Here is a 122,049-nt window from a genome sequence, read left to right as displayed (position 1 = left end):
AGGTCAATACAACGTCCTTCAGCTGATTTAAAGCATGTAGGATTTTTTATCAAACTGTAAAGATCATGATCAGCCATAAATGAAGAAATCTCTACACTAGTTGTAACATTGTTAAAATCTCCTTGAATAATTATATTTTCGTAATTTTCAGAATAAAAATCTAACAAAGCAGATATATGGTCAAAAAAATAACGTAAATTTTGGGAAGGATTTCGATATACAGTAGACTCCCGGTTATTCGAACCTGCACTTATTCGAATAATTCGGTTATTCGAAGTGAGATGACGTTCCCCTTGGATCTGCTTCCCCAACTCAGGCAAAAACACTCTCGGTTATTCGAACTTCAGTTATTCGAATAATTCGGTTATTCGAAGTGATTTTTATTCCCCTTGGGGCCAATTATAGGCTAAGTCACCCTCAGTTATTCGAATTTTTCTTATTGGGAGATCGTCATGTGAGAACATTGATTTTCTGCGATTAAAACACTTTTTTTCTTCAAAAAATCAGGTTTCAATATTCATGGCTATTTACACTCTTCAAGCAAATTCTTCAAAAGTTCAATATTCTCCTTCGGTCCAGAGAATTGAAGCAAACAGGGGATCCTCAATCCCTTATCGTCTCCAAAGTTAGTGACATCCCCCCGAAGAAGCCAAAGCAGTCAGAGTTGGAAGAGGCCTTAGAATTGTTGGAAAGATGGTCTTTGTTTGACGAGAATGGTCTTGAAATCAGAAAGCAGTTAAACATGATAACACGTACATGTCAAAAACACTACATCGATAGTAAAAAACAATGTAGCATTAAAGATTTTTTTAAGAGTTGAACTCCTTGTATTTACTAGATACATTTTCTTTATAACTTTCATATTTTAAAACCTGTTAACAATTTGTTCAAATTTATTCTTTCTTCAAAAAGTAAAAATTCTTTGTGTTTACACGCTCAACTGAACCACAATGCCTCAATTACTTAAGAAAAGTCCATCCCATTAAGGTTAAGTTGAAAATCTGGCGGGAAAACGAATTTTTCAGTTATTCGAACTCCCGGTTATTCGAAGTAAATTCTTATCCCCCTTGAGGCTTGGAATAACCGGGAGTCTACTGTATAGTCAAAATTAACCATTTTTGCTTACGTAAGTTTAATTCAACTGGAATACACTGTCCGGCGGAGTTAGGAAAGAATTTAATTGCCTGGAAGGGATGTTACAATTAACATATGTCAATAGACCACCAGTTGAGGCTGTTACATCTAGCCTGTGTGGTTTTTTGTAGCCATCTAGCATAAACTGCCCCTCAGGAAAAGATTCGTCAAGCTTAGTTTCAGCTATACAAAGAACATCTACATTTTGTAAAACAACATTGCCCAAGTCATCCAGTTTATTCCTAATCGAATTAACATTTACGTAAGATAAGATAACCTCAAACCTTTCATAAAAGCACTGATATCATCACGATCAACATAAGTGCTGTCAATGATTTCGCTATTATTTGCATCTTGAATTGAATCAGAATATTGTCAATCTTTCAGATAGTTAAGATAGTTCATAAAATTATTTGCCAAGTATGAATTTCCTTTCTTGTTCAGGTGTAATTTCTTTGTACTTAAACACGAATAATCAATATTGTTGTTACTAATGAAATCGATGTCATTTTTTACGCAAAACTTTTTTAATCGACTATTTGATTCTGTAACTTTGTTGTCAAAACCTTGTATATCCTTTCTTGTAGTTAGAGTAGAAATAGCTAACCTTGTAGATGGAGAGTGAACTTTGAGATAATCATGTATCATTTTAAAGTTGTCCACGGTTTTGATGTTTTTCGACAAATCATTTGTTCCACCGTGTATTATTATTACGTCAGGGGATTTGTTAATTTCGGGTTTTTTGTAATGATAGATATCATCTGTTGAAGCTCCAGAGTGTGCTTTAATCGACACTTTATTTTTTTTAAAAAACCTTTTTCAACCAAACCAATTAACATCGAGTCTCCAATGATTACATTTTTTTGATCGTTTGTAATTTTACGATCATATATATTTAATTTATTTTTAACAGGAGATTTCGACTTCTCTGTAGATGTTTTATTTGTAGAATTTTTAAGATCATCATTTAAACTTTTATTACCAATTTCGATATGCGGTAAAATATTTTTTGCACCTAATAAACTGTCAATAGTTTTTTGTTTATCCGCTAAATTGCCTCTCTAGAGATCTTTGTGGTTTTTTAAACATTGCACCACAAAAGAATTATGATTAATTTCAGGTGTTGGAGATGAATATTTACAAGAGGATTTTAAAAAACTCAACTCTTGAAAAACATGTTTCTTAAAATCGATAAAATCAGACTGAAAATCACCATAATCTATGTTATCCTGTTCTTTTTGAGTGGCACAGCTGTTTGTGTTATCGACAATACGGACTACCTTTTTAGTCAAACGATAGGAAGTACGATTATTTACCGTCCATTTCTTTATCACATTTTCTTTCTCTGCCTTCTCCAGTTCTTCTACAGTTTTATCTTCTGTCCAGTTGTATGTCTTTGTTGCCAGTTCTGCGATATTTATTAAGTTCTGGCCTTTTCTTTTCAATCGAAGTTTATTCAACAGATTCAGAATTTGTGTAAAATCCGCCATTTTCTTTTAGATTAAACACGTCCACTCTCCACAGAAGACTGTTGCAGCGAGCCACTTTGAATACATCGTCTTAATACCGCCAATTGTTCCGCTGATGTTGGTTCAGTGATCTTGATCAGTTTTTCCTTCCCGCACGGGAAATCTTGGAGCAAGGTGCTCGGGTAGAGCATGTTCGCGTCATAGTCTAGAATGGTTTTGCATGAGCGGGGTTCGTCGTATACATGAGATCTGATACCTGTTACATCCCTCTCATGGTACCTGCAGAAGACGATTGCGAGACCACCAACCATCCCCGTCTGGAGGAGCTCATACGCCTCGTTCTTCGTACAGAGTGTACAAGCTTTTTGGACCTGCTTGCAAGCTTTGCAACGGGTTTTGAAACATCGATCTTCACACTTACACGGCTGTATATATATGTACACGGCTCGCCCGGAGCATAGAGTTCTAGCTCAGGGTACAATCGTAAAGACGTGTTCAACACGTATAGCATCGACACGCCTGGGATACTGACAGCAATTTCATCATTATAATACTGCAGTCTCGTCTTTTTCACAGCTTCGATGAAAGGTATAACATCGGCCAGGTTGTACTCGTGTAACCAATCCATCATAGAGACGCAGCCGCGCTTAAAAAACTCTCCGCGGAATGTTTGATACTCTTCATGTGTTAGCTTGTTTTTACCGCTAAGATTACTGTAAAAGTCCTCGTGCTTGACAGAGCCAACATGGTTCAGCTTCTCATAGCTGTCAAACCATTCACACGGGAACATGAGCTTTTCAAATCTACATTCCAGGGACTTGCACCAGCTGTCATAACTCATGCCTGGCGCGAGGAAGTTCTTGATATCGAGAAATTTAAACCTTGAGGTTGTGAGGAACATGTAGTCATTATCTTTTTTGGCTTCTTTGATCTTTTCCTCATTCTCCGCAATTTGCTCGACAAAATACCGCTTGATCATGTTGATGTCATACTTACCGCTGTTAAACCCGATCACCGCAACTTGGTTCAACCACTCGTTCCAAGCGTCTTGATATCTATATGGGAGCATGTCAAAATCGTCGGGTCTTGGGTACACTCGCTCCACTTCTTCAACGATTAGGGCCTGCCTTTTTTCCAGCTCCTCCACAAACTGTTTAACCAATACCTTGGGATCGTGATGCTCGATGAATGTTGGATTTTCATTGAAACTGTCATGAACCGCGACACTTACTGGGATGTGCTCGGATAGATATGTTAGGTTCGCTGTTTGCCGCTGATTTAATGGTGCTAGGAGGGCCTCAAAGTCAAACACGATGTAGTGGGGGTGGGTCGAAATTCTTTCGTGAAGCACTTCTTGATTTTTGGTGGTTTCTCACATTCCCATGCTGTGACAAGATTATACACTGATCCAACTATGAAATCTTCCTTCCACTTGGTCGCCTTGTACAGATTCTTGTCCGCATTGGATCTATTAGGTTGGCAGGGGCACCTGTGCAACTTACATCCGTTGTATTCGTAGACAGTCTTCGAGATTGGCTCATACCCGTCAATTCTACATACTTCACGTTTTAGATCATCACGCAGCACTCGCTCTTCTCCATGTCCGCAGAGTGCGTGATGTATATGCCTACCTGTTTCTTCAGCCATCGCCTCTAGCCATTGACATGCCGCATAGCGGAAGCCTTCATCATAAAAGACTTTCTCGGACTTGCTTGGCATGCGCTTGACTTTCCCGCCCCTGCAAATGATCGTGGTCCTAACACTCGTTCTGCTTGTGTCGCGCGAGGTTTTCAGTTCTGGTGAAGATTTGGGTGCAAGCCTCGCATTCCCAGCGCTGGGTCAAAACATCTATCTTCTTGATGAAGAAGCAGTGGCCAGCCAAAATACCAATATTGATGGTGTCTAACCCCTTTTTGTATTGGTTCTGCCCGAATACGAGCCACCATGGTGCCTTTTCGGAGCTTACCTTTGGTTCAAATACTCTGATGTTAATCTTGAATCGTTTGGTAATACCCTCGAAGTCCACCAGCTTCGTACGGCGCACATCTTCACGTTTTAGCTTGGAGTCTTTGTAGTACTCACGTGCTAGGGTGAGAGCTTCCCGCGAGATGTATTTTTCGCGCTGCTTTCGCTCTCCCCGATAGTGACCGCGAGGCATCTCCAGAACCACAGGCTGTCGGTTCTTTCGTCCTCTTTTTCAAAGCTGAAAATACACCTTTTGCCCCGCAGCCAGTCCGGCAAAGGTAAGGGCTCCCTCGTGGAGATGACCTTGACCTGTACATGTTTGAAGACTACTTTGCCTTCATAAGCTCCAAGGGTCTCGTTGGTTCGGTCAGGTGGTAAGTAGGCTTTGGTCCAGAACTCTGCATCTTCCAGATCCAGACGCTTCATCTCGCATTCTTCCATGAAGGCTTCGATTTCCGCCATGCTTGAGAGTGACTTGGAGCTCTTGGTCTTGTGGTAATCGGCTACATCGCCACCACCTCGGTAAAAATCACAGCTAAAACTGTAGACTACCTTGACGCGCATGTTTACGTGGGGAATGATTTTTCGCATGATAGCCTCCGTCAACGGTTGGTTAAGATTCTTTTTGAATCGCCACGTCTTGGTGCGATTTCCATCTTCCAAAAATTGCGCGTCATTCTCGTCAAATATGTGCTGGATGTCCTCGATCCCCTCCGGGTTCGTGGTCTGCTTTGATTCATGTGTTTGAGGTCGGCGATTCCCTGGTATTCATCTTCGATGGTGATCCGTTGGACCTCATCGTGGAGCGTTGTCACTCCTTAGATTTGCTCCTTCGCCTTGTTATAGTAGTAGGTAACGGTATCCCTCACACTCCGTAGTTGATCGGCGAGAGCGTCCCGTGTTGCTGCTAATGGTGCCGACACGGTGTCGTATAGTTTACCTATAGCTTTCCTGAACCAACTCATCTTTATTATAGGTAGATTTCAATTTCAATTAGCGCGGTCGGGCTTTGAATAAGGGAAATCCCCTATTCGATTGTGCATGCTCTAGATTTTTTTGATGTCAGCATTATTACTATCAACGTGTGCGCATGCGCAAGAATTATCGGAATCGGATTTGTTTTCGGATTTGTTTTTTCGGATGCCATCGGATTTTCCGATTTTGGGAGGGTTAGGGGCTGTGGTGGGGACGGAGGTGGCGGAAACAGGGGTTTTAGGGGGTAAAGGTGTTAAAGGAGCGAAATCCTACTTTAATTCACTCTACTATACTACTGCTAGCGCAATGTTTTGAACTTGAAAAACGTCATATTTGAATTAGAACCTAGTCTTTTTTATTTTGACACCCTTTTTTCAAGAAGATATGAAGAGGGAATATAGGTAATTAAAAATAAATTCTCATGTTTCTGAAAAATTTACACATTTTTGAGATTATTTCCCCTTTGAAAGAAACACACGTAATTACTAAAAAATGTTGTTTTGGCAGAATCTAATAACAAATATGCAAAAATTATCAAGTTTCACCTCATAATCTGGTACTTGAAACTGTTTTAATCGTCTCTTAAAAAAAAGAAGTATACTAAAATATGTTGTTTTGGGAGAATGTAATAACTAATATGTAAAAATTATCAAGATGCACCACATAATCTGGTACTTGAAACTGTTTTAATCGTCACTTAAAAAACAAAGAATTATACTAAGATATGTTGTTTTGGGAGAAACTAGTCACAAATATGTCAAAATAACCAAGAATCACCACATCAATCTTTCATTCGCTCTCTTGAAAAAACAAAAACAAGAAAAAACAATTTCTAAAGTATGTTAGTTCAGGGGAATGCAATTGGACATTCTTTGACATTGAGCGGACCATAAATCGAATCTTTTGTGCAAATTGTTCACTAGAATATGTTGTTTTGGAAGAATTAACAAATAATATGACAGAACCTCTTCACTACTTCAAAGGCGTTAGACTTTGATCATTCTCTTCACCAAAAAATTTACAATATGTTGAATTAGGATAATAATTGGGTTTTTTTGCACTGAGTTGTTATTAATCCTTCCCTGGTAGGTTTTCGTTGTTATGTACTAGTGTTGTAAAAAATTTTTTTTTCTGTAGATCACTGCGATCCAAGATTAGAACTGCAATTTAAGAATAAAACTAAATAAATTAACTCGCGTTGGTATCACTATTCCTATCGTTTTACACACAGGCTGTATGCTAATTTGTCAAATTTGAAAGATTTGTCATTGTTAAGTGACAACAACTTATTGTTTCATGCCGCAGCTTGAACGATTAGGAAAGCATTAACAGCTGTTAACTTTTGTTTGTATGTGACGTAACATATCATTTGTATCCATTCGTTTTAAACGTTATGTTCCGTGATATCAATGCTCAAAAGAAACAGGGAATCTAAAAGTACTTGACAAGCTACTCATTCTTATTCTAGTCGTTAGCGCCAGGTGCGTCCGTCGTGCTTGTTGCGATCTTTAAATTTCCGACCGCCGTACATATCAAACGCGTCGATATTTCATGCGTCCCTAGCACAAGGTAGCTACTCGGCTGTCATTTTGAATTCTTGTAATGAAGAAATTAATATTTATTGAAAAAATGTTTATTAATTTTTCTCATTTGAAAAAGCTTATGATGTTCAAAACAATATGCTTCACAACGCTCGTTTTTTAAATATGTGCAATTAGGTAGGAATATGTCTAGGTTAATCAAATTGAGAAAATATTTACCTAAAAGCTGCAAAAATCATTAAAGTTGCTTCTTTGTTAGTATTTTCAATGCTTAACCGATTTTCCAGCTATTGTCGGCCATCTGAAACAGCAAGCACCCTGTTTAAACAGTTAAAGTTCACATGACTCTGTTGTCTAAATAACTACCAACATTTTTTTCAATTGTTTAAGATAAAGCATAAAATCGTCGAAGATAACAAAAGGTTAAACACAAAAATAATGCACCAAGTGAAATTTTTATTATAAAATCTTTCATCGTGAAACGACAAGAGAAAATGACAGATGAGACATAACACAGCCATGCACACAAAGATTAAAAAAAGTTTTTATACATCGATTTAACATTTTTTGCAAATGTTAAATCAATTGCGTAGATTAACGGTAGAGGTAACTGTAAAAATTTCAAAACCCAGTACTTACACTGATTAAAAATAAGCTCGGTGGCTTGTAAGAAAATCCACAGTTCGCTGTTCCTTTTATACAGAATTGCGAGCATCTCGCTACTTCCGGTATCACTTTGCGCGACAGACAGACAGACGTATACCAGTATACTTATATAGCTGATTCAGATATAGTACCTGTTAAAACAGGAAACGATCAGAAACGACCAGGAAACCAGCCGAAACCAGCAAAAAACAGGTGAAACTAACAGAAACCATAATATACCAGCAGAAGCTAGCAAAACACCACCAGTTTATAACTCGAAAGTTTCATAACGCTTTGGTTTTTTTAAAAAATTGGCACTTGTACAATCTGATAAAGAAAACTCCATAAAAACACGACGGAATGATATTGCAGTTTGAAATTTTATTTGGGTACACGCAAATATGGCAAAAAAAGGATCAAATTTTGACTTTTTACCCTTTTAGTACATCAAGAACTCAAATGCTCCGGAATTGAGTCAATAAAAGAGACTTAATTTAGAGCATGTGATTGATATTTTTACAAACTTTTTATGCCGACTTTTTTAAGGATAAGAAGGTACGTACAATTAGACCCCGTTTTTTATGACGCGTTTACAATATGTGAAAGCGTCAATACGTCATGCATACATAATTTGATCCATCCTGGAATATTGCGATGTGCACATAGGTCTTGTAATATATAGGGAATGTAAGCGCTAATAATATTACTTTTGTTGTAGCTTCTGTGAAAGCCTATTTAGTAAGTCGTCGCTATAGTAACTCATATCTTATCGAGAAACGCCGCTGAGTATAATGAAGTAAAAATATAACACATAACTTGTACTAAATTGTATGTAACAATTTTAATGTGATAATTGTTGCTAAATGATTTACGTAGTTTTCATCAGAATATAAACAACTTGGATTAGTGAAACATTCAGAATGTTTTGATTGACATATCGTGAGAAATGAATTTCATCTTTAAACGTGCGTTTACAACCACTATTTGGCATTTATTTAAAGTTCTTGGTATTCACCTGACGTTTTTAAGGATATAAATGTTGTGTTTTTTCATGAATTTTAATTTGTAATGACCATCTGTACCGAACAATTTGCCCTATAAGCCAAACTGCGCAGAAAATTGGTTTGTTCAAGTAGTTGAAAAATAGTTGTATTTTATTTGCATGCACTGTAAAGGTAATCCTGATTCAGTTAAGCATTGGCCCAACTTTGCACAAATTTTAACATGTTGTTATTTTCTGTTAATTTATTTGTGTCTTTAATTTATACTTTGTTTATCATTACTTTTCAAATTATTTTCGTGATTTAAAATGGGCTCCTTTTTTGTCGCCGTTTTTACTACCGAGCCTAGTGAAGCACGGCAGGATACCAGTCTAGTGTAGCGGTACGGGAATTATTAGTTTTTGAGTGTTACAACAGACTACTCTGTTACACAGGGTACAAATACCTATTATGTTTACAAATTAATCATTTTGCATTATTATTTTATGTTCAGTTGGTTTCGCTAGCACCAAGCTACAATGGTCGTTTGTTATCTGACATGGAATTTACCGAAGCTAGATTTGTATTTCGTACAGTTTCAACTGACTAAAATTCTTTTTAAAAAACTAAATAAATTAAAAATAATCGTTTTTATTGATTTTTACGTTTCAACTAGATTTCAAAAAACAGTGTTCACAAACTTGAACTCATTTTTCTACTTTCATATTTTTCATTCTCTTTCGCTGTGCCAGTTGAAATAATTAATTATTAATAACGGGAGCATTTTTTTTTTTTTTTTTGCACAATTAACTAAAGTAGATACTCCTCCCTAGAGGACAACTAAATCAGTAATACGCCGTAAAACTTCCTGCCGAAACGTCTGGTTTATTCATTTTTAATTTTGATTTATAGTTGCTATTGTTGCAGATGCTTATGGTGGTGACGTAACATGCGTATTATATACGTAAAGACCGCTTTTAATTAAGACTTTCTTGACTGCAGTTTCAACAGTTTAGTAATTGGCCATGGGCATTAGATTTAAACATAAGAACTTTTTGCAACTTTAGAATCTAAGACTATATTTCTTTCTAAACGTTTTCAGACGTGCAACTTTTATAACAAACAATAAAATCAGAAGACGCTGCAATCCGTAATGGAAACTGAGCATATTGAACGCCGACGTTATCAACACTTTAGGGGACAGCAGTCTCAACTTAAAATTGAAGAAAGCGGAACAATAGCGCTATTTTTTAAAAAAGGTTAATGTTTTTATTAAAAAATCATAGCAGATAGTGCCAGGAAGACATATGCGCCGCTTAAAGAAGTGTGAAATTGTTAAGGATCAGAATAGAAATATATATCAATCTTTTGAAAGCAATAAAAATTCCTAAGAATCCGTCTCCTGCAAAAATTCAACAACATTTTCAGATTTAAAGTAGGGTCAAATCCTCAGTAAATTTCTCACTTGACCAATGGAGGTATATACAAGTATTTAAGTTAGGAATTTTATGTTAAAATAAGGTTAATCTATTGAATTGAATCCAAAAAAACGCCCTTCCCGGGATACTTTCGTTAATGATATCAGTTTCGTTAGCCTAATAATCCTGAAACTTGCTGCAGCTTATTTTTAATTATTTTTGGAATAAGAAAATCAAAGAGAATTTCGAAAAAATTTTTAAGCAGGGGTTTGTCACGTCCATTTTCCAAAGCTCTATGTGATATTCTTTTGAATTTTTTTAGATATTTTTTTTAGTGTACGTCATAAATAGTTCAAATAGCTTTACTGAAGTTCCGCCCACCTACGCCCTACGAGATTTTCGAGATTTCTTCGTTTTCATCTATCTTTTTCCAAAAGATTTAACAAAGGTCTCTGTCCTATATACACAATATATGCACAATATATGCACAATAAATGACAATATAAACAATCAATTTTTTCGACTTTTCACCAATTGGCGCCTCAACAAAGTTTAAATGTTATTCAGTTTATTAAAATAATTCCTAAATTGCCTATTTTGACTAAATAAACTATTTTTAAGAAAATGTCACCAAAAATATATGCCAAACAATACAATACAATTTTAACAAAAAATTCTGATGGTGGCACACAATATTGCCGACAGTTTTCAATCAAAGCATGATTATCAAGGAACGGGAAGTTGTGAATGTGATTTTGACGTACAAAGACATACTTCCATCAAAAATTTACATTGACATTAAATAATGGTAAAATGACAGATAAGATTTACTTGCTTCATAATATGGGGAGAAACGATGTTTACTTGGCGCTAGTTTCTTGCTTAGTGATGACAGACATATATAGTGCAGCCCTTTGTATTTTCATTTCAAATCTGTTTTCAGAAGATATGTGATACTTGTAGCTAACAAATTCTCTGATATTGCCCTAAGCTATGCAGCTTTTAAGAATAAAATCCGACTGCATAATTGGCTTTTCATGCGACCAAAGTCACGAAAATAGAATAATGAATATTTTTTCTAATGTTATCTCTGGTGTCATCTGCCTAAAAATATTCTCCCAAAAAACAAGGCGAATAGATAAAAAAAATTGCATTTTGGTCTTTCTAGTTCAAGTATAAATTGTTCAAGTATAAATCCCATAAGCAGCTGTAATGCTAGTTCTATCACACGAGTATATAGGGGCCAAAGAGGAAAGAACTTATAAGAGTCCGAATTAAAAAAATAGCAAAAGGGTTATAACAAAGAACAAATTGTTTTGCGTCACACACAAAAAATATTTTGAAACAGAGCGAATATTTTAGTAATAAGCGCTTTAGTAGTATAAAAACTAGATAACTCAGCTAATAGAAACAGGTGAAAAAACTTTTATATGCAGTTCCTCGGAAACAATCTTTTCTTTTTTCAAGCTTTGTGTAAGGATAATCCTCTTGACATGGCTTAGCTGGGTTCCAAGCGCTCTTGGCGTAGCTATTAGCTAATTTTTTTTTTATGTGTTTATTTATTTATTTATTTGTTTATGTATTTTTTGTTTGTTTGTTTGTTTGTTTGTTTGTTTGTATTTGCAATAGGTTTTTGTGACGTGAATATCTTTACTGGCTTACCTTGTTAAATGTGAGTGCACCATGTGACCAACCATGTGACCGTGTGAAAAAAACACATTTGTCATAGGTTAGAAAAAAAATTAAAAAGATGGCGACGGTTTTTTCGCTTAAAAAATTAAACCGATAAGGAAACTTAAAGAATAATAAAATCTGTTCTTTTCATTTCAGATCTCATATTAATAATCCTTTATTAATTTATTAAATATTTTTTCTTTGAGTTCTATATATATTATTTCACTTACTAGCTTTGTTATTCATCTGTAATGCTAAATATAAATAAAATAAATAAATAAATAAATAAAAGTACACATATCTTGCAGTCTATACAAACGAATATTTTTTTATTAGTTGTTGAAGAAAAACTTTGTTAAATCATTGTACATCATTCCAGGCAAAGGCAAAGAAGGATTTAAACGGTACGGAATTTTTCCATTTCGTAGAAATGAAAAAAAAGTTAAACACGAATTCTAATAGTTATTTATTTAAAATGCACCTTCTTTCAGCCTTCTTCAAATGACAAATCAATTTTTAAAAAGGTTTATTTTTGAATTTATGTAGCCTGAAGGTAATCCTTATGGTTTGACGCATTTTAATCAAAACCTCAAAGTTAAAACAGAATAGCTGTTACGCAGGAAAAGCATTGTTCTTGTTGTATGTTTAAAACAAGACGTATGATATACGCAAACAACCTCGCGAATAAAGTTTACAAAAAGCTGTCTATCAAATTGGGATTTTTGTTACGAAGTTAGACACGACATATTTTACTATTCAGATACGCAATAATATTTGTTACACACTTATTTTTCAAAATTGATTTGTGAGACCTTCCTGAACGGAAAATTTAATTTTCGATTGGTCCGTCTTGGGTGAACCGACTGGCAGGAAGAAGAAAGACCAAAAACCCACAAACCCCAAAATTTGCGAAATTCATTAATTCAGTTAATTCTGCCTACATTCACTTTTAAAAAGTTTGGTGGAAACACCTTTATTTACTAGTTAGTTAAACAAGTGTTTTGAACACTTGTCTTATCTTTTTAAAAAAGAAAAAAAGAAAAAAAAGTAAAAATAGTTACCAAGATGAGAATCGAACACACGTCGACTCCCGTGTCGGTGCTCAGAGAGGCAAAAATTTCCATTCTTGTAGGACACATTTGCGTTTTAATACAAGCTCACGAGCTTGTAAAAATGAGAAAAATTTTAAACAAAAAGAATGACCACTGTCAGGAGGTTTCGGGTTGAATATTTAATTTTTCTGGGGATGGGGATAAAGGAGGAACCAACACTAGTCCTAATTAAACTTTTGCCAAACCTGTAGAAATGATTACAAGTAGCATTTTTAGGGATAATATTGTTGCAGCAAAAAAGCTTTCTGATAACTTCTACTTTTGTTTGCTTTTTTTTAATTTTGTATTGGAGAAAGACGGAGAGAAACGTGTAAGTCATATTGAAGAAGAACTTCAATATGACTTACACGCATTATACTCGCCCGTCATGACCAGAGGTCTGATCGGGGTGAAGCATTCTCTGATGAGAATGAAATACGGATGTGCTATGATAAATATTCACCTATATGTAAAAAAATAGATTTCAGTTTCGAATCTTGAGTTTATCATTAAAAGATGGCTACAAAGAAGACAAAACTCGAGAAAAAATCAAACAAACCAGCTCGTGTCCATTAATTATGCTAGTGAGACATTATTTATATATTGGTGAAAATTTTCTCCTTTCATTGTAGATTGTAAGTTATTATTAAAAGATATTGAAAAGAAGAACCTAAGAACAAATAATATCAGAGTTGAAGAATTACAAAGTAAAGATATACAAAAAGAAATAATCAAAATAACGGATGGATTACAACACATCATATTCCAACTTCACAAATTCCTCGGTTCCCGTAACAGAGAAACTTACTACAACAGATTCTATCGCCTTATGCCAACTAATTACTGTGTTTTTATTTGGAACTTCTGGGAATAGCGTCGTTATTTATGTGTTTGCATGGAAAAAGAGAAAATCGAGAAGAAGATTTGAAAGTTTATTATTAATTTTGGGCGTAACAGATTTTTGCGCTTCTTTGTTTGTTCCTGCTTTGTTTATGTACGGCACCGCAACACAATATAAACAGTGGCATTTTGGCTATTTCGGGTGCAAATTTATAACCAGTTTATTTCCGGTTAGCATAACTATATCGCAAGGTATTCTTGTATTAATATCATTCGAGAGGTATAAAACGATAACGAATCCATTTGGAGCAAGGCTATCGCGATCGTTCATAGTTAACTGGTTGCTTACGATTGTTGTAATTGCACTACTTCTTGTTACCCCGTTTACATACACCCTACAGCTGGTGACCGACCAAAAATATGGAATTAATACGTGTATACCAACGAAGGACAATTTTGATGTGATATTTCTATTTTCATTGGGTAATGTTGTCAGAGATTTTGCTGCTACTAGCGGTATGTTCATATTGAACATTTTAACAGCAAAAAGTTTGCACAAGGAGCACATTCTTCTAAATGAGCTAGGCATGAAAAAACGACTGGAAAATGCAAACAAGGCAAGAAAAATGCTAATGGTCGTTGTTGTTGTTTTTAGTATTTGTGTATTGCCAGTTGACGTATTCCAAGCTGTTTTTTATACACTAATCGAGGCAAATGTCAACATGAGTAAGAAGGTGTATGAGGTATTTCTTACTAGTAACACCTTTTTAACTATTCTGCAGATATCGAACAGCGCGACAAATATTTTTATATATTCAAAGATGCACAAAGACTTTACGCGAAACCTATTTGCGTGCTATCGAAAAGGGAATGAATTATTACGCGAATCGTTTAACCGCGTAACCTTCCGAAGCACTAGATCGGAAAGTATGGTTTCTTTACCAGGTCAATTGATTAAAACGCCGACACCTGATGACAATGACGTTTTCAGTACCGATTAAAAGACGCATTTTGGTTCGATCAATGTTTAAGAACAATGGAAGTTTAACACAGTGAGTGTATCAAGAATTCAAAATAGTTATTATTGTTAGTCATTCTTGCATAAACAGCTTTATGAGATCTCGCTTATGGCCGTTGTCAATAATTGCTAGTGTTTGGATTAAATAAACGCGTTAATTTATTTTCCGCCGGCAACGTTTGTATTTTGGCAACTTTTGAAGTAAGACGACTTAACTTTCAAACCAACGTATTTAAACAACCAATAAATATTTCGAAAGCTAGCGGATTGATTGTATTAAGCGCCGACCCCAAAACAATGGAAGCTGAAGACACAATTATTGTTATCTTTTTTTGCTGAAATGCATTAATAATAAATGTATGTGCAAACGTAAATGTAAATTCAAGCCAAATAATCATACGAAAGTTTTGAGATGTAAAAACATATTGAACGGCATTAGGATAGATGAACAATTATAATTGATTAAGGCTAAAGGAGGGTGGGTAGTCTAGATAATGCAAGTTAAGGAATAAATTAAAGCGTCACGAAAAAAAATAAATAAATGAATGAATGAATGAATGAATGAATGAATGAATGAATGAATGAATGAATGAATGAATGAATGAATAAATAAATAAATAAATAAATAAATAAATAAATAAATAAATAAATAAATAAATAAATAAATAAATAAATAAATAAATAAATAAATAAATAAATAAATAAATAAATAAATAAATAAAAAAATAAAAAAATAAATAAATAAATAAATAAATAAATAAATAAATAAATAAATAAATAAATAAATAAATAAATAAATAAATAAATAAATAAATAACAATATTCATGCTCCCGAAATTGAATCTCAGTGCTCCCGAAAATGCAAAAATGCTCCCAAAATTGAAAAAATATATTTAATTTCGGGAGCATGCTCCCGAAATTGAAAATATTGCTCCCGATGATAAATTAATGCTCCCGAATTTAAAAAATAAAGTTTCATTTTCGGGAGCATGCTCCCGAAATTGAAAATGTTGCTCCCGATTTAAAAATTAAATTCGTGCTGGTTTCACACGACTCTAAGAAACGCACGTTTGTTTTGGTGGTTTTGGTTGTGCATGTGCAGCAATGGCTTTGTAGACAGAAAGATTTGGTTTCAAAAAGGTTTATCTCTTACTTGATAAAGCATGTTAACTAGGTTGACTAGTTCTTTCTGAGTAAGAATTATTTTACGGTACTGTTGTCGTATTACACACATATTTAGCTAGCCCTCAGCAGGAAAATGTGTTTTAGTGGTGAAGGGAGGAAGATTACTGGCCCTCTTCTCTTTAATTAACCCAGTAATTTAAACACGGCCCCCTCTTGCTGACAAACTTAAAGTATGATTGGCATATCATATATTGATAGCATATCTCACAGATGTTTAGCTGGTTAGTTTAGTTCCTAGATAGGCATTGATAGCTATCATGCCTTTTCGGTGTTTAGTAAAGGAATACTTTATGGCGACCTTCACGAGAAAAGAATATTTAAATACGTACAAGGCTTTAAGCTAAGTACAAAGTGTTACAGGTTGTTGAAATTTTTTTGAAGACTGGGTGTTAAGCTTATAGTTAGGGACACAAATGCATGTAGAGATTTTAATACCACAGGCGATTGTTTTTGTAAGCCTGTCAAGAAAGGGGGTGTTTTACTGTAAATTGTTATATAAAAATATTATATTCTTCTACATTTTTTAATAAGAATAAAATTTAAACAATTCACACTGCAACATTCTTACGTGGCACTTTGTGAATTTGAAATTTTCTTTAATGTTAAAATGATATGTCTAATAGATTTATTTTGTGTGTTTTCTTTAACTTTTTCTCTTGGGAAACAAAACTTGTTCACAATTTTTTTCTGTTTGCATGTTATTCGTCATATTTTATAAATAATTAAAGAGATGAGTCTGCTGCAGGGGTGTTTTAAAATAAAAGACCAATCAGGTATCACCTAATTTTTCAAAATACATCTGCAAAAAAAAAAGTTGTTTTGACCATAAAAAGAATTTTCACAGTTGAAATCTTTTTCAATGCACAAGGAGTGACATTAGTATTTTCGAGGAATTTTCCGTTCAAGAATACCTCACAAATCAATTTTAAAAAACAACTGCGTAGTGCGTAACAAATATCATTGCCTATCTGAATAACAAAATATGTTCTGTCTAACTTCGTAACAAAAATCACGATTTGATATCAGCTTTTTGTAAACTTTTTTTGCGAGGTTGTTCGCGTATATCATACGTCTTGTTTATTATTTATTTTCTCTTTTGAGAATTGTAGCTTGATATATATGTATACATTAACATTCCCATGTTTCCTGACTTAAAAAAAATAACAAACTTTTGCATATTGTAATATTTAATTGAGAAATAACATTGCATTAAATTTACAAGCATTCCTGTAGTAAATTTTTTTTGTACATATTGATGTCCTATTCGTTATCATAACCAAGTTGTAGAAGTAATCAGGTCAAGTAAATATGTATAATTGGAGTTTGCTTCAGAAAGAAATATAAACAACTTGTCAAGGCGTTATTATACATCTAATGAAGTAGTCTGGAATTTAGGATTTGTCTGGAAAAGTATTGTGTGGAACTCCGATTACAAAAAATGTTGTAGCTTTCCCAATCATATTTTTTATAGTATATTATAGTTTTATAGTTTTTGTTGGGTTTATTTCTTTGGTTTAGAAAGGTAAAGAAAAAGGTTTGACCAGTGTTTATAAAGAAGAAATATTACTAAAGAAGAATCTGATAATCGTTCTTGTCATGAGTAATCCAGTGAGTATATATACCTAATTTCAAAATTTTTTTCTTTTTTTTTTGTAAAACCTCTGCACCGGTACAAGATTATAGTTTCCAGGTGCTTGTTGCAACAAAATAACTATTAACAAGGGCTCAAAGGTAAGTGGTCTACAGTGCTCCCAAAACCCTGGAGCAAAGGTGTTTCTTCTCTCTAGTCAGCAAATTTTTGTGAACTGACTTTATGTTTTGCATAACCATGACTATAGAATGTTGTTCTCAGTAACTGATGATTATGATGTTTAAACTTAAAATGAAGAATCGTTTAATCGTTTCCTTGTCTGCCACGTGGTTAATTTTTTCGGATAACTCGAACTTTTCAATCGATAAAATGGAATCAAAGATGTCAGATTTAAATTTGTTAGTTTTTTATTAACTTTCATTTTAAAATTCATTTTAAAAGGAACTTGCATGCCTCTTTTTATCGCCAAGATTACACCTTTTTCCGACAACTGCTGCTCCATCTCTTGAAAAAATATAATTTCATTTTAGACTGAAGTCGACTTAACGGGAGCTTGGTTTAACTTGAACATTTGTTAAGTCGAACTATTTTCATCAGTCCTTTTGGAGGTTCGAGTAAACAGGAGTTAACTGTATATTAATTTGAAAACGAAGTAATTATGGGTTTGGTCGTAACTCGTGCGACTACAAAGATAATTTACCTTAGACAAACCACCAAAGAAAAAAACGGAAAAGAACACTAGCAGGGACAACTCGTTTTTTAAAAAAAAATCGAAGAAGAAAAGACGATCATGGCATTAGAGTTATGTGTGGAGAGATTGCTAAAAACAGGAAACAAAAAATGTATATAGCTTTTTTCATGGAAAAAATTTTCGCATATTTTAAACTTTCACTAATGTTAAAATGTTGGCCATAAGATATTAGCGGAAAAGAAAGTTATATTACGGCCAAAGTCTTTTTTTCTGCGAAAGTTTTTTTTTCCGCAAAAGTTTCTCCACACAAATATAGTTAAAAAATCTCTAATGCGATTTAAAAGTCAATTGAGTAAGGCTCCTACTAAATGTATCTAGAACAGCAGCATTTGGACGCACTGGACCGAAGAGAAGTATACAAATTCAAGTTGTAATCACATATTTCTTTCCTAACGTGAAATGAAAATGTGTAAAAAAATTTTTTGCGTTGTGTATAGTTTGTACTTGCTAAGACATATCATCATCACAACTTCAGAAGACATAACTCTTTTACCGCGTCCGTTCACTGAACTTTAAATACATCTGACACAAAATGACTGATTTAATTACCAAGGTTTACATGGAATCTAAAAACACACCCACGGAAAACCGTCTGGATAAAAAAGAAGACGATTTTTAGTTAGTACGATTTTCTAATAGGAAAGGATTTGTTTTTCACTTTCCAGTTTGATCTTTTCGCGCGTGAACGAATTTTCGCACAGTTATTAAAAGGTACGCAAAAATTGGTAGCCCGTGAACTGCAATACACTTAAGGTATTTACGGGACTTTTAGTGCATGCAACCATAAACATGTTCGACTGTTACCTTCATTTCTAGCAACGTCACCCTTTCCAATTCATGACGCCCTTTGTTAAAAACTGGAGACCGGAAAACGAATAGAACAAGAAAACTCCAACATATTAACGTCGCTGAATTTCTTAACATGATAGTACTCGCTGCGTTTGCAAATGAAACCAGCCTAGTTCTCAGAGCCCTTTAAATTTCAAAGGCGTTGCACTTCCTGAGATGCCTTATGACAAGTAAAATGCCCCGGAAGCGATTACGGTAACGAAAATGGGAAAAACCAGATTGATTATTCGTTATAATTAATGACCTGCACAAAGAAAAACGTGATGTTTGCTGCCGTACCTGTAAACAAAGAGAATATCATATCAATGGCATCATATGCACGTAGCACAGGCAAAAAAGTGGAGTAAATAGCTCCCGAAAATAAAATCCTTGAAATTTTGTTTCTCTTCAAATTCTTTCTTAATGGCTAAATGCATTCGATTGCGACTTCTGACTGTTAACAAAGACGAGATTGTCAAGGGCAAACTAGTGAATTTGCAAAAAATGTCCTAGGGCAGCCGTATTTTTAGTAAGACTACAAATTAACTATGCTCCCGAAATTAAAAATCAGAAGTTTTTGTAGTTTTTGGTCATTACTTAAGGCCCAAAGTATAAAATGAAAAATTTTGGCAATAAATTTTGTTTATCTCGATGTTTTCTAACAGCACAAATCAAATAACTCGGATAAAAGTGCTGTATAGACTCCCATCATCGATAACAAGTGTTGCGACAAAACGCGTTTTAAGGCTCGGTTCGAAAAGTGTACCTGATATGTTACACTTATGAAAGACTTTCGGGCATCTAAAAAGTTGCGTTTTTCTAGATAGATATCGGAATTTGTAGGTGGAATTGGGTGGGATTAGTGTGTTTTAGACACACCGAAGAGACATTGTTCCTGGCCAAAAGACACATTTCAGGGGGTTCGCAGTAGTGAAATAAATATGCTTGCTCCCGAAAATGAAAACTATGTCTATGAGATATAATTCCTTGGTTCCCAGTCAATCGTCTAAAATTTTGCTAGCAGAAGGAAGTACTTATTGGAGTACCTCTAAGTCATAATGAAATTCAAGTCATTTGCCCCAAAATATACCTAAAACTATAGCAGTTAGTTAGAACAATTTTTTCAATTTCGGGATCCTATTACCTTAAACATGAATCTACAAATAAATAAATAAATAAATAAATAAATAAATAAATAAATAAATAAATAAATAAATAAATAAATAAATAAATAAATAAATAAATAAATAAATAAATAAATAAATAAAAAAATAAATAAATAAATAAATAAAAAAATAAATAAAACAAAATGAATAAACAAGAAAAAAAACAAGCTTTAATGGAAAGCGAACCCCTAAGCATGTGGGTAAAGCCAAGCTACAGTAATTTTTAAATCACCAAACCGGTAATAATGTTCTTCCTCACATATCTTTCAATTGTTAAAGTTCTAAAACTTTTTATATTTCGAACTCGAAAGGAGTTGGAAAATTTGTTCAAGGGAAATGAACAATTTATTACATAACGCGGCACAACAGGTATTCCAGGTGGAAAGTGTTCAAAGATAGTCCACTATAAAACTACTATTTGGATTCTTCGAAATATGATGTATTGAAAATGGAAAAAAAAATATTAACGGCTTTAGGAAAATATTGCGTTACTACAGTAGACTCTCTATAACTCGAACAGCCACGTGGAATTGGACACCGTTCGAGTTATAGAGAGGTTTGGGTAATAGAGAGTTGGAAGTTTTTCCAAGTTTTTGTACAAATTTTGTATAAGTGGCCAATTAAGCGTGATTGTTTTCCCTTATATGGAATTGGGACGAATTTTTTCTTTGTGCAGGACTTGTTCTTTTCTTTACATTTTGTCCCAGCAACAGACGCCATGATTGTAAAACTTCAATACCAAAGAATCGTGTTTACGTTTTGTTCGAATGACATTCGAATCATTTAAGACCCTTCACACATGTAGTTCTAGATACATGTTGCAACGTTCGAGTTATAGAGAGGAAATACCCAAAGAGATAAAAAAACGTTCGAGTTGAGGTGAGATTCGAATTATAGGGGTTCGAATAATAAAGAGTGCACTGTATTTAAAAATATACTTTCACTTAAAAATAATTTATTTTATGTTTTATTTATTATACTTCAGTTTTTTAGCATGCTGAACAGTCTGGACTGATTGGTAAAGATAAGTGGATATAAAAATAACAGTTATTTGTTTTTTGTGAATAAATGGAAATATAAAAAAGGATTGTTGAACCTGCAATGAATATGAATTAAAATAAATGTATTAACTTACAGGTGTTATTATGTCATTACGTTTTCCCAATAAGCACTGGTTATTTAGTGAGATGTTTTATAAGAGTTTTTTAGGAGACATTCAGCTCAAGAATAAAAATAGAATATATTGCATTTTCTCCGTTATTACTAGCACGAAAAATTTCTCTAACGTGGTTGGCTAAGAGGAGACACTTTTAATATATAAACAACAAACGTTTAATAGAAAATAATTTCGAATGTTATCAAAACAAAACTTTTGAAAACAAAGATTTTTTTCTTAATTCGTCTGTCTGTAACATGCATATGCAATTTTTATTGTCCACAATTTTCTACAACGACGTTATTGCATTTCTATAAAAAATGCTCCGTATTTTATGAAAATGTGAATTACGAAAAGAAACAAACTACAAGAACTAGATATATTATGTACTAGTCACGGTAAATTTACTTTTATGATTTTTGAAGTTTCTCGTATTTCGTTTCATTTTAGAATCCTGTTAGAAGTTTCGCACTACTGATAAATGAATTATGGCACTAAAAGTCTCGTACAGTATGACGTCTAAAGTCTCCGAAATAACCAGACAGGCATATCCGAACTTAAAAATAAATGCCATATTGTCTGTACCGTGCGATAACTAGTATACTTATCTCCTAAAAAAGATTTAAAATCCATTTTAAATGGCAAAAATACGTTTATCGACAGACTTTTCTCATGGTAATAAGATTCCGAACGCCATTTAATCTAAATTTGTTATTATGAGAGTAAATTAATAACCGATATAATTAATCTAAATTTGTTGCTTGTGTTTCTCAGTGAAAACTTAATACGCTTGGAAATAAACACTTTAAGAAATTTAGAATTAAATAAACATAGTGCTTGATTTTATTGAAGAAAAGTTGTTTACAATTGCATCGTATTTTTAGTATGTTAAAGCAGTATAATTGTCATAAATTCATGACAAATATTTAGATAGGCAGTGTGCAAATATAATTTAGTAAGTGCATAGTTACCTTGTCTAGTCATGTACTTTTTGTGATGCTTTACACAAGAAAGGGTGATAGATATTTTTCCGTAAAAAATGTATGTGCCAATTTGATTTTAAAATGTTCCAATTTATATTAACGAATGATCTCTGACAACATCGCTACACGTTTATTTTTTTATATAAGAATATGCTTTATAATTTATTTATTTATAAAATTTTTTTACAGGATAGGTGGTTTCAGTTTATATACATAATGTTTACATATATATTTACAAGTGTAAAATAACTGCTTTCCAAACGAGTCCTGTCAAACTAACTAGGAAATTAAGTTGGGGTTTCAGGTTAAAAACAATAGGCTGTTTAGTATATTATACGATACAAAGGTTTTAATAGCTAGGAGACCCCAATAGCGCCTATTCTTGATTCTAATATTTCTGTTTCTTGTAAAAAAAAACATTGCGAATTGTACAATCTGCACGCTCGAGAATGTTGATAATTATTTCAAAATACAAGGATTGCAATAATCAGTTAATAAGTTAGTCTCCGCGAGGGCAAATCATGGCGAACTCTTCTCTTCTTCAATTTTTGTTTTAAATATCAGAATAAAAATGAGAGTCTCTATTTCTACTTCTATGGTCTATAAGAAAAAAAAAATTCGGCTTGCTAAAATAAAGATTCATTTGTTTAGCACCTACGTTCGATGAGCATTTTTGTCTAATAAATGTTTGAAAAATAGTTGTGGACATGAAGATAGAAATAAAGAAAGAGATTGAACTCTTTTGTTTCTATTGAAATCATCCGTAATGCGATCAGTTGCAAACCTATTCATGTTGTCTTTTTAAATTCTGGCGCGTGTCAGTTTTAGTAAATTTCATTGGTCGAGAAAACAATCGAATATTAATAACATTACGTAATGATTAGCGGGTCAAATAGTTCATTTCAAAATAGCTGACATGCCTTTTGTGTGTCAGCAAAATCAAAGTAATGGAAATAGGTCAAACTAAAATTTTAGTATCTTTCAAATCACCTTCGTCCCCAGGGATTTTTGTCTTCTTGATATGAGAGATAACTGCAATAAGCGTCTTTAAAGCTTGGAAACAAAGGTGTGCTGTTTTATTAGCAGGTTACATAATACTTAATATAGTCTAGCTATAGCTAGCTAGGTACTTCCTGAATAAAAAATTTTTTTGCTGAACTAGGTACTTCCTGAATAAAAAATTTCTTTGCTGAACTAGGTACTTCCTGAATAAAAAATTTCTTTGCTGAACTAGATAGTTCGTTGTTAGATGTCAAATGCAGTTTATGGAAAAAGTTTTTATTTTTGTGCCATTTTGAATCCTATAAAAAGAACAAGGAAGTGAACAGAAGGGCAGACTAATTTCTGGATATATGTAGACAGCTTCAGGTATAGTTAAAGCTTGCCTTAGACATTCTGAAATTCTGTTATGTAAAACAGCAGAACCATTAAGGGATATTTTGGATAATTATTATTTGCAAGAACTAATTTGCAAAGTACTTTTTAATTTTTATGAGAACTAAGTTGGCAAGCTCTACTTTTGTTTAAAATACCTCCTTAATCTGAATACAAATATGAGTATATGTACTGAAAGGGATATAAGCTAAAGGCTATTTTCCACTTTAAGAAAATTTTGTGGAATGGAATGAGAAGGAATGAAGAAATTTCTAAGCATCTTAAAATGTTTACATACATGAAAAGAAAATGTTCTTGTCTATTCTGTTCTGAGCAAAGTAAAATCGAGTTTAACTAGTAGTGAATTATTTAGACAATCAGGTTTTTTTCATTTTGTGAGAATTGCGCGCTGTATAAAAATGTGGGCAATATTATGAATGGAAATTACAAGTAGAAAATGTTCTATTCTGTTCCTGTCCATTCCGTTCCACGGAAAATTTTCTTAAAGTGGGAAATAGCTGTTAAAGTGTCCAGTGAAGTGGGCTATAAAATACTTCTTGTTCGAAACCATACTTTTTGCCAAAAATAAAATTGAAATAAAGACTTGAAACTGATCATAGTTCCTGAGTTTCTGAAGTTAGTCGTTTGAACGATTTTTGACAGTATATCAGTTTTGATAAAGATACATTTGCAAAAAACATTATAAGCAATTCTCATGATTGAAATTGTCAGATAGGGTCTAAATACAAGTATGTGCCATGCTTGATTGGTGAAAGCTACTCTGTCATTAAAAGACTTTCTGTTCAAATGGGTCAATTTTTTAACGTACAGCGTCTTAGGCTGCGAGTGGGTTGATTTTACCTGCCTCTGTATGAATACGGTTATTATTGAAATTCATATATTTCTTAGATACGCTAGATTTCCCCTTCTCCAAGTTTATTATAACATTTTTAAGATTTCGGATTACATCCGAGATCTATACATATTTATAGGATTTATTCTTGTGCATCTGATTTCAAACAAATATATTGCTATTGCATTTTACTGAGAAATAAGGTCTCTAATCCTATCGTAATTTGCAAACTTTGAAAAAGTTGAGCTAGCTAATAGCTAAACGTAAACAAAGTACTAAGCTAAAATACAAAATGTCATCAGCCCGTCTGCAGTAAGTTTTTTTATCACCTGCTACGTGCTAAGCATATTAACAGCTTTGTTTTAGCTAGCTATCGCTAGCTAGCTAGCTACAAACACTTACTAAAAAACACGGCTGTTGTTTTTATTATTTCAGCAGCCTACTTTCTTAATGTACAACGCAGCACCAAGACTGAGTTAGTTATATTTTAATCAATCTAACAAAGTAACACCAAAATGTTTTTCATAAATTTTGCTAACTAGCAAAACTGATTAATCACGGCTTTATGCACTATTTTATTTTTAACCTAAAAAAAATGCTGACTAAGGAAAAAAATAATCATAATTAAGCTAAATCGTGATAGCCAATTATATTTCAAAATCCGGTCAACGATACCAGGGTATTTTTCGACGTCATTTCTCATATAAAAAGGCAGAAAACCCTGGGGAATCTATTAATGAAATTACACCATTTAGAAAGAAAAATAACTATTAACTCTTCTACTTTTTTCCATTTTTGACTCACTCTTGACTCATAGCTTTCACATGCTAAATTTTAGTAAATCTTTTAACATATTCTGCTTCATAGAGAAGGTTAGGAAACTGATTAAAAAAGCTGATTTTTTAAATAACGAAGATAATTAAAAGTTGTTTTGACAACTCACTTTTCCCCTGAGAGAGAAAAAACCATACAACATCTTACAAAGATGACGTGCTTTGTTTAAAAATCACGTTTTTTTACATATAAACAAACAGCCCGCGGAAGGATTACGTAATGGTTTTTTGTTAAAATTCAGTGAAATGCACATCGCGCATGGATCAAAGGGATGCCGAAACAATAACAATTTGAATAGAATTTAAATGCGTACTGAGATGAGTTCAATCTCCTTCTCTTTATCTACCTCAATGTTGTAGACAAGAAGAAACACATTGGTGATGGAAAGTATATAGAAGCTTGGTGGATAGCAATAGCCTTTTGTGGACAAATGATGACATCACCAAAACGATCCAACTTAGCATTGTTTTTTGATGCCATATCATTTTTCACATTTTAAATAGTTGCTGTGTGAAGACTAATGTTTATAGGGGGGGAGAGGGAGGGGTTAAAATTACCTTCCACTTCCTTTCTCCCCACCTTTAAAAACCAAGAGCCCTGATAACGCTAATCCGTTACATGACTTTAAACAGCACTCTTAACATACTTTTTAACGCAGACTTTCCGTTTAAACAGAATTGGCAGTGCCTGCGTGTAGGACTCGTCTTGCAATGTTTACTCCCACATATCTTGAAGCAGACCAAATGTTTACAATATTATTAGATCTATCTGTTTTCTGATAAATAAAAAGAAACTTTCCCAAACACCAAAAGGAACAGAAAGCGTAAAGCCATGGCATTAACGTGCTAACTTTGGCAACGTCTAAGACATTTGAGAACGAATTATGTTGCCACGACACATCTAAAGTAGACGCGAGTCAAAGTTATGCAAGACAGAGACAATATGAAAAGAGAAAAGCTTACTCATGAAACAACTTATCAAACACAAATCATGTATATCATATCAATCCGATCTTTATGCAAGAGTTTGTTTTCGCCGTATATACAAGAGCAGATCAATACCTTCGCAGCGCATACAATAACCAAAACGTCATGATGTTGTATGGCATGATGTTTTATGGCAAGATCTGGAATCTGTAGCTAGCTGCTTAATTGATTTTATTCATGCTATCAGGTTTCCAAAGAGTATGTTAGAGTATCAAGTACAAAAATGTTATGTTCTTTTTATATAATATACAATTATACACGAATTCGATTTGTTTGTTATACCTTGATGTCTAAGTGCTTCCTCCGAAAGTTAAACTAAATTTCCGGACAGGGTTGGATTTGTGCTCATGCACTTCAAACACACTGGTTTTAAATGCTGCCTTTTCTACGACTAACACTTAAGACAAATTGGCCATCCAGGTTGATCAACAAGTCGAAAATCAGGTCTACGTGACGATTTGTCTTGTAGACGGATAACTCAGTGGTTCAAACGAGAGCCCTAGAAGTGCATAAATTCAGTTAAAATTTGAAAGGAAGCCCGAACACATTAATGGATAACGAAAGTATAATTTCGACCTTCAAGAGATCATTAATTTTATATATAATACATAAAAATTTTATATATATAAAATTTGTTTTCAAACCACACATGTACGGAAATAGCATGCGTACTAAGGAATATAGGTGGGTATAGGCGTGTCTTTAGCAAAATTGCCGTTCTCATAAGTTTCAAATTTTTCCGTAGCTAAAAAGTAAATATTGTGCACACCTTTGGTGTCTTTATGTTTTTAACGTTCTTATTAAAAAATTTTTACATCGCCTGTATTGTCTTTAAAATACTTTTTTTTATTAAATTTAGATTATGACCTTTATGTTGGTATAAGAGGGGCAAAGTGGCAATAAAGACACAACCCTTTAGCCCTTCACAAAATCTGATTGGGTAATACATATGTGATAAAAATTTTCCGGCTTGACATCATCAGCAATCTAAAAAAATGCTGTTAGCTTCTCCCCAATAAATTTATCGCTTTGTTTTCATTTTCTATTATTTATATAAATGCAACATATGAAACAATTCTCTCAATCAAAATTTATATTGCACTATAGTGGTTCTTTAGCAAAGCCTATACCTTATCAGGAAAAAAGAAACTGGATTTTAGGTTAGTCGAAAATTATAAGTCGAGGACAATTTTAGTCATTAATGCACAGATTTAGTCCCTTTGCCTCGACTAAAGTTGGGTCTCCCCTTATTGTTTAAAAACGATGCTGTGAAATTTTTTTTTTTTACCTGTTCCTCTCTTGTCACCATCAAAGTTCATTGGTTAATATGAATACTGGTCTATTGACTTTAAATAGGAAAAAATAAGAACATTTCCATAAAAATAAGTCGTTAATTCCCCTTTTTACCGCGATAAGGTAACTGACGGTATTAATAGGTGATTGCACCTTCGTTACACCCTCCCCAGGAAAGTTTAAAATGTTTTTAAAATTATAAGCTCTTAAAAGAAGTAGATGTCATAATCAAATCTTACCAGGTTGGTTATTTTTGTGCATGTCGCTGGTTATATTGCCATATCATTCTAACAAGAACGAAAAATAAAATCAAGCCAGAACATATGGCGAGCAAGCGTAAGAACCAACTGTTGGAGGGATTAAGGATATTTTTACTTTTCGATTGACTCACTGATTTTTCAGGAAGCTAAACATAAGAAAATATATATGATAATAACGATAGAGACTTTTAATAAAAATTGAAATAATGACTTAGACAAGTTAATGTTTTAAACAGGTTTCACGAAATTGAACATAAAAAAAAATCCAATGTCATCACAATGCCTGAGTTCCAGAATTTAGCTGATTTCAGAGACACCGTTGAGTTGTTTTTTACAGCATACGTATGAACAGCATAAGTACGTGTTCAAAGAATATTAAAATCATGTTTGAAATAAGTCAGGTAAGTCTAAATGTAACGTGTGCTACCTTTGATTATAAATGCTTTAGCCAGTCAAGAAAAGTTGAAAGTGCACTATAACAGCGCTGTGGTGGCATACTAAATGAAAAATTATTTCGTTAGAAATAAGATTAAAGTTTATAAAAAAGGAATGTCTTTGTTACTGATCCAGCTCCATAATTGTGATTTTAAACAATTGAGCTTAAAATTAATATAAGTATTAGAGGTAAGAAGAGAAAGGATCGCCAGCAAAAGCAGTTATTAGTAGTCTAGGTATCTTAAGAGAAGAATTCAATTCCTGGAGTGTTTCTATTTTATTGGAAAAATTGTTTTTATGAAACAAAGTGTAAGCATAACAACGCCAATCACTTTCTCTTGGTTGACACTTAAATATTGCAAGAAACACTGTTTTAAACTTTTCGTCGCCTGGTGCAACAACATGCCGTAAGCCTACACGTGTGTGATCCAAGACGTCTGCTATCCTTATTTTGTTGTCCTTTGAGAAAAAACCCGATGAAAGCCGGCGATTAGCTCCCTAAGATGGTGTACTTTATTTTTTATCGTGATAAGTTTATTTTTTAAATCTGAAACATTTTACGCAACTAAAAAATGAAATTTAAAGGCAATGCTGTCGGAAGAAATAAACACGAATTTAAATTCACACTGGAAACGCAGTTCTCTGCGGCGCGGCACTTCGCCGCATGTCTGTTGCGAAGGATGTATGCTGGAGGAAGACCCGAACCCTGCACAGAAGTGACTGGCGAAGCGCAAGAAGATTACGAACTTGATGACTTATACTTACTTGGTGGTGGTTTTCTTGACAGTTATAATGATTTCAATAAATATTAGACTGCTGTTGTAACGGAGGCATGAAAATAATAAAGCTGTTTAACGTTGTAAATACTGTGAAATAATTTGCAAGTCACAACGAGGTCTCACAAGGCACTGCCAAACATGCATTACATTCAGCATCAAAATCTGGTAGTTTCACTCTTAACGTATTACAGCTAACAAAGCAAGAGAAATGTCTAAAAAAGCTTCACCCGTTGACTTGAAATCAATTACCAACACATGTGCTTAAACATGTTCTAATGATCTATGCTTACCTGAGAATATATGATGCTTGTTCTAAAAAGAAAAAAATAATTTCTCAACTGACGATACCATTGAACTGATGAAAAAGTTGAAACGGTTGAAAAGTATTCTGGTAATGCTGAAAATTCTATATGCATTTTTATGGTCTATTTGTAAGAAATTATGCTACCATCAGGATTTGAAAAAACACAATTCAACAATATTTTACTTAAAGAAGTGGCAAACCATATGTTGTCTCATTCATCACGCATTGGAAGAGATACGCCGAAAGATGGTATGTAAATGAGAAAATATAATTAACATGTGTTTTTTCTGCCCTTTTATTCTATATGACTAGGAGAAGTAGTACCGAATTCTTCTTTGTCTGATTCCTCCGTAAAAAAAGACTGAATAAATAATTTTAATAGCCAATGCTATTGTTTCTTTAAAAAGTTGTGGGTATAAAAATAGCCGGTTTGACAATTTTAATCCATGTGCGGAATGTAGAAACTACCGAGAGTTCTTCTTTCTTTTCGGCAACGGAGTATCATCTATAACGTTAAATTTACTTCTTTTTGATGTGGTGACATTTATTTCTAACAATTGGCCGTATAGAAAACTGACTTTCGATGCTGTTATCACTATAACCAAAATCTCTCCCTGGTGGGGTTTTGTAGTGCGATCCAATAGTACGTTGGGTGCCAAAGTAATTATCTAAATCAATCTGACAAAATTTTTCTGATAAAACTTAACGTACACCATGTTCGAGTAGGAATTTACAGATTTCTTTAAATGATTGTACAGTTATTTCCCTTTCGATGCTGTTATCACTATAACCAAAATCTCTCCCTGGTGGGGTTTTGTAGTGCGATCCAATAGTACGTTGGGTGCCAAAGTAATTATCTAAATCAACCTTTTCTGATAAAACTTAACGTACACCATGTTCGAGTAGGAATTTACAGATTTCTTTAAATGATTGTACAGTTATTTCCCTCGTAAGTTTGCCAGGAGATTAACATGTTGGATTTAGCGTGTGTGGGATAAGGACGGTTATTAATTTTATTGATCGATTTCTTTCACAACTCAAAATATGAGAGGAAATATTCCAGCCAGGCAAACGTACATCATCAACAGATTCAAATGGTCTCAAAAATGTTTTTTTCTTTAGTTCATAGTCAACAGTGTTTTTAAAGTTTAAACGTTTTCTGAATGGTGCTCCAAAGTAGTTTTTAATTCCACGAGTATACTTTCCAATTGTTTGCATGTGTGGATTTTAAAATGCCAACTTTATTCGTTCTCTCGTGATGTAAATTTAATGGCTGGTTGCAACTTACTTTCTTTCCAGTTGTTATTAGCCACGATTTTCACATGATGAGAAGTACATGGTGGAATCATCACTAGCGAATAGCAGCACCTGCAATCATTGAACCGATAGTATTTATTTTGGTAAAGATGGCATTAAAATTATGGCTGCTGGTAAGAAAGATAACTTTTTGGTAATTAAACTGTTTACAAGAATCAAGCATAGTGCTGCCTCTAAGAGTGTGATGTTATAGAATGTTCGATTGTATAGTGAACAAGAAGCCCTGCGGCTTAAAGATTTCCGCCATTAGCAATAATCTAAAAATGATATAAAATCGTGACTTGTCACGATTTTATAGCTATAATACATTATCTTTCACCAAAAATATTCAGCCTCAACAATTCCTGTTTAAATAAAAGTTCATGAATAAGTAATTCGTTCTGCTGAATACAGCTTTAATCTACGCGCTTGCGAAATTTTACAGAAGGAAATGACGTAATTATTAAAGGGAAACGTTAATAACATCAATGATGGCGCATTATAAGACGATCTTCATTATGCTACACTGCACGAGCTTTAACTTTCGATAGCATATAAACTTTAAAATAAAGTATTGTTCATTGGATAATAAAACAATTTGTTGCACTGTTAGGATTCTTATTGCCTTAAAACTCATTTTAGCCTCGTTCTCAGAAAAACATCTTAGCCTGGATAAGTTTCGGGCGTCCAGCCTAGCTGCGCTGTCTCTCTTTATCTCTCTATCTCTCTATCTCTCAATCTCTCCAGGCGATTTTTAAGATTCCGCCTTCGCTGGCGGAAATCAATAAAATTAGTGGTCATCAGGTAACATCTAATCAAAGACTGTCATAGAAAATGACACTGATTGATCAATAAACACTCCGAACTTTGACAGAATATGGCCTGGTGTCAGAATGTTTGTTGCACATCAATATTCCGACATTCGTTCAAAGAAAGTTTAATGATGCGTTGTTTGAAATCTGAAAAAAATTACATACTGGTGGAGGGACTGTGGTGGTACAATTAGGACTAGTGTGTGTCTTTTAAATATTTATTATACACATTCTTAAAAGTTGACTTTTACGTTACATATATTATATAATGTATGGATATACCTGTTATATTTATGTTCAGCGACAAGCCATACTTTTTCTTCGCCGTGTCATCAGTGACTGTAATCAGTGACAAAAAAAATTAAATTCAGCACATATTTGCGTACAAATTTTAGCGCAAAGAAAAATTAGCAAAATTGAAAATATGACTCTCATATCGCTGAATTAAATTCGCGCAAAAATTGTGCGACTGGATGAGATATTGCGTTTGTAAAACGAAGCCAACGCTTCATATACATTTCACAGTCCACTCTTCTAATAAGATGTAAAAAGAGAAAGAGTTCATGCTACTGATCTGCTCTCCTTGTAAAAGCTTGTTAGACATTACTAAACCTGTCAATTGTGCAGTGATGAAGCCATTAAATCCAGCAATAGTGACCAAACCCGTCGTGTCTGTTTTCTCTGAACGTGGAACAGTAGATACATTGTAATGATAAAAATACTTAAAAACTGTGAAGGGCTGATTACATAAACACGGTTAGCTTAACGAAATTTTAACCCGCTATGTCAAGACAATTTTTTAAGTCGGTATTATATGGCAATGACAAATTAATCTCTATTTGCAGGGATGATTGCATGGTAATGATTCGCTCTGTTTAAGCGAAATTCCGGCAAGTTACTGCTCATTTCACCCCGGGCTAAATTGATGAAGATTTCAAAAAAAAAGCGGTATACCGGGAAAGCGGTTTTAGCGGTTTTTAACTTTGTAAGAAACGTCTCTTTAATAATAGCCGTATTCCGTCTGTCTGTCTCTGCGCAGACCCCCCGCTGAGTTAGAAAATGATGTTACGGAAACACGAATATCAAAAGCGTTATATTTTTATCCAATTTGTTGCGGCGGGTTAATATAAAGGACGGGCGATCCCGTGGATTTTTCCACGGGCAACGACTAGTCTCTATAATAATAGCCGTCGTCTGTCTGTTCGTGCGTCAAAAGCGACTTGTGTTAACCACGCACGAAATACAAAATACGCAGGGGCGAGAAACCCGTCGGGCCTCCGCTGTCACAGGGACGATTCCCGCTAAAATAAAGGTCCAATCAGGAGCGGAGTTTTATATAATTTACCAATCAGAAACTAATGCTCTTACGAAATTAAAACAGCGAACAAAATGGCGGACTGATTTCCCGTCTCCCCGTTCATTTTAACATAAAGGGATTAGTCTACAGAAGCGAATGAATTTAAAGTCATTTGCCTCGCCGAAGATAAATAAAACACTGTTTTTATAAATTGAAAGGGCATAAGAAGAAGAAGAAGAAGAAGAAGAAGAAGAAGAAGAAGAAGAAGAAGAAGAAGAAGAAGAAGAAGAAGAAGAAGAAGAAGAAGAAGAAGAAGAAGAAGAAGAAGAAGAAGAAGAAGAAGAAGAAGAAGAAGAAGAAGAAGAAGAAGAAGAAGAAGAAGAAGAAGAAGAAGAAGAAGAAGAAGAAGAAGAAGAAGAAGAAGAAGAAGAAGAAGAAGAAGAAGAAGAAGAAGAAGAAGAAGAAGAAGAAGAAGAAGAAGATCTGACCAACTCAGCGCTGGAGAATGGAAAGTTTTTGAACTGTTTGCTTTATTTTTTGCTATGTGATACTTTTATTTGTATTTCAACAAGATTGCTGTTTCTTTTAAAACTTCTTTTCGTGTATTTTTTTTTTGTTTCTTTACATTTTTATTCATCTTATGTTAAAGTTAGCTAGCTAGCTCAGCCACCTGACACCTGAAGCTTTGTATTAGTTCTATTTGTCTCTTACTGTCACGTTCTCTAGCCATATATCAATCTTAAACAAACCAATTTCAAGATTCCGGCTACCAAGTACTAGCTAAGCTACCTATTCAGCCACCTAAAGATTTGTATTAGCTTTAATTGCTTCTTACTGTCACGCTCTCTAGCCATATATTAATCTTAACAAAACCAATTTTAAGATTCTGGCTACCAACGTAGATGTTAGCTAACATTTCTGATTTTTGTGTTAACTTTGACAATCTGATTTTTACTTGGTTGTGAACTGAGGTTAGTTACCTCTAGCTAAAACGTAAAAGTAACCAAATACAGTTGGTTGCAAAAGAATTTTTAAGTAATCTTTTTCATACTAAATGCAATTAAGTAGTTAGGTACCATTTTACTGTAAAATTTAGCAAAAGTCAAAAGTTTATTAATGAGACACAGAGTACCTATGCTATGTGCCTATCCCGTGTTGTTAAACGACGGTCTGTTTCCTGTGTTTTTATTTAAACTGAAGTATTTTGGAGAAGGCTATTAAGCTTTTAGGCATGTGCGACACATTTTACCTGTACTAAGTGCTAAGCTCAGTATTAACAATGGACTGTTTTTTTGGAAAAGGCTTTTACGCCTAGAGCATGTGCGATGTGGTTTACCTGTACTAAGGGGTCAGCCCACTGTGACAATTACTTTTTAAACTTTCTTGGGAATCACGTCTGTACGGTTGTGCAACACTGTTTACCTGCACTAACCACTCAACCCCGTGTTGGTAATGGACTGTTTCTTGTGTTTTTATTTAAACAGAGTCTGCGAGAAAGTTTTTTCAAAAGGGTATTGTCCCTACACGCCTCTTCAACTCTGTTTAACTGTACTAAACGCTTAGCTTGATGTCACAATTAATTTTTTAACGTTTACTGAAACTTATTCCATAAGATAAAATAAAAATGACTAATTGTTTTTGCTATGACGGAGTAGCAACGGTTTGTAAACTCTGTTTTTATTTCAGCTTTTGTTGCGGGAAAGTTACTTTTTGAAAAATATATGACAGTTGCAACACTATAATGGTGTATGCGCTTTACTTGATTTACGGCATACTAAAGCAGCCACCTGACCATGTGGCACAGTTTACGACACTTATTAAGCACTCCCCAGGGCGTTGAACGCATGGTCACACCTTGACTTGTGGCTTACCCCGGCGTTTCGACGCCGGGTTTCCCGGCTAGTCTATATTATAATACTCATATACGTCTGTCTGTCACGCAAAATGGTACCGCAAGTAGCGAAACGCACACAATGAGGTATAAAAAGACGGACGAACCCGTGTATTTTTCCACGGGCCACCGACTATATACTTAAATTTTGATTTGCTAAGGTTGCTAATGTCTTTTCTTAAAAATCAAACAGACGCTAATTAAATTAAGCTAACTAATCTTTCAAATGCACTGAAAACGATGGAACGTGGACCACGGGAGATTTTTTATTTGTTTTACTTTTACTTCCTAATTTTAATTACATTTTTTAAACAGAATATCTTAAATTGGAGGATGAATATTTGAAGTGTTTCTATGAGCTTAAAACAAATAACTAATTTATTAAATCACAACAAGTGCTTCTTACCCCACAGTGGTCATGGATACACAGGGCCACCTAAAGCTCTCCCAAGATCCCTTGAAAAAATTAACAGGAAATTGCGCAGGATTCCAGTAACAATGCTAATAAGAAATAAATTTAACTTGTTCAGTGAAAATGTTGTCTAAATTTCATTAACAAAATAGCGTTCTCCTTAACGACAGATAAAATACGGGGAAATCGACCAATCGATCAGCTAATACGCACAAGAAAAGAGTTTAATCCAATTTATACCCCGTGAGGGTGGTTTGGTTGTAAATCCACGGCCATTTTTCCTTATATAGCTCCTAAAATGTGGCTGTCACGGGCTCAAAAATAGTAACTTTTATTATATTTTTTTACTATTTGGCAACTTTTTATGTTAAACAATTATTTAAAATCTCATTGTGGGATTCGAAATGGCTACCGTGTTGCTAGATGTCGTTCCAAAAAAAATTCTAAAGTTTCGTTTTTTTACTTTCTCTATTGTTCGAAAAGGTCATAATATAAATAATAATAACAAATCTAATCGACTCATAAAAGGCCAGCCTGGTGAGCACACGTATGACGTCATAACCAAAAATCCGAAGTCAAATTTTTATTCCCACTAATCACTTTCTTTTACGCTATGCTACATTTCTTAAGGTGGTTAAATTCATCTCACACCCAAATATATTTGATACCACAAACGCCCAGTCTAATACAGTACGAAGCATAAAGAGAGAAAAAAAGAGACATCATTACCCAACGCTATTCATAATGCTTGACAACATTTTGACATATGACAAGCTTTTTACAAGCGTTAGTGCAATGTAAGTCGCCAATGTAATTCCTCGTTTCTTTAACCTGTTATAAAATTATTTCACGCGTAATATGTTTATTTATAGCAGATTACTCTCTTATTTTTTTGGTTCCTCCCATTACCGCGATTTTATTTGTCAGCATTAAAAAAACAGAAAGAGAGTTCTAGGTTTAGGACTAGAGTTGTTATTCATGGATGATAAGCACATTGTATTCATAGTCATAAGAAATGAGTCTGGGTACCTGGGCCGTTTATTTACAAACTCAGACTCTTTTTCTCAACCTTTTCCGCAGGGTCTTGTGGCCCCGGAGGCGTTATTACGGAACTTATCAACAAGGCAAAATGCCCTGGGAACGAGGTTGTCTTTTTCTATGTTACGTTACTACCATCTTATATTTGAGCAATGCCGAGTGATAGCAAAACTTTTCAGTTTTTGTATTTTAGTATTTAAAAACAAAAATGCTTCAAAAATTTAAAACAAGATTCATTTTTTACTTTCTTTTATTTATTTTTATTTATAAAAACTTTGTTCATTCCTTTCAAATGTATTCTTCTCTGATTACTGCCTAAAGTATTGGCATGGAGAGCGTCAAACATTAAAAACCTTGGCGCCATAGAGACGTGGTGTCATTGTAGAAAAAATTAAAAAAAAAATCAATCCCAAGGATGGAGAAATTGACATAATACAGAAATCATCAACAATGTAATTAAACATGTTAAGTATATGAAAACAAAAAGTTGAACACAGCTTTCGGTGAGTTTAGTTAGGAACGAAAAGTTTAAACAAGTTTAAAGATATAGTTATGAAGAAGAAGTTATTGTTTATTCTTAACTTTAAAAAAATATCCCATTCTAGTTCTTTTTTATAAATGCATCGTGCACATCTATATAATAATACGCCAGTTCCGTGTGTCTGTCTGTCACTTTTGCAAAGTGGATTACATTCTTCAAAATCTCCTTTAACAAATTCTATAAAACATCGCCTATAAAATTGTTCTGTAATTTACCAAACTTTACCGATAAAATAGTATTGACGTCAAAGGAAAGTTAATTAAGATTAGTGAAGCCATTACAATGCACTTAAAACTTTGAGGCCAAATAACTTGGAAACGAGGTGGTGACGTCAATGTTTTTTCACTGCGTGGGTAACTAGGGACAACCTGGGACCAATTTGGGTAAGTTTTCCAAGCCTGGGTCCCCGAATCCGCTTCGGAATGGACGGTTTGATGACGTCATCAAAAAACCTTTAAACCTTGATATCTCTGCAACCGTTTGTCAAAGATACATGATTCTATACATTTTCTTGATCAGCATTTCAAGATCTATGCGATGAAGGCAACAGGTATACAAATTTCTAAAAAAACATATTTATTTTGTATTTGCACTGCTGACGTCAGCAAAAAAACTAAAACAACCTATTTTTCCATTGTCCTTCTGCCTAAGTGGATTACTCCACGGGATTTATCGACTAGTCTATATAATAATACGCCAGTTCCGTGTCTCTGTGACAGGCAAAGTTGATATCGTCATTTTCCTTTGATCTTACCGAAATTTTCTTTGAAGTAACCGAAAAATGCATGTCTATTATGTTAAATATTCTAACGTTACGGTGCAACGAAAATAACACTACTTTAACGTCAATATCCTATATTAAAAAATGCAGCCATTACAGTGCACCTAAAACTTTGAGTCCAAATAACTTGACAACGAGGTGGTGACGTCAATGATTTTTCACCGCGTGGGTAACTAGGGACCACCTGGGACCAATTTGGGTTATTTTCTCCTTTCGGAATGGACGGGTTAATGACGTCATCAAAAAACCTTTAAACCCTCATATCTTTGCAACCGTTTGTCAAAAGTACATGATCCTATACATTTTCTTGATCAGGGTTTAAAGATCTATACGATGAAGGCAACAGGTATACAAATTTCTAAAAAATAGTTTTGACGGGTCATTGCTGACGTCAGCAAAATTTTTGAACCCTTATATTTTATTAATCGCTCATCAAAACCACTCGAACGAATATATATATTTTTTTGATCAGCAGTTTAAGTTCTACACAATAGAGGCAACGTGAAAACAAAGTTATAACTTTTTCTTGCGGATGGGTTGCTGACGTCATCAAAAATTTTATTCTGCCTCAGTGGATTTTTCCACGGGCCTTATCGACTAGTCTATATAATAATACGCTAAGTGTGTCTGTGTGTCTGTGACAGGCAAAGTGGATGTCTTCATTTTCCTTTGATGTTGCCGAAAAATGCAACTCTAATATGTCAAATTTTCTGACGTTACGGGGCGACGAAAATAACACTACTTTAAGGTCAATATCCTATATTAAATTAATGAAGCCATCACAGTGCACCTAAAACTTTGAGGCCAAATAACTAGGAAACGAGGTGGTGACGTCAATGATTTTTTACTGCGTGGGTAACTAGGGACCACCTGGGACCAATTTGGGTAAGTTTCCCAAACCTGGGTCCCCGAATCCGTTTCGGAATGGACGGGTTGATGACGTCATCACAAAACCTTCAAATCCCAATATTTCTGCAACCGTTTGTCAAAAGTGCACGTTCCTATACATTTTCTTGATCAGCATTTCAAGATCTATATGATGAATGCAACGGGTGTACGGATTTGTGAAGAAATTGTTTTTGGAACTTTTGATAGGGACTTTGCTGACGTCAGCAAAATTTTAAAGCCCTTAAATCTCCTTAGGCGTTTGTCAAACACATAGGATACTATACATTTTCTTGATCAGCGTTTCAAGATCTATACGATGAATGCAACGGGTGTACGAATTTGTGAAGAAATTTTTTTTGGAACTTTTGATAGGGACTTTGGTGACGTCAGCAAAATTTTAAAGCCCTTAAATCTCCTTAGGCGTTTGTCAAAAACATAGGATACTATACATTTTCTTGATCAGCGTTTCAAGATCTATACGATGAAGGCAACAGGTATACAAATTTCTAAAAAAAAGTTTTGGTGGTTTGACTGGCCATTGCTGACGTCAGCAAAATTTTAAAACCCTTATATCTCATTAACCGCTCATCAAAAGCACATGATCATATACATTTTCTTGATCAGCAGTTTAAGCTCTACACAATAGAGGCAACGTGGAAACACAGTTCTAATTTTTTTTTGTGGATGGGTTGCTGACGTCATCAAAATTTTTATTCTGCCTCAGTGGATTTTTCCACGGGCTTTATTGACTAGTCTCTATAATAATACGCTAAGTGTGTCTGTGTGTCTGTGACAGGCAAAGTGGATGTCTTCATTTTCCTTTGATGTTGCCGAAAAATGCATATCTAATATGCTAAAATTTCTGACATTACGGCGCGACGTCAATAACACTACTTTAACGTCAATATCCTATATTAAATTAATGAAACCATTACAGTGCACCTAAAACTTTGAGGGGAAATAACTTAGAAACGAGGTGGTGACGTCAATGATTTTTCACCGCGTGGGTAACTAGGGACCACCTAGGACCAATTTGGGTGATTTTTCCAAACCTATGTCCCAGAATCCGTTTCGGAATGCACGGGTTGATGACATCATCAAACAACCTTCAAACCCTAATATCTCTGCAACCGCTTGTCAAAAGTACATGATCCTATACACTTTCTTGATCAGCGTTTCAAGATCTATACGATGAAGGTGAAGGCAACAGGTATACTAATTTCTAAAAAAAAAATTTGAGGGATCTAGACGGGTCAGTTCTGACGTCAGCAAAATTTTTAATCCCTGATATCTCATTAGGCGTTCGTCGAGAACATATGATTCTGTACCTTATTTTGACCAGTGTTTCAACCTCTACACATTACAGACAAAGAATAAATAAATTTCGCAATGTTTTTTTTATCTGCACTGCACTGCTGACGTCAGCAAAGCATCTAAAACAACTTTCTTTTTATTGACCTTTTGCCTAAGTGGATTTATCCACGGGCTTTATAGACTAGTCTCTTATAATAATACGGAGCTTCTGTCTGTGACTTTTGTGAAGTGGATAAAATTTCTTTGATAAAGTCTATAAAACATCGCTTATAAATTTGTTCTGTAAATTAGCAAACTTTGACGCTAAAGCAATATTGACGTCAAAGGAAAGTATATTAAGATTAGTGAAGCCAATGCATTGCACTTTTAAAATTAAGGCTTAATAACTTGGAAACGGGTGGAAATAACTGACGTCATCTCCTGCGTGGGTAACTAGGGACTACCTGGGACCAAGTTGGGTAAGTTTTCCAAACCTGGGTCACCAAATCCGTTTCGGAATGGACGGGTAAATGACGTCATAAAAAAACCTTTAAACCCTAATATCTCTGCATCCGTTTGTCTCAAGTACACGATCCTATACATTTTCTTGATCAGCGTTTCAAGATCTATACCATGAAGGCAATAGATACACAAATTTCTTGAAAATAAATTTTTGGGTTTGACATGCCATTGCTGACGTCAACAAAATTTTTAACACCTTATATCTCCTTAGGTTTTGTCGAATACATATGATCCTATACAATATTGTGATCAGCGTTTTAACCTTTACACGTTATAGGCAACAAATAAACTAAACTTGGCCAATTTTTTTTGTACCTGCACTGTTGACGTCAGCAAAAAATCTAAAACAACCTATTTTTTCAATTGTCCTTCTGCCTAAGTGTGGATTTCTCCACGGGCTTTATCGACTAGTCTATATAATAATACGCCAGTTCTGTCTGTCTGTCTGTGACTTTTGCAAAGTGGATAAAATTTCTTTGATAAAGTCTATAAAACATCATCGTCTATAAATTTGTTCTGTAAATTACCAAACTTTGACATTAAAGCAATATTGACGTCAAAGGAAAGTATATTAAGATTAGTGAAGCCATTGAATTGTACTTTTAAATTTAAGGCTAAATAACTTGGAAAGGGTGAAAATAACTAACGCCATCTCATGCGTGGGTAACTAGGGACTACCTGAGACCAATTTGGGTAAGTTTTCCAAACCTGGGTCACCGAATCCGTTTCGGAATGGACGGGTTAATAACGTCATATAAAAACTTTTAAACCCTAACATCTCTGCATCCATTTGTCAAAAGTACACGATCCTATACATTTTCTTGATCAGCGTTTCAAGATCTATACGATGAAGGTAACAGGTATACATATTTCTGAAAATTTTTTTATTGTGTTTTGAAAGGTCTCTGTGATGTCAGCAAAATTTAAATGACGGTTGTTTTTCTCTGTTATCCTGCCTAAGTGGATTTTTTCATGGGCCTTATCGACTAGTCTATAATATAGCTACTGTGTTATCTCCACATGGCTGGTTTACAAGAACTGCCACAGTATACTAGCATTCCTCTTGTATTGGTCTGTTTCATTGGTATGATTACCTTATTTAGTGATTTACTCTATTGCTGTCGTTGCTTAGGAGTACCACGTGACCCTTATAAACAAAAGAAAAGAGAAGAATGTTGTGAAGTCGATGGAATTAAAAAAGAAACTGACCTATCCAATCAATGGACTGCTTAAACTGATCTGTCCAATCAATTGACTGCTCATTTTGTTCATAAACACAAGCATGCTTGGATTCATTGGCTACAAAAAGTTAAACATAATCCAGCGACAGTTGTTGTGTAATTACAGTATAATTAGTTTTTAATTATAGTTTTTGCTGTTGTGGCAACAATAAAACTAACTATACGTACTTTAGAGCACCAAATAATCGCACTTTTCCGGACTGTTAATTTTCGACCTCCTCCTCTGTCTCCCCATTTATTAATTTATTAAGATAAGCAAAGCATTTAATTTGTTCAAAACATTGAGGCGATATACCCACACCTGTAATTAAATTGAAAAAATATGTTAGAATGAAAGATGTTTAAACAAGAGAATAATTTTTTTTCGCGCAACAAAACCCGTTTATTATAACTGACAGATTATTCGATACTATAGAATTCTTCGCTTAAATTTGTAATGTACTGCAGCAGAAGAATTAAAAATTGAGGTATAACAAAAAATTAAAAACAATACCAGGCTGGATGCGAAAAATAACGTGATGTAATGTAATTTTTAGTGTCCAGATTTGTTGGCAAGTATTTTAGCAAATTCAAAAAAAAAAGAAATTCTTGTTTTTACAACCCTTAGTTTAAACCGGTGTTTATGCCAATGAGCTTTGGGGATGGGATGTGAAAAATGGTAACAATACGTTAATTAAACTAGCGGGAAATAGGCGTTGTTAATTTTTTGATTTTTTCAACCACTTGATTTTTTTTAATCCTTCCACACATAGAGATATTATTAAAAGAGAAAACATCAGTGAAGATGTAACGCTTTTTCTTCTGTAAAAACAGGACTAAAAGAACGCTTTAGTCTCAAAGTCTTATTTATTTTTATTTAAAATACTTCAGGGAGCTTGCGTACTTCGCCTCCCACCACCCGTAGACGTTGTTTTATTTTTTAGACACACCCTCTTACGCCGTTTTTTACACTAAAACTGATATTTCCGTTGTTTGTTAATATTAATCATATATTTTCATATTTTTTTATTGTAACTGTGTCCTAAACCCTCAACATTTATCTAACTGGGAGCTGTGCATATACAAGGGTGGACATAACTTTATTCTTTCAGGAAACTAAATCAAGCCAAACATTTAAAAAATGCTGACGTCACCAACAACTATTGCTGACACTTATTTGAAGCGTAATTTTTAAATTGCCACGTGACAGACATCATTCGTACCAACCTATACTCTAGCATGAATTGGGTTAACATATTTTCCGGATTTTCCATAGTTAAAATTGATAAAAACTACCCCAAAATCCGATTTTTCTTGGTTTTCGGGTAAAATCTGAAACAAACGGGAAATCGGAATAATCAAGTGTCCAAGATTTATAGAATGGTTCCCCTTAATGAAATAAATATGTCGCGAATTTCAAGCTCTGAGGATAATCCTAACAAAAGTTATTATATTTTCCCAATTATAAGTATTTCATACACTTTGGAAGACTCACTACGCTGAGTCGAGAACTAATTATCTACCTTAATGTTACTTATTTACGCGGGTAATAATTTCGATAAACAATTTACAGGCACTAATCTTCTAGAATGGAAAAAATCTTATGACATAATTAAGCTTATGTTACAAATTTCAGAACTGCGTTTTAAAAAATACTTGATGTCATTAAAATGACAAGTTCATGTTTGTCCTCAATAATATCTCACAGGTGCTGTCGCGAACGTAGAGAATAATACAGAAGAATTTTTTAGACAAATAAACTTTGAACTTTGTACATAAAGAGGCAATATTCTTTTGTTTTATTTACAATAGGAATTTTCTGGAATTGAACATTCTAGTCCATTTTGTTAAGGTGTTGCATGTATAATTTACAAGAAACAGTAGCATTTAGAATTTGTACAACGTTTAAGATTATAAAAATTTACGAGAAGAGCTTTCTATTTGTTCGATCGCAACAGGTGCTTTATTTAGCGAATTTAGCCAAGCCCGTGGAATGCCGGAAAATTCATACCTACGAAATGTAATATGCTTAATGCAATGATGTAATCTTTTATTCTGTTTGCGCTATTTCTAAAGAAACCCTTACTATTTAATTACAGCTTCTTACCAACGCCCATACAATTACGCCTGACACAGCCGCACCCAACAAAAAAGCACATGATTGGCCACGCTCTTATTATTGCCTTATTAAATCCCCTGAAACTGAAGTGATATCGTCTTTAACATTGATTAAATACACAACACCTGGTGACTCTATGATAGGCAGATAAGGATTTCGCAGTTTCTTTACGTCTTGCACGGAGCCATATACCGGAATGCTAATATTATCCTCTATGATAAAATTAAAAGAAATTGGTCCGTGCTCCATGGGCACGACACAGCTCATGGACATGTATCTTGAGTTTGATTCGGCGTTGCTGACGAAAAAAGGCGCATAATTACTTAAAAGCGAGAAGTGTTGCTGGAATCCAGAATTCCACAAATAGATGTTTATTTGGACGCTAGTGATTACGATTATAGGAGCGCACGCAAGAACGGACAGCAAAACATACACCTGTTTTAAGAATTTTAAAGTTCATGAGAAAAAATTTAGTTCCACATGGCAGGAATTATATGTGTTAATTAAATGTTTCTAATGTGAACAATTCTGTTCACATTAGAAACATTTAAGATTTTAAGATTTTAAGATAGAAACATTTAAGATTTTGAAATTTAAAGTAGACCTTGAAAACGGAGAATTATGGGGTAAAAAAATTACAAGTATCACAATTCTGAACTATTTTTGTAACTAACCTGCAATGTTAAAATACAACTCAATAAATAAAAAATAAAAATTCTACATAGCTTTATGAATTATTCTAAAAATAACAGTTAAAACTTTAACTGGATATTTTTAAAAGTGATCAGGAAAATTCTGGAAATTCCAGAATACAAATCTTGCTATGTAGAAACTTAACGATTCGAATAAAATAACTTTTGAACGAGCTCAATTTGAATGATAAAGTAGTTCATCTCTTATAATAATACGCTAAGTGTGTCCGTCTGTCTGTGACAGGCAAAGTGGATGTGTTCATTTTCCTTTGATGTAGCCGAAATTTCCTTTCAAGTCTCCGAAAAAGTTATATCCATTTTGCTAGCAGGTTTACTTTGTTTACATCACGTGATCAAAATGGATCAACTTGATTTGCTGAAATAAATTTAACGGCTTTCTGTACAAAAATGGTGTCCCTCGACAACAAAAAAAGAACGGTCCCTTCGTCTTAAAAAAAGTGCAAAAAGTAATTCAGAGAAAGAAAAGTCCAAGAAGTGAATTAAGAAGTGGTAGCTAGAGCTAGAAGTAAAGTAGTAAAGTTAGAATTAGAAAATAAAGGCTAGAGTTTGAAGTGGATTTAAAATCAATAATAGTAAGAACTTTGATGTTTTTAGACGTTTAGTTTTTATGTCACTGGAGCAAGCAGACTCGCATTTTCCAAGAAAAGCCTCAAATTCTTGAAGTTTTATATTTTAGCGCTTTTTTAAAAACAAACCTAGCCACCATATTTGTTTATGTTTTTGTTGCATAATTAATGTATCCCCTGGTGCGTAACTAATGTGTTTGTCCTAAAATTCAAAATGCTACATAAAGCTGTTAGCTGACTAACAAACGGAAAACTTTGGTTTGTTGAACTTACTGCTCACTGTTATGTTATTATTAAACAATATTAACGTCAAAGGAAAGTATATTAACATAAGTGAAGCCATTGGAAACGAAGTGGTGACGTCGATAATTTTTCATCGCGTGGGTAACTAGGGACCACCTGGGACCAATTTGGGTAAGTTTTCCAAACCTGGGTCCCAAAATCTGTTTCGGAACAGACGGGTTGATGACGTCATCACAAAACCTACAAACCCCAATATCTCTGCAACCGTTTCTCAAAAGTACATGATCCTATATATTTTCTTGATCAGCATTTCAGGATCTATACGATGAAGGCAACAGGTATACAGATTTTTAACAAAAAAAAAATTATTACTTTTAGGAGACTTTGCTGACGTCAGCACAATTTTTTAAGCCTTACAACTTATTAACCGTTCATCAAAAGTACATGATCATATACATTTTCTTGACCAGCGTTTTAAGCTCTACACAATAGAGGCAACGTGGAAAGAAGGTTCTAATTTTTTTTTGTGAATGGGTTGCTGTCGTCATCAAAACATCTAAAACAACCTATTTTCCATTGTCCTTCTGACTAAGTGGATTTCTCCACGGGCCTTATCGACTAGTCTCTTATAATAATACGCTAAGTGTGTCCGTCTGTCTGTGACAGGCAAAGTGGATGTCTTCTTTTTCCTTTGATGTTGCCGAAAAATGCATCTCTAATATGTCAAATTTTCTGACGTTACGGCGCGACGAAAATAACACTACCTTAACGTCAATATCCTATATTAAATTAATGAAACCATTACAGTGCACCTAAAACTTTGAGGCCAAATAACTTGGAAACGAGGTGGTGACGTCAATGTTTTTTCACCGCGTGGGCAACTAGGGACCACCTTTGACCAATTTGGGTAAGTTTCCCAAACCTGGATCCCTGAATCCGTTTCGGGAATGGACGGGTTGATGACGTCATCAAAAAACCATCAAACCCTAATATCTCTGCAACCGTTTGTCAAAAATACACGATCCTATACATTTTCTTGATCAGCGTTTCAAGATCTATACGATGAAGGCAACAGGCATACACATTTCTGAAAAAAAAAGTTTTGTGTTCTGACATGTCTCTGCTGACGTCATCAAAATTTAAATGACGGTTATTTTTCTCTGTTATCCTGCCTAAGTGGATTTTTCCACGGGCCTTATCGACTAGTCTCTATAATAATACGCTAGGTCTGTCTGTCTGTGACTTTTGCAAAGTGGATAAAATATCTTTGATAAAGTCTATAAAGCATCGCCTATAAATTTTTTCTGTAAATTAGCAAACTTTGACGTTAGAGCAATATTGACGTCAAAGGAAAGTATATTAAGATTAGTGAAGCCATTGCATTGCACTTTTAAATTTAAGGCTAAATAACTTAAAAACGGATAGAAATAACTGACGTCATCTCCTGCGTGGGTAACTAGGGACTACCTGGGACCAATTTGGGTAAGTTTCCCAAACCTGGGTCCCTGAATCCGTTTCGGAATGGACGGGTTGATGACGTCATCAAAAAACCTTTAAACCTTGACATCTCTGCAGCCATTTGTCAAAAGTACATGACCCTATACATTTTCTTGATCAGCGTTTTAAGATCTATACGATGAAGGCAACAGGTATACAAATTTCTAAAAAAAAAATTAGGGGTTTTGACAGGCCAATGCTGACATCAGCAAAATTTAAAGCCCTTATATTTCATTAATCGTTCATCAAAACCACACGATTATATACATTTTCTTGATCAGCAGTGTAAGCTCTACACAATGGAGGAAACATGAAAACAAGTTTCTCAATTTATTTATTGTGTATTTGCACTGTTGACGTCAGCGAAAAGTCTAAAACAACCTATTTACCATTGTCCTTCTGCCTAAGTGGATTACTCCACGGGCCTTATCGACTAGTCTATATAATAATACGCCAGTTCCGTGTCTCTGTGACAGGCAAAGTGGATGTCTTCATTTTCCTTTGATGTTGCCGAAAAATGCATGTCTAATTTGGTAAATATTCAGACGTTATGGCGCGACGAAAATAACACTACTTTAACGTCAATATCCTATATTAAATTAATGAAGCCATTACAGTGCACATAAAACTTTGAGGCTAAATAACTTGGAAACCAGTTGGTGACGTCAATGATTTTTTACCGCGTGGGTAACTAGGGACCACCTGGGACCAATTTGGGTAAGTTTCCCAAACCTAGGTCCCCAAATCTGTTTCGGACTGGACGGGTTGATGACGTCATCAAAAAATCTTTAAACTCTAATATCTCTGCAACCGTTTATCAAAAGTTCATGATCCTATACATTTTCTTGATTAACATTTCAAGATCTATAGGATGAAGGTCACAGGTATACAAATTTCAGAAAAATTTTTTCGGGGTTTTGACGACAATTGCTGACGTCAGCAAAATTTCTAAACCCTTATATCTCATTAACCGCTCATCAAAAGCACATGATCATATACATTTTCTTGATCAGCAGTTTAAACTCTACACAATAGACGCAATGAATAAACTGAATTTCGTCAATTTGTTTTTGTATATGCACTGCTGACATCAGCAAAGAGTCTAAAATAACCAATTTTTACATTGTCCTCCTGCAAAAGTGGATTTTTCCACGAGATTTATCGACTAGTCTATATAATATTACCCCACTTCTGTTTGTCTGTGACTTTTGCAAAGTGGATAAAATTTCTTTGATAAAGTCAATAAAACATCGTCTATAAATTTGTTCTGTAAATTACCAAACTTTGATGTTAAAGCAATATTGACGTCAAAGGAAAGTATATTAAGATTAGTGAAGCCATTGCATTGCACTTTTAAATTTAAGGCTAAATAACTTGGAAACAGGTGGAAATAACTGACGTCATCTCCTGCGTAGGTAACTAGGAACCACCTTTGACCAATTTGGGTAAGTTTCCCAAACCTGGGTCCCTGAATCCGTTTCGGGAATGGACGGGTTGATGACGTCATCAAAAAACCTTCAAACCCTAATATCTCTGCAACCGTTTGTCAAAAATACACGATCCTATACATTTTCTTGATCAGCGTTTCAAGATCTATACAATGAAGACATTAGATATATAAAATTCTGGAAAAAAATTTTATGTGTGATTGCAGGTCTTTGCTGACATCAGCCAAATTTTCAAACCCTTATATTTCCTTATACATTCGTCGAAAACCCATGATCCTATACATTTTTCTCATGAGGGTTTTAGCCTCTACACATTACAGGCAACCAATAAACTAAACTTCGCTAATTCTTTTTTGTATCTGCACTGCTGACGTCAGCAAAAAGTCTAAAATAATCAATTTTTACATTGTCCTCCTGCCTAAGTGGATTTTTCCACGGGCTTTATCGAGTTGTTTATTACGGGCTTTATCTAGTTGTTTATTAATTCAGCAAAAATACATATTAGCATTTGAATATTTCAGTATTTAGGCCTTCAAAATTTTCTCTCGTGTTGAAAATGCTGATGGTGCATGGTTTGATAACAGCTGATCTAAAAAAAGTACGTTTTAAAAATGAGAAACAAGAATACAATTTTACCATAAACTGCATTAAAACCAGGTTGTTTAATTATTGTCTCTTTAACGTCTCTTTGCCTCTTTGATTTAAAAAGGGAATTTAATACAAAGATACAAATCCATGCGATGTGATGCACAGGTATATTTTATATATAAATATGTATATAAATTTAATCAGGCCGACTTTTGATATCTTTGTTAAACAAGTAACATATTAAGCAGGCGATGCATGATTTTGAAACCTGTGGACAATACAGGATTTATTTTGTTGAAATCGATTTATCGAATTTAACTGATTGTTTATTATTCTTTTTTGATTTAGATTCTCAAATTTGAATTTCTTTTGGGAGTCGGGTTAGTTGCAAGTTTTCATTTTGAGGAAACTGATTGGTCATTGTTTTGTTTGACAAAGTGACAAATTGAAACATAAAAGGGTACACACACGATAAATTTGCGGATTTGAGAAATCGAGGGTCCTTTTCGTAAGATTTTTAAAAATCAAATCATTTCTAAGAAATCTTAGAAAAATATTTTGTGATACTTTGGGTGAGTTCCAGAAAGATTTTCAAGCAAATTAGGCACAAGGAGAACTGATAATTAGCCAGTAACAAAATAGTTAGCCGTTTTTAATGGCGCCATAGCTTGGTGCTCTAGCACTTTGTGCAGGAGAACGGGGTTCGATTCCCCTTGGCGGCAATTCAATATTGGTAAGTGCTACCGTAGCCCCGGGTTAACCCAAGCCATGTGAGAGAAATTTTGGAGATGGCACACTATGTGGGCTGTTAGATGCTACAGGGGGTTGTCTGGTAGAGCGGGGACCCTAATTTGGGCCTGAATAGCTCAAAATGAGCATTAAATACTCTAGGACTCCCTATCTAAGCTATGGCTTTTCCTGGAAATAGTAGACAGGATTTGTAAGGCTAGCCATATAAATTATACAGACATTCTATTTATCTATGCAGAATAATTATATATACGGTGCGTACAGTATAATTAGCCGCTTATACAGCTACTTATACGATATATATCCTTTTACTTTAATTTTCACTTTTCTTCGTTATTGATCTCCCCATAGTCATCTATAATTATATAGATCAACATAAAGTTGTGCTTCATTTAAAACCAAGAAAAAGAACAAGAAACGATTTTGCAAAAAGAGTCCCTTTGCCTCGGCAGCCCAGGGACTCGAACCCGGGATCGTCGCATCAGATGCACCGCAGGCTCTTATCCACTGAGCCACGTCGTCGGCAAAAAGGATTCGTGAGAATCAAGACAACTTTGGTATTTCGACTAACAAGCCTTCGTCAGCAGATACCAGAGCCAGTATTGAGCACTGCAGGAACTCTGGGGCAGCTCGAGCTATATATATTCCAATGTGGAGAGCAACTGTGAGTTCATATCATATTAACAGGATACCATTACAAAGTTGCAGGATAATCGCGAAATCCATTTGCCTCGGCAGCCCAGGGACTCGAACCCGGGATCGTAGCATCAGATGCACCGCAGGCTCTTATCCACTGAGCCACGTCGTCGGCAAAAAGGATTCGTGAGAATCTAGACAACTTTGGTATTTCGACTAACTAGCCTTCGTCAGCGGATACCAGAGCCAGTATTGAGCACTGCAGGAACTCTGGGGGAGCTCGAGCTATATATTATAACAGGATACCATTACAAAGTTGCAGGATAATCGCGAAATCCCTTAATAAAAGATCTGAACGTTATATATATATATATATATATATATATATATATATATATATATATATATATATATATATATATATATATATATATATATATATATATATATATATATATATATATATATATATATATATATATATATATATATATTTAAGTTTTTTTGGTTTAGCATAATATCACCATATCAAAAGCCATATTTCGCCTTTTCATGCGTTTATTACATGTGTACACATGTATATTGTGTTCGAGATTTTTCCTTGCTCCAAAAGTTTTCTTCCATCATATTTAGTCGTTTACTTTGAAATATATAACAATGCCATTGTGGACCGAATTTCCTTATTGCAATTGACCTCTAATGTGCTAATTTGGAGGAAGGTGCTAACAAATATTTCTGACGTCGCGTAGAACGTTTTCACGGGAAGCGACATTTTGTTTTTCGTTTTTTTCGCGTTTATTTATTCCTTAACCCCGTGACTGCATAAATGCGTTATTTTGATTTGTTACAAAAACAATGAAGTATAATTATGTGTGACGCTCTTGTTATATAATAATTAAGCCCGCATGATCTGTGATAAAGTTTCTAGCGCTTTCTCTTCTTTACAAAAATCTTCACAAAAAAGTTCGCGCTGCGGGAGAATTTTTTCATGCGCAATTTAGTTTCCAGTGCGTTTGTTTGTTTTAATTGTACAAGGGTGGAAGGCTATGCTTTAAGTTTATGTAGTTGGGCATCATTGCGACAATCCTGATTAAGTTACCAGGGGGTGACAAAACCTGATATTTTAAAAAAGCAGCAATGAACCTTCTCCTTCCTTATTATCTTCTGTGAAAACATAACTTTGTTAATGTACAATTCGTAGATAATCGTAGTAGGAAACAAAATAGAAGTAGAAAACAAAATTTTTCGATGCCTATATCTCCCACGAGAATGCAATCTGGTTAATCTCTCGCACGAAACTAAAAATATAAACATTTGAATTTCAAATTAGCTAGTAGAAAGAAGAAAGTTCTTGCGATAGCGACGCGAAAATACAGCGTTTTTATCTTGAAAATTCTCTATTTACGTTGATTATTTAAAAAAGTTGCGAAGTGTATCAACTTTGAAGTGCATTTGCCAGGGGTAAGGTTTTCTATTTTTCTAATTTTTGTTGTTTCCACTTCGCAAAAGATAGTATTATAATATTCAACGACTGTCAAACGCATTTTTGGGAGGTCAATTTGTCAAAAATAGGGTATTTTAGCTGTTTTAACCATGTTTTGATAGCGCATTTGCGAGGGCAATTTCTTTTTAGTTTTTAATAGGTTTAGGTTTTCTACAGAGCTTACGTGCTATATTTATTGAATCATTGACTGTCAGTGAAAAAATATGAAGTGTTTTTAAGAAAATGCACCTTAAAGAAAATAAAAATCGTTTTCTTTGTGTCGTGCACCATATATTTTCACATGTGAAGTCGTTCTGCTGTAAGAAAACCCCCTGTTTTTCTTTTTTTTTCTAAAATGGTAGCAAAACATGTTAACTTTTACGCGACGCAAGTTTTGTAGCAACATGTCATCACGTTTCACGTAAAATCACCGATACTTTTAGTCATTTTTAGACCTGAAATCTTCAAGCAAAAATGAATATTCGTCTACGACTTACGTCAAAAAAAATTAGTTCTTAAAACTTTTTGGACACGGGAAATAGTTATGTGTTTCTGTAGCATTCTAGAAACCCTTATAACTCATTAATTAACCGCTCATCAAAAGCACATAATCACATACATTTTCTGGATCAGTAGTTTAAGCTCTACACAATAGGACGCAACGGATAAACTGAATTCGTCAATTTGTTTTTGCATATGCACTGCTGACATCAGCAAAAAGTCTAAAATAACCAATTTTTACGTTGTCCTCCTGCCTAAGTGGACTTTTCCACGGGCTCTATCGACTAGTCTCTATAATAATACGCCAGTTCCGTGTCTCTGTGACAGGCAAAGTGGATGTGCTCATTTTCCCTTAAAGATAACTACGAAACCAATTGAGTGATATGTTTCTGATACCATAAGATTTGAGTTTTTTTATTAGAATTTCGTGATCTACGGTATCAAAGGCTTTTGATAAATCTGTATATTTATTTTCATTAAATGACTGGAGCATTTGGTCAACAAGTTGAACAATTGCATGTTCGTTAGCATGTGCATGTTGAAATCCAAACTGTTTTTCATATAAAATGTTATGCTCTAAAAGAAATTTATATAATCTATTGTACATGATTCGTTCAAGTAATTTTGAGAAATAGGGCACGGATATTGGTCTAAAGTTTGTTGGTAACGAGTCGCCTCCAGTTTTAAAAATTGGAGATACTCGTGCTATTCTCAGTTGCTCGGGAAAAATATCTTCTTTTAAAGATATCGAAAAAATGTGTTTTAGCGGTTCAAATAGTTGATCTTGACAGTTCTTAACTACATTTGAATTGATATCGTCATATCCTGGACTTTTGTTAGTTTTAAAAGAGAGAAAAGCATCAGTTATTTCTTTATCAGTCAATGTTTCTTGCTTCATGTTTTCTTGATTTCAGTTTATATACGCGTCAAATTTTCGCTGAGTGTTTGGAACTGCTGATGCATAGTTATGTAGTTGGTATACATTCAGTACACTGAGCCTTTTAATAACTCTATGGAGTGAGTGTACCTGTCAACATTTAAAATAATTCTGATTGCATGTTTTTGTGTATTTTGTAATTTTGTCAATTTTGTAGTGTTGGTGCTGCACCACGCAATATTTGCATAATTTAGATAGCAGTGAACGAAAGAAGAATATATGTTTTTTAAACAATTCGGATCTAGAACAAATTTTGCTTTAAATAGGATGCCAATATTCTTTGCGACCTTTTCTTCTAAAATATTTATATGTTCTCTCCAAGTAAGATTTTCATCAAGAATAACTCCTAAAAATTACATGGATTGTGCTCTTTTTATACTTATATTATTAATGGATAAATCAGGAAACTTCAATGGCATATCATCTTTTTTATTTTGCCTGTGAAAAAGTGTGTACTTTGTTTTAGAAATATTTAGGGACAGTCTGTTTGCCTTAAACCATTCTGCCAGCTTAGAGAGTTCATTATTGACTGTGCGAAATAATGTTTTTATATCTTTATGTGCATAAAACAGATTTGTATCATCTGCAAATAAAATTGAATGTAAAATATTCGAAGCTTTGTTTAAATCATTTACATATATAATGAAAAAGAGTGGTCCTAATATGGAACCTTGAGGAACTCCACAGATGACTGTTTTGTAATTTGTACTTCTACCGTCAAAGGAAATGTACTGTTTTCTATTGGATAAATAACTTTTAAAACACCGAATGTTGGAGTTGTTGATACCATAGTTTTTGAATTTTTCTAGTAGAATTTTGTGATCTACGGTGTCAAATGCTTTGCTTAGATCTATTATATATATTCCTAGCATATACTTGTTTTCGTCACACGCATTTGATATTTCATTAACAAGTTTAACTATTGCATGGTCAGTAGAATGACCTGCTTGAAAGCCAAATTGATTGTCGTATAAAATATAATTAGCAGTTAAAAAAGAGTAAAATCTATTGTACATTATGCGTTCTAGTATTTTTGAGAAACATGGAAGAACTGATATTGGTCTATAATTAGATACATTAGTCATTTCGCCTGTTTTATATACTGGTAGAACTCTTGCAATTTTAAGTGTTTCAGGAAAATATCCTTGCAGCAGGGAAAGGTTAAATATATGCATTAGTGGAATTTTTATAGCATTTTTTGATTGCTTAACAACGTTACTATTGACGTCATCAAAACCTGGACTTTTTTTTTGATTGTAGTGAGTCGATCGCTTTGAATAATTCATTTTCACTTAGTTCGCTATTTTCCATTTGTGTGTTATTAACAGTGAGAAAGGATTTAAAACTCAAATTGCTAGGTTCAATCTGAGATGCCAGATTTGAACCCACTTTTACAAAAAAATCATTAAGCTCCTCAGCTATTAGACACTTATTCTCGATTTTATTTCCATCAATATTCAACCCTTTTGGAAGGTTTTTTTTTGCTTAATTTTGTTTTACATATTACTTCATTGATTATACTCCAAGTTTTCTTCGCATCGTTTTTATGTTTAATTATCAGTCCACTATAGCAAAATTTCTTGGAGCGCCTCTTGATATTTTCAAGCAAATGTTTATAATGTTTATATTTTTTTTTATTCTCAAGAGTTCTGCTTTTCAAAAACTTTTCATACAAGCGCTGTTTCTTTTTAGATGATGTTAACAAACCTTTGGTTAACCAAGGGTTTAACAAAGATTTAGTTTTAACAATTTTTGTTTGTTCTGGGAATGCCTGATCATATTGTTGTTGAAATGTTTGAAGAAAGATTTCATAAGCTTTATCAGCGTTATTGTCCTCTAAAACAAGGCTCCAATCCATACAATACAGCAGGATATTAAAATAACTAATAGATTTATCATTGATCAATCTTTTTTTTATTTTTATTTTTTCAGAGCAATTGTGTAAATGAGTTGTTTGTGACATAATGAAAATTGGAAAATAATCAGAAATATCTGTTTTAATTATCCCTGTTTTAATTGTCGTATTTGTGAAATCGTTGGTTATGATATGATCTATGGCTGTAGCATTTGATCTCGTCACTCGTGTTGTTTTATTAAATAAACCCATTTTGAAAAACTGAGATAAAATAATTTTATACAGATTTGTTTGTGTTAAAATCAAGGACGATTGAAATCACCAACGAGGTACACGTTTTTACCCGTGCCTTTGTGATCCGTAGATGCTCACGTTGAGCACAGACGTTTTTTAAGAGCTCTGTATCTCTTAGTGGTATAATAATTATTTTTTCAAAACATTTAAGAATTTATTAGGGTAAATAATGCGTGTACCCAAAGGGCCATTCAATTTTTCGTTGATAAAACTTGGTTTTTGGCACAGAAAATATCAATATCTTCATCTATTCAACACTTAACTCACTTTAGATTTCCAATTTTGGATTTCCAATCGTTTGAAATCGAATTTTGGATTTTTTCAATTTTGGATTTTTCAATTTTTCAATTTCGAATTTTGGATTTTTTCAATTTTGGATTTTCAATTTTTCAATTTCGAATTTTGAATTTTTTCAATTTTCGATTTTCAATTTTTCAATTTCGAATTTTGGATTTTTTCAATTTTGGATTTTCAATTTTTGGATTTCTGACTTATTTTCAATGTTTAATATATTTTTTCAACTTTCTGTATTCTTTAATTCGACATTTTTATTTTTTTTGGATTTTCATTTTGTTATATTTTTATAATCCGTGACCTAAAAGGGACATTCAATTTTCATTTTAAAATAAAAACAAATTTTAATTTTTTTATCAATTTTTCTTTTTTAATTCAATACAAAAAGAAAATTTCAACTCAATTTTCGTTTTTCGTTTGCAAATCAAAAAACAAAAAAGGGACTTCATATTTTGGCAAAAAAGTACCCTCTCCTTCGCAGACGTTTTTCATCTACAAACCCAAGGATTACTTTGGGTCATTTGGTGCTAAAAATCCCAAAATGTAATATCAATTTCCAAATTTTTGATTTTTAATAGATTTTCAAATTTGAAAATTAAATCAAATTTCGTTTAAATCAAGAATTGAAATTCAAGTTCAATTTTTGATTTTGGTTTAAATAGAAATTTAAAAATCAAATTAAATTTTTGATTTTTGAGTTAAATCAAAATCAAAAATTGAAAATCAACTTTGATTTTTAAATTAAATTAAAAAAGAAAATTCGATTTTATTTTTTTTCTGAAGAATGATCACTTTTTTTATTATTATTATTATTATTATTAGCGGACAAGGATTTACGCAACATATTACGTCTACTTACAATGGGGAGAAGGGTCCTAAACCAAGCTTAAACCGTGGGCCAGTTTTTAAACTTTTTCCGAGAAGATTTTGAAATACAGCATAATAATTTATCAACTGTGCGAGAAAATCTTCAAACATTTCAAAAATTTCGGAATCAAGCTACAGATTTATATGTCATCGATTTGGACTTAGGAAGATTCCTTAAAACAATCTTATGAAAATATTGCGCTTGAAACGCCGCATTGTTTAGGTTGGATCGAAACGAAAAGGCAAATTTAGTGAATTGATTAAGTAGTCGATGTTTTGACAATATGTTTAAAAGAGAATCTTACAGCAGATTCCCGGTCAGTGAAAAGAAAAGTTTCGTATAGCGAACTTAAAGCGTCACAGTACTTCTCGCAATGGATACATAACACAAATTTTGTTAAGAACAATTTATATATTTTAGGAATGATGATTTTTATTGTTAAAAGCGTTTTTGAGAATCGATTCAATACGTGCTTCTATTTATTTTATGTGAGGTAGAATGTAAAGTAGAAAAAAAAAACTTTGCACGCTTTGAATATTATGCCGAAAGCTGTTCCGAAATTTAATATATTGAAAATTTTTCAATACGTCAGACTTGTGGTTGAAAGAATAAATTAGGCTACGTTTTCAGTGAAGAAGGTCATAAAAAATTTTGTTGCTCTCTGAATAGCTCTACTTCTAACTCCTATAAAATACTAACATCGCTCAGCGTGGAACCGATACTCCATAAAATTGTAGATAGGTTTTCACAACTCATTTTTACAACTTACAGAGAACTTATGCCGCAAAGTTTTAATTTTTAGCTAAAACAAATATTTGTTTTTCCTAATTGTTACAATAATTTAAGTCATTTTAGGTAAACTTTTTTGTCACGGAAGGTAAACTTTAAGGTTTAAATTTAGAAATCAGGAAATCTAAATATGATCAGAATGCGTGTACCCTTAGGGCCATTTGATTTTCAATTAAATTGAAAATCAAAAATCAAAATTTGTGAATAATTTTGATTTTCAATTCGATTTGAAAATCAAAATTCAAAATTCAGTTTAAAATTTCAAAATTCAAAATTCAAAATTCAAATTACGTGCAAAAGATCAAAAAAAACAGAATTCAAATTATAATTTCGCAATTTCAATTTTTGCTGGGTCAACCAATTTTCTTCATCTTCACAAAAAGAAGCTGGCCACCTGTAACCTTTGTCATATTGTGAAATATCATGGACACAAACACCCGGCTATGATGCAGAACCTTTGGAAAGAGGTCATAGAACAATTTATACTTGACCCCCTGTTAGGTTTGCGCAACTGTCCCGGACTTTCAACATCTTTCCTCGGGTGGCCAATCAAACTGAATCTTAAGGGCGAACAATTGATTTCTGTTCTGATTGATGCAATCGTTTACTCAAGGTTTTTACGCGCGCTTAGCCCTCAGATGTCTTAACGCGCCAAAATAATGGATAACATTGACCGAGATTACATTGTAAATGTGGCTAAACAACATAAAAACTTCAAGGAAATTAGCGAGTTTTTGAAAGCGACAAATCCTGGTGTTCGTGGATTTTCTGAACGTTCGGTTAAACGTTACTGTTCGAAACATGACATCCGCCTACGTATAAACCAACAAAAAATAGAGAACATCGTGGCTTCAGCTGTTAAAGAGGTAAGCAAATTCACCTGTGCTTAGCGTATGAGTGCATGATGTGAAACTGTACAAGTTATTGCTTATTTAGGTTGGTCCTACATACGGTCGCAAAATGATGACTGGATACATTAAGCAAAAACACGGTTTCAATATCAGTCAAAAAAGAATTGGAAAGGCCCTGTCAACTGTTTCGCCAGCATATCACGCAAGACGTCAAACAGATACCGCAAGATCTGTTAATCCTATCCCTTACAGGGCTGACTATTTTGGTCATAAACTTCATATAGACCAAAACGAAAAATTAGTAATGTACGGTACAACGCATGTCGTAGCATTGGACGGTCACAGTCGCTTTGTTGTTGCTGCTGCTACAATGCCAGTCAAAAGCAACCCCGTGATATATTCGCATATATACAGGTTAGAACATGCGCAATCAATTTCGCTTGATTCTAATTTAGATATAGCTACGCACGTAAAAATGCGCAGCAAATTCCAATTATTTGTTTTTATTTAGAAAGGTATTGACCACATATTGCATGTTTGACCAAGTTCGGGTGGACCACGGGAGAGAATTTTTTCTCATGCTGGGGATGCAGGAGTATCTGGCAAATATTCGTGGTGACCAATTAAGTTTACCTTATCAACAAACAGAATCGAAAAGGGTAAATTACTTTATTATTTCCAATATATTTTAAAAACATTTCGTTCTTTCATCACAAAAAAATACGAAAAATACGACTATCATCTTCTGCACAGGTTAACTTTTCATAAGTTTCATATATTTTCTAGAATCTACCAATTGAAAGATTTTGGGTTGAAGTTAATGGTCGAGTTAATTATCCAATCAAATCAATACTAGTCGACATGGACAATTCATTGATTATAGACATGGATAACAATATTCATAAGTTCTGCGTTTCTTTTGTCACCTGCAAAGTTGCAAACTTTGGGCTGCAAACATTGGTAAGAGCCTGGAACTGTCACCCAATACCTGGTAGGTAGATTATACAAGTCCTGGCATCCTGTTAACAACAACTATTCAGCTTCTTTGCACCTTTAAATTTTGTTTCAGGTAGAGGAGTTCCATTGAATATTAAAGAGATGACAACTCGATATCCTCCAGTGCAGCAGAGTAATGTCCCAGACACCGCAACAGCTATGCAAATATACAACCAAACATATCAAGGACGGATTTCTGAGCCTAACCAATTCGGTGACGATCCTTTAAAAGACCATCCACAGTTTTTAGCTAATCGAAACAGAGAGTTTAATGAAATCTGTAATATTGAACAAATTTATAACGATGTTGTGAACGAAAATGATAGATCGTTTCGACATGCCGTACATTGTTTTATTGATATCACTGAAAGATACAACGCTCTTTTGTAAAATTGTCTTGTTGCTTTCGCGCTCACTTCTGCATTGTTATCAGGAAAAAATTTGAGTGGGAGAAAAAGTTTTAGTCTTCCTAGTAGGGATTAACTTTCCAAAAAAATATTCAAACGAAACATAAGAATTTTTTTGTAAAAAGCATTTGAATTAATTTTTATCTCCTTTGACGTTTGTTACCCTGTTGTTGGTTGGGCGCACAGAAAGATCTTGCTTATGTACCCCCGGATTCTGTTGCGCGAACTCGCAAGATCAAGAGTGTTTTTAATCTTCGCTAAAGGTCAAGAGTGTTTTTAATCTTCGCTGAAAAACACTTGCGAAAGACCTGGTTTCTATTAACTTGAAATCAAAATGCTCCTTAACGATGTTTTGGACGTAAATATGAAAACGATTGCAAAAAAACCGTCGTCAGCCTGGAGTGTTTTTTAACATTGGTTAGCCTGAAATTTTCTTTATTTCGTTCTCATGCGTAAAGCATCTTTTTTATGGCAAATATATTCGCTTCCAGACTTTAAAGTTCATGCAAAATGCAAAAGACTGAAAAAAAGGATCTTTTTTCAGAGAATGTGTAATGTACCTAAGTATTGCCGCCACTTTAAAACATAAGTAAAACATATTGTGAAGAATAAAATATATTTTGAAACATAAAAAATACAAGTTTTTACAAAATTAAAAATATTTACACTGTGACAGATAAAAACCGGGTCATAAAAAACAGTGGTAAGAAGATTTTTGCCTTCCTCTCTCCGTTTTAAGTATATAGTACATAAAATAAAATAAAAGCTAAAATAAATAAGAAATAATTTTTTGACATCGAACCGCCTTAAAACTATGTAAAGATAGTTTGAGTGATCGATCATCGTCAAATCAATAATGTAGAAAAAGGTAATTTTTGAGGCTCTATGAAGAAGGGTGCGCAAAGTCAGTAACGCTATCAGGCTGGTGAGGTCAGCAAGTTTTTCCTTTATTTCTTCTAAAATAAATTAAAATTAAATATTTTGGAAGGGATGGATGTATTTTTAACGTGGAGAAAAAGTTACCTCTTTGAAAAATGATTAAAACATTAATTTTATTTAACTGTTTAGTAAGATTTTTATTTTTTTACATTTAGAAAAGTTGGCGACATTAAAATTACTCACCAAAATTAATGGACTGTGTGCTTGTTCTTCGTGGCGTAAAATAATCAAATGTTTCGAGATCATTGGCTTTTACTGCATAAACCTTCCGAGCCGCGGCTTTCCAAAAGCTTATTCCTGTAAGAAGAAAGTGTTCTCTTTAAAACTGTGAAGAGGAAAAACAATTTTCAGTCCATATTCAAATATATATATACACACCTCTTGTGGCTGCGGAGTCCTCGTATCGTAAACCACCTCCTTGCACTAACACCAACGTTCGATCTTCGAATCGTGTTTTTGCCATCTCCGTGATTGCGTCGACGCTTGCTTCTGCTTCCGTTATTGTTATAAACGAAATTCGTTTCTGATTAACTGTAAAAAAGAAGAGTATTTATAATTTATGAATGTGTAAAATTAGAACGTTTAGTATAGAACAATATCAACTTACCGATTTTTTTGTTCTCTATATCCGCCAGAACAACTTTTAAAACATAGTTCTCCGCAGCCGCACCTACACGTTTACGCGACATCGTGGACGAAGATGTATGCAACATTGTTGGCCTTCGAAACGCGCCGATGTCATTGACCGTTGATGTCGGTAGGTTTCTAACCTGAGTCATGCCTTGATGTGGTTCTCCCTCCACTTGGTAATACGTGCCAGAAGGCGACTCCCGAAGGCAATCAAACGTCCCATCCGGATTCGGAAATTCTGAGGAACCGAACTCCTCTGTTATGTACACCGATGTAACGTCAAGCTATAATAAACAAGAATGAAATTATCATAGTTCTTTGAAACTCTGCTAGTCTACAATGGTGTGAATAACGCATACCTTGTAAATCATTGCCAGTCTTTGGACTGATACTTGGCTTCTCCGCAGTGTTCTTTCTGTGCGATCCCCGTCACGGCCATTGTAAAAAATAAATGAAGAATCCATATTTTATATCGCTTTCTATCGTGTGCAAATTAATCCTGCAACTGACTTATCCCCCCTCACTGGAGGGATTATATAGGCATGTACCAGGACACACCAAAAAGGGGGTTAATGCAAGGGCTAGGCCCTTTTGAACCCACACGAAAAACAGTTTATACGACCCCCTAATTATGCCGCAGTTCAGGGGGTCGGCTAAAAAATGCGGGAAACCTAAATCTTATTGCATCATAAATATTGTTACAAAATAGTGGTATGCAAGAATTGAACCACCTGTCAATTGTACCACCTGTCATTTTAAGTTTTGAAATTTTGATTTTTGAAATTTTGAATTTTGATTTTTGAATTTTGAATTTTGAATTTTGAATTTTGAATTTTGATTTTTGATTTTTGATTTTTGAATTTTCAAATTTTAAACTGAATTTTGAATTTTGATTTTCAAATCGAATTGAAAATCAAAATTATTCACAAATTTTGATTTTTGATTTTCAATTTAATTGAAAATCAAATGGCCCTAAGGGTACACGCATTGATCAGAACATCAGAAAATCAGAACAAATGAATGTAGACGGAAATAGTGTTAAATTATTAATGTTTCTTTTTTCTTCAGTTCAAAGAAAAAATAACTAAAAAAGGAAAATCTAGAATATATAACAATGTTTTACTTTTAATAAAAAATATCTTTCTTCTCTCTAAAAACAATTATGTTCGAGCTTCCTTTATAATTCATGAAAAAAAAAATGTGAAGCAGAAAACAATTTATTTCCAAAGTTATAGATGTGACATAGACATTTGACAATAAACGAACACTTGTATAAGAATAGCTTCTATTCACCAGTTTCAAGAACTTAAATAATTTTACTAGTAAGGATAGTAAGGATAAGAAACATTTTTTTTTAGGAAAAAAAGTTAAATGCACATATAAAAAAATTACAAATTGTTTAAAATTGCTAAGATATTTTCAAAAACATTGACCGTAACGGTCTCGTAAAACTCGTTACGGCAATGGGGGCATCGTAATTCCGTCCATTGATCCACACACGTGGAGCATCCAAGTACTTGTTTGCAACACATTGAAATTGCTATTGGTGAAGCACTTATGTCTTGACACACAACACACTTGAATGTTTCTTTTAAAGGTTCAATGAGTAGCGTTGATTTCAGCAATGCTCCGACATCTCTTGGTAGCAATATACTTTCTTGCAACATGGTCTTTATATATATATATATATATATATATATATATATATATATATATATATATATATATATATATATATATATATATATATATATATATATATATATATATATATATATATATATATATATTGCTAAATCGCCCTAATGTGGACAACTAAAGCAAAAAAAACTATCGTAAAGTGGACACGATCGTAATGTGGACATTTTTCGTGTCCACGTAACGTTTGCGCTAATTTCTAACCCTCTTTTGTTAACGCAGTCATAATGACATCTAATTGTCATTCTTAAGGGCCTAACAGAGTACTAATTAAGGTACTGTATGCATATTTTTACGCAGCGCAATTATTAAAAAATAGGCATATTGGATTTGGGGTATATATCTCTCTTTTGTAATTTTCGTACATTAGGTGGACACGATATATATCTTGCAATTCTGAAGCAGCGGGAGGCTATATCTCGGTCGTTTTGATGACGTGGTCTGTAACACAAAGGAGGCTCCTAATTATATTGTTTTTATGCAAAATTATGTCGGTATAAAAGATATATTGCAATTTTATTGGTTTGGCCTGCAAAAATACCGCGAAAATTTTCAGCACATATTCTCACCAGCCGGCATGCCGTACATCCATAATGGCACCTTTGTTTATCATGTGGATTGTCCTGTGGGAACGATAAAGTGTTAATTATTTTGTTTTTATGGAATTTCTCTGCCTTGTTTATGTGAATAAAGTAGATGAGGTAAACCCTATGTTATATTTCACCTCAATGTGCAGAAACAAGTAATATAATTTATCTGATTGCCAAGTTTCGCTCAGCTACTTTGCTAACTAGCCAGAAAAGAGTGGTTAGCTAGCTAATGTACGTTTCTATTTATGTAGTCAAACAAGTAGCCACCAATGTTAGTTATCGAAAAATCAAAAAAATATATAAGTGGCTAAGCTTTAGCTAAGTATCTGGCTACCTTTAGATGGATATATATTGCTATATTTCCTATGTTTTAGGGTTGTGTGAGCACTGAGAGTGGATTTAAGCTATCCATTTTGTTAAAAAAATGGCCAAGGTAGCTCAAGTTCAATACAATACTGTAAGTAGGAATTTAAATTTTGTTGTTGGACTATGTGTTCAGCATTTCTAATTCTTGCCACTTAGTGAAAGCTCTTTAGGAAACTGCTGTGTGTCACCTGAACATTTTAATTCTGTGATTTCATTTTTCTTGGTAACTTTCTCTTTCACCAGGCAACACAGAATAGCTATATATGACATGATATCCGGAGCTTTACATCTAGGATACAAAACTTTTTGGTGGCCACTAATCAACAGGATTGAATTTTCAGTTTTGCATGACTTAATTGAAAACATGTTAGTAGTGTTTTATTCTACGAGGGTGCCGATAAGCCGCATACGCCGTAAAAAGTGCGGGCGTTTTCCGGCTAGTTCGGCGTTTTGTAAGAAATTCGGTATTCGCCCGAAAAAACCCGCATAGGCCCGAACAATGCCCGAAAAACAAAAGGAAACAGACACTGATATGATTCATAAAAACTATAAAAATTAAAATAAACTTACTATGTGGTAGCGAAGTTCTTAAAAGAACTGTTTTTGATGGTTCTTATCGGCACCCTCTTTTTATTCTACAGACCAAGTAATTATATACCCTTCTTTGCCTCTGATTTTTTTAACATGAACTCAGGTATATATATATATATATATATACTTTAAATTTAATCAGAAATTAAATGCTTATATATTATTCATGCTTAGTAAGTGAGTGCGAGTGAGTGCAAACCATCCCGTAAGATTCACATTCAAATGAGGCTATTATATAGCTATTAGATTCAAATGTACGACTTTCTAATCTTGTGCAAAGTGATAAACATGTCACAACTATACATTCAAAACGAAAAGTAAATTTATTTTTTTCTTAATTGGGTGTAAAATTATTTCTGTTAAGTGAAATAAGTACTTTTATATGCCAGTATATTTACAAATGTACATGCTTCGAATATGAAAACTTGCTACCCATGTTGTTGTTTTCCAATTATCTCATGCTTTATGTTGAGCATTGACACCTTTGTGCTGTGGGGTGATGGTAGCAGTTTTAAAAATGGGTGGAATTTTGCTTGTTTCAAGGCACATTTTCCAGATTGTTGTGTGTGAAGTTGTAATTGTTGACTCGCATTTGGGATGAAAATTTCAACATATTAGTTTTAAGTATTTAAGGATATGTAAAGGAAATCTCTATATATGTGTCCACCTTGATTTTTAATATTTATATTTTTGATATGTCCACTTTAGGATGATATTTTCAATACATAAGTTTTAAGTATTCAAGAACATATAAACGAAATATTTATGCATATATATGTTCACTTTGAGTTTTACAATGATAATTTCGACATAACAGTTCTAAAATTTTTAGGGATATGTAAGAGAAATGTCTGCGTGTCCACTGACTCAACTTTTACAATGTGTGCACTTTATGATGTTTATCATTACTTATGTTACTTATGTTAACTTTTGAAGTTGTGGACGACGGACGTCAGTCACTTTTTTCTTTGTTGTTTTGTTTGCTCCATTCGTAGACTAAGTTTAGGTCTGCTTGCACATTTTCAATGTCACTTTCAGAGCTAACCTTCATTGTAAGTCTTGTATCATCTGCAAAGCTTGAGAGAGATGCGTCCTTTACAGAAAGATCAGGAAGATGAGCGGTCCAAGCGCACTTCCTTGTGGTACGCCAGAGATGACTTTTGTGGTGTGTGAGTGGTGACCGTTTACTGAGACGTACCCTTATTTTGACTTTCCCAAATTGAACTAGTTGAATGCTTTTATTTATGTATTTTATTGAAGACATTTTTAATAAAAAAAAGATTTATTTTGTTACTTTTAGGATAAAACTTTATTAGGATGTATATTTGACTAAAAGAAAGAAACTTGATTGTATTTTTTTGAAACTGTGGTGATTTGGTAACTGTAAGTGGTCTAAAAAATTGCATCTTGACACGTGGAGGACGGGGATTTTCTTAAAACTTTCCTAAGATTTTAAGGTTGTTGAGGCTCATTTTCTTATCAAAAAAGACATGTAATATCAAAAGAGATGCCTATGTATATGGTCATTTTAAGTTTTACGAGTTATGACTTTGACATATCTACTTTAATATATAGTTTTGGCATATAAATTTAACTTTCTTTAAGAATATCTAAAAAGAAATATGAATGTCCACTTTGAGTTTTAAAATTTATGTTTTTGATATGTCCATGTTAGGATGATAATTGGGACATATTAGTTCAAGAATATGTATAAAGGAAACGTTTATGTATATGTCCACTTTGAGTTTTAAAACTTATGTTTTTGATATGTCCACTTTAGGATGAAAATGTCGACATATTAGTTTTAACTATTTCAAATATGTAAAAAGAAAATGTATATGTCCACCTTAAGTTTTAAAATTTATGTTTTTGATATGTCCACTTTAGCATGATAATTTCGAGATAAAATTATTTTAAATATTCAAGAATATGTAAAGGAATTTCTATGTATGTGTCCACTTTAAGTTTAAAAATTTATGTATTTGGTATGTCCACTTTAGGATGATAATTTTGAGATAAAATTATTTTAAATATTCAAGAATATGTAAAGGAAATGTCTATGTATATGTCCACTTTAAGTTTTAAAATTTATTTTTTTGACATGTCCACTTTAGGATGATAATTTCGACATATTAGTTTCAACTATTCAAAAATATTTAAAAAGGAAATGTCTATGTATATGTCCACTTTGAGTTTTAAAATTTATGTTTTTGATATGTCCACTTTGGATGATAATTTCGACATATTAGTTTTAACTATTCAAAAATATGTAAAAAGGAAATGTTTATGTATATGTCCACTTTGAGTTTTAAAATTTATTTTTTTGACATGTCCACTTTAGGATGATAATTTCGACTAGTTTTAACTATTCGAAAATATTTAAAAAAGAAATGTGTATGTATATGTCCACTTTGAGTTTTAAAATTTATGTTTTCGATATGTCCACTTTAGCATGATAATTTTGAGATAAAATTATTTTAACTATTCAAAAATATGTAAAAAGGAAATGTCTATGTATATGTCCACTTTGAGTTTTAAAATTTATGTTTTTGATATGTCCACTTTAGGATGATAATTTCGACATATTAGTTTTAACTATTCAAAAATATGTAAAAAGGAAATGTTTATGTATATGTCCACTTTGAGTTTTAAAATTTATGTTTTTGATATGTCCACTTTGGATGATAATTTCGACATATTAGTTTTAACTATTCAAAAATATGTAAAAAGGAAATGTTTATGTATATGTCCACTTTGAGTTTTAAAATTTATTTTTTTGACATGTCCACTTTAGGATGATAATTTCGACTAGTTTTAACTATTCGAAAATATTTAAAAAAGAAATGTCTATGTATATGTCCACTTTGAGTTTTAAAATTTATGTTTTTGATATGTCCACTTTGGATGATAATTTCGACATATTAGTTTCAACTATTCAAAAATATGTAAAAAGGAAATGTCTATGTATATGTCCACTTTGAGTTTTAAAATTTATGTTTTTGATATGTCCACTTTAGGATGATAATTTCGACATATTAGTTTCAACTATTCAAAAATATGTAAAAAGGAAATGTCTATGTATATTTCCACTTTGAGTTTTAAAATTTATGTTTTTGACATGTCCACTTTAGGATGATAATTTCGACATATTAGTTTCAACTATTCAAAAATATGTAAAAAGGAAATGTCTATGTATATGTCCACTTTGTGTTTTAAAATTTATGTTTTTGATATGTCCACTTTAGGATGATAATTTCGACATATTAGTTTTAACTATTCAAAAATATGTAAAAAGGAAATGTTTATGTATATGTCCACTTTGAGTTTTAAAATTTATGTTTTTGATATGTCCACTTTGGATGATAATTTCGACATATTAGTTTTAACTATTCAAAAATATGTAAAAAGGAAATGTCTATGTATATGTCCACTTTGAGTTTTAAAATTTATGTTTTTGATATGTCCACTTTGGATGATAATTTCGACATATTAGTTTTAACTATTCAAAAATATGTAAAAAGGAAATGTTTATGTATATGTCCACTTTGAGTTTTAAAATTTATGTTTTTGATATGTCCACTTTAGGATGACAATTTCGACATATTAGTTTCAACTATTCAAAAATATGTAAAAAGGAAATGTTTATGTATATGTCCACTTTGAGTTTTAAAATTTATGTTTTTGATATGTCCACTTTAGGATGATAATTTCGACATATTAGTTTTAACTATTCAAAAATATGTAAAAAGGAAATGTCTATGTATATGTCCACTTTGAGTTTTAAAATTTATGTTTTCGATATGTCCACTTTAGCATGATAATTTCGAGATAAAATTATTTTAAATATTCAAGAATATGTAAAGAAAAATTTCGACTAGTTTTAACTATTCAAAAATATTTAAAAAAGAAATGTGTATGTATATTTCCACTTTGAGTTTTAAAATTTATGTTTTTGATATGTCCACTTTAGGATGATAATTTCGACATATTAGTTTTAACTATTCAAAAATATGTAAAAAGGAAATGTTTATGTATATGTCCACTTTGAGTTTTAAAATTTATGTTTTTGACATGTCCACTTTAGGATGATAATTTCGACATATTAGTTTTAACTATTTAAAATATGTAAAAAGAAAATGTATATGTCCACTTTAAGTTTTAAAATTTATGTTTTCGATATGTCCACTTTAGCATGATAATTTCGAGATAAAATTATTTTTAATATTCAAGAATATGTAAAGAAAAATTTCGACTAGTTTTAACTATTCAAAAATATTTAAAAAAGAAATGTGTATGTATATTTCCACTTTGAGTTTTAAAATTTATGTTTTTGTTATGTCCACTTTAGGATGATAATTTCGACATATTAGTTTCAACTATTCAAAAATATTTAAAAAGGAAATGTCTATGTATATGTCCACTTTGAGTTTTAAAATTTATGTTTTTGTTATGTCCACTTTAGGATGATAATTTCGACATATTAGTTTTAACTATTCAAAAATATGTAAAAAGGAAATGTTTATGTATATGTCCACTTTGAGTTTTAAAATTTATGTTTTTGATATGTCCACTGTAGGATGATAATTTTGACATATTAGTTTTAACTATTCAAAAATATGTAAAAAGGAAATGTTTATGTATATCTCCACTTTGAGTTTTAAAATTTATGTTTTTGACATGTCCACTTTAGCATGATAATTTTGAGATAAAATTATTTTAACTATTCAAAAATATTTAAAAAAGAAATGTGTATGTATATTTCCACTTTGAGTTTTAAAATTTATGTTTTTGTTATGTCCACTTTAGGATGATAATTTCGACATATTAGTTTCAACTATTCAAAAATATTTAAAAAGGAAATGTTTATGTATATGTCCACTTTGAGTTTTAAAATTTATGTTTTTGATATGTCCACTTTAGGATGACAATTTCGACATATTAGTTTCAACTATTCAAAAATATGTATAAAGGAAATATCCATGTATATGTCCACTTTAAGTTTTAAAATTTATGTTTTTGATATGTCCAATTTCAAATGATAATTTCGGCATTATTTTACTGACTCACTTGTATTACTTAATTCTCTTTAGAGAACGAAAAGAAGTAGAGCTAATGATGTTAAATCGCCAAGACAAACTGCACTATATTATTGTAAAAGGGGAACTGATCCAAAATCATTTGTAAAGAAATGGATTAATGATCACATTGGTAAATTTGTTATTTTTTTGAATAACTGTTATAACTTAACTTCTTAATGATTACAGAATAGATGTGTGGTAAACATATATTTGTAGGATATGGTGTGTTTACAACATTGCCCCTGAAACATCACCAGTTTGTCCTGCAATATCCTGGAAAAGTTCTCACAAGAAAGGAAGGAGAGAGATTAGAGCTAGAGTATCCAACTTCCTGTGGATCATTTATTTTCTTTATGGACAAAAAGTGGTATGTCGAATTGAGAATGCCTTTTGTTTTCAGTTTCATTTGGGGAGGCACTTGAAGTTGGATCACATTCACCTAATAGCTAAGGTGAAAATAGAAGGTCTTATTTAGGAATTGGAGTGTAGATGTGTTTTATGTAAGCTTGACGTACCAAAGTAGCACCAGGAAGTTAAGACTACTTAGCTTTTACATCAAATTACATATAGACATAAACAATTTCTGTTTTGGATTTTTTGCAATTTGATTTAAAACATCTTATGGTAAAGATAAAAACGAAACTACAAACAGTTCCCTTCTATAGTTCTCTATGTCTTAATATATTTTTTAAATTTTTAGTGTTGATGCTACAAATGAGACCAGGCTGGGAAAATATGTGAACCATTCAAGTCATCGGAAATATTTGAATTGTTATCCAAAATTGATCGAGGAGGGTGGAAATGCATTCATATGTTTGTTTGCTTCCTATGACATTCCTTTAGGAACTGAACTGCGATACAATTATGGAATTTCAGGGCTAGAATGGCAAAAGGTAGCACACAATTAACAAAATTTATATTTTCCTCTTTTGAGTATGCCTAAGCTTGTTGTCTGCAAGTATGTTGTATGTCAAACAGCTTTTATTTTGAACACAGCTTTCGGACATGTTTTAAAAAAAACTTCTAGGATAAAAGATATATACATATATGAAAGAACAGTCAAATAAAACTGTTTGTTTCTTGTAGGATCCAACACATAATATACCATTCAATTTAGAAGACCTAGTTTCAGATAGGCTAGTAAGTTTTTATATTACATGTAATAAATAGTAAGTGTGCATATAATAAGGTCGTCCATTAGCAATATGTTTTATCCATTTTCTAGTTTCTTGGGATCTTCCTTTTCTATGATATTTGTTGTTTCAGGTGTTGAGTAAGAACTTGACCTTGGTCCAAGGCAAGAATAACTTGACCTCTGATGTCATTGCAAAAAAGGTAAACGTGATAAAAAATAAGACACAGTTGATATAGCAAAACGAATGTTGTTTTTTGAAATGTGAACACTGATAATATCTTCTTAGAAGGAGGATAATGACGAAAATGTGGGTATCATTACAGATATTCTCAAAAAATTGCTTGATGATGTGGTGGCAACTCAGGTGATAAACTTGTTATATTTTCTAATTTTATAAAAAATTCAATGTAAATTGAAGTATGTAAAGTGGTAAAGCTACTACATTTTGCTGTTTAAGGAAAAGCATCACCTTATTATTTTTTAAAGGCCAGGTACAAAATCCCAGTTGAGCCATGGGCTGCCAAGTAAAAATGATTTTTTTTATTAGAGAATTGAATCTTTACATACCTGGTTCTTTTAAAATTGTTATTTTTGATTCAAAGCTTCTAAGACTCGTTTTCAGAGTGGCTGCTAAGAAATACAAGCTTTATGAAACATAGCACACAATCTGTTCTAGCATAGGAATAAGACAAACTTTTTTAAAAAATGTTGTAAATTGAGAGTGCCAAATCTTAAACTAGTTCTTGTTAAATTTAACATTCTTTATTTTTAAGATGGAAAATATGGTGCCAGATTTTTCAGACAGTGAAGATGAGGGACTAAAATCAAGTGGCAACATGTATAATTTTTGTTTCTTTTTTCTTAATGTCACAGTGCTGGCAATGGAGAGTCTTGGTGTTATAAAGTTTAATATTATTTAAATTCTTTACGTCTTTATTTACTAGGTTAATAAATTTACTTCCCTTTATGGTAAGCCTATTTGAGTTTGGTGCACTATTCATGGACTTTTTAGTTTTGCTTTATTATTGTTGTGGTCATATATATTTCTATGATTACATTGACGGTTTACATAACAGAAATTACGGCACTAATGTTAAATTAATTTAAATCATAATTTGTTTGTGTTAGCATAATTGCTGATAACAATAAAAATGTTTGTTCTCCTTTTAGTCCATGGTTGAAGATTCTGAAGAGGCAGAAGATATTTCAGAGTTGGATACTTTGAATCATATTTCGTCTGTAAGTAATTTATAATTTTGCGTATTCAAGAAATTAAACCTAAACCTTTGTCCATATGAGGAAATCGGACTGGTATAGGCTTTTGTAATACATACTTTGTTGAATGTCATGCTTCCTAGACATAATTGCATTTAAAATTACTATCAATTATATAAATTTAAATGCTCTTAGGTCACAGTTTCAACTCCGATACAGACTAGAAAACTATCAGTTCAGTATAAGGTATGATAGGAACTTCAAAACAACTTCCACAATTTTAATTCATTAAAATTGTGAAAATGAACGCTGTAAAATTTTCATGGTGTAACATTTTTCATTATAAATCATAACGCCATAAATAGATTGAGTGATTTGTTTATTGCCGTCAAAGATACCAAACAACTGCTATTTTATAATTCAGTGGTCAATTCTCTAAGTTTATAATCTCGCGTGTTCGTTTTTAAATTGAAAGTCTCTAGACGCTTGTTTGCCATAATCTAGGAAGTATAAAGATAGCATAAATATTAATTGTATGCCATGAAAAAATTCTGCTAACTAAATTTATTCTCTTCCCTTCTTTAATTTAATTTAACTTAAAAGTAAAAGTCACATTTGTCTTGTTCATAGGCTTCAGGTGTGCAAACAAGTATTGATAAAGGTAAAGCTGCCATCTACATTAAATTAATTTTCTATTAAGCTCCAATGTGACTGATTCTTTTTGCATTTAGTGCAATGATTTTAAGTTGTTATTCGAATTCTGGGCCTTCAAAAAATCCTTCTGAATAAAGCATGTTCTCATATGATATATAACTGGATTTCCAAAAAGGACTCTGTTGTTGTAACTTAGAACTCATAACCTGCTCGCTTTTATTCGTAAATACTAACCCGCTCACCTTTATCAAGTCCCATTTTATAAACTGTTTTTATCTGTTTTAAAAAAGCCATACTGTGTCTGTTTTAAGTATTTATTTTAATTGGTCCATTGGCTAAAAAGTGTCCTTTGTTATTTTGGTTTCAAATAGGTTTAATTTTTTTAGACAATCTTGAGGTTGATTTTACTACGGACAGTCCATCCATATGTGAGGTAACTTGATAGCAGCTTAGTGTATGATATTCCGAAATTCCATACAATACTTTGTTATGCAAACGAGGAAAGTGTAAATGGATACGTAAAAATCAAAAGGTTTTTATCTTAATTGATCATAAGTATTTAAAGAAGATTTATGGTAAATAACACGTTATGCTATAAAATTACCCTACTAAAATAAATTGTTTAATGCCGATTCTTTCAGATTTCTGTGAAAAATGATTCCGGATTAAATGTTGAAGACGATATGGAAATCATTGATACAGACGAGGAAGGAAAAGTGGAGAACAGTATTGCTATAGAGGTAATGTTCCGTGGTCCTATAAGGAGAATGTTCGGTTTGCATAACTACAATCTTTGACGTTATCATTTTTTTACGCATAGTGTCATTTCTCTTTCTTAATCCCTGACTTTTTTTACGCAATCTTTAAAATCCAAAGTTAAAGTTAGGTTCCTTCTAATTATAGGGTTTATTGGTATTTTATGTCGAAAGTATTAATCATATTTTTAAGTATGTACCTCTTTAGCCTTCTAAAATACCCGATGTTGTGTAACTATTAGTTTGTTCTAGTTATAAAAAGCGACTCTATTTTATATATTATAATAAGGCCTAGAATTTACATCAAACGAACTAAAGGCGGCGTTTCATTTGACATTGGAAGGATATGACATGCCGTAGCAATCGAATCAAATAAGAATTGAACATAATGTATGTACATAATGTTGCGATTGACATCTTTCCTATAGCCTGATTTGTATCTTTATTAGAAGAAAGAAACATCTGTAAAGAAAAGCGCCAACGAGGTAGTGTTTATTTTTTGTTTATTTTAAAAGATCTTGACAAGATAATCCATAACTTCACTGGATGCTAAAAATGTATTCTTATGTTTTGCACTTGATATATTAACTTTTATAACCTTTTGCTTTTTTTACTAGAAAGTGGGAAAATCTGAGGAAAAAGAAGCCAAACAGGTAATTTTATTTTTTGTGTGTTTCGTTGACGCCGTTAAGTCACTGCATTTAAAAGTTGAATCCAGACTCTTTGCTGAAACAAGAATAACTGATGCTCAAGAGCTTCTTTTTGTAATATTGGCTTCTTTCCTAAATTGCTTATTTGAACCCCTTTGTCTCCGACAAATCTGATAAATCTGATGCTAAACATTTTGTAAGAATAAACGGTTAAGTAGCTTAGGCGTGATGTTTATTCGTAGATAAACTCAAGACCATTGAGACCCTGTTTTGTTTGCGATAAAAAGATCAAGCATTCGAAATTAAATAGACACATCACTTTATGTCATAAGCATCATCCAGATGTAAAGGATGCTTTGAACATGCCTCGAAAAGAAAGACTGAGAGCCTTCGCTAACTTTCGAAAAATTGGCATATATAATCATAATGTTAAAGAAATTGAGGAGGGCGGTAGAAATTTGTTGCGTGAAAAGCAAAACGATTCAGATGACCCACTTGTTATGTGCACCACCTGCAAAGGATTTTATGCCAAAACCTTTAAAGCTAGGCACAAGGCAGACTGCTCAAAGAACTCCTGTCAATTTCCTGTTACAATTGCTCTGGATTGTACTAGTGATGAGTCATGGAAGCTATCGGATGATCAATTTAAGCAGAGAATTTTGAACATCATCAGAGACGATGCCGTTGGTACTCTTGCCAAATCGGATCCCGTTATTTTGATGGTTGGTCATCGCCTCTATGGCAAAATAAAAAGAAGACTAAACAAAAAGATGGAAGTTGAACGGTCTGTTCGAAGCGACATGCGTCGTCTGGCACATGTTTATTCCAGATTTAAAGATAGGGTGTTGGAAGTACCAAGAGATTGTTGTAATGACAAAAACAATGCTGGTGACATGTTTCTGAGGGAAAATTTTGAGGTGCTGAAATATTCTATTGAATCCTACACTCATTCTGATTTGGAAGTTCAAAAGTCAGGACTTAAGGCAGCCTTGTACTACGTGTTGAAAGACGCCGCCGAAAAACTAATTGGTTATTACCTTGGTAAAAATAATGATGTTGATGCAGAAAAAATTAAAAACTTTTTGGTATTGCTGAAATTACGCAAAGATGAAATATTCGCTGACGCAACGTATGATTTAAACATGAGAAGGAATGTAAAAACTAAAAAACCTGCACAACTTCCAAACGAAGGCGATGTCCAACTAATTCGAGATTATGTGATTGAAAGGATACGCCACTTATCATCAGATCCATTTATCATCATGGACAGACATACGTTTGTTGAACTACGTGATTGTGCTTGCACTCGTCTTGTGCTGTATAATGGCCGAAGAGGTGGAGAACCATCGCGTCTAACCGTTACGCAGTGGATTGAAGCTGAAAAGGATGAATGGTTAGACAAACAGCGGATACAGGATATTGCAAAAGAAACTAACTTAAGCAGTGGGACAAAGATCACATTTCAATCGGGAAAAGGAGTCAACCATTTAGTTCCTGTTTTTATTCCTAAAGATACTGTTGCTGCAATGAAGTTGTTGGCTAACGAGCAAGTAAGGAAAGATGCTGGTGTCCTTGAAGAAAACTCATACATATTTCCCAGTACCCAAGGTTCTGATAATCATTGCTCTGGATGGCATAGCTTAGATAATGTTTGTGCAAAACTTCCAATTGCCAACAGAGAAAGAATTAGTGGTACAAGTAACCGACATCGCCTTAGTACCTTAATTGCTGGTTTAGGTCTATCAGAGTCCGATATGAGTTTGGCCTATGATCATTTTGGGCACAGTGAGAGAATTAACAAAACGATATACCAAGCACCAGCTGCTCATCGACAACTATTGTCAACTGGGAAACATCTATCTGTCCTTGATAATGGTGAGCTGTTTTTCTGTAGTCTATTCTTGTGTATCAATTTTTTAAAAGTGAAACAAACGCATATCTTCTTATAGCGCAAAGTATAAAGAATGACAATAACTTCGAGAAAAAGGGTCCTAACTTAGTTGAAGAAAATGAAAAAAAATTTAGAGGTAAAACTTAGAATTATGGCTGTTCATATTGGCATACTTCTTTTCCTTGTGAGCAGTCAAACAAGAAATTTAATTTTGAAATTCTTCCAAAGTAAGTTCTTTTGACTCTTCATTCTATTCAGGTCTAACTTGTTCGTAATTACCTACATACAGGCTTGAATTACGTTGTAAATGTATTTTGTAGATGAAAATGCTGAAAAAGACACAAGTAAAGCGAACACTGTAAAATTACCGAATAAAAAGAAAATGAAGAAAAGTGTACAAGTGGGAGAAAAAAGACAAACTCATCGAAACGATACATTTAAAAAAGAGAAAACTTGCGGTTAGTTCATTGCGTAACAATAAGATTTTATTCACAAAATATTATGTATTATTGGAAACATTTTCGTTTTTGAATCATTAGAGCCTTACGTTGCAAATAAAATGTTTGTTTTCAGAACAGGGCTTCGAATAAAAGCCCCTATGTAAACAAAATTTACGTGAAAAACCAACCTATTCGACTTAGATGGTCAATAGCGAAAACACGATCTCAGATTTATAGTGACGTCATAAAACATCACACATAATATTTGTTACTAGGGAAGGACAGTATAAATAGTCAATTTTTTTAGTATTTCTGTTGTGTAAGTTAACTTTGTTACAATACCTGATTGCAAAATGACTGAAAGCCGTTTTCCTTTTAGCACCCACGAGAAAGTATGCACTTAGAAAAGAAAAGAACGTTTCTCAAAGTATGTCTTGATTTCCATGATTTTGTGTTTTCAAAATGATATCCTGTGTTGTTTGTTTTTTGTCAGCATTTAACTTCTTTATAAACAAGTTACTGGTTGTTTGCAAAGTGATGCTTTATATTCTGATTTTCCCTAATTTTTTCCTGATTTTTCAATAAAGTTACAATGTTTTTAACGGTTTAGAAACATCTGAAGAATCCAAACATTTTACAAATGTGAACGATGATGAACCTTCTGAATGGTCTGAATCAAGTGAAGATAGCGAACTCGAGAATTCTGTAAAATGCACTGGTGAGGTTTTGTTAATCAACAATACTGTATAACTCCTTACTAAGAAAAATCAAAAAGTACCATATTTTTTAATTTCTTGGTCTGTCTATATATAGTATATGAAATTGCAAAAATTAGTTGATTGTACTTACCGGTGATAAACAACAGCTAAAAAGAATAATATCTTAAAAATTGCTGCGTAATTGCCGAAAATGAAAATATTGCTAAAGTGGAATATTTTGCGTCAAATAAATGAAATTATTGTACTTGAACACGAAAGTTTATTTGATACAACTCGCAGACAGCTTAGATCCGAAATCATCGTATCCGTTTTCACAATATTTATTTCCATATTCTTGAAATTGGAGTCCGAAAATATACAGAAACTAATAAAAAGAAATAGATTATCTTAATCCCTATAATACTTAATAATTATTAATTCGCTATTCGTCGTTAGCCCGTGGAAAATCCACGGGTTCGCCCGTCCTTTTTATACCGCATTGCGTGCTTCTCGCTATTGCGCAGCTAAGCTACCATTTTGCGTGACAGACAGACAGACAGACGTAAACGGGTATTATAATATAGATAATTAACCTTTTTAAAATATGGAAAAAAATTCATTAAAGAAATACTGAAATAAAGAAATGAAAATGATAATAAAGATGGCGGAATTAATGTTTGCGAATTTGTTTTCACAAACCAAAATTCCACAAATTACCAGACAAGGGCGGACATCCGCAAAGTTGAGATTCCAACAATCTGATTAAAGATTTTCAATTGCAACTAAATGAGACTATTCGTAACTTTTTTATTTCGCATATTTCATACAATTTTTGAAAGCATCCATCCGCAAAAATTGCTTCCGCGACAATTTCTTCTCTTCTATTGGAGGACGAAATAAGAATGAAATCATTGAAATTTGTATGCCCTTTTCGTGTATAAATTAATCTTGTAATGTTTTCTTTTACAGGTCAACAAGAAAGAAAATACATTCAATGGTCGTCAGAGCAAGAGGATAAACTATACAAAAAATTTGCAAGACATATAAAAAATAAAAAAAATGGATGGCCTTGTATGTATGACATGTATGTTTTTCACTAATTATGAAAACATGTTTTTGAATATCTAATATTTGTGTATGTGTAGGCTCTGATGATCTGAAAAAATTCGCCAACGAGGAAGGAATTACTGTTGGAACTGTTCGAAATAAAATTAACAATGAAAGAGGAAAAATAGCACGACAAGCGGAAGCGAAAAAAAAGAAAATGAACATTGTTTAATTGTGATAGAGCTTTGGTTTCTTTTATTTTTATTATTTTTACGTTACCATAAAAGTACATGTTTATAATTATTTATTATGTTTACAAAAGTACATTTATAAAAACATGTACACTATACATGTTTTTATAAATAATGTGACAGCTTTTATCATCATCAAATTTTCTTGAGTATACTCTAAAAAATTCAAGTCTAAACAACACATCACTCCGTCACCCCTTAGACGGGGAGAAAGGCAAGAAAAAGTGTTAAAGTCACGAGGATAATTTCTATACAGGTTTCAATCATGTTTTAACAATCAAAATGTATGATCAACGATAATTTAATTCAACTCTCCCCCCTCTCCCATGAAAAATATTTTGAACTGTGTGGTTTTCATAACTGTATGTGATAAGAAAACTGGCTCTCATAAGTGAAGTATATCTTTTAAGGGGATTAATTTTCGCGGGTATTAAGTTTCGCGGTTTTTTCGGAGTTTTTCCAAAAACGCGAAAATACGTCGCCGCGAAAAGTTTAAATATCCCTGATCTGGGAAATTTCCAAATCGGCCTGATACAAAAGACAATGATGTATAACTTTCTCTGGGACATTTTCCTTTCTCTTCTGTATGTTGTTTCGAAATAACTCACCGGAATAGTTGTTTTTCCAAATTTGCATAATTCGCAAAAATAAGTTACCGCGAAATTTTCTTCAACACTAAATTTGTGAAAATAAATTCCCTTTTTTCCCGCCAAATTCTAGTAAAAAAAAATTCTGCGAAAATAAGTCCCCGCGAAAATTAATTCCCTGAAGGTATCTTGTTTACACAGTTATTTCTCGTTTATTCGTGATATAGTTCGTACAAGGTGATACATTTAGGAAGGTTTAAGGCGTTAAACAGATTATCATTTAGCGTACGTTTCTTGATTTCTCAGTCCTTCCTTACGCAGCCCCATTATATAACTAGTGTCAAATGAGAAAAAGGAAAAGGAAGTTAATTTCTGTGGAATTAGTAAGATATAACTGCTTGGTTATCCAGGTTCGTTTATTTAAATTCGAAGAAGCAGCAAATGATTAATCGTTTTTTGTTTTTTTGTTTGCATATAAAAATGTATGAAAATACTGAATTTTATGTGTTTACCCTTTTTTTTCATTTTTACCCTTGTTCTGTTGTTTTTAATAACGCATATTATAGATTTAGGTGTTCTTCTTTCTTTTTTGATTTTTGTTATGTTCAAAGGAGTCTATTACTACGCATGTCATGTGTTTGGAAGTTTCAGGAATACACTTTTATTTTGACACTCTTAGTTTTGTATCTTTTTAAACAAACCCAGCAGCCTTAAAAACCTCAAAATCTTAAAAAAATTTAAGGAAAATTTATAACCCGTAGTTACTACATCATAGCAAAAACAGTATAAGTTGTGTTCGTTTGCAAACTACAAAATGTCTTGAAAGGGTTTTTTTTACTGATTGTATGCTGGGAAATCATGGCCTTTCCACTCAGTGACTCAGGGCAAAGAATATAGAATTCAATGAAAAGTCAGGGAAAAATTTGGTTTAAAAGCTGTATGTGAACCCTGTAAAAAACGTATCGGATCGAATACATGCAAAAGCAACAGTTTTAATGCCCTTAATGTTGCTTAAGATCCTCTTTACAAAGCGCAATTGTTGCATTCGTTGTTTGTTGGTTTTGTACCCACATAAACCACTTCCACGCATTTTGCTGCTTCATTAAGCTAGTTCTTAAATTGTAACCAAACTTTTGGTACAAATTCACATACTCTTAAATACATGTTAAGGATGCTATAATTTGTGTTTTTTCCTTTATATTTTTTCTCCGAACTGGACAGCTGCTAACGTGTGCTTCTTTTTTGTTTTCATACAGATTATAAAAAATATCACTTACAACAATGAGACAAATGTCTTTAAAAAGACAATATTGCAGTTCAATATTAATAATTATCAGATGATCGGGTTTAACGCTCATGTATATAAAATATATATCTGTCTACATTTAGTCGATCTAATGTAAAAATTTTCTTAAAGTAGACACAAATCATATGGAATCGTTATGTAGACACAAAAATTTCAAATTTTTTTTAAGAGGCAAAAAGGCATACAGGGCGCATACGCAGACAAAAAGAATACTCCTTATACAAAAATAAAGGTTATAGGGGGTAAGGGTTTGCGAAAAAACATGGTTTTTATATGTCCACTTTTAGTTCGAATTTTCAGAGTGTCCACCTAAGGTTGATATAGCGTTATATATATATATATATATATATATATATATATATATATATATATATATATATATATATATATATATATATATATATATATATATATATATATATATATATATATATATATATATATATATATATATATATATATATATATATATATATATATATATATATATATATATATATATATATATATATATATATATATATATATATATATATATATATATATATATATATATATATATATATATATATATATATATATATATATATATATATATATATATATATATATATATATATATATATATATATATATATATATAGCTAGCTAGTTGTTGGTGGTGGTTGGCTTTTTATGATGCTAGCTATAAAACATGTCTGGCAACAATAAAAACAAAACTGAAAATAAAACATGAAAATCCTTACAGAACCTTGCTATGATTATTTTATAAAACCATGCTCTTCTTCAAATGTTTTTTTAAAGATTTATTTTGAATGAAAGAGTAGAGAATACTCAAAAAGAACAGCCATCTTTTTCGTAAACACAATTTCCGTTTTATGCTAGAAACTTCATTTAACAGTCCGTATGCTTTGTGAATATCTAATAGCGTTTCATATGTAGCGATACCTATATATATATGCTAACATAGAGTTTTTTGGCATAAGGGTATATATATTTATATCGTTATTAGCAGCGGGTGATATATTTACACCTTATGTGCGATTTCTATGAAGTACATGTCTAATCTTTTTAGTTAAATTTTAGCGTACAGCCACGTCATAAGAAAGTGACCCGTGATTTCCGTGTCGTGGACTCACAGTTTTACTCACGCAAGGGAATTAATATATAAGATACACTTTTATAAGAACAATGCTGATAATTGCTGAAAGAGAACATGAGAACAATGAGAACAATGGCGTGACTGAAATTTTACTGCTATTTTATTTTTTAAGATGTGGAAAAAATGCTTGTCAACAAGAATCTGGTCAATTTAGAAATTTATTTTTTCAAAATCTTCATTATTTCACGAGTTAGCACAGAACATAATTTTTGCTTTGTGTTTTTTATAATGGGGTTAACTAAGATGAACTACGAGTTGTTCAACGAATCAAACACTTGAAAATATTGAAAAGTTTAAAATAGATTAAGGCGAATCGCAACATAAAAAAAAGATAAACATTCTTGTATAAAGAAAACATGTATGTTATTATTATATCCACTCTATACGCACTGGATCTAGTCACTCATGCGAATGAAGTGAAAATTTTGTATACTTCAAACTGCAAAGGAAGATTTTTTTGTGCTAAGGATTTGTAAAATTTTCAAAAAAGGCGGGATTTTTTCCAAAAAAAATTGCGGTAAAATAAACCTAAAGTTTATCGTTTTGATATTATTTTGTGCTAGAATGAGGGATTATATTATAATGAAAATCAGCCAGACTTAAAATGTTTATGCTCAAAGTACTTGCAAACCAAATGGAAGTCTGGAAACCAACATTAAAATTTTCAGACGTCTGTTTGGTTAGGCATATTTTAATGTAACAAATATTTTTTAGCTGTATGAATGTTTTTCTGCGACATAATAAAAAAAACATGCCACACAAGCCCGGCTGAATTATTCCGAATGTGCTATCAAAGTGGCGAATATCTGTTTATATGCACGTCTTCCTTAGATTCTATGAACTTCTAGAATTCCTAAGGACGATCTTATTTCCGCAGTTCAGAACTTAAAATATTTTACTATGTTCTTTACAAAAAGTGACTAAATTTTGGCTAGGTTACTAATATTTTTGCCGACTTTCTATTTTTGCCGACTTTTTTTTTACCGAAAAGGTACATTTTTTTATAAGCATAATGTTTTTAGCCACGTAAAGTCAAGAATGGATTTAACTCCTTTTCACATTTCGACCAATAAAAAAGTAACTATTATGTTCTTATATCGCTTGTTCTTAGATACAATAAGGTATTTTATTACCTATCAAGTTTAAACATCAAGTAAAAAAACAGATTTTTTAGTTATCTAATATAATATTTCTAAGAACTTCTAAAATACAATTTAAACTTTCTACAGTATAAGCGTTCATATCACTGGAACGACAGTGTGGGCACCGCTCCTCGTTTACTGCCCATTGCAAAATGCAGTTCGCACAACCAAGAATTTGCCTGCAGCAAGACGATAAATTGATTGGTGGTGTAGCCAAATCGTTGCAAATGAGACATTGGAAAGCATCATCCAAAGGGGCTTTTATTCGGTGCATTTGTAATGATCTCTTCAACGCTTCTACATCTTCACTGCGACAATCTACAGCCACCATGGACTTCATAGACGCCTTTATTTCTTCCAGTTTGATTAAGATGTCATCTAAAAATTAAAGTTAAAACATTTTAAATCCAATACGTCGCAGTATAAAAAAGCCCCAGGAGTTTTAGTCACAATATGTCACCTGGCTGTGGCGTTGCAGTTGTGTAATTAGTGTTGGAGGTACTGTGTGAGCGTACAAAGATTGTTGACACGCAGAATACTTTCGTGAATTGCATTTCCAAAACGACAAGCCTGTTGAAAGAAGATTTTTCTTTAATAAAAACAATACAATAGTTCAGAAAAATTATCAAAGAAAATTGAGAAAGTAAGACTATACCTCTTGTTGCTGGTGAATCTTCATACTTCAGAAGATTTGATTGTACTAGTACTATATTTGTATCCTTGAACATGTTCATTGCGGCACTAGTTATGCTTCTCACATTTGCGTTCTCTTCGTTGATTTGTGCATACACCATTCTCACATGATCATTCTCAGCTTAAGACAATATAATTTGCTTTACAACTGTTAGCGTTAAAAATATCACAAATAATTAGTCATAAATAATTACTTATTTTTTTGCCCTTGGGTTCCGCCAATATGAGGTTCAACGAAAACGTCTCCGGTAAAGCGTTACTTCGTTTTCTCGTTGCCGAAGTTGTCGTAGTGGAAGAAGCGTAGCTACATGTAAAAACAGAAAGCTATAAAAGGCAAAATCACCATATAAAGAAATAATCTTTTAAAAGAAGAATTACTTATCGCTTGGCAAAAATATTTTCAGAATTATTGCAGATAACTCACAATTAAAGGGTTCTTTAAAAAAAACGCTAAATTTTTTTTAGACGTTCGCCTCTTAGAACAACAAAGTGAATAATTATTTAAAGAGCTCTTGATTATTTCAACAATATTTTTAAGAATTAGAAACCCATTTAAAACTCAAAATGTTCTTAACTTGTTTTAAATTGTTATTCAATGCCTTATGTTTTTATATGGTTTGTTCTTATGTAAAAAAATGTGTACTATGTAAAAAGATGTTTTTTATTATGTCGCAGAAAAACATTCATACAGCTAAAAAATATTTGTTACATTAAAATATGCCTAACCAAACAGACGTCTGGAAATTTTAAGGTTGGTTTCCAGACTTCCATTTGGTTTGCAAGTACTTTGAGCATAAACATTTTAAGTCTGGCTGATTTTCGTTATAATATAATCCCTCATTCTAGCACAAAATAATATCAAAACGATAAACTTTAGGTTTATTTTACGCAATTTTTTTTGGAAAAAATCCCGCCTTTTTTGAAAATTTTACAAATCCTTAGCACAAAAAAATCTTCCTTTGCAGTTTGAAGTATACAAAATTTTCACTTCATTCGCATGAGTGACTAGATCCAGTGCGTATAGAGTGGATATAATAATAACATACATGTTTTCTTTATACAAGAATGTTTATCTTTTTTTAATGTTGCGATTCGCCTTAATCTATTTTAAACTTTTCAATAATTTCAAGTGTTTGATTCGTTGAACAACTCGTAGTTCATCTTAGTTAACCCCATTATAAAAAACACAAAGCAAAAATTATGTTCTGTGCTAACTCGTGAAATAATGAAGATTTTGAAAAAATAAATTTCTAAATTGACCAGATTCTTGTTGACAAGCATTTTTTCCACATCTTAAAAAATAAAATAGCAGTAAAATTTCAGTCTCGCCATTGTTCTCATTTTTTGCTTACTCTTTCAGCAATTATCAGCATTGTTCTTATAAAAATGTATAATATAGTAAATAGCTGTTCTAAAATAATTGTTTCTTACAAATTTTCTTAACACATGGGAGCAGGGCAGAGGAAGATTGAAATACAAAGAATAATTTTTCACAGTTATAATGTAATCCTTAGTTGTAATGTACGTGTTAAGTTAATAAAATACAGAAGAGCTTCTCGGAAATTGTCAATTGTTTCATTCGCTAAAGATCCAAAAAGGTCAGAAATACTATAGTGGCTTTCAAACTCTCGCATTCTTTCTGATAAAAGGCTTGGTGAATTGAAAAGTCGATCGACTCCAAACACACTATCACTGGCAATCCTCGATTCAGGGTACCACTGCATGTAAAGTAATTTAGCTCCTACTCCATTTGGTACAACTTCTGCCATCAATGGTACGATCCCATTACTTCTGGTTTTAATTACTGACGGCACGCCTCTGCCTAAAAAAATAAATTTGGGAATCAAGCAATACGAACCATACGGACAACCTTGTTTGCAGTGCTTATTACATTTTTTTTACAACAGTTTCGCTGTAAAACACTAAGGGGTCATTTGAAACCATAATTTTCTGTTAAATAAATTGATTTGGTATAAAGAGAAACAACAATAATTATTTCATTGTTTATGAAGATATATACCTGGAATAGGGTGATTATTCCACGAAGAAATAACAATCTGAAGACCATAACTCGCTACCAAGCAAGAAACAAATGATACACAAAATTTTACGCAGTCGTTTGACATATCTATGATCTCTTCATTTGCCATAAATACAAGAACTGTTTCTAAAGGATGATTTACACGACAGTTTACCTCCACCCAAAATCTTTTAATAGGGAGTTTCTAAAAGGATATAATTAAGAAACAAATATCCCGCGTATTATAATGTCATGATTAATTTTTTTTCTTTCTAACCTGCTTGGATTCTGTTTGTCGATAACATTCTATTGCTTGATTTCCACGAAGCAATGCTAAATGCTCTTGCATTCCAAGGATTAAATAAAATTCTCTACCGCAATCAACTCGCAGTTGATCAGGTATTCCGTATGTTACCAAGGTTTTTCTGAGGAAAAGAAATAACGTATTGTTGGGATATATGCTTAAAAAACTGCATTTAAATATATTCACGAAACATTTAAATGCGATAAGAAATTCTCACCTGTATATATTTTCATGTATTTTAACGTTGTTTTTAATTGCCATTGTTGTTCCTGCCGTAACATACCGGGTATGTCCATCTATAGCTACAACATGAGTTACTCCATACATTGCAACCTTTTCGTTCTGGTCAATATGTAGCTTATGACCAAAGTAATCCGCCTGATATGGCACTGGATTCAGCAACCGCTCGGTTTCCGTCCTCCTCCATTCTTGATTTGCTGGTGAGACAATTGTCAATGCTTTGACAACACGTTTTTGACTTACATTCAAATTGTGTTTTTGTCTGATGTAGCCCGTCATCATTTTTCGTCCGTACGTGGGTCCAACCTTGAAAACTTGAAAAGTATATTCATCTCTTATTTGTTTATCATATTTCAATAAACTAAGATAAGAACATTTGTATATATACCTCTCTTACTGCTGATGCTGTCAATCTGTTTATCTCTTCTTGTGACTTCCGCGAAGTCATGTTATGTTTACTGCAAAATCTCTTCACCGATCTTTCGCTTAACCCTCTTACTCCAGGGTACATGGACTTAAAAATATCGCTGATCTCTTTGTGTGTTTTTTTATCATTCAAAAGTTGCGATAAATATTCCATCGATACTTTTTCCATTGTGTATCAAAGAGTAGAGGAACGAGTGAAAAACGACACACTTGCGAATAAGGTTACGGACTTACATGCGCAACACCCTCCTTCGTGGTGGGTAGACAAGAAAAATTTGTTAGTCTGAACTTTTCTCTAGACTATTGTCTGAAAGAGTGAAAATAAGTGAATGAACTAACATGCGCGACAACCCCCCTTAGTGGTGACTAGACAAAAAAATGTAGGAAATCTCAACAGGTGACCTGCGTAACGTGTGAAATTAAAAAATAATAAAACTCCCAAAATTAAAAAACATAGTGGTCAGGAATTGAAACTTTAAATTGAAGAAATCCAAAATTCAAATTTGAAAAAATCCAATCTAAAAATTAAAAAAAAAAAAAATCCAAAATCCAAAATTAAAAAAATTAAAAATTAAAAAAAAAATGAAAATCCAAAATTCGAAATTGAAAAATTGAAAATCCAAAATTGAAAAAAATCCAAAATTCCAAAATTCGATTTCACCCGTATGGAAATTCAAAATTGGAAACACTAAGGTGAGCTAATTGTTAAATAGATAAGGATATTGACATTTTCTGTGCCAAAAACCAAGTTTTATCAACGAGAAATTGGATGGCCCTTTGGGTACACGCATTGTAAATCATGGAATTAACTCAAGTTATTGAAGTAATGACAAAATCAGAAGATACAGTTATGAAATTTTAAAATTCTCACGTGGAAAGACTTGAGAAAAAAATTGAATATCTCATAGTTGAAAGCGTAACCTTAAAGGGTGAAGTTTTAAATGTAAACAAGGAGAAGGATCGTATGAAAAAGGAAATGAAAAGTCTAACTGAAGCCATGACCTTTCATAGTCAAACTTTTGACGAAAAAGTTATGGAGATGAAGGAGGCTATGAAGAAAGTGAAAAACAGTGAAAATAACTATGCAGCAGAACGGGCTCAAAAATTTGAAGAAAAAGTGATTAATTTAGAAGACAGGAGTAGAAGGAATAATCTGAGGTTTAACGGTATCGTAGAGAGTGAAAGCGAAACATGGATTAAGTCGGAAGAAAATATTAGAAAAGTCATCAAAGAAAAATTAGGAATCGAAAAAGAGGTTGTCATTGAGAGAGCTCACCGAACTGGCAAGTCTTACAAACCGAAAGGTGAAAGTACTGGCAGAACAATAGTAGCGAAATTCCTGAATTACAAGGCAAAGACATGATTTTAACCACATTTATCGAAAAAGAACTTTGGAAAGAGAAAATTTACGTAAATGAAGACTTCTCTTTTGAAACTCTCAAATTAAGAAAAAAGCATTAGAAGAAATGAAAGAGATAAGAAAAGATGGTGGGTATGCTAAGGTCAACTATAATCGTTTAGTTAGGGAAAAATCGGACAATATGGATTTCAAAAAAATACCTCAACTGAGCATGCCATTTTGCAATTAGCTGATGATATCATAAAATGTTTTTCTAAAGGAGAAGTAACACTAGGAATTTTTATTGGTTTGTCTAAAGCTTTCGATACAGTAAATCATGAGATCTTATTACAAAAACTAGAATATTACGGAATTACAAACAAAACTCACAAACTGTTAAAAAATTACCTTAAAAATAGAAAGCAGCATGTTTCTTATGATAATGACAAACATTCAGAAGCTTTGAATAAATATTTGTGGAGTACCACAGGGTTCAATTCTTGTACCACTTTTGTTTATAATATATATCAACGATCTCTATAAAGCCTCATCAAAACTTTTTAACGTCATGTTTGCAGACGATACAAACTTATTTAAATCAGGTAAAAACGTTCAAGATCTTTTTGTAGAAATGAAACTTGAACTCCAAAAAATTTCATTATGGTTTAAAGCAAATAAGTTATTATTAAATGTTTCTAAAACTAAATACTCAATTTTTCATTCACAATATCAGAAGAAAAAAATCCTTCTACCCTTCCAAAACTTCAAATTGATAATACAGAGATTAAGAGAGTCAAAGTTGCAAAATTTTTAGGGATATATAATGATGAAAATTTAACATGGAAACATCATATTGATACAACATGTAGCAAAATTTCCAGCAGCATAGGTATCCTATATAAATCAAGAAACTTATTGCCAAAGTATCTACTTAAACAATTATACTTTTCCTTCGTCCATAGTCACTTATCACATGGTAATATAACCTGGGCAAGTACCAATAAAACTAAGCTATTAAAACTTTACAGAAAACAAAAACATGCAATCCGAGTTATTACTTTTGAAGATCGTCTAACACCTTCTAAGCCACTGTTTGAAGAATTGAAAATCCCAACCCTAATGGAAATTAATATTTATCAAAACCTTTGTTTTATGTTTAAATGTAAAATAGGCCTATCTCCTCGTATATTTCATAACTTGTATACAGAAAAGTTATCAGGAAAATACAATACAAGATCAAAACAACTCAAAGAACCAATAATAAAAACAAAGTATGAAGAATTTTGCATCAGCTATCGCGCACTACACTTATGGACCAAAATTACACCTCTAATTTTAGAAGGTACAGAAATATATTCTTTAAACGTTTTTAAGAGTAAAGTTAAAGCAAATATCAAAACCTTACACGAAATTGATTCATATTTTTAAAAATATCTTAAAAAACATAATAAGAAAAAATATCTTATTATTCTACTAAATCGAAAGATTTATTTTAGAGAATTAACCAGTTTTCTACATCGGTTCTCGGTGACAAGACTCACATGAAGTCTTCTTCGAGTTGCCCGAACTTTCTCTACACTTACGAAACTATAGAAAACGACACGCGATTTATATAGTTGATTTAGATTAGTCGGCGTTTTATTTAGTATATTGATGTTATTCACGATTATTTTTTATTGAATTTCCGCGCCCGAAGGCATAGGAAATTCTTTAAAACCGTCGTTTTTTTCTTTCGGAGCATTTTTTGAGAAAAAATCGACCCTGGGATTTCACGTTGCTCCGTCACAGATGTAAGCTTCGTACCCAAGCTCCTTAACTACTGGGAAGTCTCGTATTGACGTTTCAGGCTAAAATTGGCATTTGTTTTCGACAAAATTTGGCACATTTAACAAAAAAAGTATACTGAACATAATGGTCACATAATAATTTTGATTTTAGTCACCTAAATGTCATTTTAGACCAAAATTGGTCCAAAAATTAGAACTACTTTATTTTCAACAAAATTTGGCACAGTTAACAAATAAAGTATGCTGAACATGATGGTGACATCAAAATTTTGGTTTTTTGTCACCTTAAATGTCATTTTAGGCCAAAATTGGTCCAAAAATTAAAACTACTTCATTTTCAACAAAAATTAGCAAAGTTAACAAAAAAAGTATGCTGAACATAATAGTGACATCAAAATTTTGATTTTTGTCACCTAAATGCCATTTTAGGCCAAAATTGGTCCAAAAATTAAAACCACTTCATTTTCGGCTAAATCTGGCACAGTTAACAAATAAAGTATGCTGAAAATGATTATGGTACAAAAGTTTGATTTTTTGTCACCTAAATGTCATTTCAGACCAAAATTTATCCAAAAATTAAAGCTGCTTTATTTTCGACAAAAATTGACACAGTTAATAAAAAAAGTATGCTGAAAATGATGGTCACATCAAAATTTTGATTTTTTGTCAACTAATGCCGTTTAAGACCATCAACGTTCAATTGCAAGACTTTCAACCATGAATGATAGGCTGTATTTTTTGTTAGCAATTTCTTTTAAAGTGTGAGTTTAATGACACGTTTCGTTTTGTTTGCGTTTGTTGTAAGATATAATGTCACTGGTGTGCTTTATCTTCAGAGGTTCATGCACCAAACCCCTTCGAATGTTTGGCACAATAACACAACGAATTAGCAGGTTTTCATCAAATATTTTGGTAGCGCGCGGAGAAACTTAGAGCACCCAGGGCTTCTTGTTTTGTTTTAAACTAGATTCTTGTAAATGTAGTTAAAGTAGAAATTAAACTATCTTATCTTATTTTTCACATGATTCTCAAAGTTTTCTATTGATCCTGCAGGTGGCCGGTAGAGTAAATGCATGTGGATGTTTTTAGTTGCTTTGTTTATTATCTCTATACTTAATGACTCACAGTCGTTATTGTTAGCGCACGTGTCTGATTTTAGGTTGAATAGAATAAAATTATGAATAAACATGCACACTCCTCCGCCTTTCTTTTTGCAATTTCTAGTTTGATGAATTACTGTGTAATTGAGTTTTTCTCTATATTTATATCATTACACCACCTTTTCGGTAAAGCAAATGATTTTAAATGTGACTTTCAGGTTATGTAAAAGATGTTTAAAATTTTCAAATTTTTTTTGTATGCTTCTAATATTAAGCATAGTCACAAGAAAAAAAGATAGTCTAGCAACAAACAATAGGCCATTGTTCTATGTTTTTACGGCTGAACTATAGTGGCTCCCAAACCTCCGATCCTGCACAGAAGTTCAAAATGGCGCATTTTTTGGGTGTTGTGTGTACTTAGTTTGGTGTTTTTATTTCGACTTTGGGTGTTTTTCGTACAAGATTTTACTATGCCTGGTGAAAATTGTGCTATATATGGATGCTCTGGAGGGTTTTGTTGTATCATATTCAGACCAGGAGATGCCGTACTAAAAATAGAAAAAAATTCCTTATAAGGCAATTGATTACATAATCGGTTATATCAAGATGGTAACACGGTAACGGCGTGCTGCAAAACTGAAAATCGACATACTGAGATCATAATCAAATCATCCTATGTAGTAAACTGCTAAGACAGACATCATTGACATTGTGATTGTAAGGTAAAGGTCCCCTTCTTCTTCTCTGCCTCCTGTGTCTGTGTTTCCCTCCTACATGCGGCTGAGATCTGTGTTCTGTCGTCAAATGGGATTGTTTACCGTGGTACGATGGTTTTGTTTGGTGGTTCTGCTAAGGTAAGGAGTGTGTAAATATGTCAAAAAGGGAAAAATGATGGGTTTAGTTTACTAGACTAGACCTTTATGTGGCGCTGTAGATTAGTGGTTATAGCTCTCGTACTCTGTGCGGGAGACCGGGGTTCGATTCCTCTTGACGGCGATTCAGCATGGGCGAGTGAATGTTACCATAGCCCCCGGGTTAACCCAAGCCATGTGAGGGAAATTGGGAAGATGGCACACTGTGTGGGCCGTTGGATGTTGCCGGGAGTTGTCTAGTAGAGCGCAGGCTCTAATTGGGTCTGTGTAGCTCAAAATGAGCATTAAATACTCTAGAACTCTCCATCTACGCCATGGCCCCTCCTGGAAATAATAGACAGAGTATATCCCTCGATATTTGTGAGGCTAGCCATGTAAAATATGCACATCTATCTATCTATCTATCTATCTAGTTTCTGCCACAATTATGTAAGTTTCAGCTACAAGTGGCACCATAGTTTAATGGCACTGTCGAAAAAATATGCTTGGTCAGCGTCATTTCTAATTAGCTACAACAGTCAATTGGTCAGATAAAAAAATTTCCAAAAAATTACAAAAATACTATATTTCACAGCCATATTTGGTTATTTGTTTTAAATGTACGCCAGCTGTATTTTTAGCCTCCGTTTCAAGTTCAATTAACTTGGTTCCCATGATTTTCGCTTGTATTGCCGTATAAATGCGAAGCAGGAAAATATAGCACTGAGTAGCATAGCGCAGTCCCCTATCGAAATAACATTTAGATGTAACAACAGTAATTGGGAGGACCACTGAAATAGTAAACGCCGAATTTTGTTGTGTGTCGAAGATTGTTCGTGAATTGTTTGGTTTATTCTTTACAAATTTACCGTCTCCCGGACTCGACTTTCGCCTTTCAAAGTGAGTCGGTTGGTGATGCTAACCAATTATATTTTTAAGGATGGCCTTATAACTCTTGCACTTTATGTTGAAGACAGGGGTTCAATTCCCCTTGGAGACAATTGTGAGCATGATACTTTGTTTTCCGAGTTATACAATTATTTAATGTAACCAATGTTGGCCATGCATTCTGAGCACCAGAATAACAACGCATGACAACAAAGGTTGGTTCAACCCAGTATACCATAGCATGTGCACGTTGGAAGAGAGAATGCCTGGATTCTTTTTTTTAGGTTGAGCCTAGCTGAATAAGTGTCCCCCTGGAACAGGCTTAAAAATTTACCCAATGTTTTTTTGTTTCATACGGTAATTACAATAATTAATTACAGAGTAATTTACAGAGTAACTAATATTTGTATGACTTTATATCCATGGATGAAGCATTGTTTGCATATATACCTTAACAACTGGAGTAACATCAAATACAGCTGCATTGGTTGGAATATTATATTTTGTTTGTGAAAGTGTCAATAGATTGGCTAGGAACTTTAATAGGGAAGGTAAAGCACTTTGTTCATCAAAAGAATAAAAAATTTGGATGAAATTAAATTAAGCTAAAATTAAGAAAGTGATTTGTGAAAGTTTGACCACAAAAATAATATTCTTTGTTTAATTTGCAATGGTAATATATTGTGTATAACTGGTATGTTATGTGATTGTAATTATAATATTGTAGATAATGTATGTTGAAGATTGTATTTACAGTCTGGGAATAAAAAAATGTTGAAAAAAACTTCATAAAAGAGTGCATGCTATTATTGCACGATCCTTCTGTAAAGTGACCCTTTTCATTTAGTGCAGTGATGTGTGTATAGGAATCATGTTATGTAGTGCAAATTTAGCTGCTTATTTTTGATAAGATTATTAGGCTTTGAAAAAGTGTAGTTTAAGTCTTTTTTTTAAAAAAAATTAACATATTTAGATAAACCTTACACAAACGTACTTGATTCTACATACATCACTTGTGTAATATTGTGTAATTATTGCTTATTCTTATTAGCGTTTATTTTGACAGACAAAGCAACAACCTACAGCTTTTAATAATTAAATGTGTGATAGTTTATATTCATTCATTTATATATTTTGTATGTTAAAAAATAATTATTTGAGGAAACTTCTCAAATATTTGTGAAACATTCACAGAAATATTAAAAAAATGTACAGATAGTTCATAATTTCATAATAATTTTTTTAGAGAAATGTTATGATGTCAACAGGAAAATACTGGGTTGATCTACCAATGGTTTTTAATAAATTTGAATTTTAGAAAAAAGAATATAAAAGTATTGCTGTGTAAGTTGCACGTGCTATCACTATCAGGTAAAAAAGAACACAGAACACCATTATTTGGCGATATTAAGTTTTGAGCATATAAGCATATTTCATTGCCTTGTTGTGCTTTTTTTTGTTTATAGAAAATTTGACAGACAATATTGTCGACAAAAGCGATAGTGAGAGAATTAGAGAAAGGAGAATCTTTACTACAAGGGAAGGTTAGTTCTAACATTTGTACTTTTTTTAGAGAAATGCTTAAATGTTCTTCATTATCAATGTCAAGAAACTCTTTTTCCCAATACTCGTCCGCAAACTTTGGAAGATTTGTTCCATATTTGTTTATCTTTTTATTTTTAGTAAAAAGATTTGAAGTTGAGATGACCTAAATCCACATCAAGCATGATGATTCGATGGTGGTTCTGTTAAATTTAAAATTATTGCTTTTGCAATCTTACGTTAAAGTCCAATATTCAAGAATTAACAATTAGGGCCTACAAAATATTTTTCTGTTCGATTTCCTTTTAAATATTTAATATTTTGTGTGGTATTATTTGTGAAGGTAAAACGTTAGTTATATGTAAAAGTTTTGCATATCGAAGAAAGCTTTCAAATGGAAACAAATCCATACATCAGCTTGTTTTTCTTAATCCTATAAAAAGCTTAGGAATGAATTTCCTGTATCCAATTTCCACTCTACACACTAAATTCAGAAAAAAAAACTTTTTGGAGATAATTTACCCGTATTAAGAAGCAATCCATACATATAAAATTCAGTTGTTTTAGTAAATTTGGTCCTTGAAAAATGAATTTTGGTAGATAATTTACCCGTATTAAGAAGCAATCCATACACATCAAATTCAGTTGTTTTAGTAAATGAAATTCAGTTGTTTTAGTAAATTTGGTCCTTAAAAAAAGAAATTTACCCGTATTAAGAAGCAATCCATACACATCTAATTCAGTTGTTTTAGTAAATGAAATTCAGTTGTTTTAGTAAATTTGGTCCTTGAAAAAAGAATTTTGGTAGATAATCTTCCCGTATTAAGAAGCAATCCATACACATCAAATTCAGTTGTTTTAGTAAATTTGGTGTTTGAAAAAAAACATTTAGGGAGATAATTTACCCGAATTAAGAAGCAATCCATACATAAGAAATAAAGTTGTTTCAGTAAAGTCGTCCTTTGAAAATAAACATTTAGGGAGATAATTTACTGCAATCCATACACGTAAAGCCGAATTTCCACTAGGCGTTCCAAAACGCGCTGAGCGTGGCTGCTATTGTTATTTCAGTCACAAACCCGCTCGTCGACTCTACTTCGACTTTCACGCTCGTCTTCAAAGCGCTATCCAAATAAAATGTTCCAAGGCCACGTGATATGAACAACTTTTTGCAAAAACCCATCAAAACAATCATTTTTCTCATCTCTGTTTCATTTTTTGTAATCAAAGGAGCAAACCAATAAAAAACAGTTTCCAGTTTAGTTGGTGACATACGAAACTACTGAAATAAATTGACTGTCATACAATTTCAGATGTTGAAGGAGAACATTGAATTCTCCCTTTAGTTTTCGTTCTTAATACAGCCATCTTATCCAAAACTTTTTTGCATACTTCATTGTTTTCTTTTCTTTTTTCTCATTCAGCAATAAGAATAGTTTGAGAAGATTTATTTTCTTAAACAGCAATAATTTTCTACTTTGAACATTCATGTTTTTACATATTTTTGTCGTGTAAAAGTGTACGCGCATTTTTTGCTGCTTTTGACAAGTGGAAATCAAAAAGTAACATTCGAAGCGGATTTATAAGCGGCTATTGTTTTAGACAATAGCCGCCTACGCTCAGCGCGTTTTGGACCACTTGATGGAAAATCGCCTTAAAATACAGCTGTTTTAGTAAATTTAGTTACTGAAAACACATTTTCCGAGGAAAAAGTTCGGACTCGAATACTAGACCACGATACCGTTCGTAATTCGCACTCAGTTTGTCTTGTTTCGTTTAATTTCGGGACTAAAACCACCTTTTCAGAGGAAAAAGTTGGGAATCGAATACTAGACCATGATACCGTTCGTAATTCGCACTTCGTTTGTCTTGTTTCGTTGAATTTCGGGTCTAAAACCACATTTTCAGAGGAAAAAGTTCGGAATTGAATACTAGACCATGATACTGTTCGTAATTCGCACTCCGTTTGTCTTGTTTCGTTTAATTTCGGGACTAAAACCACATTTTCAGAGGAAAAAGTTCGGAATCGAATACTAGACCATGATACCGTTCGTAATTCGCACTCCGTTTGTCTTGTTTTGTTGAATTTCGGGACTAAAACCACATTTCCAGAGGAAAGAGTTCGGAATTTTTATTAGCATCCCAGCTACATGTTATATTGTTATTTTCATTCACTACCAAGACGAGCAATTTTTGAACGCCTCTCAAAGTTTTCTAATCGGGACATGTTCCATTGATAAATAAAAAATTGGAGATAAAACATGAAGTGAGTCTGACTCATCAGTTTAACGGAAGACTTAATACGTTGGATAGCATTGTTCACATATAGATGTGTTCGCAGATGAAAAACCATGGATGCCATTTGATCGAAAAGCGGAAGTGCATTTGTGTGTATAACCGTGAAATACATCGTGATAAAATCTAGTGTTTTGAAAAAATCCAGATTCACGATTTTTAACGTATTCGCTGAGACTGCAAGCGTGATCGTAGAAAAGAACAGACGGAGCGACTTCAGCATGTGTATACAGTGAAGCATTCACATCTTTACGTCCTTCACTGCCAGGAATTACACGGAAGCCGAAACAGTGTCCATGCAATGGACAAAACCAAAAAAAAACGAACGTCATCCCACTCTTCGAGACTTGTGGGAATACTTTATTGCACATTTCTGTTGGCACATCATCGTAATTCGCAACACTCTTGCTGCTGTCCTTGTCAATGGTGAACTTTCTCATGGACCTGATTTGTCTGCCGTGATTGGTAAAGTAAAGTGCACGTCCGTACTTCGCAGGGTTATAAGAGTGCTCGATCGCAGCAGGTGACTCAGGAGGTATGTTATTACTGTGTATGGATTTTACGAACAACGCTAAATACAGTAACAGTTCCAACAAATCGTCCGATGGTAACCCATTAGGTAGTTGCTGTGCTGACGAAATTATGGCATCTGTTACAGCTCGATTAAAATATTGCTGTTTATAAAGAAAATCTGACACATGTGACAATGAAGAACCACCAGAATTGATTTCTTGAACAAATTGAATTAACTCATCCACTGCACAAAATGGAACTATGACGTCGACACAACTATCATAGGATAACTGTTTAAACAAATAAGCGATAGCTCGTTTTTCAACAGCACCTATTTCTTCAGAAAGCATTCTGTCGAATACTCTCAAGGCCGCAGACGGCATCGCACTTCTCAATACTTCAGCGAGAGACAACCAGTCGGGTATGATTAAACTGATAGAAGGCTCCAAAATTTTGTAACAAACATCAGTTAGGTGTTTTCTGATGCGCCGATAATAAGATGGCGGGTTATCAGGTTTATTAATGATGAAACAGCGGTCGAATCTTTTTAAAGGCGTTTGAATTACCTCACCACTATGAATCGTTTCGATCGGTTCGACGAACGCGTTCTTAAATCCAATGCCAACTTTAGTACCATCACAAGCAAGTAATGGTGAATGGCCATCGCAACCTGTACATGTCTGACGAAAGTCTATTTCCATATGTGATGCCCATCCAAACCACCAATTAATAAACGCAGACACACTCAAAAATTTACTATTTAACGAACGTCTCTGATATCGACTGCTCATAAATTTGGTGAAACCGTTAAAAGTCATTTTGCCATTATTCACAGCTTCTACAAATTCCCACCCAATTTCGTATCCCGCACATACTTTTGTTGACGATCGATATATACACTCTTCTTCTCCGGTCCACGTGATAGTACACGATCCATTCAGGCAGAACCGCTTATACACTGTGGCACCGACGACACCTCGCTCCAAATACAATGTCGTGTTTCCCACCACCTCCAAAATACCATCTGGTTTTTGAATCGATATCCAGCCAACCTGAATTATCTTAAAATTAAGACTTAACAGTTGATAAATGAATATATTGTAACAGTTCTAATGGACTTGACCGATATAGATCAAAATTATATACACCAACCTTACAATCACAGGTCCCAGACGGAATACCAGGCTTAAACATCAACACATCTTCTTCCTTGATATCGTCCCGCTTTGCAATACATTCTCTCAATTTTTCATTATATTGATTTCTATCGACTACTTGTGTACTTGGCGATCTCTTTCCAAAAGCCCATAATCCAGACATCGAATACATTTTCCCACTGGAGAAAAAAAATATTGTATTCGAAATTTTAGCAAAAATATGCTTTTGTTATCAATTCACTCCTCTTTCAATAACTGAAAAGAAGCATTTACGCAAGTACTTTCATTAGCAAACAAAAAAATAGAATATAGTACCTTTTTATCTGGTAAGTAGATATGTTCACCTAGATCATCTTCCGAAAATATCTCGCGATTATTGAGGTAGAACTTTCTAAATGTTGCCAAGTGGACGCACAATTCTGAACTATCTTCCAAAGATTTAATTTCTCGTTTACTTCCTTTTCTCATGTTGCACACAGACGAATGACATTGCACCACCTTCCGAGACGTGTTTTCTACTGTAAAGATGGATACAATCTCTGCAACACCATTCGCCGCAATAGAAAATTTCTTGACACCGACTTTTGGTTTCAAGGGAATTACTGGTTCTACACAGTAATACATACTTTCTTCGATACTCTAAACAGTATAACAGAAATTATGCAAACTAATCTTTCGAATATTACAAATTTGAACAAAAAAAAAAGTATGATTATTAACTGATATGAGGCTGAGAAAGATTCAAACGTAATCTTTCTTTGCTGTTAATATATTTTTTTAGTGTGTTGAATGCCGATTTTATTGAAAATTACCTCTTTACTTATGTGTGGTGGAAGAACATTTGACGTATTGAATTGTAATAACTCATTCAATAAACGGCAGTGACAGCATGTTGGAACATTCTCCGTCTGGCAGGTTGAGAATATTTTACAGGTACAATGATCAGTCTGCGTAGTACCAAGCATTGATATCGAAACATGAACAAAGGAATACGCCTACAACAACAAACGATCGATATTTTACACTAAAGAAACTCAAAAAGGATTGTACACGGCTAGTAGTAACATGTGTAGCATTCTTTCTAAACATACCAGAAAATTTCCTGTTTCACTATCATAATCATTCATGATGACTGTTTGCTGAGCTGCCGTTTTTATTCTCCACTTACAAACACCTTTCGTGAAAATTTCACCACAAAAGAATCTGTAAAGAGACTCCTTAAGAGTTGAACGGAACACAGGAGTTGAATCATTGTTAATTATTTCCTCTGCCATATTTTCATCAGAATTGACATCACCATCCTCATCGTCGTTTTGATTAACTGTATTACCAAAGGTAGCAAATATTTACAACTCCTACTCATACGTGTTTCTTAGAAGTGTGCTGTCTTACCTAACATCTTAATATACATAACATTATACACTTTTCCTTTAACAGAAATATAAAACAAACACACATCAAAAAAAAAAACCTCTTTACTAATTTCCTTACCTATATTAATAGTACAAATTCAAGTTTCTAAAAAAAGCAATTACAGTACAGTAAATTTCTTACCTGCTACATGATTATGCTTTCTCTTACTTGTTCTTTCTTTTTTCACTTGGCTATGATGGGATTTTATAGCTTTGTATGGTATTTCAGAGAATTCAGAATGCAAGGTTTTGATAATAGAATATACAATCAGTTGAGAATCCAATCTGTACTTCACAGCTTGAATTATCCTATTTCTAGGTGAACCAGGAAAACGTCGACAAGAATTGGAAAACTTTTGTTCCAATCTTACATCATTATTTTTTTCTAAGTACCAAGACCATTTATGATAGTTCGGTATTGACGATATCAACTGAAATTGTTGCTGTAGCGATAAAGTTGATGAAAAAGAAGAATTGAAGGCAGGATAATTATTTTTGGTGGATGAAGCCATGCGAAAATTCAACAGTTGCACTTCCAATTCCTCCCAGATAGTTGGAGAACTCATGAATATTCTGTGAAAAAAACATTATAGTTGTGTAAGAACCTTGGTTCATGGTTTAGACAGTAATTTTCCAAATATATAAAAAATACTGAGTTCAATGATTTTGTAATTAAAATAAAAACTATACAGTGAAGAAAATATACATACTTTTTACTATCGTTTGAACCTTCAAATTGTTGATTTTTATGCATAACAAACACAGCAGCTTTAACACATTGTATTGACTCCCCATTAACGGATGATACAATTCCACTAAACGATTTGGATAAATTCGTTTTATTTATCTTTGTGTGGCGTATGTATGCCATCTCCTGAGGATTTCTTTGAGATACTAAAGAGTGTTTTAAAATAGAACTTATAAAACCCAGTTATATATATATAGTCAGTAACAATAAAAAATAAGCAAATTCCTTTTACAAATTCAAATAAAATATGATATTTAAACTATTAAAACTACATATAAAGAACTAACTTTTTCTTCGTGATGTAAATAATGAAATATCATAATGTTTTTTTGCTTCTACATCCACTTTGGTATAAACTGCATATGGAAGTATAGGTGCACAACAGGATGAGTTTATCTTTTTAAGTAAAACATTATTAAAAAAACCTTTAACGCTTCCAAATTCGAAATAACGAACCACTCTGTATTGTACATTTGACAAGGTAATGTCAATGAAACTGACATAAAAAGCACAACACAGTAAGTCAGATGCTGCCATAGCCAAAAGGCAATCTTCTGTATCTAAAATATTCTTCCTCTTCTTTAAAACATCAATTAACACAGTGCTGAAATCAACATCTAATATCATTGCCTCTTTACACATATTTATGTTGTGAAAACTTCTCTGAATGCTATGAATTTGGGTATCTAGTGAACACAATAGATATTACAACTATTAAAAATACTCAAATTTGTGATAGAGAAACACAAAAGATTGATTCATTAAATTTCTATTTAAAATGTTATGTACAAACCAGACTTTCATCAATATAATTTCACACACACCATTATATGCAACAACATATACATGCTCCTCTACAAGGCTAAATAAGCATATGCATGATAATTGGAAACTGACAAAACATACCATTCTCAGCTATAGGACATACATATACCAAGTTTGCAGTACATCTTTCTACATTTCTCTGAATAGAAAATGAAAGAAAAAATCAAATATGTCATTTATAGATATTAAATATATGCTGAAACTACTTTAACAACACCCACCTGACTTATTCTTGGACCACTATCTATACATGAATTTTGTGGCTGCAGAGACATGGAAACTTCAACCTGAAATAATTGGATAAATCAAAATATTAGTATTCAAAGGTCGGTAGTAATAATCAATCTTATTTAAACTAAACATGTGTTGTTGAATTGTTGTTGTTGTATATAACAATTGTTGAAATTTCGTATTTTTTTCAGTACCTATGATAATCGATCACATTACTCACATTTGCATGATGTTGATTGTTTGTGTTTAATGTTATTACTTCTTCAACATTAGCAACTGAAGACATATTTTCAACTTCTACAACATGAGCAACAGTAGTGAAATCATTTAATAACTTAGGCAAATGTTGTCCAACACACTGCACATTGCAAATGCTTGCCACATTCTTATCTAGACCATCAATCTTCTTTTCTGTATCTTCATCATCCGAAGCTGAGAGAAAAAAATTAAATATGTTTTTGAGTCAAAACAACTTCAATGTTTCGTTTGAAAGAAGTATTGTGATGTTCTTCATATAAGGTTAAAGAAAAAAAAAATATGTAAAATATAGCCTAGTATGATTAACTATAATTAAATCGATTGGAGTCACAAATTAAACTATAGCTTACATAGGTCATGGTTCCTGGACTCTTCTAACATGGACTCAACATGCTGTTCCATTTTTTCCAAATATATATAAACAAACTGAAGAAAAACAAATTAATAGGTATATATAACGATTCAGCCTTTCTAATATTAGCCCTCTGAACTAGTTGTGAGCTTTGACTGCAGAGGGCTTTGACTGCAGAGGGCTCTAATGCATATTTTACGTTCCCTTTTTACCACAACAGAGAAAAAGAAATGTCATTCATATGTAAACTTTACCCTGAAAACTAAAAATATATAAGGAATACCATGGTACAAATTAATAAACCAGATCGTGCCTGTCCAATATGTGTCATCATACTACCCGTGATGTGGTCCGTAGCGTTTTGTGTATTGTGCCAAGGTTTGTGTATGTATAATTGCGAATATCTTTTGTAATTCAGTTGTGATAGCAAGTCGAGTGTTTCCTTATTATAGCATGTGTTTCTGTTATTCTTGTAATTTACCCTCATTTGACAAGACGTAGTGGTGTACATAAAACAAAAAAATCATTAATATCCATCAATAATATCAAGCACAAAACATGTAACCTTTAGTTATTCTATAGGACCTGTATTTTTTTATAATAAAGATGCTTCGAATAGTCACATACAGTATCCTGTTTAGTAATGTTTAGTAAAGCATAAAAATCAAAATCAAATTGTTACTTACCTTACGTATAATACATATGTAGCTAGCTAGCTTACTACATTACATGCTACTTATTTTCATTTTTTTGTGTGCTGGTTTCTTTGTGAGTGAACCTTGATTGACTTGCTTTAATCCTACATTCGCGCAACGTTTCTACCATTTTTGTTTACATTTGCTATAGCTAGTTTGTTAGCCAACGAGTGGCGCGGATAATGAGGTAATGTTCTTTTTATAGATATAGTGCGGTGGACGGGATATGATAAAATAACTAAGTGCTCTGTATCGAGGAGAAATAAAGACATCAGTATTTTCAAAGTTCCGTTGCCAAATAATGAAGTAAACAAAAAATGGGGAAAGGAGCTCATCAATATCATCACGAAATATAGGGAGGTAGATGACGAGCTGAGACGTCGCATTTCCACGTTCAAATTGTTTATTTGTGAACGTCATTTCTCGGAGGATCAAATATGGGTTTACCCAACTCGAAAAAGTTTGAAAGAAGGAGAACTACCACATCTGAATCTTCCACAAAAATCTGGCAATATTTCGACCTTAGCCTCTCCACCTCGATCGAACACTTCATACAAAAACGCGAAGATTTCCAAATTTTACAAGATTTTTCACCACCACCTTCTCCAACCACCATATATAGAAATTTTGTTGACTTCAGTCAACGTGTTTCAAAGCTCTCGTTGGGTAGATGTTGGCATATTGACACTCAAGACTCACTTGTTGTTGTTACTTGTTTATCACCAGACCACATCATCCCAAAATTTGAAATATTCATTGATCGGTGAGAGACGTTGGATATAATGACAATACCATAAAAGCACAATTTTCTGTAAGACCAATTGCTGGGAATGTACAAGGATGTGGTAGCAAATTCAACATGATAGATGACACCCCATTACCAAAAAGAAAAATGTCTACACTTTGAATGAAGCACACAACAAAACGGCTATTTTTATAGCCACACATTTGAAAAAATGTTATTAATTGGCAATTTTATCTAGTTCTCTTTATATTGTGGGACTGGAGATGCTTTGTTCTATCATTGGATCACTTTAGGAGATGGTTATTGGATGAGTATGTATGTTTATTTTTTCTATGTCCCATCTATCTATTATTTTGTGAAAGCTATTAGCTATGGAAAAATTGCAATGTTGTCACTTTTTCAAAACGCGTCAGAATTACTCACGCATATATTTACAGGAAAATCAGAGGAATCCTGATATCTTAAATTGACCGTAAATGAAGTAACAGGATTTCTCACACGGCACCTCTAAATCGTACTGTGAGGGATCCTGATTTTTGTCTGAAGTTCAACCAGAAAAAAAAAAAAAAAGGAATGAATTTTTATTGTGATTTTTAGCCATGTGTAATGTTTTTTTATCACATGTGTGGCTATAAAAATAGCCATTGTGGCAGATTTTATAGTTCATGCCTGGAGCTAGATGAATCAGTGACCCATGTCTTTGCTGCTACTGGCTTTTTTAATTTCAGTTCTCAATGATCTTTTCTTTGCAAGTTTTTTAGCAGCTTTATGTTTTTCACGTATGTCTCTAGCATAGGAAAAGCTGCGAACTCTTGTAAACATAGTAAGCATGTGTTCCAGAAGATTCATACTGACTTCTTTACTGACTTGTGGATCAATGGTATAACAGACACTTTTGAAATTGGAAAGTACAGAACAGTTTTTGAGCATATTTTTAACAAGGTCTTGACAATTTAGTGTTGTGCTGAAATTTGAAGTTTTCAACCGAAACATTTATTCACATTCTCGAAAAAGTTCTTGTATTTGTTTGTGCACTCTCCACAAGCCACCACGGTCGCGTATATTGATCAATGTCTGTGAATCATCACAGTCAACTTTGCATGCTTGTAGGATTGATACAGCCTGTTTGTTGAATTCACTTTGTTGAGACTTTTTCGAAAAACGGAATTTTGTATAAAGCTTGTGAACGATAAATCCAGCCACATATTGCAGGCTTTTTTTTCATTCTCCGAGATAGGTGTTACAGCTTCAGTTACAGAATCGACAACTTTATCATTACCCGAAAGATGAATTAAAACATGATTTGCAAGTTCTGTTAGAATAATATTGCTCAAAGTAGTGTCCTCAAATTTTGATGGAAACAAGTTATCTTTCAATAGACCATAAAAGTTTGCATAAAAATCTTCTGCATCACCGTTATACTTTCAAATGATTGGCTTCAGTTTTTCCCAAAGTTTGACCGCATCATCATTAGAAACTTTGAAATCACGAAACACTTCCCTGGTTGATTTGGGTAAACATTGATCACCAAGGCATATCTCAGCACTCTTCGTGATAAGTACTTTCAACTTCAAAGGGTGTAGCTTTTTCAAAATTTGTTCTTCTTTAGTAAGTTTTGGTAATGAAGGACCAGCATTCGTCGATATTTCAGGAGTAACTTCAGTAGTGTGTTTGACATTGCGATGTCTAGTCAGGCCACGTTGTGATTTACAAATTTTATCACAATCCTGACAAGGATACTCAACTTCTTCGTAAGCTTCCACTTCCGTTATCACAGCATCTAATTCCACATTAAAATCCACATCTTCATCAAGAAAACCGCCTTCAAGTAACTCAAATAAATCATCAAGATCTTCGCCTGCAAGGTAGGTAGTAGCCATTTTGAACTTCTGTGCAGGATGAGCGGGCCGTCCCAGGCTGATTGAGGATAGTAGTTCGCGTAAACAATGCCGACGGTCCACGCAACTAGACTATCTTTTTTTCTTGTGACTATGTATTAAGATGAAGTATTGAAAAAGATTTTATATCTATTTCTGTAGAAAGATTGTTTGTATTTGGATTATAATATTTTGCATTTCTAGTTATCTCATTATTATAAAAATTTATGTCTGGATTAGTGAAATCGTTTAAAAGTACAGTGTCGTTACCCTGGAATGGGTCGAATTCTAAGTTTTTGTAGTTTGTTTGATAACACTATAGCATACTTTCTTTCCGCCCTGTGTGTTTTCATCTCATCAAACAGCTTCTTCCTAATCATTCTTGTTTTCATACGAAAGTCTTCGTTTATGTAAATTCCTGTCCCTGCGAGTTTATTAGTATTTTTTAAAAGTTCGGTCTTAGATTTATAATTTAGAAGCCTCAAAACAATAGTTCGTGCTGGTGGTTTCTGTACATCTTCTTAGTCATAAGTGTTTCGTTCTGCCTTCTCCTCGTTCTTTTTTCCAATCCTATGCGCGCGTTCAATAACAACATTTCCAACTCCAAGCTTATTCTCAAATAGATCCAAAACTTTCTTTTCCGTGTCATCCCAGCTCTCAACATCTTTTTCCTGCAACCCACTGATCCTTAAGTTGTTCCGTCTCTGTCTATCTTCAAGCTGCCTAAATTTCTTTCTATCTTTCTCTTCTTCGTGGTTACTGTGTTTTACCCTTTTTTCCAATTCTTTAATTTTCTTTTCCTGTATTTCTTGTGTTACGGTAACACTCTCCTCCAGATCTTTTTTTACATCCTCCAATTTGTTAATCCTTTCTTCGTTTGTTGTAATTTTGGATTTAAGTCTTTATTTTCATCTTTTAAGCAAGTACATGTTTCTTTTATTTCTTCTAGTTCATTTTTCATTTTATCAAGTCTGTCGTTCAGAATTGCCCTGTTACTACTAATAATCTTCAAAATATCTTTTTGTTGCTGTAGAAACATTTCTTTGTATATATCTTTAACTAGCTCAACTGAAATCGTTAGGTTTTCTTCTTTTTCCATATTTTTATTTAGCTATTATCTACTTATTTTTATTATAGCTCATTGACAAATCTTCAAAGAATGATTCGTGAAATTGATTAACTTCATCTAAATTTTCTTTGGTTAGTTTTCTGAAATAAACGCTATTGACAATATCGGCATGGAGAAAAATGATGTGATGAAGATGAAGCCGACGTCATCAAAATTTAAATAACGGTTCATTTTTACTGTTATCCTGTCTAAGTGGATTTTTCCACGGGCTTTATCGACTAGTCTCTATAATTATACGCCAGTTCCGTGTGTCTGTAACAGGCAAAGTTGATATGCTTATTTTTCTTTGATGTCGCCGATAAATGCATCTCTAATATGCTAATTTTTTTGACGTTACGGCGCGACAAAAATAACACTACTTTAACGTCAATGTCCTATATTAACTTAATGAAGCCATTACAGTGCACTTAAATCTTTGAGGCCAAATAACTTGGGAATGAGGTAGTGACGTCAATGATTTTTCACCGCGTGGTTAACTAAAGACCACCTGGGACCAATTTGGGTAAGTTTCCCAAACCTGCACCCCCGAATCCGTTTCGGAATGGGCGGGTTGATGACGTCATCAAAAAACCTTTAAATCCAAAAAACCTTTAAATCTCTGCAACCGTTTGTCACAATGACACGGGGGGGGGGGGTTTAACGGGCCAAAGCTGACATCAGCAAAATTTTGAAACCCTGATGCCTTAACCGCTCATCAAAAGCACATGATCATATGCATTTTCTTGATCAGCGTTGTAACTTCTGCACAGTACAGGCAACGAATAATTAACTAAATTTCGCCAAAAGTTTTTGTAATTGCACTGCTGACGTAAGCGAAAAATCTTAAACAACCTATTTTTCCATTGTCCTTCTGCCTATGTGGATTTCTCCACAGGCATTATCGACTAGTCTATATAATAATACGCCAGTTTCGTCTGTCTGTGACTTTTGCAAAGCGGATTATATTTTTCATTATTTTCTTTGATAAAGTCTGTAAAACATCGCCCATAAAATTGTTCTGTAATTTACCAAACTTTAACGGTAAATTAGTATTGACGTCACAGGAAAGTATATTAAAGGGGAACCAGGAAATATACGTACTCAGAAAAGCATAAGAAATCAAAAAAAACTTACTTTACTTGTTTTTCTTATTTAAAATTGAAGGATTAATCGAGTACTTACGTATGATGATTGATCCAGATTTTATTTTCCAAATCTTCTGCGTAAGCATGAGGGTGAGAGCGAAGCTCGATAACCCAAAATCCTACTTTAAAGACCGAACGTGACTCGCTGGCCGAGTGTACCTGCTAAGCCAAAAAGGCATAGGGCAGGGAGGGCAGGGCACCCTCATGCTTACGCAGAAGATTTGGAAACTAAAATCTGGATCAATCATCATACGTAAGTACTCGATTAATCCTTCAATTTTATTTCTCAATCTTCTGCGCAAGCAGAGTATGAGACTTAAGAAAATTAGAATAACTGAGCAAACTTCTTTTAACAATATAATGTACAATCAGTATGTAAATGTTAAAAAAAACGCAAACTAAGATTCATGACTTGTCGCTTCCATAACTGAGTCCAAGAGCGAGGCACCAAGATCATGAAGACTTGTCACACTACCAATAACATCTCTACAATAATAACGATAAAAGGTAGAATCCCTACTCCAAGTGCCATACTTTAAAATGACATCTAGTGGTACCCCGGTAATTTTTGCTTTACTCCCAGAGGCTGAACGACAGCTGCCTGGGGAAAAAACACTGGTATCAATACCGGCTGAGGTCATAGCTGATTTTATCCATCTTGATAGTGTATCCTTAGAGGCAGAATGATGAGGTTTCCCAAAAGTTACAAAAAATGAAGCAATTTCCTTAGATATCAATTGTTCTCTTTTTGACAGGTAGGCTTTGGTACATAGGAGTGGGCATAAATCTGGGTCAGAAGGGAATGCCCTGTACATCAAGGTCCTATCAGTCTTTTTAGGCCGTGTTGTTTTAAGCAAGCCAGGTAAGTGACATAACATCACATCGTCTGTCAAATCTATATACGGAACAGATATATTATGGACACTGTGAACTCTTTGACCTGCTAAAATAGTAAGGAGACAAGCCAGCTTGATGTTAATATCCTTAAAGGATAAATCTTTGTTAGGACTAAGAGACTTTAAATAAGTCAAAAGAACATTTGCATCCCATATTAAAGAGTATTTGGGGGTACTTGGTCTTATATTAAAAACTCCTTTTATAATACGGCTTATCAATGGATGCTCTGAAAGAGAACTGTAACCACTGATTGAAACAACTGAAGCAATAGCACTTCTAGTTGTACATAAAACACTATATCCAGACCCACCTTTGAATAATTCAGTAAGGTGTATTAACACATCTTTCACATTTGGATGAAAGGCATCAATCGACCTCCCAGTGCAATATTGTATCCATCGTCTGATTGGACCCGAGTATTGTTTCTGGGTACCTTCTCTCCATGATGCTGCAATGATATCGACAGTGTCTGCTGGAAGCTCTTTACCTTGTAACGATTCCCGGAGACAGGCAGCATGAGCAGCGACAAGGCTTGGTGTAGAGGATGTTGTCTTTTTGTTCCCGGTAGAAACAATAATCTAGATGAAGGAGGAAATAACACAGGTGTCTTGTATAACATATTAATTGCTTGAGGAAACCAAGGCTGCGAAGACCAGAAAGGTACTACAAGAATGCCTGTGGCTTGATCTATATTTACCTTTGCAAGAACCTTTCCAATCAATGGTAAGAAGGCATAAAAGTTTAAATTCGACCAGGTCTGAGCGAAGGCATTTACAGCTTTAGCATCTGGATCAGGTCTTAAAGAAAAATAATCCTCACATTTTGAATCGAGTCTGGATGCAAAGAGGTCAATATCAAATTTCCAAAAAATGTCGGAAATTATGTTAAATTGTTTTACATTCAAGGACCATTCAATGTTATCCTGAAATTGTCTTGATTTATAATCAGCTATAGTATTTAATACACCAGGTATATGACAAGCTGATAACCAAACATCACATGTTCTAGCAAATTCCCATATTTCAACAGCCAATTTATTACAAGCAATGGAGTGAAGGCCCTCATCTTTGTTATGTAGGCCACAGCTGTGGTGTTATCCAATCTTAACTGAACATGTCTATATTGTCTTATTTTCAAGAAGGCTTTGAGTGTAAAAAATGCAGCCAACAACTCTAAAGTATTGATATGCTCAGGTAATTCTCCTTCAGCCCAACGCCCCCCTATTGAGAGTTTCCGTCAGTGCCACTCCAGCCTTGAAGACTAGCATCAGAGGATAAAATTAGATCAATTTTAGGCAATTGTATAGGTCTGGTAAACTGAGCCATTGTGAGCCACCACTGTAAATCTTTAATAGAAAACTCTGAAATAAAAACCTTTGAATCAAAATTTCCATGGCCTAGTTTGAGTCCTAGATTCTTATTTGTCTCCAAGTACCTGTAATGTAACTTGCCATACTTCACGGCATCAAAGGCAGAAACTAATGTTCCAATAACCCTGGAAACAAACCTAACTGTAGGGTGATGCATGTACAGCAAGTCCTTATATAGACACTTTAATTTTATGACACTTTCCTTGCTTAAGGCAATTGTCATCTGAGCAGAGTTTAACACAAACCCTAAAAACACTGCCAACTCAAGGTCAGCAACAACAAGGTCCTTACCTACCATTGTTTTCTTCCCTTTGTACCCTTTGTACTTCAGGGTTTGAGTGTACCTTCTCAGGGAGTGGTTTCGATCTTTTGAGAAGGTCTTCTCGTTTTTTCACTGGTTATACTTTGCAGAGGAGGAATAACTGGAGGATGGCTGTTTGTACTTTTTAAAATTATTTTTTGAATATGGTGTAGATGGTCGTGAGAGCACTTTACTAGTTTTCTCCTCATCTTGCAATGATTGGATTCTTTTGTCCAAATCATCTCCAAACAGCAACAAGTCTTCTTCAGACACATCCTTTGCCAATCCTTTTAGGTGAGGCATTGCACCGATTAATCCTACTCTTCGATACTGATTTAGCTGCTGGTTGGCGTTACCGATTAGACAAAGAGCATCTTTAGCCAAATTTAATAAAATGGATGGTTTTATTACAATAAGGTTTCCTTGTTTGGGTGCCTTAATAATTTGGTCTGCCGATTGTAAGATATGCACTTGGCTTTTCGAAACAGTGGTTTGCAGTTTCTGCAATACCAGATCATTTGATCTTTTGCTGTCTGCCTTGGCCCATATAGGTTTATTGCAGCTCTTTACAGACAAAAAACGGCAATTCGTGGGAATTTGGACGTTTTCTAGTCTGCCTTTTAATTTTTCATTGGTAAGTTTCTTCGACGAGGTCAGACCAGACATCTTGGTCTGGGTCCTCTAACTGGTTTTCTTCTTGCCCCAGCATTTCATTTATTAAACCATCATATAATTGGTTGGATGCTGGTGTACTTATGGCATCAACATCTTTTTTACTAGGCCTCCTAGTAGAAGAACTAGATTCTACATGACTGAGGCAAGTTTCTGCTGATGAAGACCTGGATCTTTTCCTTCCTCTAGGGTGATCTACAGATATGGAAGCATTTGCTTTATTTTGTTTATCTGCACCATGACTTAGACCAGGAGAATTGTCTCCACTGCGGTCCACATGGAAGTTATTATCATTGTTTGAAACATCGGCTCGGAGGCTGTTTAATGAAGTAGAAAATTTTTCTCCTAGGGCTGTGATTGCTTCCAGCTGCTGTTGTTGCATGGCTGGAAGGAGCTTAGTTAAAAAATCCATTGGAGTTTCTAACACTATGGGTTCACCACCTTCTTTTGGAGCTGAGGTGTCTGCCATTTTGATTGCAGCTCACCATAAATTTTAGATCTATAGCAATAAGTAAATAAATAAAATTATATAAGAGAAGGAATAAATATAATTCTCTACTACTTATGGAAAAATAATAAAATATAGCTAGCTATAGAAAAAGAATTAAAAACGGATTAGCATAGCTGAAGTTTACTAATCGCAAACACCAACAAATCGCACACGTCCGTCACCTTCAGTAAGATTTGGGAAATGAACTGGTGAGGATTTTGGGTTATCGAGCTTCGCTCTCATACTCTGCTTGCGCAGAAGATTGGGAAATAAAATTGTTGTGCAAGCCTTCGCGTATTCAATTTTTTTCTCATAAAAAACAGACAGGCGCGATTTCATTTAGGACTGGACCCGATTATAAATAATGACATTACATTGTGCAGAAAGTTTAAGCGAGCGCAGAGAACGTTTATGTTAAAGACAACAAGACGTATGATATACGCAAACAACCTCGCCAAAAAAGTGTATAAAAAGCTGAAGTTAGACACGACATATTTTGCTATTCGGATAGGCAATAATATTGATAGAAAATTTCTCGAAATTTCAATTTTCGTTAGGTCAGTCTGTAAACACGTCCTCGCGGGCGAGATAGTAAGAAGAAAAAAAAAGTAAAAATAGTTACCAAGATGAGATTCGAACACACGACTACTCCCGTGTCGGTGCTCAGGAGCTTGTAATTAATTCTGATATATATCACAATCCAATCTCGGTATAGGTTACGGGAAATAGCAAAGCATGGTTTTCCTTTGTTACGTGGTGTCATTCGTAAAGAATGAGCCAATGACATAAGATTTTAGGATTTACGTACAAGGCACTTTGGTTACAACTCATAAGCGCAATAAATGCACACATAAAATTTGGTACTTATTACAAAAATACCACTGGGTTTGTTTACAAACGAGAACAGCGTCGATGTTGTTTGATGTTGTTCTTACAGGTAGCTTAGCTACCCAATAGTTAGATTTAGGATTAAACTAGCATTTATTACTTAATACTCAGTAAAATAGGTCAAGTTTGAATATTAAACTATTTCGCTATAGCTAGTTAGACAAAGTATGAAAGGACAAGGCTGAGCTTTTTAGCTGGGTTAAAAGTCAAAACTTAAAGAGGAAAATTACATCACATTTTTAAGATTATACTACACTTAAACTCACACATAAAAACTCATCATTGTAGAGTACAGTTCTATTGCTATAGATAGGACAAAAGTTACAGAATATTTATATATAGTAATAGCTGAAAATATATACAAGCATGAAATGAAAGTAGAACACATATATAATATAAGCAACAACAAAGCCAAGGTAATAACACATCTCTATATAATATTAATAAGCGTGAACGAAATATATATATACATAGCATAGCTCACAACGTAAAATATGTGAAAACATAGAGTCCAAATCCAAAGTAGTAGTAGAAAATAAAATAAAATATGTCATGCAAGGTGTGATGCCATAAGTCGTTGGGCAGAAAACCGCTGAGCAAGGGGCATGTGAATTTAAAGAAACATACTATCAGATTTCCAGTCCCCCAATAAGGATATGACATCCAGGGGAACACCTGCCTCTAAAGCAAAGGTGCCCCCCCCACGGCGAAACGAGTGGGTACCATATCGGGAGGTAGAACACCCTAACTCTGTCAACACTTTTTTCATAACGGACATGAAAGTCCGATATGTCAATATAGTGTTGGGTCGCATCGAGGATTTGCTCCAACAAAAGGCTTGAGCATCAGGCAGAACACCTGGAGTGAGAGAAAAAGCATGCAAAATAGCCCGAACTGGACAAAGAGGAGAAGAAGGAATAGCCACCAGTGGAAAAGTAATTGTGCGCTGTCCCAGTTGGATGGTCTTACTCCATCTAACTAGAACGAGAATATGGTCATCATGAAAAGTAAAATCAGACCGAACTAGTTGTTTGAGCGGATTAAATATCGTAGAAGATGTCGGCAATAAATGTGACTTACGGAACAGACCAAAAAATGAAACTAAACAAACAGCCCAAAATGAAGCATGAAAGCTACAATTTAGGTTAAGGCGAGAACGAATACCAAAAAGAAGAGCAGTGGTAATAGGAAGACGTGGCTTGGCCGGAACACCAAGCATACGCTTCATACCTTTTAAAACTGTGGATAGTGTCCAATTGTTGGTTAGAGGATTAGCATATCCCATCTCAAGATGTAGAAGGCCAACAAAATTTAGATACATACAAATTGATTGTGGTAGTAAAAACCTAGCCAAATGGGCAATATATAGGCATAAAAAATCTGTGGAGGCAGGCACAAATGGCGAAGACATCTGGCTACAAAAACATTCATAAGCCTTGCCATGCGTGCGATAGCCCTTTTTTTGCATTCTCAGCATAGGTGGCCTGCCGAAAAAGGACAACGTCGTGCACCAACTCCGAAACGAAAGGGAAGGAGAATACAAAAATTAGCTACCTCAGATGGTATACTTACCAATGAGAAAATAATAAGAATAGGCAGACATATGATTGATGGCAACCAAATCACAGACTGAAGTCAGTGAGTTGAGCTGCAAAAAGTGCAAAAATGATAATAAGTGTTGTCTTGAATGAAGACGTGATATGTCGTCAGCAAGGACATTCTGAGCACCAGCTACATGGAAAGCCTTCAAACGAAAATTGAAGGTAGCCGATGACAAAAACAACAGACGTAAATAGTCCATCATGACAGGGTGATGGGTTGTTCCTTTAATCGCAGAAGACATGGATAGTTTTTGTTCTTCCAAGTGGGAGCCCAGCGAAAAGCAGAAAGAACTACACACAGGGCTTCCTTAAAATTAATATGCAAAGAGGCAAGAGGGGAATGGTCTACCCATAGATGAGAATAGAACCAATCATCCTCAAAAAAGGAACCAACAGCGTCAGAGCAAGCATCAGTTTGCAGACTGGTAATAAGTCTTTGGTCATAGAAATCGCATTGTTCATTAAACACACCCAAGAACTGATCCCACCAAGCTATATCCCTGTGAAATTCGAGCGTCAAGCGACACTTCGAGGCAGGGGAAGACAAGGTGTTCATCAGATCCAGGACACGTCTCAAGAACGTTCTACCACCATACACGATTTTACAAGCCCAATTTAGGCGACCAGCAAGACGTTGCAACTCTTTCTTAGAGGCTCTCTGCTTGGTTAAAAATGTAACAGTTTAGCAGGTGGAAGAGAAAGGGTAAGTGACACAGTGTCAAGCAGAATTCCAAGAAAAGTAAGTCGCTGGCATGGAGGACCTAACTTAGCAGGGCTAAGCTGAAACCCTAGTGCAACAAGTAATTTACAGAGTGTGTTATAGGCCTTATAACATTCAGTCTGTGTTCGGCCAATAACAAGAAAATCATCTAGGTAGACAATAACAAGAGGAAAACCTCGTCTTAGCATCATACGACGAACAGATTGTGTAAGGCGATGAAATATTCCAGGAGCACTTCGACCTCCAAAAGGAAGTCGAGTATCGACAAGATATGAGTATCGAGTGCTTCCAGAAAACCGTCATTTTAGACCAAGCGCAGCATAGTTTGATGAATGAACAGGTACTGACCGATATGCATGGCGTAAATCAACCTTGGCCATAAAATATCCCTGTTTGATCATAGCACAGGCATCATCGATAGTTTGAAATTTTTGTTTTTCAATATCAATGTACGTATTGACACCCTTTCCAACTGGCATGGAACAGTCATGTATAATGCGTAACTCGTCAGAGTCAGGTTTGGGAACAGCCCCAAGAGCACTGACAATGGTAGGTTTACATTGAGTAAGAACATAATTACCAGTTTTAAGTTCATCCAGCAGAGTAGCTTCTACTTTCATATGAGCTGTAGGACTGGTAACAGAAAAGTAGTTATTTATTTCGGCAGGCAATAAATCAGAGTCCTTAGGAAGAAGCTGAAAACCACAGTGAATTCCATTAAGGAGGAAGTCACAATCTGGGTCTTCAGCCAGTTCATTGGTCCATAAGTCAACATTAAGAGGAGTGCGAAATTCTGAGGGTAGTCAATTGTCAGAATTGTGGTTATGTCCAGAATGAGGTTTGCCACAAGCCTGATTACCAATTTTGCGGTTGCAGACGTGGGTGAATTTACATTCTGTTTTCTGGCAGTTAAAATTACGGCATATTTCCACACCGGAAGAAGTATGTGTAGGAAACCCTGAAGACAATCCTGAGGCAGGTGAACCAGAATTTCCCTTACTTAAGGTACTGGAAGGGTTACAGACAGGAGGGGAGGCTCAACGAGGTATAAAATTACTCAACCTGTCAATCACTAATGAATATCTCTCAAAAAATTATGGATGCTCTTGATAAAGGAAATTATGCATGTGGAGTGTTTATTGATCTCCAGAAGGCTTTTGATACTGTTGATCATGAAATTCTGCTTACAAAGCTTCATCATTATGGAATTCGAGGTAATGCTCTCACTTTATTTAGGTCCTACTTAATAGGTCGTCAACAATTTGTGTCTTTAAATGGAGCTAGATCAGCAAATAATCTTACCAGACATGGTGTCCCTCAAGGCTCTGTTTTAGGACAACTTTTATTTTTAAATTATATAAACGACTTGAATTGTGCAATTAACTATTCTATGGTACACCACTTTGCTGATGATACAAACCTCCTGCATTTCAGTGACTCTTTGAAACAACTGGTTAAACAAATGAATTTAGACCTCAAGCTTCTCTGCCATTGGCTGAATGCTAATAAGATTTCTCTTAATGCTAGCAAGACAGAATACATTATATTTAAACATGCACATCAACCTCTTAATTATGATTTTAGGCTTCTCATCAATGGTAAAAGGCTTATGCCTAGTGATTCTATTAAATATCTTGGTGTTCTATTAGATTCTGATTTAAAAGGAAGACTCAGATCAATAATACTGTTGCCAAGCTCAAGTGGGCTAATGGAGCTTTAGCTAAACTTCGTCATTTTGTGCCTCAAAATGTCCTTATCCTAGTCTACTACGCCATTTTTCATTCCCACCTGCAATATTGTAATCAAATTTGGGGTCAACCAAATAGTCTTGATGTTAATCGTATTGCTGTTTTACAAAATTTTGCTATCAGACTAATGACTTTTGAATCTCGAAGAGCATCATCTAGTATCATCTATGGCAACCTGGAAATCCTCAAATTTAATGATATTGTCCAGTGTCAGAACATTCTGTTTTTGCATAAGCTCTTTCATGATAAAATGCCTGCTACTATCCAGAATACTTTTGCGGTTGACTTCAACCATGCCCAGAGCACTCGTGCAGAAAAGGCTGGCTTGATCAATCTTCCTACTGTCAACACCGTTTGTTCTATTAGATTTAACACCATTAAATCCTGGAATAAGATACAGACATCAATGACTAAAAAATTTGTTTCCATAGATTACTTTGGTCTGAAAAGTGATCTAAAGAAGTATTTTATTGCCTCTTATTAATTTGTAACAAATTTTCCCTTTGTTCTCACACGGTTCATTTATCTGGTGATTATATATGTTCGTGCCGTCTTGTGTGTCCTGTGCCGTCTATTGTACTCGTCCAAGGGTGGCCTTATCCTCGTCTTAGCTTTTGCTATTAGGTAAGGTCTCCCTTTAAAAATAGTTTGTTTGTTTTTTCTCTTCATATTAAAATTTATTTAATTATTTGAACTGTACAGCTATTTTTGATTAATAAAATTATCTTATCTTATCTTATCTTATCTAAGCATCACTTCATGCAAATGGCTATTGTCAAAGCTGTGTGCTGAAGAATTCGATATTCATCGTCACACTTTAGCACAGACTCCCAGGTGTACTTTCTAGCCAACTCTAAGATCTTAATGGAATAAGACAAATAGTCACGTAAATCGGACGAGGTTGGCAATCTGGCAGAAGACAATAATTCATAAAAAATTCTCAAATTAGCTATGTTATATTGTTCCATGGAAAGAGATTCCAGTCTTGGCTTCTTATTTCCAATGGCCAACATTAGCGTAGTTTGCGAACCAGGATCAGTAGAAATAACTTTCTCCTGCTCCACAGGACGAAGCCGAGACACAAAATCGACAATACGAAGTGGCTTACCATTTCCAGTGTTGGAAGAAAGTGCAGGGCGCAGAAACAATTCTGAACTACGGTTTTCTTGCTGGTGAAAAACATCCGATAGGGAGCGTGTTTGTTGTTGTGACAAGACAGTGCGATTGGTCAACAAATTGGAGCAAGCAAGGAAGCAAAACAAGATGGCGGTTGTACGTCAAGAGGTGAAGGGCGGAGATTGTCGCGGACACGATTGGTTGGATTTACAGTTTGCTGCAACGGGAAAGTGCTTAAAAATTGTGCTGGGCGGGCATTTCTGGAAGAAGCTGAGCGAAGTCTAGCTAATTCTGATTGTCGAGCAGCAATCTGATTGAGAAGGTGTTGCTCTTCTGTTTGTAAACTTTCCCTTAGCGATAACTCTTCCTGTTCTAAGACAGCCAGCTGATTTCGAAGAGCAGCTAGCTGAGACGGCAAAGAAGATTTGTTTGGGTTGTTTAGGTGAGACTGCAGAGGCGAAGATCTTTGGATTGAAGACATTGGGTTATTAGCGATAGTTGAGGAAAGTGTTGAAGCAGCTGATGTGACAGTGTTGGTAGCGCTAGAACGACGACCTGGACAGTGACGACTGGGAATACCAAAGTCGTGTAGAGCCAGAAGTTCCTTGCAGCCAGGACAGTTTGGGATACGTTTCTTTTTGAGTGTGGACGATTCCTCAAGAGCGACAGACATTGCAGCAGATTGGAAGGTTTGTGAAGTTGAATCTTCATCTTCTGAGCCATCTGGCGTTTGAGTAGGTGAGATAAAATATTACAGCATCCATATAGGTGATAAATTCATGTGTAATTAGCCAAAGATTGGTTTGATTGCAAAATGATTGATTAGATATAAGTGGATTAATAAGCAGCAGACATAAGCATAAGAAAAACTGCTAGAACTGAAAAGGAAAACCATGAGGCAACTGCAGCTTAAATACTAGCAAGACTGCTGACCAAAATATATGCTGCTGACCAGAAAAGGCACATAGGTAAATGGTGAACTAACTATGGGCAATACAAACCAGAGTACTGTAGGAAGAAGATCTATATATGTGTGCATTTAAACACTCATAAATATATATTTATGAGTCACATATTTGAGAACACCTGCAGGAAAATGCATTGTTCATCAAGTTACCCCATATGGCTAATATGGAAGATTTCTTCATAAAAAGCATCAGAAACTTTTTTCATGTGGATTACTTTTACATTAACAAAAATTAAAAATTTGAAGATAAACTTTTGCGATTTTGTCATTCATTAGTTTTCAAATTTCTCGCCGGAAATTTTTAAGGTTTAAAACCCATGTCCCACAGTAACTTTTTCATCCTTATCTTAATGTTAATACATAATCTATGCAACAGCTTTTGCGGTAAAATAAAAACACAAAGAAAAAAAGGTTGTTATTAAAATATTATAAATTAATTTCAAACCGATTAGTCCCTGCAGCCATTTTGGTGTCAGCGGTATGAAAAACTATGCTAAAACTATACTAAGTAAAAGTCCTATTACTTCAGTAAAAATTGAAATAATGACTTGAAACTTAGTATTACATGTTTTTAGACCAGTTTGATGAAATGAACCCAAAAAATTTGTTTACTACTATCATAGTTTCTGAGTTCTTGAATTTTAAACATTCAAAGTGATTCTCAGAATTCAAAATAATTCAAACAGATAAAATGTGGTACAGGTTTAGGACCAAATACCTTATCCAGCTCAGAGAAAGTAGGAATGTGCTTCTAAAACACGGTGCCAAATAAATAATCTAAGGTTTCAGTTTGTCGTGAAAACATGTTTACCAACATGCAATGCCTTGCATACCTATCTAGCTATATAGCTACTCAATTCTTGACTGTTCACTGTTATGGGAGGTCCAAATAACTAGCTATCTATTTTTATTTAAAATGACAGAATGCCTTGAAAAATCTTTTGTGTAGCTAGCTATAATATATTTAGCTCTTGTACTTTATCACTTAATTATTTAATAACAAATGTGCCCTGGAGTGTTGGCATGGTACTGGCTAGGTAGCTTAAAATCACAAAATAAATACTATCCAGATGTGACCATCCCTCATCATCAGACATCGGAAAGGCGTTTCTGTTCTTTACTTCTCATTGTGGGGTACCTCAAATTCTTGTAAATCCAATGAAAAAAATTACTCAAGACTTCCTCTTCTTTCCCTTGTACTACTCATGGCATTTCTTTTGCATGTCTTTAGTTCCAACCCACGATCCCTTAGCTTCCAACCGCGTCTCGGTCACAAGTTTCAGCGCTGGCCAAAATGATGGACAACTTCGAGGAACCCTGGGTAATTTTGAAAAAATGTGGTTCTGCCTTATGATTCTCAGATATTTGCTGCTTATATCAGCATATTTTAGCCCTCGAGTGCCACCGCTTTTTGTATGTAAGTTACGTTTAAATCTTTAAAAAATGGTTAGTTGCTCTGCGTTTCGATGTACCAATCGATTAGAGAAGTGTAAAGAAGTAAGTTTTCACAGAATCCCGTCTGTGAAAAAGAAAGATCTCAAAAATGGCTAAACAAAATACGTAGTGCAGGTGATCTACCAAGCGATCAAAGTTTTTATATTTGGTTAGCGCATTTCACAGATAGTTCTTTTAAAAGAGATCTCCAGGAAATAAACTTCCGTATTAAAATATTGCCACTTTGTAAAAATGCCATTTCAGCTAGTGAACGCGATCAAAGTGTCTCATTTCTTCTCATTTCATTATTTGTACTTATATCCACAGAACACAACCAAATAACGTTTTGTACATTTTTATATTAAATAAAAGAACATTATACCAATTTTCAATACCAACACAGACAAAAAAGTTTTCCAGTTACACATGTATCTCTTTCGTAGCGCTCAAGTTTCTATTCTTTGTTTTTCAAAAAAGAAGCTTTTTGATGGAATGACATGCCGAATAATGTCAGGGGGTAAATGTACCCATTTTCTTCAATCTTTGTAACTTTTTAAGGCTGCATGTAATGCTGATAATGCAGTTTCTAAAACAGCTTTGTCAAAACAACTACTTATAAGTCAGTAGCTTCTGCAATGCATTTATGACCTGCCATAATCATAAGAATGATTTTTATTTACACAATATTAATACCCCTGTTTTACCAACTTATCACGACCCGAACATTATTCGATCTTTCGATCACGCATTTGAATGGTCCTCCATCACGGATAAAATTTCAACGTTACATAAAATTTGTTTGCATTTGTGCGCAAAAAAGCGCATGCGGAGGAAAAATATTGCTGAACTGTGAAATAAAATAAATGTCCCCAGAAACTGGGAGCCGCAGACGAACCCACTACCTTATCGGTAAAAAAAAAGTCGCCAAAAAGTGACCAAATTTTGGCTAGGTGACTAAATTTTTTACCGACCAATTTTTTTACCGAAATTTTTTTTTGCCGACCGAAAATTTTTACCGACTAGTGTAATATTTGCCGATTTTTTGAATTACTTTTTAACCTCCAATTTTTTAGTTTTTTGACTTTCCAAAGTGATTCCAGGGATTCTAATCAAATTTAGACTTTGTCGTTTTATGAAGCCTCATCCACAATATTATACGGAGTATACACCAAATAGCGGAGCTCCGCTATATTATGTCTTTGTATACACAAGTTTGAACCAATTGAACCAATAGCTTTCTCTCAAACCCACGTGAGATGATAAAAGCAAATAATTTCTCGGTTAATGATTGGTTCAATTATTTATGACCATATTTGGTGGAGAGCTTTTTCACAGAGTTAGTGTATAATGATCCTGTAAAACCAAACCTGGTAAAGGAGAAAGAAAATTAAAGAAGTTTTTTTGAATTCCTACTGTTTAATTTAATGCTAACAATGGTATCTTTGTAATATAAACATCAAAAACAACATAATCAACAACAACAAACTGTTTATACAAATAGCAGAGAAAAATAAGTAAATATTTTAACAACGAAAAGGGTTTTCAATTCTTTCCAAGACAGCATTAGCAGATTCCACTGCTTCTGTTATACCAGCAGCTTTGAAGCCATTTAATATCATTTTATCTTGAGCACATAAGAATTCATAAAATTTTGAAATCCATTTAGCATGCATCACCTTTAATTCGGTTAGATTAAGCGACACTTTAATATCTGCAGGTCTTATGCCTTTTTCCAACTGCTGGGAAACTTGATGAGAAAACCATTCATTGTAACAATTGGAAATGAATGATTTTCAAATAGCTCCATTGATTTTTCAGTATTTGACCAATGATTGCTGGAAAATGTAACATTAAAGCCAGTTGGAAAATCAAACTTTGGTGGCATCTTTTTGTTTTGCCTTCATAGATAAGTTGAATCGGGAGAAACTTACCAGTCATGCTGATAACAAAAGTAGCTGTTATTTGTCTCTTATCATCGATGCCTTTAATTGGAACAGTTTTTGCTCCTTTTGGATTAAAAGTGCATTTTCCAGGAGACACATAAGATAAAGGAGTTTGGTCCAAATTTAATATAAGATCCTTAGGAATATCATCGTCGCTGACAACAGCAGAAATTTGTCGTTGAAATGTGAGCTTTTCTTCAAGTAAAAATTGTTCACTTGGCTCGATTTTGCCGGTCGTTCCTTTTCGTTTAGACCATGCCATTGATTTCAATACATTTCTAGCCCAGCGCCATTGATTTCAATACATTTCTAGCCCAGCCTTCTATAAGTACAATATGACGACCGAATTCTTTAAGTTTTGATGGACAGTTTGCCTTGACGACTCCATTACCAATTGCTATGACCATTTTTCTTGAAATAGCACCTCCAGCCAGACGTACTTCAGTTAGCACATCTCTCACTTTAAGCATAAGTTCGTCTGGTAAGAGGTTTGGCCTACCTTTCTTCTCGTGTACAGTAGATGAAACAGAGTTATTTTTGTTCTTCTGAATCTTTTTTTTCCAATTATTCACTGACGTTCGGAAGAAAGTATATTTTGGATACTTTTTCTTGAATTTCTCCAGTGCTGATTTGGTGCCATTCAAAAGAGCGTATTCTCCAACTTCATTCTTTATGTTGCTTGGAACTGATGAGTATTTCTTTTTGGTTTTTGGTTGAACAAACGCTTTCATCTCTTTATTAATCGCGTTGATTTCTGCTCCATTAACAGTGCCAGATGCAGAAGTTAAAAACGTTGGTACTTTCTCAGGAGATTTCCAATTACAGCTTCTCGATGAAGATTTATAAAAATCTCTCAAATCTCGTACTTTAGCCATTGTTGCTATTCTTTTTTATCAATGTTTTGATTGATAAAGTGATGAAACAGAAAAGTTACATAATTTGATTTAAGTCCCTCCTTCACTCCTTATTGAAATTGATCGTCTTTTGTTTTTATAACGTAACAACAAAGGTGGAGAGCAACTTATTATGTCACGATAGATTTCGAAAGCATTCGAATGTTCGAACGTGTTTTTTTTGCACTCATTTTTTTCACAAGGCAAGTTCGTTGATTCATGTTCGTAGAAATATGCCTTCATTCGACAGAAAGATTGCAGCCAGAGGTTATCATGTTT

The 122,049-nt window shown here is 33.6% G+C and overlaps 7 protein-coding genes and 1 long non-coding RNA gene across 19 annotated transcripts; 4 read left to right on the top strand and 4 right to left on the bottom strand.

The window, feature by feature from the left end:
* The first annotated feature begins 11,379 nt into the window (after nucleotides 1-11,379).
* On the top strand, nucleotides 11,380-22,601 carry LOC130622133 (neuropeptide Y receptor type 1-like). 3 transcript variants are annotated; one of them, XM_057437544.1, is made up of 4 exons: nucleotides 11,380-12,205; nucleotides 13,525-15,943; nucleotides 17,454-17,543; nucleotides 18,057-21,405. In XM_057437544.1, exon 2 carries the CDS (start codon nucleotides 13,636-13,638, stop codon nucleotides 14,731-14,733), a length of 1,098 nt encoding a protein of 365 aa, XP_057293527.1. In that variant the 5' UTR covers nucleotides 11,380-12,205; nucleotides 13,525-13,635; the 3' UTR covers nucleotides 14,734-15,943; nucleotides 17,454-17,543; nucleotides 18,057-21,405. The 3 variants fall into 3 exon arrangements, with proteins under 3 accessions (XP_057293527.1, XP_057293528.1, XP_057293526.1); XM_057437545.1 differs by lacking the exon at nucleotides 18,057-21,405 and adding an exon at nucleotides 21,878-22,601 and having other exon boundaries at nucleotides 13,525-17,543; XM_057437543.1 differs by having other exon boundaries at nucleotides 13,525-17,543.
* Nucleotides 22,602-58,060: 35,459 nt separating this feature from the next.
* LOC130622420 (uncharacterized) lies at nucleotides 58,061-60,755 on the top strand. Its single transcript, XM_057437886.1, has 4 exons — nucleotides 58,061-58,365; nucleotides 58,463-58,610; nucleotides 58,738-58,946; nucleotides 59,025-60,755. The coding sequence occupies exons 1-4, from the start codon at nucleotides 58,061-58,063 to the stop codon at nucleotides 59,335-59,337; spliced, it is 975 nt and encodes a 324-aa protein (XP_057293869.1). The 3' UTR covers nucleotides 59,338-60,755.
* On the bottom strand, nucleotides 60,616-61,689 carry LOC130622421 (uncharacterized). The gene is made up of 3 exons (XM_057437887.1): nucleotides 61,283-61,689; nucleotides 60,901-61,207; nucleotides 60,616-60,824 (listed from the first exon to the last, which is right to left on the bottom strand). Exons 1-3 carry the CDS (start codon nucleotides 61,385-61,387, stop codon nucleotides 60,652-60,654), a joined length of 585 nt encoding a protein of 194 aa, XP_057293870.1. The 5' UTR covers nucleotides 61,388-61,689; the 3' UTR covers nucleotides 60,616-60,651.
* A 1,031-nt stretch (nucleotides 61,690-62,720) lies between these two features.
* LOC130622576 (uncharacterized) lies at nucleotides 62,721-79,239 on the top strand. Of its 7 annotated transcripts, XM_057438043.1 has the most exons (24): nucleotides 62,721-63,322; nucleotides 63,586-63,668; nucleotides 69,259-69,376; nucleotides 69,463-69,613; nucleotides 69,947-70,139; nucleotides 70,333-70,386; nucleotides 70,513-70,581; nucleotides 70,668-70,745; nucleotides 71,155-71,219; nucleotides 71,326-71,350; nucleotides 71,552-71,620; nucleotides 71,792-71,842; nucleotides 72,227-72,257; nucleotides 72,637-72,683; nucleotides 72,892-72,990; nucleotides 73,455-73,490; nucleotides 73,623-73,658; nucleotides 73,898-75,530; nucleotides 75,605-75,682; nucleotides 75,867-76,004; nucleotides 76,366-76,413; nucleotides 76,597-76,704; nucleotides 77,654-77,755; nucleotides 77,830-79,239. In XM_057438043.1, the coding sequence occupies exons 2-24, from the start codon at nucleotides 63,636-63,638 to the stop codon at nucleotides 77,961-77,963; spliced, it is 3,396 nt and encodes a 1,131-aa protein (XP_057294026.1). In that variant the 5' UTR covers nucleotides 62,721-63,322; nucleotides 63,586-63,635; the 3' UTR covers nucleotides 77,964-79,239. The 7 variants fall into 7 exon arrangements, with proteins under 7 accessions (XP_057294026.1, XP_057294029.1, XP_057294027.1 ...); XM_057438046.1 differs by lacking the exon at nucleotides 75,605-75,682; XM_057438044.1 differs by having other exon boundaries at nucleotides 62,721-63,668.
* Nucleotides 79,240-83,804: 4,565 nt separating this feature from the next.
* On the bottom strand, nucleotides 83,805-87,911 carry LOC130622575 (uncharacterized). Its single transcript, XM_057438042.1, has 4 exons — nucleotides 85,414-87,911; nucleotides 85,170-85,317; nucleotides 84,893-85,097; nucleotides 83,805-84,694 (listed from the first exon to the last, which is right to left on the bottom strand). The coding sequence occupies exons 1-4, from the start codon at nucleotides 85,716-85,718 to the stop codon at nucleotides 84,369-84,371; spliced, it is 984 nt and encodes a 327-aa protein (XP_057294025.1). The 5' UTR covers nucleotides 85,719-87,911; the 3' UTR covers nucleotides 83,805-84,368.
* A 2,434-nt stretch (nucleotides 87,912-90,345) lies between these two features.
* Nucleotides 90,346-93,780, top strand: LOC130622574 (uncharacterized). Of its 3 annotated transcripts, none has more exons than XR_008981092.1 (5): nucleotides 90,346-90,810; nucleotides 91,879-92,378; nucleotides 93,074-93,198; nucleotides 93,294-93,371; nucleotides 93,511-93,780. It is a non-coding gene; the product is annotated as an uncharacterized LOC130622574 (long non-coding RNA). The 3 variants fall into 3 exon arrangements; XR_008981091.1 differs by having other exon boundaries at nucleotides 90,346-90,942; XR_008981090.1 differs by having other exon boundaries at nucleotides 90,646-92,378.
* A 3,642-nt stretch (nucleotides 93,781-97,422) lies between these two features.
* Nucleotides 97,423-101,827, bottom strand: LOC130622573 (uncharacterized). Of its 2 annotated transcripts, XM_057438040.1 has the most exons (12): nucleotides 101,444-101,827; nucleotides 101,159-101,234; nucleotides 100,771-100,982; nucleotides 100,541-100,606; nucleotides 100,401-100,458; nucleotides 99,782-100,180; nucleotides 99,457-99,640; nucleotides 98,889-99,319; nucleotides 98,426-98,655; nucleotides 98,147-98,329; nucleotides 97,650-97,973; nucleotides 97,423-97,513 (listed from the first exon to the last, which is right to left on the bottom strand). In XM_057438040.1, the coding sequence occupies exons 1-12, from the start codon at nucleotides 101,669-101,671 to the stop codon at nucleotides 97,442-97,444; spliced, it is 2,463 nt and encodes an 820-aa protein (XP_057294023.1). In that variant the 5' UTR covers nucleotides 101,672-101,827; the 3' UTR covers nucleotides 97,423-97,441. The 2 variants fall into 2 exon arrangements, with proteins under 2 accessions (XP_057294023.1, XP_057294024.1); XM_057438041.1 differs by lacking the exon at nucleotides 100,541-100,606.
* Nucleotides 101,828-111,960: 10,133 nt separating this feature from the next.
* LOC130621259 (uncharacterized) lies at nucleotides 111,961-113,148 on the bottom strand. Its single transcript, XM_057436566.1, has 2 exons — nucleotides 112,949-113,148; nucleotides 111,961-112,831 (listed from the first exon to the last, which is right to left on the bottom strand). The coding sequence occupies exons 1-2, from the start codon at nucleotides 113,146-113,148 to the stop codon at nucleotides 111,961-111,963; spliced, it is 1,071 nt and encodes a 356-aa protein (XP_057292549.1).
* Nucleotides 113,149-122,049: the final 8,901 nt, after the last annotated feature.

The sequence above is a fragment of the Hydractinia symbiolongicarpus genome, chromosome 12, assembly GCF_029227915.1.
Source record: "Hydractinia symbiolongicarpus strain clone_291-10 chromosome 12, HSymV2.1, whole genome shotgun sequence".
Classification (NCBI taxonomy): domain Eukaryota; kingdom Metazoa; phylum Cnidaria; class Hydrozoa; order Anthoathecata; family Hydractiniidae; genus Hydractinia; species Hydractinia symbiolongicarpus.
Note: the sequence above shows the minus strand (reverse complement) of the source record. Positions and strands in the feature narration are given on the sequence as shown.

Coding starts and splice junctions, on each gene's coding strand:
- LOC130622133 (XM_057437545.1), top strand. CDS start 13,636: ATGGATTACAACACATCATATTCCAACTTCACAAATTCCTCGGTTCCC.
- LOC130621259 (XM_057436566.1), bottom strand. CDS start 113,148: ATGGACTATTTACGTCTGTTGTTTTTGTCATCGGCTACCTTCAATTTT. Junction 112,832..112,948: donor TTGGTTGCCATCAATCATAT/GTCTGCCTATTC, acceptor CTTTTTCGGCAG/GCCACCTATGCTGAGAATGC.
- LOC130622421 (XM_057437887.1), bottom strand. CDS start 61,387: ATGGATTCTTCATTTATTTTTTACAATGGCCGTGACGGGGATCGCACA. Junction 61,208..61,282: donor GACTGGCAATGATTTACAAG/GTATGCGTTATT, acceptor TGTTTATTATAG/CTTGACGTTACATCGGTGTA. Junction 60,825..60,900: donor TATAGAGAACAAAAAAATCG/GTAAGTTGATAT, acceptor TCTTTTTTACAG/TTAATCAGAAACGAATTTCG.
- LOC130622575 (XM_057438042.1), bottom strand. CDS start 85,718: ATGATGACGGGCTACATCAGACAAAAACACAATTTGAATGTAAGTCAA. Junction 85,318..85,413: donor ATACATGAAAATATATACAG/GTGAGAATTTCT, acceptor TCTTTTCCTCAG/AAAAACCTTGGTAACATACG. Junction 84,695..84,892: donor GAATAATCACCCTATTCCAG/GTATATATCTTC, acceptor TTATTTTTTTAG/GCAGAGGCGTGCCGTCAGTA.
- LOC130622576 (XM_057438043.1), top strand. CDS start 63,636: ATGGCCAAGGTAGCTCAAGTTCAATACAATACT. Junction 70,746..71,154: donor ATGATGTGGTGGCAACTCAG/GTGATAAACTTG, acceptor TTTATTTTTAAG/ATGGAAAATATGGTGCCAGA. Junction 71,220..71,325: donor CTAAAATCAAGTGGCAACAT/GTATAATTTTTG, acceptor TTTATTTACTAG/GTTAATAAATTTACTTCCCT.
- LOC130622420 (XM_057437886.1), top strand. CDS start 58,061: ATGATGACTGGATACATTAAGCAAAAACACGGTTTCAATATCAGTCAA. Junction 58,366..58,462: donor ATATATTCGCATATATACAG/GTTAGAACATGC, acceptor GTTTTTATTTAG/AAAGGTATTGACCACATATT. Junction 58,947..59,024: donor TGTCACCCAATACCTGGTAG/GTAGATTATACA, acceptor TGTTTCAGGTAG/AGGAGTTCCATTGAATATTA.
- LOC130622573 (XM_057438040.1), bottom strand. CDS start 101,671: ATGTACACCACTACGTCTTGTCAAATGAGGGTAAATTACAAGAATAAC. Junction 100,983..101,158: donor GTCCAGGAACCATGACCTAT/GTAAGCTATAGT, acceptor TTTTTCTCTCAG/CTTCGGATGATGAAGATACA. Junction 98,656..98,888: donor AAAGCATAATCATGTAGCAG/GTAAGAAATTTA, acceptor TTGGTAATACAG/TTAATCAAAACGACGATGAG.